Genomic DNA, 144,179 nt, shown 5'->3' with positions numbered 1-144,179 from the left:
ACTTTGCATTTGATCAGAGTCAAATGCAATGCAGCATGTTATTCATCAAAATTACATTTTATACAACTGTATTTGTGTTCGAAATCAAACGCAAATCATTTCAGCAAAGGACTTGATAAGGTTTAAGGGAGTTGTATTTGATCATTATATTTGTTTGTTTGTTTGTTTGTTTGTTTGTTTGTTTGTTTGTTTTGTTTGTTTTTTTAGTTGCGTCAATGCACAGTTTCCCGGGTGCGAGTTTCTGGCAACAGGGCCCATAAACATTTAGATGCCAGCTTTCCATCAGAGAGTGGACAATTGTTGGCAATTCAAATTTCAGCAGATAATGTGTATTTATTATGCTAGGCATCCGTGCATTCATATTGGGAAGTAGCAAGCGAGTAGCAAATGAGTAGCAAATTGGCAACTGTGCAATTTATGTTGGCATCCGCCAATATTTATGGCAATTATTTCTTTATTGATGGCAGAAGTTGGTTGGCAGTGGCATTGCTAGGAAGCTGAAACATGTCAGAATACATTTTTGTAACCTAAAATATCATTGAGTGGCATTGTAAGGTTGAGTGTGTGGCCCCTAAAGCCCTAGCCTTTAAACAAGGCGACTCGCTCTGCGTGCCCCCGTATAGCGCGTTTACCCCACAAACCTGTTGGCCGGCGAGTGGAGCGAGCCGCCTTTATCCACTCGTTCAGGGATGTGTACTTTTGTCGTTGTTGTTGCTTTATATTCTTTGACAAATTTGCGTACAAATTTGACGCAGAAAATACACACGGCACCAAGGCAAGCCTCGTTAATATTAAGTAGTAACTATTCTTATTCTACTTAATATTAACGAGGCTTGCCTTGGTGCCGTGTGTATTTTCTGCGTCAAATTTGTACGCAAATTTGTCAAAGAATATAAAGCAACAACAACGACAAAAGTACACATCCCTGAACGAGTGGATAAAGGCGGCTCGCTCCACTCGCCGGCCAACAGGTTTGTGGGGTAAACGCGCTATACGGGGGCACGCAGAGCGAGTCGCCTTGTTTAAAGGCTACTAAAGCCCTGGATTGCCTTCTTTTCAAAGATTCTATTTTCTTAAAGGACAAATTCACCTTCATAAACATGTGGGTTGAGTAAATGCAGCTATATTAGTAGAACACATCAGTGAGAGTTTGGGGAAAATCGGACAATCCGTTCAAAAGTTATGAATTTTTAAAGTATCTGCGTAGTCACTGCTGGATGAGAAGACTACTATAGTGTATGATGTCATATGCGTACAACCATATAAAGAAAATAAAAAGAGAATTTTACAAAATTTTACTTTTTGAATTAAGTGCACATTTCTTCGACTTGTTACTGACATATGTTAAAGTTCACATAAGAAGCCGATCGCCAAAAACTGGACTGTTTGTGTTTTTGAAAGGCTTATTAACCATACTTTCCTATCTCACATCTTTCAAACCCCTAAAAAGGTTGGTTTTTGAGGAATATGCGTTCAAATTTCGTCAAAATATCGAAGCCTTATTCCCCGTTGAGTCAAGACCCCTAGATTATGATGTCACGTAAGGGTATTCCCTCTTATGTCCACGCAAATGCAGTGCTGTCAAAGCTTTAAAATTGCGTCATATCGCTCTCTTATGATGGATTTTATGTTCTAATTTGTTTAAGAATTATTAGAAAAAAATGTTCTAGTGAACGATTTTTTGATACATCACATAATATTCAGAAAATTTAGAATTTTGAGAGGACTTTTTTAGTTTTATTTTGGTTGGAAAAATAACGTCCCGCGTAAAAGATTAATCCGCGAGTGATGCGACTCTGTACGTGCCAGCGCGCGGTACGGTGCGGACGCCAGATGCTGCCAGCAAAGAGCTACCTCTGTGTGTGTGTGTCACTACGTGTGTGTGTGTATGTGTTGTGTATGATGTGCATATCGAGGCAGGAAACTGGGCTGGTGTCGCTTGCGATAGCTCCTATAGGCCTACAACACGCATCACAGCATAGCACGCACCCTGTACTGTACATATCGGATACAGTCACGCTCACAAATCACGTACGTCTTGCAAAACAACCAGACTAAATTTCTGTCTACTATTATTAGTTTACTTGTGGATTGGTTATGATCTTATCGTTGTTCATTTATATGGCATTTATATTTCGAAAGTGCACTCGCGATGCTCGAGTCACTGGCACTATAAAGCCGAGAAGTCGGTTGTGAATACAATCATGTCCGCTTAGCCAAAGTGCGAACGTAACCATGCTCGCCATGCCGGCTGCCCTGGCTTGCAATCGCGATGCTCTCTCGTCCGCTCGGCTCCCCGAATTTTACCGGCGGGGCTGCCTAGCTGCTGCTAGCTAGCTGCGCCTGCATACATACGCGGGGTTCGTACGTGTTGTAGGGCGCTCAATACGGTACATGTGAATCGAATGTAAACTGAATACCGAGCACGTACGTACGCACGCAGCGCACACAGGGTATGACAACACATAGGGGGAGTGGCTTCTGCGCTTGTTACGCGTATTTTCTAACCGCTGTACGCTCATTATCTGATCGCTGGAGATCCACACGCGAATGCAGCTTTTCGGCGTTGTTTGCAAACATGATTTGGGTCACATTTTCATGCGTGCTCGTAAAAAAATGGGGTGATATTGCTGTGATTTCAAAGTTAAATTTCTCAAGATAGAAACATCATTTCGCCATGAAATTTGAAATATGTCTTAATGAATATGTCTAAAATCGAGACGAGGAGCATCCCCGTCGTTTGCCATTCCATCTCCATCGAAAGGCAGCGGCTCATAGGGTTGCGGCACCCGTGGCCCTGCCGCTGCTTCCCCGGCTGGATTGACGTCGACAGCACCTTGCTCTCCCACTTCTCCATCGTCCTCTCCCCAGCTTACATCTTCCCAACTTCCATCGTCCTCGTCTATATTCTCGTCCCCTTCTCTGCTTTTGTCGCTTCATTCCTCTTCACTAACGTACTCCTCAAAGTCCATAAAAAGATCACTCTGATAACTCACTGTTCTCGGCCATTTTCGGAAGGAGTGAAAGCTCAAAATTGATCGACGCGAAATTTCGAAACGAACCGCTATGAAAAAGTTACGATGATACAAATGTGAACCGCACGTACGTACGTACAATGCATACGATACGAGCTGCGAGGTGATACGTCATACCGACCGACGGCCGACCGGATCTACTTTCGCACCAAAACTATGAGGAGAAAATTGTGATAATTGTGTGAAATTTGGGCTTGTTGCAGATCATAGTAATACAAAATAATTGTTTGAGAAGAAGCAGTTCATGATAATACTATTAAGTGTAGACAAACAGTAAAGAGTTGGTGTCAAAAGTATAAATAGCAGAGATTTCAGACTTTGAAAAAAAATTGACAGAAATTCTTTCCCGATGCCAAATGCTTTTCTACAGAGCATCCGGGGCCCGTGGCTCTAACTACCCTGGCGTGACGTCACAACTTTTGGAGTCCCGTACTGTGGCTGGTTTTCGAGGGGGAGGGAGGGGGATGTTTGGGACTTGCAAATAGCGGATATCTAGATGCTTGCGGGGATTTGAGCCAAACTTTTTGCATAATTGGTCAATTACCAACATATATTTCATCTACAAACGAATTTTACGAACATTTATTCCCTTCATATAGGATCTTTAAGGGTAATATTATTCCCCCTGCCTTCTGAAAGAGAGAAGTCAAGTGTTCTTTTGTTATGCGAGAAAAGTGAGAATATGTTGAATTTTCTTTATTCTTTCTTTATATCGTTGTACTCATGTGACATCACAAGCTATAGTAATCTTCTCATCCAGCCTTGAGTGAGCAGAAACTTCAAAAATTCATAACTTTTGAACGGATTGTCCGATTTTCCTCAAACTCTCAATGATGTGCTCTACTAATATTGCTGCATTCAATCAACCCACATGTCTATGAAGGTGAACTTGTCCTTTAAGTTAAGACTGATCGCTAGCATAGCAAAGACTGGTCTTTGATTGTACTGGATAAGCCTAACTCTAGCGAGGGCAATTTAAGACTAAGCTTTGAGTTTGTGTATAATGATCAATGTTACTTTGTGCTTGAATGGAGTTCGGTTTGAATGCCTAATCATCAAAGCATTCATTAGGAATAGTTACTATGAACATCATTTGACTTGCTTTCATTCCTTCTAAACAGTGATTAATCATTTAACATCTTGGCATTTTTGATGGATTTACAAGTTGTATATTCAAGGCATCCCACTGTCATGCTTCCCCATTTGTTCTAACTGAAGACTAATCAGTTACAGAATATTTGTTTGATGTGAAATACTACTACCAGTAATAGGAAATTTGAAAAGTTTGTCATGCTTTTAAGTTTTGATGGATGAAGTTGTGTTGTGTGATTCAGACCTGACTTATTTTAGGGTCTCCAACCCTGCAGATATAACATGATAATTTAGGGGTTTGTTTTTGTTAATAAATTCCTTATTATGAACACATTATTGTAAATTTCTGTTATCTTCAGGAATTTTAGTGTCTGTCTTTAAATGTGTTGTCAGGATACTGGCTCAAGAAGGATGCATGACACATCCAGTTAAAAACTGAGCACAAACTTGTGTACACTCCTAGAGAAACAATATTGAACCTTGCTAATTTAAGGAGCTGGAATGACTGCAAAATTGATGGTTGTCTTAGAAACACTCTCTGGTGTATTTATAATCACCTATGTTAAGTAGAATGTCAGCTAACCATGACAAAGCAAAACATGGTGGTTACTAACCAAACACAAACTCACCGTCTGGATGTACCCAGAGTCTTTAATCTGTAGTCCCATGTACGCCTCATGCAGACATAATCATGCACACTGTCCTACAAATGTAGACAGGCAGGTCTCCTGCATTTGCTTAAAAAGTTGTCCATTCTAGAGAGTGCAGTTTACACAAAGAGAGAGAGAAAGAGTGAGATAGAGAGAGAAATAGAGAATTGTAGCATACAGGGACTCAGATTTTTCCATTTATGTGTGGACTCCTATCAATCTTGAGTTCAGAGCCAATTCAAATTTGGGAGTGAAATGTTCTCTATCTGTTTGTCATAAATTCATACTTTGTTTTTGTTTTTGTGTTTTGTTTTGTTTTTCACTGGTGATGTAGCAACTTCAGCTCCCCCCCCCTCCATCCTTACATCTGATGACTAAATTCAAACTTTTCTTTCTCTTTATTTTTTCCCCACAAAGAAAGTTAATTAGATATATGTGGATGGCAGTGGAAGACTTGTGAAGTGATGGTCGCTTTTCTGTGCATGTGTGAGACCAACAGTGCATTTTGTTTAATGTAGTCTAGCGCCCTCTTGTGACAGTGTTTCATCTTATCCTCACAAGCAAACGAGCTGTATGCTGTGTTCCAACTGCATTGGGGGGGGGGGGGGGGGGGGGGGGGCAATAGTGTTCCCAGGATTCATGATACTTTTTATATCTATTAGTGTTCCTTCCCGAAGAAGGGGATTCATATTATGTTCTGCTGAATTTCCTTGCTGTCATGTGTTATCCATGCTGTAGATTAATGAATACTTTGTAGTGGATACTGATGATCTTACACTTGTGTGTCAATTGTATATAGTCATCAAAATTGTATGTAAAACAAATAGATATCACATCTTATCAGGGGCCTTTGCGGGTATCATACAAATTTCAAATTTCTGAAAACTTAAACCTCCCCCCCCCCCTCAAAAAAAAAATGCAGTAACATAATGATATTTTCTGTGAACTATCAAAGCAAAACTTGATTTCAATTTGTTCATTTTATTTTATTTTGAATTTATGTTCCATATTTTTTCATCCCAATGTTCATTCATTACATTAAGGCTGCCTTGTTTGATTAAAAAAAAAATGTTTATTAAAGTCTCAAGCATTGGATTAAATTAAAGCTGTTGGAATACTTGTCTATTATCCCTAGCCATGGCAGTTGAAGTAGTGGTATATATGACAATATGAAACTGAGATGACTCATTGCATTAGTCATGTTGTAAGTAAGGGTAACCATAGCAACCTGAAAGGCCAGTTCTAAAGCATGAACAGATGACAATTCGTTGTTTGAAGCAGATAATGTTACCCTATCTCTCAAGGTTTAGCATGGAGGAGCATCTAACCTTTAGGCAAATAATCCTTGAGCTCCTTTTCTTCCTGAAATACATTCTCAATGTCTCATCGACCTCCTTTTATTTCCTACTCTTGTGCATTCCTGCCTTCTTGACCTACTGTGAGATTAAGAAGAACATTTGAATTAACAACGGTCAGTTGTTTTTACCTATTCCATCCCATTACTTAATGTTTAGATAGAGTAATCAACAATTATTTAACGAGTTAAACTCGACCCTCATGTACAAAAAAAAAAATGTTATATTGATAATGGACTGAAACTAAATATCTTCTGCACAAACTGTACAGAAGATTTGCTTGAATGCAGCATGTGATCTGACTCTGCACACCGTAAATCTTAACCAATCCATAGCTGATATGTACAGCGGATTTCCTAGATATTTTTTGTCCATTATTTAATAAAGTAATTGCATGTATTGGCATTCTTTTATTGTTGTGTTAAGGTCACTAATATGACAAAATATTCTTGCACAAAGCACAAAGGACTAAAAATTACTTTCACCCATGTTTTGCTAAACTAGGGTGTAATTCTGAGGAAAATGAATAATTCAACAAAATGGTGAATTTAAGTTGGTATTCCAGGGTTTCAAATACCAAGTCAGATGTGAAATTTGAGATAACAATGGTATATTGCTGTTGATGGTTCCATGACATTTACCCAGCAACTGTGACAATTGCTCCGGGACCTATGAAACATATCTGCATGCTGAGCCAAACATGAATTTTACCCACAAGCATAACCCTAACCCTAACCCTAATCCTAATCCTCGTATCAAACTAAACTTAAAACCCTATCACAACCCTAACCCTAAGTCCTCAGAAAAAATAAGACCAGAGCAATCGTTGAAGGAGCAAATGTTGTGTCACCGCTATTCATATACATGTATGTGTATGAACTGTTACTTCATGCCTTGCGCATTTAAAACATGTACATGGCCAAAGGAGGATGTGACTTGCCTCAGATTTACATCTAGAGATCTTTGCCAGGACTTTGTAAATGGGATGGCACTGGCTAATGAAACTTGGTAAGCGTTGCACAGAGTGCCCTCTAAAGCTAGATTATGATGCAATTTTCAATCACATTCATGAAATATCACTTGTGTATTACTGCCAAAGGGTTAATTTGGCCAGTCTTGTCACATTTAAGCAATCTGCTGTTGTTTTCTTAAAATTAAAATAGCATTTATGCAAGTTATCACTTCTTAGCTACCTAGGGTAAATCCTCACACAAAAATTAACAGCCACATTTTCCAGATTGATCATCATATGATGTCAGTGCTCAAAGAGACAGGAGTTGGTAGGATGCTGTTTAACGGAAATTGGTAAATGATGCACTTAAAATTTCTTGCAGTAGTGATGATTATTTGGCTGAAAGACAGTCAGTCTAGCAATTTGTATGGCATACACGTGTATATAGATGACACATCCTCTGAATTAGATGATTATATGATTACCAGCTCCACCTGCTGTTGACATAGTGATACAGGCTGAGTATGGTATAAAAGAGAGCTGGAGATAGATATAAAGACAGATACTAGGTAGATAAATACATAGATTTAAAGAGAGACAGACTGACAGATCGATGGACAAAAACAGAGGGAGAATTTAGAAGTTGTGTTCTCTCTCTCTCCTCATAGTACTCATGCTGATGGTCACTGACCCCATACTGATCTGCAGATTACATGCCTTGTTGTCACTCAGCTTTTAGATGGAATTGTCCTTATGCTCGAGGGCAGAACATCATTTGAAAAAATGATTAAAAAAGAGTAAGGAAAACAGAAAGAAGGCACACTGCATTAACCTACATATTAGATCGACAAGGCAGGGAGAAGCCCTATTTTTCTATTGTGCTCCCCGTAAAAATGTCTTCATGTGTGTTTTACACAATGGTCTTTTTTTGGATGATGGAGTCTTCCCAGCTCCCTAAATTGACTTCTTGGGTGAATGATGATGCATGGTTGCTGTCTGAGCTCAAGTGATGTTGAAAGTGGACAGATGATTACAAAGATGTTTTTGTCATTTTTCCCCCAAAGTCTGATTTGTATGCATGTGCATGTTGAGCCTGAAGCTCTGTGGAACCGACTTGAAATATAGAATGCATCATAATGAGAACATAGAGAGAGGCTGAAGACATTTTGTGATTGTATGATATATTGATGAGATGAGTTATTGAATTGTTGAGCACATGAAGTACAAATGTACATGTGTGTGTACATACACATTTTATAATATATCAACATTATCTTGTGTTAAACATATGATAAGTTCTCATTTGATTTCTTGTACTGGACCATCAATTTTCAACAAGTAGAGCATGCTATAAAATGAGGCATCAGTTTATCAAGGCAAATAAAAAAAAACAATTGCCTAAAAGATACTTTGGAAGAAGATAATGTGGAATGTGAAAGATGTGCAACTTGATTACAACTAAATCATTTAAAAGGAATGGCAAAATGGAAAAATGAAAGAGCACAAAAGAAAGTAAAGGAACAAATATAGCTATAGAGGGAATTACAACGATTAGATTCAGAGGAAGAAAGGAGTGATACAAAAACTAAGCAGAGAAGCATGTAATGTATTAAAAGGAGTGTAAACCAGCATTAAAAAGGCAACGGATCCTAGTCATGAAGGGGTACGGTCATGTTAACTCAAATTACTTCCATCTGTTCTCAGTATTTTGCAGTGCAGGTGTATTGCCATGAATGTCAACTGGACTCAAGAGGGCAGGATTTACAAGTATTTTGTCAGAGGCCGCTTTGATAGCATAAAAATCTGAACTTGCATAATTATTTTGGTACATCAATATTGACACAAATTATGATTAATAAATGTGTATAGAAATAAGTGAGGTTTTTTTTTTACCTTTTGGATTATGTTCGTAGATTGCCTGTCTGTCTGTTGTCAATATTAATTTGCTGCACTGAATGATCCGACATTCATGTATCCAAAAAACAAACAAACAAACAAACAAACAAACAAAAACCCACACCAAATGGTGCGTACAATGTACAGTGTACATTATATTGCTATGTTAAAGAAGTAAAGTGATGAGATTATGAGTGCCAAGGTGTTGGGGCAAAGATGGAGGTCAGACATTCCAAATCTCTGGAGGATCAATCAAAGATTGTTTAACAAAAAGCTAATATACATTGTACATTATGTAATATCAGTCACTGTCTGATATTTGGATAGACCTCAGAAACTCCTGCACAGATCATGTCAGTATTTTTACATTTTGTAATTATTTTGCTCACTTTGATAGCCTATTTTGAATATTCAATAATTATTCTACCCTGGTTTAGGCATGACATATCGATGTGTACTATAACATGATTTGTGATGTATATTTTAAGCATGTGGATCAAAGGTTATGGTCAAAATCTGAGATGTTTGCTATAGAAGTTGAAAGTATGATGAAGCTCTCTCATTTCTGGCAGAAATTTACTCACTACAAAGCAGCTCCTAAGAGTAATCTGAGAGGTAAAAATGAAGGATCAGGGAGTAATATTACAATGTTTATATCTTGAAGATAATGCAGGAAAACCCTTTCTAGAGAAATGTGTTCATGCCATATTATGATGTAGATGAGAGCAGCTGAGAATTTGAGATTTGATATTATGACCGGATATTAGGTTTGCTCTCCAACAGATTAAAAGAAAATGACACAAATCGGTTGCATGGGGTAAACCCAAGACAGAAACATAATGTAAACACATAATACAGATCAAATCCCCGTGTTTGTTGACAATGCATGCTATCAAATTCTATTGTTTTTAACTTATCAGATACTAAAATATTATCTTGAACTTATCTTGAACTTGCTGTAATGCACTGTAGTCAAGACCACGGAAATGAAAATTACTTGACATGAAAACATGAACCAGCTGTACATGTATATTCCTAATCTGAGACAGTAACAGTAACTTCTTCACAAATTCTCAAGAGTTTACTGTGTCATAACATCCATGTTTTATTGGTAATGGCCTTTGTTGAACACTTATTAAATGAAAAAAAAGAAGAAGAAGTCAGGAATCAGGAATTGGAATCAAGTTGCAATGTTAGCAGAGAAAACACATTGATGTTATTCCATACACCTGTGTGTTTACAAAAGAATCACTCAATACTTAGTGTCACAATGTGCTAGGAGTTTTTAATTACTACATACCTGGTCCCATAGAAAGGTACCTGTAGTTTATTCAGTAACTCTCTGATAGAGAAGTTTCCCCAAGTAATCCTGCAGTGCGATAGATTGGAGAGCAATTTCAGGGACACATCGGTGAATACCCAAGCACATTTTGAGAATCTAGTCAAGACTAGCACATGTGCCTGTGCTTTGTCAGATTTTCACTTTTAAAGTCTGATAAGAAAGAGTAAAATCTTACCAGTGCAGCAGTGAAAGTGTGATTAAAATTTGATAAAAACTAGGGAAGTTATGAAATTGTGGGTTGCTAATTTCTGCAGAACCGTTCTCATATAATAGTTGAGTGAGCAAATGAGTGAGCTGAGTATGTCATCACCTCACAATATTCCATTGGTCTTGTACCATAAAATGACGAGAATTCATTGTTTCTATTATTTAAGTGTAAAACATGATGCTATTCCTGGTTGAATAACTTCAGAGTAGTGATCAGTTTTGAGACTGGGGAGTAAAATTCTGCATTTGAATGAAAAACAGGAAATTTCAAAATTTTATGTACAAACTATAATACCAAGTTGTTAGGGGATGACATCATCACTTCACTACTTGCATAATCATATTGACTATTCAAGAACTGTTCCCTGAAAACTAGCAAAACTTCAAGATATCATAGCTTTCGGTGTAGATTATTTTATATCTGATTTAGATCAAATTTTCATTGTTGTGCTAGGCTAGGACAATGTTATTCCTTCTATTCAGACTAACTTTCAATGTACTGGAATTCCGCTTGAAGTCTGATGTGATTCCCTGTCAGTCTGGTGATATGGTTGTGGTTAGTGTTAGAACAAATTAGGGCTGTAAGTTGTGTTCTTGTTTTTATTGAATATGGGTAAAGCAGGCCGCCTATAATGTGACCATAACGCTGTCCAAAATTTGACCAGTGGCCACATGGAAAACCTATGCTTTGTCGTGCGGTTGAATTTTGGCACCGGAGGTCGAACCTTGATGCAGGTTTTTTATTCTAAGGCTGAGATGATCAGTGTATATGTCTAAATTCATTAACATGATCTCCCTGTTCTTTTGCTACCTCAGAAATTGAGATGATTCTTAAACTTGTGTAGAATTGTTCTTTTGTAGCATCACAGATAATATTGTATCCATAGCCTATAGAGAGGACAGCACAGCGGTAGACAAAAACTTTATAAAATCCTCACTTTTGCACTGATTATTCAACTTTTTAATGGATTAGGTCTTGCACCCATATACATATCCCCACAGATGCTATTTGAAACAAATCTCCTCAATCCAGCGATGTAATTTGCCCTGTGTTTGTTTTATAGCAAATATTACTTGTAATGAATGAAAATTTCTTTTTTTCATGAGATATTTATTTTTGGTTGCATTCTGTATTGGGTCTGTGAAGGCAGACCACCTTTTTTTTTCTGCAAGAAAATATCCTGTTTATTTTAGTGGAAATGAAATAGATGAAATTTGATGGAAAACATTCTCAACCTCCAGGTGGGGGTTGAAGTTGTGGAGGAATTTAATGGTATCAACAATTTGTAATCAAACTGCCATGCAATGCCATGTGATATTTCGCACATAAATCAGATGAGACAATTACATTTTCAAACTGTAATTGGTTTCTGTGTGAAAGATTACTGTGCCTACGTAGGTGTAAATCATGTTCAAAGTGGAATTCAGGACCAGTTAAAAAGGTAGTCTGGAAAGAAAGTGTAGAAGTTTTCAAGCAACATAGTGAAAATTTGATCTAAATTAAATCAAAATTTGGGAAGTTATAAGATTGTGAATTTGGCTAATTTTTACAAAACAGTTGAACAGTCAATATAAATGTGCAAATGGTGAGTTGATGGTGTCATTCTTTCACAACATGCCATATATTTTGTATATAAAATCTTGAATTTCCAGGTTGCATATGCTTAGTGTCATTTATTTGTTGGAATGAAATTCTACTCTCTGTTCAAGCAAATTTAAAAGCAACAAAGCACAATGGTGTCAGTTTCAGTAAAGTTAGACGTGAAATAAGAAAACTATGAAGTTCTTGAGTATATTTTTATGAAATAGTAATAACAATTGCAAATGCCCATTTAAACTAGAAAAGGCTGTGATATTGTCACTTCACATTAATGCCCTATGGGTTAGTACAAAATATTACCAAACAAAATGTTTTGCCAATAATATAGCAAGTAACCCTTTCCCACTAAAAGTATTTAATTATTGACTCAGACATTGCATAAAAAATGATGTAGAAGGTGTGATTCTTTTTTTTTTTATTGACATAAAGCCACTGTACGCACTCTCCGTATGCCTGATTATAAGGAAGCTTCCGTGTTTTTCTTTATTTGATTATATACTCTTTCAAAGTCAACTGAGCCTTTCTAAAGTGTCATATAACTTTGTTATCCCCAGTAGTTGTCTTCATACATACTATTGTACATTTGATAAGTATTTTCCTTTGTAGTCTCAAAATTTATTCAGTATTTTTGCAACATATCAACACAGACTTACATTTGGAAAAAATGTTAATTTCATGGGGCAGGAACTGGTTTTATTGTGTATCTCTCGGTGAGAGAAGATTTTCTTGTCCCCAACCAACTTTTGACACAACGTTCTACAACATGTCCAGCTTCTGTTTAGGTCCAAAAGTCATGCTGTTCTAACAATAGAATACAAACAAAAGAAGGAAGAGCCATATTTTATCATCTCATTCCTGTCTTATCAGCCTCTTATCTCTTGGCCTTGCTCCAAATAGTCCTCTACTGTTAAAGAATTGAAGCAGGTACAGTTGTACATAGATCTGTATGTGGATATTTTTGTAGCTTCTTTTCTGTATTTGCATGTTTTTTGTTTTTGTTTTTTGCTTGGGGGGGGGGGAGGGATTTTGTACAGGCTGTCAACTGACAATTTGTTGTGAATTTTCTAATGTTTCTATCCAATATTCCTATGCTTTTTATATCAGGATTTTGTGTTTGCAAAGGATCCATTATTTCATGGTATTATATGTACATTATAATGCTCATAAACAGTGCAGTAGTTCACCTTTTCATATATTCAAAGATTCATTTCCATGTACCATTTCTGTTATATTTCTAGTGCAAGTTTAGTTTTTATATCTGAGAGAAAAGAGTTGCAGTTAAAGATTTTTACACCTCCAATTATTGTAGTTAGTGCCAGTTAAGTACAGTAAGTAGTTTTTATTTGTGTGGCATGATGAAAAAAAAAACAATCTTTACAATGCAGTTCAAGTGAATATGACACAAGTAGTATATCATGATGGGTAATAATATTCAAAAGCTATCGTTTACAGGACAGTGCACTCGAGAGTGTAATGTGATCTATTGATACAGATTAAAAGGTATCATACTGTAACCTACAGACATGCTGCGTATTTGTTATGTTTATTTTGGGGCACAAAGCAGTACTTTTCTCTTGTTTTATTGTTATGAAGAAGGAAGAAGTAACTTCAATGTGAATATTACATTACATAGTCAAGAACTTTGTAGATAATGTATATCTGTAATTGTAGTAATAAACAGAGAGCTGTGGGCACAAACGAGAAAACAAAGCCTCAGATTTAGAAGATTGTATATGTTGCATTTCTTGTAAGACTACCTCATGAGAACTTTGAGAATACTATAATAGCTTACATACAGGTATGATGAATTCTTAAACTTTTTTTGTCCCTTACCCCCTGCATTTTACTGAAAAAAATACAACAAATAGTTGGATTGCATAATATACAAAATATGGGACTACAGTCTTAGTTCCTCCTTGTTGCTTCCCAACGAAGGGGTGAACTCCGAACCAACAGATTTGACAGAAATTGCATCCCATTACTCTGTGGCATTCCTAAACCATCATTGCATGTATTCATACTAAAGGGGCAAAGTTTGCTGTCACCTCAGCATACTAATTATACTTAGCTTGAGGGGGGGGGGGGTGGGGGGGGGGGAGGACAATTTTGAGAGGTCCTAAATCTTTTTTTTTTTTAATGATTTGACTGACTGTCCACACTGTATTCAAATCTCCAAACCTTCCACCCCCACCCCCCCCCCCCCACCCCAACAAATCATGGCTGAAGTGGCTTTGGCTGTATGTTAGGTCACATGTGTAGCCTTTTGTCAAGGCCCTCTTGCTGTATGATGGCTATAACGTCCGAGCGAAGCAAGCCCAGCCGAGCGTGACAACAGGGGGGCCTGTTGAGATCTGCTTCACACATTATTATTCATGACGCATATTAATTCATGACACATGAACCCTACTGAATAGTCACATTAACGGTTCCGGTGGACCAATGGAATGGCGCGCTCCCCACATTTTTCGTCTTGGCGTTGTCAAGCCTGTTTGCATGTATCACTGACAACCTGTGGAGGTCTGTGACGTGCATTTGCCAAATGCAAATTGAGCTCGGGCAGACAGACGGGCAGATTGGTCAACTTTTGCTCCTGAAATCGGGAAGCAAAAGTCAGTAATTCAAAGGGCTAACAAAAGGATGTAAAGCAGATCTCAAAAGGCCCTTGCGCAACCCCACTTGGCTGGGCTCTCTTCACCATACAGTGTGAGGGCCTTGACAAAAGGCTACCATATGTGGCGCTTTAGAGTACATCCAAGTAAATCGTGTAGTGTGCCAAGTTTGACTGACTATCCCCATTTATAAATGATGTTCTTGTACACTGCAGTTATCAAAGCTGTCTTCAGGAAGTGCATGTGGGTACAATATTTACATATTTCATTGTTCTTTTTCACAATGATGAATGAAATGGTGTTCTTGACCAATTGTCAGATTTTTGGCTTCATGCTTGCCTAAATGTATAACATATCGCAGCAAAGGTGGTATAAACTTTCACAGCTTCAAAGTCACTGATGGCCCACTTTTGCCATCATCAGGCCCATTATGTCAGGCATACTTTGTATATACCCTAACTGCCACTGCTGTAGTTGCCATACTCAGCGAGCAAAGACACTATGTCACCTTGTCGATTTTGGAGCAGTTTCTTTGTTGCTCCACTGGTGCCCCCTGCCATCGTCTTCTTCAGCCTGTCTCTCCATTTTTGGCCTAGCCTTTGCATGATCTCCGATCCTTCTCTTTGATGTACAGCGATACGTGTAATAATCAACCTTATAAAATGATTTTAACGTTTGATGCAGGGTGGCATAGTAGAATGTACACAACATAAAACAAGTAACGCACACAATGCTATACAAAACACAAAACCACCTACGCAATTCATGCAGCACTGCAAACTACGCACATGTCAATGTTTACGTTTTCAACGACTGCGAGCTGCGACACTGATGACACAGCGGAAGCAGTTCTTCTTCACCCGCATTTCGTGCATGCGCACTTCTAACGTAAACAGCGGTGTGATATCAATTACGAGCCCAAGGTCACTTTCCCCTCAGAATTTTGTCCCCAAAGCCCAACATGTTGGGTGGGAGCTATGGGAGAAGTCCCAACATTCGTCCATACTATGGGATTGCTTGGAAAAGTAAGAATAAATGGGTCCTAGTCTGAATGCGACGTCTGTTTATGATGAACAGGGACATATTTTTGTCTCTGTCTGCCGATATGTGTAGGTCAATGGGAGCACTTACTTAGCGCATGAATTCAGTTTCAAATTTGTACATCTTTGTTGTTGGTTTTATTGTTTGTATCATGAAACTCCAATCCAATCAACCTCTTTCTTTAATCTGAACTGGTGTAGAAAGCCGCGTAAAGCTCTGGATAACCACAAAAAACATATTATGTCATTTTTTTTTCTTGTCTTTCACTTTGTGGATAAAGGGAAAGCATGTTTTTTAGATGTATATCACTGATCAAAATTTTCATATTGCAACAGATGTTATCTATAATATTAAATGTAAATATAACAATGCACCCACCCAAATCATCAAGTATTGCTTTCAAAGATTACATTGCCTTTGTCAAGGGTATACATGTTGTTTGGTTTCTTCATGAGGGATAGGTTTTTGACCAACTGCTGTTTCATGTTCTTTTATTAGGAATACCTCTTTGTTGCAAAATTGTGATGGTGTCAATGTATTGTTTGGACTGCATCAAAGGTCAAGTTTTTGAGCACCCTCCCCTCCACATCTGCCCTGACACATACATTGTGGAGAGACTGTCTGTGCAATAGTTGTAAAAGGTTTTTTTTTTTGTATAGATTTTTGTAGGTGCATGAAAATTGTATTATAAAACATTGACAGCCTTACCAGCAAAATCATCAGTTGCAAAATTGATTTGACTGCTGATTTATACTAAAACAGACAGTATGCATCTGCCCATATGTTTGTCACTGTGTTCAGACAAGTACACATATGATAAATGTATTTTCATGAAAAAAAAAAATGCTCTCGAGCTTATGCGCCTATGTTGTTATCCCATAGACATACCACTTTCTTAATATTCATTTCCAAGTGGCCAGGAGTTAGTGAAATCGGGTAATGTTCTCGCTGAAGTTTCAGGTGATGAGCAGTTGTTAATAGCAGAGTTAGAGGGAAATTGAGGGAAAACTATGAATGCTCAGTTTGCTAGAAGCGATAATGTCCATGGTTCTCTCTTATACATTATATTTACATTACCCACTCACACTTGCAATAGTTGCCTTTTAAATACCGGTAATCACAACATTTTATCTTATCATTAAAGGATAAGTTCATCCATATATGTGTGTAGACTGAGTGAATGCTGCAATATTAGGAAACACATAAGCGATAGTATCAAAAGTTCGAAAGTTACATATTTTTCAAGTTTTAGTGCCGCCATTACTGGATGAGAAGACCACAGTTTGTGATGTCACATATGAAGAATGATATAACGGAAATATAAAGAGAATTCCACTAAAATTTCACTTTTTATGAAAAACACACATTCCTTCACCTTTTTATTGACATCATATTAATGGTTATGCTATCCCCCTGCTTTCAGAAAGAGGCAAGTCACATGCTCTATTATTATGCTAGAAAAGTGAAAATATATTTAGTTTTCTTAATATTTTCTTAGTAACATTCTTCATGATGTGACTTCACAAACTGAAGTAGTCTTCTCATCCAGCAGTGGCTGCTTAGAAACTTAGAAAATTCATTAATTTTGAATGGATGTTCGATTTTCCTCAAACTTTCAATGATGTGTTCTACTAAATATTGCTGCCTTTACTCAATCCACATTGGGTGAACTTGTCCTTGCGCTGAGCAAATGTATGATTTGAACAAAATAAAGCTGTAATATATTTCTTAGTCGTTAATATGCATACACTATCACAGCCTGCCATTGTGACAGAGACCATGTGTACATATAATAAGCATTTAGAAAATCTTTCCATATAAAAAGTTGTGTGAATTTAGGATTTGTTTGTTTGTTTTTCCTGTGATCAGGATTTAAACTCATTGACTTCTGAGTTTCCAGCAGAGTTTCAGGAATGTCCTACTCGGGTTTAGACTTTTTATGCCTCCGCCACGAAGTGGTGCTGGAGGCATTATGTTTTCGGGTTGTCCGTACGTCCGTCCGTACGTACGTACGTCCGCATTAGTTTACATGATAACTTGAGTAATATTGACTGGAATTTTACCAAACTTGGTCCAAGTATAAAGTATGATGGGGCAATTACTTGGTTAGATTTTGGGTGAAATCGGTTAAAGGTCAAAGGTCAAGGTCAAATCATGAAATTGTATCCGTTTACGCGATAACTCAAGACTGGATCAAGCAAATTTCACCGAACTTTGTCTGAGGATGATGTATGATGGGACAATTACTTGATTAGTTTTTGAGTGAAATCGGACAGAGGCCAAAGGTCAAAGATCAGGGTCAAATCCAAAAATTATCTGTTTATGTGATGACTCAAAACTGGATGAAGCAACTTTCACCAAACTTGGTCCAAGGATTATGTATGATGGAGCAATTAGTTGAGTAGTTTTTTAGTGAAATTGGCAAGAGGTCAAAGGTCAAAAGGTCAAGGTCAAATGCCAAAAATGTTGCTATTTCCCCCATATCTATGCAATGCCCGAAGGTATTTTCTTGAAACTTAGTGTAGACATGTACTGTATACGCTATATATTTCGCGGGGGTTTTATCTTCGCGAATTTCGCGAGTCAAGAGCTATTCGCGAAATTAACAACACGCGAAAATATTACCTTCCAAAATGAATCCCTTGCCTTGGTGATATGAACATTTCAGTACTAGTATACCATGTCATGGCTTACCGAACAGACCATACTGGCTAAGCTTGTTTACGTACATACCTCCACGTCTACTTACGAATACTGTAGAGAGCCAATCCATTATCGCAAGGGGACCACTCGTCAGAAATCTAGCGCGATGGACTTAACCACTTCAAAAATGTTGAATTCTAACTTACTAGTTCGCAGAGTTTGGTAAGTTTTTTTCATGCAGTATATAGCTAGTATCATTCTTATTTGCTAGTAAGTTGAAAATTCACACTTTCTTTGCCACTTCATATTTTCTCTGGTCCCCCAATCGCGAATTTAACCACTCGCGAAAATGTGTGAGAGCGGCAATTCGCGAAAATTTATGTACGCGAAAATTATAGCGTATACAGTACTTTGTGTAAAGATTCTCCAGAGAGAGTTTCATGTCATAAAGTCAAAGGTCAGGTCAAAATGTTACAATTTCACTTTTTCTCGCGAAATGGTTCAATGTATCTTCATGGAACTTGGTCCATATGCATGTACTGACTGGCAGGGATTATCTAGGGAAATTAGGGGTCATGGGTCAATAGTTAGGGGTCAAAGGTCAAGGTCAACTCCTCAAAATTTTACTATTTCCCTCATATATAAGTATATGTATGCAATGCTTGCAGGATTATTTTTAAGACTTACTATATATTGTAATTTACCTAATGGAGATTCTCTGGGAAATTCCTGCCCGAAGGTTAAAGGTTAAGGGTCAAAGACCAGGATTAAATGCAAAAAAAATTATATTTTATACTGTAATTACACTCTTTCTTCATACTTGGAAAATTACTCAATGCATAAACTTATAAAAGGGTCGGTCAAAAGTCAAGTGAAAATCCTTCATTCCCCAAATACATGTACCTGCACTCTTAGACTACTACAGCAAACCTAGTTCAAGGAAAGTGAACATTCAAGACATTTCTGACAAACCTGTCATTTCAATATTTTGCCAGTTATTGAAACTGTCATCACACATTGTGAAGACATTGTACTATACACCTATTGGGAGAATCATGCATTATGGCGGAGGCATCAGTCGCTATAGCGACATTTCTAGTTTCTAATGGGCTTTCCAGGGTATTTTGGAGTAACTATTTCAAAGCAGTCTCCACAGAGTGTATTTTGTTATAATCTCATAATCCAAATTATGTTTAGTACATTCGTATGTTAATTGCCTCAGTGTTTCAGTGTGTGTGTAGCATGGTTAGATTTATTGGTTAATTCTATGTGGTATTGATGATTGCCACTTAACCCGTTGAGGACGGACTGATTTTGCTACAACACGCATTTCCCGTAGACACCTGCCCGAGTATACTCGGGACTCGTCCTCAAGGGGTTAACAACCCTTGCCAGGTCAGGTCATATTTACAACTGTTCAGTAGTTCATGTAGTACATTGATTATGTGGTTTTGCTGAGTACATGTATTACCAGTAGCGTACACTCATCAACTGCGACATACAATATGTGCCATAATGAATACAAACTTCTCACTCTGGTTGTAAGTGGTTTTGGTAGGCACTCTAGCTGTAAATGTTATTGTTTGGTGCCCAAACACACTCATATACTGTATGCACTCACACACACACACACACATTTCTGAAATGCAGCATGATGATATGGTTGGATGATATTTGAGTAGCTAATAATACGCAGATTCATCGGGCAGAAAACCTAAGAATTAAAGAAGGAGGTGGAAAACAACAACAACAACCAAGACTGAAGCATGCATTGAGTTAGTACAGGACAAACGTTCGTTTCTCTTTCTTTCTGGCGATGGCCATTTCAAGTGCTTGGCCAATAAAAGTTGATGGATTGCCTCAACTCAAACTGAGCTCAGAGCATGACTTCACTCCAGTGTTTGAGCCGCGCATACAGTACGTTAATCACCGTGGGCTGGCTGCCTGGCTATGGCCGACCCAACCCAGATGCATAATATGCAATATGATTCCTTTCTCACGCGTACTGAAGGAAGGAGATGCATAGCATATTGCATGATCTGTCACTTAGCGACCGTCATATCATGTTTTGCAAAGTGGTCATATTTTCACTAGCCTCAATTACATGTAATGGCTTGTTCTGACAATTGAATGTAAAGATTAAAAAAGAACATGAAATGTGTTTTACTAAGAAACTAAGTGTGAAGGGTCAACCTATGTATTATCAATATTAATAAAATATTGATAATTAAACAGCAAGATCATCTTACCTTTTCTTCTTTTGCTTTCTAAATGTCTAGTAGGAGCTTAAATTGCAGTCGAAGTATTGTAAGTTATGGGATATGTTACTCATGAATGGGTTTGTGTGTGTGGTTTTTTTGTTGGGGGGGGGGATGGGGACTAAAGAAATTAAAATACAATTGGAAATATGAAAGATGGGATGAGATATGTTATGAAATGATATTCCAAACTGTTCTCGTATGTATGGGTGTACAGTTGGATGCAGCCCGTGTTCACAACTAGTCAAGATGATCTTTCATGATGAGCCTGGCAGCTGATGTTATTTGAATGTTTTAATTTTGTGTTGAATGCCATTCAGATCTCAAAGTTGATAATTCCATGATATACATACAAAATGGCTCAAGAGAAATTGTATATAGAGGAGAATTCCAGTCTCCATCGTAACCAAACAGGTATAGGGCACCTAATTTGATGCTTAAAGGCATTATCCATGCTGTAAGTGCAAATTTTATGCATTGATATGAGCCTGACCAATGATGGAAGAAAAACAAAGTATATGTAAAACTTCTTGTGTTCTGACTTTTGAGTGTAATTAAAGTAGTTAAAACATCAACGAAATTGATATTTGAACAAATTTCATTTAACATTCAGAAAAATTTCCCTATTCTGCAATTTTGATATCTGTGACTGTAGCAGGTTGACATAGTGACAGACCTGTCACATTATGACATAAACTGTCACTGTACACAGAACCTGCTTGCCCCAATTTCTTGCCAACAAAGGGTTGAATTCTTCCCACCTCCCTGATTCAACAGAGGCTTGAGTTTCAAGGTGCAGTATTCAAATACGGTACTGTATAAATGATGAAACTAGAGCAATTGTTTGAGATTGCAGTATATGGTGAATTATACAACACCTTAGAATGATATCGAATTGTGATTGGCCAAGAACATGTCACATGACATTCAATAGAAAATACCTATCAAACTCATTGAGAGTGACAGCCGTGCAATAGGCCTCTGGCATGGGCCTATTGCATGGCTCGCAGGTACTAATGCACGGCTTCGCGGGTGGTTACTAATGCATGGCCGCTCGACTTCACTAGCAAAGCGCCAGCAAACTACGTGCTGGCCGGCTGCGCTGCCAGTAGTTCATTCACAGACCAGGGGCGCGCGGCGGGGTACTGCAACGTTTTGACTTTACCTAGCTAGTTGCATGTATTGCGGCCTTACGTTAGTACGGCTATGTTTTTACTTTTGACTCTGATCTGCTAAGTGGACCTCAGTGATCTCAAAATCAAGACTTAATTCATTTCAAGTTGAGAAACCGTAATTTGATTATTTTTCTGTGTTTTTATACAAAATCATTGTCGGAAATAGACAAAGTCTAGACCTACTGCTACTACTAGATCTACCGACATCTCAGATTGGCCTAACAGTTAGGCCTAACTCGATCTAATGTTAGTGTATAATGGGTATAGACCCTGCAGAGTTTGCGATTCCTGTGACTGTGTGGTTGAATCATGACGAGTGTTTGAAAAACAGTACACTGGGTGGTTTAGAATTCTCGACCTAATTGTTACATTTATTTTTGGGCCTTCCCGAGTTGCCGGTCACTAATCAAGTACTGTGATTATGGACAAGGTGTTGTATAAAACGAATAATTTATGATTTTGTTCGTGCATTGAGGCACGTAATATCGCACTCGGCGCGAGATTCGCCACTGGTCTATTCAACGCAGCGCTACGCGCCTTGTTGAATAGACCAGTGGCTTATCTCACGCCTCGTGCGATATTCGTGCCCTAATGCACTCGCAACTCATAAATATTCGTACACTAATGCATGCCTTTGTTTTCTCAAGCAATTATCAAGTGCTACCATAAAAGTACAGAGCTTTATTTTACTTTTTGATGAAGTTCAGTGATCTTAGCCAAATATTTTGAGGACTGACCCCTAACTTTCTCGGTACATATGAAATATTTACTGAAATATTTCTATCCGTTACATCTTGGGAGATTTTTATTGGGCTTTCTTTAATAGTGGAAGTTTTAATGACGATAACAGTACATTTAACTGAATTCGTGTGCTCTTTGTCCTTGACCTCTGATCTCTTACCTCTATCATTTCAGGCATCTGGTGGTCAGTGCATTTTTATCTTCCTTAGATGGTGTTGCCATTTGCCAGTCTTGGCTTAATAAAAGCATCATTTACCAATTGCAGATGAAACAAAAACCCAGCTTTAGTGCTTCAAAAGAGTCCTAAAATGTGAGTTAGGGATAGAAACAACCAGTATAAAAAAATTGATCAGTATAATCAATGTTAAGTATTGTTAAATATACAAAATGTGAGCTTTAGTAACATTGATGAAACTGTTTCTAGACTAAACCATCTACAGTTATGATTTAGTGCGAAAAATAGTGATATCTCCTTGCATTTTAGGCTTATCGCAAAATTTTTATATGGTAGGATATGTCTTTTTATACAACTGATTACACATGCAAGCGTATGCATCAAATGTGATAACCTGAATTTTTTTAAAACACTGCCCCCAATGGTAAACAGTACCTTTAAATGATCAAAATTATATTACTTCGGGTCATTCTTAGCTGAAATAATAGCTGGAAATGATAAGAGTACAGTGACTATTATTGACCTCAATCTTTGACCTTAACCCATTAAAGACTTGTCCCAAGTATTCTTGGGCAGGTGTCTATGGGAAATGTGTGTTACAGCAAAATCAGCCCATCATCAACAGGTAAATGTGTGACATTGATTGCAAATAAGTGTCTATTTTACTGTGTCTACCAAATGACTTTAACACTGCACACATCTTGGCTGAAGTAATGAATGTTAATGACATTTTGTGGCAAAAGTACAGTGATCTTTGATCTACTGTAGATATCTAACCTAACACCACTATCATTTGATGAACAACATTTGTGTCTATTTATTTCTAATCTTCCTGCCAAATCATGTATGTTCTACCAAGAATTAATCACTGAAGTTCATCTGCAATGATAAGTTTACATCCAATATTCAGAATGTATGACCTCTGACATTGAGGGATTTTGTCCGAAAGGTCATCAGCGTGTCAGTACTTTGTGTAGCATATCATACCAGAGCAGAATGCTGACAAAATCAACCAATCTGTTATTATTATTACTTTATATCATGATAATGAGATCTGAGACATACAGGTGGATAGACAGATAGAGCATGCATGAAAAAAATATGAAGACAATTACTTTTGGACCTGAATTTTTACTCTGTTGTCACAAAATGGCATGATAATCCTGTTCATTCTAACAGGAGTACCCTGTACGAAGAATAGGACTTTGAGGAACTGTCATGGCAGGGTCAAACGAAGTTTTGGACAAGAAAAAGAACAGATCAGTACAAATAGCCCAATTAGCATATCATTAGCATATTATGGAAAGTATTTGCTGATATTGAATAATGAATGAAGCAAATTATACCAAATCAACCAACCAACCAACCATCAGATATACGCATGTTCAAATGTATGTAAGTATATTGGCCTAATATATCTAGGAGCCTATTTTTTAACAAACGAGAGAAAAAGAACAGAAGTACTGCGGAGATAATAGAGCCATTTTTGGCCTCTGAAAAGCAGAAAACAGTCCCGTATCTTTCCATACCCTCATCCATCAGCACCATGTAATCAGCACTCTCCCCAGCCAGCGATCCATTAACCCCCCCCCCCCCCCCCCCCCCCCACCATACCCCCACCTCATACACTTACCACCACCCCAATTCACAGAGGCATCCATCCATTCCCCTTGCCCATTTCTGGGCCTCCCTGCACCATCATGCATGCAAGAAAATGACAGGATGCCAAACAGCACACTGAAGAAGTGTTTTCCGCATAATCCATACATCACTTCCCACTCACATAATTCTCCTTTTGCTGTTAAATAAGGCAGTTCTCTCTTTCTGTAAGTAGTCACAGTGTCAGAACATATTTTGCATTTGTGGAATAGATACATGATACTATTCTATTAAGGGTAACCTCAATTTCCAACAAATTCAAAGTGCATCTTGGCTCGTTTCATCATTAGGGGTGATTACAATTGATCACATATTACTTTCCACATAAAAGAAATGCCATATGAAGAATGGATAGATTGTACTCCCAAGAACCATATCACACCAATAAAATCAAACCTAAGCAACAATTAAGTAAATGTTTCAGTAAATCGCACTAATATTAATGTAATCTAATGTGACACTCCATTGGACCCCCTAAAAGTTTTTACTATGCAGCTTTGACATTAAGTGCATATGACTGACTCAATTATTTTGTTCTGTTTTGTCTTTTTTATGCCTCCGCCACGAAGTGGTGCCGGAGGCATTATGTTTTCGGGTTGTCCGTCCGTCCGTCCGTCCGTCCGTCCGTCCGTCCTTCCGTCCGTCCGTCCGTCCTTCCGTCTGTCCGTCCGTCCGTCCGTCTTTCCGTCCGTCCGTAATGAATTTTGTGGACAAGGTAACTATCAAAAGCTGTTGAGGTATCCTAATGAAACTTGGCATGTATGTGTATTAGGGGGTGAAGTTGTGCCTATCAACTTTTGGGTGCACGTGCTCAAGGTCAAAGGTCAAAAGGTCAAGGTCAAATACATAAAATTTCACTATTTCCACCATATCTATGCGATGCCTGAAGATATTTTCTTGAAACTTAGTGCATACATGTATTACCCAATTTAGATTCTCTGGTGAAAGTTTGGGTCATGAGGTCAAAGGTCAAAGGTCAAAAGGTCGAGTAAAAGTATTAAAACTTCTTTTTTTTCTCTGTAAATTGGAAAATTGTTCAAGGTATCTTCATGGAACATAGTATATACATGTACTGACTGGCAGTGATTATCTAGAGAATGTAGGGTTCATGGGGTCAAAGGTCAGGGGTCAAAGGTCAAGTGCAACACTTCAAAATTTTACTATTTCCCTCATGTTCATGCAATGCCAGCAGGATTATTATTTTTTTTACACTTGGTGTATGCATGTGTAACCTAATAGAAATTCTCTGGAGAGTTTTTTTTTTTCTTTTTTTTTTTGCCTCAAAGGTCAAAAGGTCAAAGATCAAGTGAAAGTGCTGAACTATCACTTGTAACTTTTTCCTCCATATTTCGGAAGTGGCTCAATTTATCTTGAAACTTACCGCATATTTATGCATGTTCTACCTGAAAGTGATTATCTTATGAATTTTAGGGTCAAAGGCCAGATGAACATGGTAACAATTTACTATTCAGTACAGAAATTGCACTTTTTCTCCATACTGGTACCATGACAATTACTCAATGCATAAATGTATGAATGGGTCAAAGTCAAGTTAAAGTCCTTAAATCCCCAAATACATGCTCTCGTATTCATCCAATTAAACCAAGGTCAAGGAAGGTGAACATTCAACACATTTGTGACAAACTTGTCATTTCAATATTTTGCCAGTTTTGTGAAAATGTAATCACACATTGTCCACATGTACTATCTAGACCTATTAGGAGAATCATGCATTATGGCGGAGGCATACCAGTCGCCATAGCGACATTTCTAGTTTATTTTTTTATTTACATGAAATATTGATTTCATCATATACCCATTCACACACAAGGAGTACTGGACTTTTAAATCATGATTCAGTTATAAGTATTTTTTTTTTGCCTGTTCACATACGCATTTGCTAAACATCTTTACTGAATTACGAGAACAGCGTTTCTAATTTCCAAACTGGTCATGCCTAGATATTGACCATCACTTGACCCCAGGCTGGAGAGTTCAGTGATAAAGTCACAACAGCAACAACAACAAAAATGAAAGAATGATTTATTCCATTATAAGGTTTCATCATCTTCATCATCGTCGCTTTCATGATCGGCCAGGGAAGCTTGAAGAGCAGTCTCTTGGGGCTGTGATTGATGGTTTACAGATGAAGAAGTCTTTAATGAAGAAAAAGAAAAAGAAATCAAATGTTTTCTGATCATTTTGCTTGCTGTGATTCAGCATGAAGTTGGACTTCGGTGGCTAAATTGCACTCTTCACTTGATTCTCATCTCTGTAGATGCAGAGGTTGCCAAGCCATATTTCATGGCTATGAGGCTGGACTGTGGCCATCTTTTGTTCCCCCCCCCCCCCACCATTTTTGGTTCACTGTAGAATCTGTTCCTCATGCCATATCTGCCATATCGTCCATATCTTCAATCCATTGAAATGGTTTATTGATTAAAGAAAAAAAAATTATCATGATTCCCTTGAAAACTCAAGACCTAATGCAAATTTGTAATCCCATTTCAAATCATGAAGGTAAGTGAAGTCCATGCAGGCAATGAAATATAAGATAAAATCAGTATTTGCTTCCCAATTGAAAATGGACTTTTTGATGTCACATTTCAGGTGTGGATGTGAGTGGCTCTACTTTGTCAGAATGCATATTTTCCTTCATGCATGCACTCAAAATGTACAGAAAATAATTACATTGCAACAATGGGAAAAGGAATTTCCTTTCATTTGATAATTGTACCAAAGAATAGACTAGTTAATCCAAGTTGGCAAAAGTTAGACCAGAGAATCAGGTTAGGGTCAATTCATGAGCAGTTCCTTCCTGCAGCAATTTGTAATATTTATAGATGTGTAAAATGTATAGGAATAGCCAGTTCAGAACAAAGTTTTATATTTTCTCCAAAAATACTTATAAAGTTGTTGTTTTTTAAGTCAGAGGGATACAAACATATAAAAAAAATTATAATTAGGTTTATTGATATACCTGGGAAAGGAAACATCTATGAGGAAATGACTTGACTTCTTCAAAAGTTTATAACCATTTGTATATTTTGTGTGCAGTTGAACTTGACCTTTGACCTTTTAGCCATCTAATTTCAGGCAACTTATTGTTTGTTTAATTTTTTTTTGTGTAGAAGAGATGATATTACCACTAAACCTTCCTATGGCTTGCGATTGACATTTCATTAAAACTGCAGTGACTTCTGACCTCCACCTCCCTCTTTATCGTTGCTGTCATATTCATGCATGAATTTTCCTATACTGTCCGTCAACTTACACGACAAATGTGTAAATTCTCTCAAAAGTAATTACTGGAAACTGTATATTTTTCTTGTTTTGTAAAAGTATCTCGATAGTGACCTTTGCACCCATCCATTGACCCTCACCACGATCATTGGAATAATGGTCTGTTTGGTTTTCTTTTCTTTCTTTTTTTTACCACAATTGTATTTCCGCTTGACATTTCTTTGTAAGGTTACACTTGATAAATGCCATTTTTAGCCAAAGGTCAGTGACCTTTATCTTCGACTTGAAGGGATCAGCGGTGAACGGAAAGGCAACCCCAAAACACAGCAAGGGATTTTAGTGAATGTTTATGTGCACAGGTCATTAGGAGACTTAAGGGATTGACATCATCACATCATTTTATTTACATTGATGTAGACTTTAGACTTGACCTACAGCATTTTTTTATGCCTCTGCCATAAAGTGTCACCGGAGGCATCATGTTTTCGGGTTGTCCGTCCTTCCGTCCGTCCGTCCGTAATCAATTTTGTGGACAGCATAAACTAAAAAACCATTTAAGGTACCTAATGAAACTTGGCAGGTATATGTATGACGGGGTGAAGTTGTGCCCATCAACTTTTTGGGCCCCCCCCCCCCCCATGCTCAAGGTCAAAGGTCAATGGTCAAGGTCAAATACCCAAAATTTCACTATTTCCCCTATATCTATGCAATGCCTGAAGGTATTTTCTTGAAACTTAGTGCATACATGTATTACCCAATTAAGATTCTCTAGTGAGAGTTTTGGGTCATGAGGTCAAAGTTCAGAGGTCAAAGGTCAAGTGAAAATGTTAACATTTCATTTTTTTCTCCATATCTCCGAAATGGTTCCAGGTATCTTCATGGGACATAGTACATATGCATGACTGACTGTCAATGATTATCTAGGGAATTTTGGGGTCATGAGGTTAAAGATCAGGGGGTCAAAGGTCAACTCATTAAATTTCACTTTTTTTTTCATCATGTTTATGCAATGCCTGCAAGGTTTTTCTTGAAAGTTGGTGTATACATGAATTACCCAATAGAGATTCTCTGGGAAGTTTTTGGTTAAGAAGGTCAAAGGCCAAAAGGTCAAAGGTCAAGTGAAAGTGCTAAATTTAACTTCGTCCTCCATATCTTGGAAGTGGCTGAAGGTATCATCATGAAACTAATATTTATACATGTTCTGGCTGACAGTGATTCTCTTGGGAAGTTTAAGGTCATAGGGTCAAAGGTCAAGGGTCAAAGGCCAGGTCAATATTCTAACAATTGAAGTACTATTTGATACAGAAATTGCACTTTTTCTCCATACCTTGAAATTACCCAATGCATAGACTTATAAAAGGACTAAAAGTCAAGTAAAAGTCCTCAAATACATGCTCTCTTAGAAAATGTAGCCATTCATCCAATTAAATCCAGTTCAAGGAAAGTGAACACTCAACACATTATAACATGTCATTTTGATATTTTGCTAATTAGATGAAACTGTCATCACACATTGTAAAGACGTACTATAAACCTATTAGGAGAATCATGCATTATTGCGGAGGCATACCAGTCGCCATAGGGACATTTCTAGTTTTAATTTTAATTTTGATTTATTTTTTGGGGGGGAGGGAATAAAAACATACTAAACATCAATATCCCATTATCTATTTTTGTGTTTTATTAGGCTGTGACTTCTAATGTTTTTAGTGTCTCTGCCCTGAAAAATACCAGAAGCATTCATGTTCTCAGGCTACTGTCCATCAAAGGTCAAAGGTCACTGAACTTTCATAATACAAATATGGCAGAAATTGGCATCAGTTTATCTAGAAATGTCAGATGATGATATGATTTGGTTGGAAGGACAAATATACATAAGCAGTTATTTCCATGTGCATGGTGGTTCCTGGAAGTCAAAAGTCAAGGTCACTGTCCTTCTGCTAAAAGCTGTCATTTGCAGTTATTATTTCATTTAGGAATGTCTAATAGTTTCAGTTCAAGGCTTAGTGTCAGTCTGTTATATTTCTCCACTTGTACAAATTAAATCATTGTGATATGAAAAATCAGCATTATTAAAATATTAATAGGAGTACATGAAAATAATTATAAGGTAAAAATAGATATAATCAAGTTTAAGTATGGACATACACTTTATTTTATCTTAAAGACACTCAGTCGTGGCGAGTGGTTTGTGCGGCACGGAGACGAACGCAACACGCTGCCTCCCCCATTCTGTATCAAATGTAGTGACCCCGAATGAGAATAGCGCTGGCTCAATGGGTCAGCGAAAATACGGTAGGCTACAAGAGAGCTCCCTGTGCTTATCTCCTAACCCAAAATGGCTGTCCAAGCGAGCCACGAGAGCTTCCGAATGGACGCACACTCTCAGTGCGCATGCGCATGAAGAGAGGCCAAAAGAGCCACGCGTCTTCTAGCCTCTCTCCTCCAATCACCGCAGCTCGCGGTGACAATATTTGTGTATGATGCGTACACACACACGCACACACACACACACGCCGCAGCGTCTTCTGGCCTCTCTCCTCCAATCACCGCAGCTCGCGGTGACAATGTTTGTGTATGATGCGTACACACACACGCACACACATACACTAAAACTTGTCTCAGTGGTAGCATTACACAAACTTCGGTCGTTCGGAGTTTACGTACCATTAGGGATGGCGATCGGCTGCCTTTAAGGTACATATGGAGGAGACCCTTTATTAAAAGCAGTTTGCGTGACCTTAAATAATGACTTCTGAATGACAAGGCATCTTGTTTTTTCTTCTTCTGTGCATTTTTTTTTTAATGAAGGAACAGCACATTAGTCACAAGGTGCTCAATAGAAATAAGTTAACAAATAATTTCATGAACATAATTGTGTGTAATTTATTGTTATGCCAAGGCAGAGGTCACTGTTCTTTTGCAAAAATAAAAGAAAAAGAATTATGTCCAGCCATTTGGATAGACATAAAACTTGGTGGACAGGGTAGAAATAGATTAAAATAATGTGCATGTACATGATGGTGGTAGGAAGTCAAAGGTTAGGAGCAGAGGTCACTGTACTTAAATGTTATTTTCCAGCTTTATGGGTGATATGGGTCATTGGTGAAGAAGATTCCTGATCCTGGGTAATCAAATTTGGCAGTTGATCGTAGGCTGAAATTTGCCAACAAGCAGTTGCGATTCTCACGGGCACCATGATATGCTGTTACCATAGTGTTATGTTGGAGACTACTTTTGCATTTGTATCTTACCTGCTCGAGTGTGGTTATGTGTAGAAATATTGTGGTTTAGGTGCTTGACTGCAGAATATCAGAGTATTCCGTTCCTTGCTTTTGATGAGGTCCCTGAACAGTTGGTAGACATGTACACTTACATCATAGTGAAACAGAAATTATTTTTAGCAGCACTATAACAGACACGACAAAGCGTAGGAGCGAGATAGGCAAAGAACTTTGACCTGCATGTGCAGATCATGAATATACGTGTGTGCGTAGTTCTTATCATTTGTTGATATGTATTTCATTTTCTGATATGAACGCAACTACGAGTGCTTCCTTCTTTTGAAAGGGAAGTGTTTTGGCTTCCTTCCAAGTACAGATTTGGAGACTTGAGTTTTAGTAGGCATTGCACAAATGTAAACAAAGACTCCAATGGCTCTGGTAATTTGTTTTTATACAAACTAGGTTAGGTCAATTCATTCTGTGAGACAGGCATATCAGCATTTCACTTCAATTGGTCATGTGAGCAAGTGTTTATGTGTATAGAAGATACTCCCCCCCCCCCCCTAATTGTCTTGATGCAATATTTTGCAATTGCGCAATGTTGATACATGTCATCTGTAACTGTGTAGTTTGTTAGTGAGTGTTATACGTGAATTTATACGGTATTCAACGTTTTTATGCACACTGCCATTGCAAATTTTTGTGTTACTATGTCCACAGTAGCTCACACTTAACCCATGACCTGCAGTGTGGAGCAATTCTGTCACAAATATTCCAGCAGCAGAGCTTGTGAAAAGAGGGACAGCACCAAGTAATCATTTGTCGCAAGCTGTGCGTGCCAAAGTTATTCGAGAACGTAGTGTCCAAAGAAAGTCATCTTGAGCACTCCTACATGAAATTCTCCATGATATCATTCAGTACGGATGCTTCGCATCATATTCGCTGTCACCATTCCTGTATGACTAGCGTGGGTGTGTGCCCTCATGTGGCTGTGGCTGGGTACACGCTTGCACACAGCCCTGGAGTCAGTATCTCTAGACAAATACAGAGCTGTCACAAGTTTCTTCGGGCTGCCATACTTGGAGGAATTCACAAGGCATTGTTCCAAGACTCATTGTCGTGTGAGGCTCTTTTATTTCTTGGTTTCTTTATATTGTAGTTTTATTTTTTTTTTTTAATTTGCCGTTTGGATTCTTTAATGGAATAAAGTAACACAGCATCTATGGTCTTAAAATAAAGTTTGAGAATGAAAAGAAAGCTAAAAAGTAAGCTCATATTTTCTGTTCTCATTTTGCGAAGCTTTCAGATTTTTTTTTTTTTCATATGGTGGTAAATATTATCTAATGTTTGATGTAGGGATGTGTACTCCAAAGTCAGGCACATGCAAGTACCGTACATTCTGTGCAGTTTGCTCAAGATCTTTCCAGGACACATCTGCTTTTAAAAAAATTGTTTTCATTTTTTATCTTCATGTAGTAACTTTTCAGGATAAGAACCATTAATGCTAGAATGTTTTGATTAGGTTTCTATGGTATCTAGGAAATAAAAGGAATGAAATGCAGTTCTTCAAAGATCTCATGGTATCATGACCAAGATGCTTCTGGTGAATATTTATATGACATTGGCTTTCCTTGAGGGCCAAATGCATTTTTAGTCTCCTGAAAATGACCAACCAGTTGTCAATGTCATTATTTGGTAACTCTGTATTCAGAAATTAAAGGGATGATACACTTTTGGTTTAAATGGGGCTTGAGGTTGCTAACATCTTTTGATGATGATTTTTTAAGATGACAAACCTCTTATGAAATATAAAAGAGCATATAATTCTAAGAGGACTTCAAAGTTTATTTGAAGAAAATCAGTTTAAAATAACTGAAATATTCAAGACAGAGTGATCCTAATAAAAGGTGGGACCCACATTTTTATTAGGATCGCTTTGTATTACTTTGTTTTAGGATATCTCAGCCATTTCAAAACCGATTTCCATCAAATAAGCACTGAATTCCTCTTAGAATTTTATGCTCTGTAACATTTCATAAAGTGGTTTTTAAGTATCATGCAAGAAGTTGAAAGCTGAATTTTCACATCAACCAATACTATATTATCCCTTTAATTCATTTATTGAAATCAAATCTAACTCTTCATTCCTGAGAGATGCAAACCTACCACTTTCATTCTTTTATTTCATTTTTTGTGTCTAACAAAATAACCAAAGTATCCACTGTACTATTCAGTGTGCTCGTGATGATGTTGCTTAAAGGACAAGTCCACCTTCATAGACATGTGGATTGAGTGAATGCCGTTATGTTAGAAAAACACATCAGTGAGAGTTTATGGAAAATTGGACAACCCATTCAAAAGTTATGAATTTTTAAAGTTTCTGCTCAGTCACTGCTGGATGAGAAGACGATTACAGCTTGTGATGTCACATGTGTACAACGATATAAAGAAAACATAAAGAAAATTCAACATATTTTCACTTTTCTCGTATAATAAAAGAACGCTTGACTTGCCTCTTTCAGAAGGCAGGGGGAAAAATATTACCCTTAACATACATCAGTGACAAGTTGAGGAAATGTGCATTGTTTTCAAAAAATTAAATTTTGTGAAATTCTCTTTATATTTTCCTTATATCATTGTACGCATGTGACATCATACACTGTGGTAGTCCTCTCATCCAGCAGTGACTGCAAAGATGATTTAAAAATTCATAACTTTTGAACGGACTGTTTGATTTTCCCCAAACTTTCGCTAATGTGTTCTACTAATATTCCTGCATTCACTTAATTCATATGTATATGAAGATGACCTTGTCCTTTGATATTTTGGAAGTGATTCTGCGCATTTCATAGGTAAGTAATAAAAAGGGTTTCTTACACAATCACACAATTTTTGTGCAATATGCTCGGTTGTATGTCTATGATAGATGACATCTGATTGTCATAAACTGTGCTGCTGTGTTGTTTTTATTGTTGTCGTATTTTTAGATGCAGTGCCATAATTGGAGAAAATGTTAAAAAAGGTAATTGGAAAAGGGGTGATGTAGACTTGCTTATGGTCTATACGATTTTAAGATAAGGCTCTGCAAATCTATCTTACAACCAAATTGCCTCTTTATAATAAGAAATAATAATCTGTCATATTCATGGTTTACATTATTCTGTTTAAAGTCATCCATTGTTAAATATGTATGAAGGTATATCATCCTTATTATAATATATACATACATAGATGTTTTATTTATACAAACATGTTGCTGCATGAGAGTATAGCTTTCAGTGCTTTCTTTGAGAGTGAATTATATGGTTGGTGAACAAACAAATTAATGAACTTAAAAAGTTAGTTCTTTTCAGTCCCTCAAAATTCTGTCTGTGGGAAAGACTACGGTATTGACTTTGGCACCATACATGGAAATCCGTGCCTGCTGGTTGCAGGTGATGGTCTTAAAATTTTATGGCTTTGCCCCACATTTAACTTCATGTTCATAGTCAGATGCAATAGCTGATATCTACACATCCTGTGTTCTCAGGCATCAGTGTAAAAGCTAAGGAAAATACTTCCCTCCCCCAGGTCAGTTGGCAAACACTTGAGATTTCAAATTCGTACCATACACTGACTTTGACACCCCCCCCCCAAAAAAAAAAAAAAAAAAAAGAAAAATGCATACATGCACAAATGTACACATCAAATATACAAAGAAAAAGTGCTTTTGTACAGTATTTGTTCAACGGTTCTGATGGTACATTCATCTTCATGTAGACTTGATATTGTGGATCCTATGCCCCACCATGAACCATTTAGAGGGACAAGAGAATAGTATACCGGTAGGTAAGATGACAGCAATAAGGTATACAAGTGTACATTTAAGTATAAGAATGACAAGCAAACAATTACAGAAACATATGTTCCATATTCTTTTTGAAATCAGGTGTTTCTTGGAATATTCTTATAATTTGCTAAAGAATTGATATGATAATGACTACATGTACAAGACTAAAATCAAGAGGTGAACAAATTACAATTAGCTATCTCCATTTATTTCTTTTTCTCATGTAAAATAAACTATCCAGAGATAAAAAGTGGTTCATTCTACATAATATAGATGAATAAGAATATACCAAAATCCATGCCAACTAAGGTACATTGTAAATAGGAGCTTATTGTGCTTACTGCTGCATAAAGTTAGCATTTTGTTTTGTCTTGCTTTGGAACCGTGTTCAAATTCAAAAGTTGTACAGTCACTGATGAAAAACTGACAGACAAAATCTGAGTGTGTTTGGGGATTTTGTCAGTCTTTTAAAGGGATGGTGTAGTATTGGTTGAGATTATTCAGCTTTTATTTTTTATTTTTTGCAAGATTCTTGGAAACCACTAAATGAAATGTGAAAGAGCATACAATTCTATGAGGAATTCAAATTTTATTTCATGATGAAAATAAGTTTTGAAAGGACTGAGTTATACCAAAACAAAGTAAAACAAAGCAATCCTAATAAAAGCTGGTTCCCACCTTTTATTAGGATCACTTTGTTTTGGATATCTCAGCCATTTGTTTCTATATTTTATGAATGCCGTATGTTGATTGTACAGCACTTTGATCAGGTCCTGTAAAAGTGCTCAATATAAGAAATAGTTATTTTTATTATTTTATAACCAATTTTCATCAAATAAACCTTGACTTACTCTCAGAATTATATGCTCTTTCACATTTCATAAGAAATTCATCGTTATCTCAAGAAATGATCATCCAAAATGGTTTAATAGAAATGCGAAGTCCCATTCCATCCAAAACTATATCATCCCTTTAAATCAACTCAATATAATGGCTTTGCAAAAACCCGGAGGATTCATATGTCACTATTAAAAACTAGAGACTGGGACTTGTATTTTGGTATAACTTATAAAGTTACAAGCTACCTGACTCCAGCTGACATTACAGGGAATGAATCTCTGTTTCTGCTTAATACAAATCTCTGCAAATGTAGTGAGTCCTAGCAAAATTTTGTTGAAGAAAATGGTGAGGAAGTTTACAAGTTTATTATCAATGGAGGAATTACACAAATTTCTTAATCAAGTGGACTTCCAAAGCTACCATGACAGTCTTTAAAATTTTTCAGAGCATGTAAACTACATATTATTATCGGAAATATGGATATGAATTTGTATGTGAGACTAGTATAAAGTTTATGTTTGATATTGTTTGGGTAGAATCCACTAGTAACTAATCAATCGGCATTTTGCCTCTGCAGATATGTTCTGTAAATACACATTGGTTGTAACCGTGCTTCTGTTACTCTGGAAACTAATTGTGTGTGTGTGTGTGTGTGTGTGTTTGTGTGACTAAATAACCATATTTTTGTCCCCTGACGTATTATTTGAACGTACTGTAATCTTGATTTTTTTTGTTAAATTTTGAGACTGTTTTTTTGTCCCCGCCGAACGAGTTCGAGCAGGGGACTATGAAACGGGCTCCGTACGTGTGTGTGTCTGTGCGTCCGTGTGTCCGTGTGTCCGTCCGTCCGTCCGTGCGTCCGTCCGTGTGTGCGTCCGTGTGTGATCAAAATGTTCAATTTGCTACTTCTCTGTCATTTATGAGCCAATTTTGATTCTCTTTGCTTTATATGATAGCACTACATGGGAGCTTTAAAACTTCTACACAGAATTTCAGTTGTGACCTTTGACCTTGACCTTTGACCTATATTGTACATTTTGCTACAAAATGCTACTCCTTCGCCATTTCTAACCCGATTTCGATTCCGTTTGCTTTATGTGATGGCACTAGGTGAGGGCTTCAAAACTTCTACACAGAATTTTGACCTTTGACTTCTTTGACCTTTGACCTTGATTTTTGACCTATATTGTACATTTTGCTACAAAATGCTACTCCTTCGCCATTTCTAACCCGATTTTGATTCCGTTTGCTTTGTATGATGGCACTAGTTGAGGGCTTCAAAACTTCTACACAGAATTTTGACCTTTGACTTCTTTGACCTTTGACCTTGATTTTTGACCTATATTGTGCATTTTGCTACAAAATGCTACTCCTTCGCCATTTCTAACCCGATTTCGATTCCGTTTGCTTTATGTGATAGCACTAGGTGAGGGCTTCAAAACTTGTACACAGAATTTTGACCTTTGTCTTCTTTGACCTTTGACCTTGATTTTTTACTTATATTGTACATTGGCTACAAAATGCTACTCCTTCGCCATTTCTAACCCAATTTCGATTCCATTTGCTTTATGTGATGGCACTAGGTGAGGGCTTCTAAACTTCTACACAGAATTTTGACCTTTGACTTCTTTGACCTTTGACCTTGATTTTTTACCTATATTGCACATTTTGTTACAAAATGCTACTTCCGGCGGGGACATATATTACGCACCGCGTAATTTCTACTTTTCCTTGTTTTGTATGTGCGTGACTTGACAACCAGAATTTTTCCTCTTTATTTATTTTCTGTTTATAATCTTGATATTATAATCTTGATTCTTTTTTTTTGTGTGTGTCCTGATGGTGATCTAAAGCCTGAACAGACATTGTGTATTAAAAGGAAAAAATGTATTCTTCACACATTCTTTTTTTTAATGTGTGTATGTGTGTGCACATTTGTGTGCATGTGTGTTTATTGTACAAACTACATGTATGATCATTTTGGATGAAGTAAAGAAGTTTGGTGAATATGGGAATGTGATTATTTGTGTGATGTGAATATGAATGAGTGCAGGGTGGGTGTGAGGAAACATTGAAGTACCGCTATATATTCAGAAAGTAAGGGAAAAAAAAACCTAACAAAGAATCATCTCATGGGTAACAGAGCAAAGCCTACATTAGGTGTAGCATAATTGTACTTTGCTGCTTTTTGCCCCCTCCATTGTTTGAACTCCCTTTCTGACTTGCTGCTCATCCGAAGTCAGAGAACAGTTTAGAAGAGTTCACTTGATGTCATCAATGTGCTATCCATATTGTGAAATGCTGGGATAGTATGCTTAGTCATTGATCCGGATGTTGCAGGAGGCTTATCTGTGGGTATCAAGATGCTGCAAAGGTTTGCTCATCAAAAGTGTGTCTGTGTTGGCTACAGTTTCAGCTGAACTGTGTCTACTACTGTAAAACACAATCTAACCCCTGGAGAAAGACCCCTTCCCCCCCCCCCCCCCCCCCCCCCCATGAAATAAAGGAAGTGATAGATAATGATGATGATGATGATGATGAACAGCATTTAGTGTATATAGCACCATTTATTTGTGAAAAACATTCAAAGGCCCAACAAAAATTGTTTTGATGAAATGATTAGCAAAATGATAGGGTTACCATCACCATACCATGAGGGATTATGAGTATATGCTACATATTATGTTGTAAGTATAATATTTCAAAAATTGGGATAAGTATGACAATTACACAAGTGGTTGAATTCATAATGGGGAACTGCAGTGATGCAATTAGAATGCATGTTATTCCTTTGCTAGGAGAAAAGTGAGTGATTTCCCATCTTGGAGATATACAGCATTTATGGTATGAGAGGCAATACTGTGTATGCCATATATCTCAAGGGTTTTTTATTTTTGCTAATTTAGCAAGTCGGGTACTTTTCACGAATTCATTGCAAAAAAATACTTACTCTGATCCTGGGATGTGATGTGTACATGCACATTTATCAATTCATTATTGCTCTCCACAATCGGGAATTTAACCACCCGCGAAATTGTCAGGAAGTATCGATGCAGGAGAAATTAGACTTGCTTGATATATGGTATATACAGTACAGCATTTGTGTTGCGAGAGGCAATAGTTATGGAGTTCTTGATTTCACAAAATATCAGTCAACCTGCAAAATTTGGAAAGAGCATTGCAAAATATACCATACACCCATTAACCCGTTGAGGATGGGCCGATTTTGCTACAACAGGCATTTCCCATAGACTCTTGCCCGAGTATACTTGAGACTCGTCCTCAACAGATTAACAGTTTGCCCATGACAGCAGTAATGGTGGAATGATCAGGCCTTCAAATATATGATGGGGAGAAATTAAATGATTAAATTCAGCATTTCATCTCAATTTAGCAAAAGAAAATGATGACAAGATTTCTAGAGATAGCTGCCATGATTGTATTTGCATGCAGTAGGTTGTTTGACTTCTATCAGTAAAGAATAGTAATTGTCCAGAAGGGCTGATTGGGGGTGTAGTTACAATTTAGTATTTAGTTCACCATCAAGGGGCACCACAGAAAAATTGTATCAAGTTAAAATTTGTGTTCAAAACTTTTAAAGGGTAAAATCAAACCATCCAGAAAGCTTAGTATAGAATCAACTTGGAGACAAAGGGGACTTTTCCTATCAGTTCATCTTTTTTTCTCATTGTGACATCATTTTCCAATGCATTGATGATGCAAGCAAGCCTTAATACCTTGTTTGATTTTTGTTTGATTGAACTTAAATGCAATTTTTGATCTTTGAAGTAGAATGATAAATGTCCATGAGCGTGAGTTGATGAAAGTTCAACATGCTTTGTAAATATGGCGTACTGAAAGATAAAGAGAAAACTTGAGTCAATGATTTTAAAAAAAAAATCATCGGTCGTATTCTAATATTTGTCCCTTTAGTTCTCTGTTCTCTGTAATGATAGACTAGATGGTTACCCCATGCTCATCTGGTCATGTTATTGTTGAAGCTTTTAGACAGATGCAAGCATCTGGGCTGGGGTTTTTATTTATTTATTTATCTATTCATTTATTTTTATCGGGAACCATGTCCTGGGCACAAGGTGGACCTTTTAAAATTGATAATCATGATTAATACTTGTGCATTGTGCAGCTGCCTCGAATGTACAACTAACAATTATCCAACAGATTTCTAAATACATTCTATAAAAGGTTTTGTCATGCTGTCATCAGTGTGTCATGTGGGTGAGACATGGCTGTAGTCATATACCCCACTGCTCTTTTAGCAATCTGGAGAAATTTTGTAAGGAAAAAAAGGAGGATTTTGGCATTGAACCAGTTTGCTTTAATGTGTGTGGCAAAGAGGTGAAGAAAGCTATGGGGACCCCCATTAGTCACATTGTATTTTATGTCTCTGTGAAGAGGGGGAATTATATAGTGATATTTGTTCGATTATTACGATGCTGAGAGTGCTCTACGAATAAGCCCTCCGGCAATTGTCATCATGGACAATAGTTGCTGAAACAGCTGCTGCCACATATGAAATGTAACCAAAGTACTTTTGTCCACACACCCAAGAATATTTTGCAAGAGAAAATAAACACAAACAAATGATAAAAAAAGTGGTAGGGTGCTCTCACAGAGCAGCATCACCACTGAAGAGGCTACCCTGGATACAGAAATCCATATTCATTTTATTGTTGTTTTAAAACAGAAGGATCATCTGGTGTGCATATTAAATGTGCCTCATGTTTTGTTATGTTTTGAAGTCATACAAACATATCACGCCCATATTATACTCCTTCTCACAATCAAATAGAAGGAAATCTCTACTGGTTCCTCCAGATTTCATTAGCAATGACAGCTTAAAACCCAATTCTCTAGAGGTATCAAGGTGGACCCTCCATGGAGTTACTACAAGGTATGCCAGGTTGCATTCAGCAAAGGGGCAATAATGGGATTGGCACTGACACAAATTAGCAGGATGCAAATCTGGAGATTAGCATTATGATCCAAATATTCAGATTTTTGCCAGGCATTAAAAAATCTCACTAAATAGTGCGATCAACATCGCGATCCAAATATCAAGAAATCTTGGGACTATTTCAGGTTGTCATGATAACTTGAGAAATAGTAAAATGATTTACACTGTGATGAGTGTGTTTTAAAATACCTGAGAAAGCAGTTTTGAGATTCTTTTATAACATCATTTAAAACACACATCACAACAGTGCACAAACACATTTCTGTAGATTTCGGGCATGTGCAATTTGGTCAGCAAAAATGATTAAGATTGGCAATGAGTGCTCAGGATATTTCTGTCCATTGAAATGGGCACAGAAAATCTTGGTATTTGGATAGCAATCAACATCCTGCAATTTTGTCTGCATGATTATGTACAGTGGAACCTCCTTATAACATGGTCAGATGACTTGAGGCACTTTATATATTATAAGAAGATTTTGCAGGTCCCAGTCATTTTTGTATTCTTTTGTTTATTTCCCTCAAATAAAGAGATACATGTACCTGATATAATGAGAAAAGTTCACTGATCCCAGGTGCCCATTATAATGAGGTTCCCCTGCACCAGATTTAGACTTCTAGACTGTTCCATAAGTAAAGTGAAAATGCCGGCTAATTAGCCACTGGTCATTACTTAGAGGCCAGATAAGATGTGGGTGAAAGGGGTAATAATATTCAATATAATTATATCAAAACCTGTGTGTCTTGTATAGCTTATTCAGAACTTGGTGTCAGCATCCTGGTTATGGCTGTGTGTTTGTTCTTTGTTTTGTTTTTAATGGAGTGATATTTTAGGAAAGCGACAAAGGGAGACTCATACAGCAGCATTTTTAGGGGTGGATGCATATGAGCGCATCTAAAGGGCCATACGTACTTGAAAAGAAAAAGTGGCACGAGATTTCAAAGTTTAAGAAGTTATGCTCGGATTTTTCTGATGTGGACACAAGAATATGCCATAAAATTCCCCAATTGAATATATGAGTTTTCTTGTAATCTGTTAACCTTTCAATTAACAGCCCTTTCACCTTTTGACTTGAGTCATTTTGTAAGCATTTATCAAAACACATTTCATTCAATCTATATTTGTTAATACATGTAGCAAGAAACAGCTACAAACCAGAGTCATTTTTCTCAAATCACATTTAGCCAATTGTGAAAATCTGGAAAGATGATTTTTTTAATATATTGAGACTGCTCATTTTAATGATGTGTTTGTTGTCTGAAGACATGTTGTAAGAAGCTTAGTTTGATTTTGAATTCACTCTTGTGTCAAACATACATGAAGGTATAATAATGCTCTTGCATGCATATTGTTCAGGATGTTTTACTGACAAGCCAATAATTTGTGACATAGCTGTCGCATGGAACGACACTTGCACTTTGCAGATGGCAAGTTTTGTCTGATAATCAGTTCAAACTCTTAGCATGATAAAAATGCATGTTTTGCAAAAGTGATAACAAACAAAATATATCTTCCAGTCTGGTAATGGACTAAGCCATTCGTAAATGAGTTACAGCTTATCAAAATTAGGAAATTCGTACATGTGACATGCATTACTTCTTTGACATGCATAATTCGTGTATCGTGTACATATGTCATCCATTTGTTGAGCATGAGGCTCGGCAAATGTCCATGAGCAGTATAAATTCATGCATCGAGCGAGGGACTGGCAGAATGATTTATTTGAGCAAGAGTGGTACATACCCAAACTATTGTGAGGTTATGAAGCAAATGTGCATATTGTGCTTCTGGAAGGTGAGCTAATATGAACAGAAAAGTAGATGCTCACAAATTTAATTCTCACAATACTCATTACTAGGAGTGGCTCCTGGAAGTGGTAGAACATTACAATGTACCTATAACTGTTCTTTTTCAAACTTTCCCACCTAAACAGCTCACCCCCCTAAAACATATCCTCATGATTTTATTTTCTGCATCAATCAACATTGTTATGGTATCTAATCTAAATTTAACCCCCACCCCCCCTCCACCCCCCAAAAAAAAAGAAAAGAAAAGAAAAGAAAACTGAATATGCAATTTATGTCAGTAGCAAAGTTATTGATGATGAAAATATTGTTCTTAGTCAGATTTGTTTGTTGTTTGTTTCTTTGTTTGTTCTTATGGCCTTAGAGCTGCAACCATGTAAGATGGAGCTCCTCTGTTTTCCTTTTGTTTTGTAGCCTGTGTTATTATGCAAGCTTGTGTTCTTAGTAAAATCTGAGGAATTATAAGAATATATATATGAATGGAAATTTTTATATTTTTTTTTTTTTGCATTTCAATGGAAAACAGGAATCAGACTATCAAAATGTCAGATATTGAACATTGATTAGAGTGTGTGATTGATAAAAAGATTACAGTGTACTTCTCACTTTGCCTATTCAAAACCAGTTGTGAATATTCTTTGGTTGATGGTGGATAGGGTATTCAAGATTCATGGCCTAATGTCATTCTCCATACAGTAAGTAATACAGACAGGAGTAACATTTTACAAATGTCTCCTTAGTATATCTTTTCTTTTTGTAACAATGTATGTAGTTAACCAATTTGATGGCAGAAGGTAAACTAGGTATTTATATATTTGGTTGTTTGCTATTCACTCTGATGTGAAACATATACTAAGGTGGTAAAAAAGTTTTTAGAAAGCTTTCAGGCATATATTACTTGAAAGGTATTTTGGAATTAATATTCTGAATTACTATGAGATTAGCATGATAGGGATGTGTTTGTGAAAATGGCATGTATTGTATTGTTAATGTGCTTGTGTATGTTTGTTTGTGTATGTATTTGAGTGTGCATGCGTGTGGCCAAGTCTGTGTCAGTTATACTTTATGCTGTAGAAAGAAGAGACAAAACATGGTATTTACTTTCATGGGGTTAGTTTTAAATAAGGCCCATTGCCTTCTCATTAATCCCTTCCCTTGATAACTTTGGTTGTTTGTTTGCTTATTGTTTGTTTTGTCACATTGTCATATTATACTTGTCATTTTATTGTCACATTTTTATGTATAGATGTTTTATCAAGTGAAAATAGGTGAAATGAAATAAGAAAAAAAAAATTGCTTAGACCCTGCCACTATCAAATCTATAGACAAAACTGAATGAGTTTTGGGAACAAACATTTCGGGATTTATTTCTTGGTTAGGTCCCCTTTCCCCATGAGTGACGAGTATTCGTTGTATGATAAGAAGCAGGTGTTGATGGGGCATGCATCTCCCAAGTTTTCATGAAGCAGGTATGTGAGCTCCGTTCATTGTTGACATCGCGCGCTGCGTATACTATAGTACATTCTAACTGTGAGTGCGCCCCTTTTCTCCGGACTACAAAGTGTTTGTTGGGGGTGGGGTGCTGTCAGCACATCTATCTTTGCGTTGCTTGCTGGAAACGCAGCTTGTAGTTGAGTCGGCACCCTCCCACCATTCTGTCGGTACCGACTAGGTTTACACTGTTCTTGAACTAGCCTTTGCAGCGTAGCCATCAGGGCCTTTCCTCTGTTGTTGCGCACGACACTCTTGACACTCGCCCGCCCAAACCTTGGCAGTGGGCCAGCTTTGTGTGGTTGTGGCGGGTATTTGGTGGGCCCTGATTGGTCGAGGGCTCATTGCTTATTTGGCAATACTAGGTCAATCTCTTGTGGGGTGGATCACGTTCAGCATGAAAGCGTTTGCCTCTCTCTACATGCAGATGTCAGTTTGTTTTGTTGTGTGTTTTTTAATTTTCCTCTACATTTGGCATGTGTTCTGTATGCATGAGTGTGTGTGCGAGTGTGTGTGTGTGTGTGTGTGTGTGTGATAGATAGAAAGATGAGAGAAAGAATAAAAAAAGAGAGATACTAGAAATACAAGGGAAGGTTTGATGCAGTGTGTCAGCCATAATGTGTGTGTGTGTGTGTGTGTGTGTGTGTGATAGAAAAAGAGAGAGAAAAGGAGAGACAGAGAGGTTTTGTATGTTACACTTGGTTATATGTATGAATGCCATAGTATGAGAGGTCAGCGTGCTTGACCTTTCTCATACTAGCTCAAAATGGAAGTTGAGGGTCTCCCAACGGCAACTCCATTGTTGTTTCCTTGTACGTATATACACCATAAAAGAAGATATCTGAATGTGCTTGCTTATGTTATGAAATTAGAATCCTCCACATCACCACAAAGAGCCATTCCAAAATCCTATAATTACCTGTATTTCCTCTCTCTGTACTCCAAATAACATGTTTCCATTCATTTATTTCACTCAGCTTTTGTACCTAATCTTGTGTGTAATCCAAGGTTGTGCACTGTGATTAAATAATAGGGGCAAAGTAGACCTTGGCATGGCACAATAAAGTGTGAAACTCCCCCCCCCCCCCCCATTTGCAGTCGCTATTTTACCGTTTGAGATATTTCTGTGGAAGCGTGAATAACTAAAGACTTCCTCTGTGTTTTCTCGGGCATTCCACTCTGCATGAAGGAAGGGGAAAAAGTGGAGCCTATTCTGTCACAGGCTTACCGCACACTAAACACTCGTAGCCGTGCCTTTCTGTTCTCAACAAACCCTCAAGATTAGAGAACACTGGTCAGGCAATCAAACCTTCCCTCCAATATTTCTCCCATAATGAGTTGTGGAATGATGGAAATGTCTACCAACTTCCTTGCGGTTTTTGTGGGTTGCTATTTTAGTCTTTATAACAGGCTCATTTCCACAAGGTCACTTGCAGTAAAATTCTGAATTATGAAAGCCCCCCCCCCCCACCCCCTTGGGCTAGCAACAGTACTCCATGATTGATGATCTATTATACAGGGCAGGGCTTCTGTGGCTAGTGGTTATCCTAGGGGTATGAAATATCAACTATACAATGTACATAAATTAAAGGTTCGTAGGAATATCAACCTGTACACAGTATTGAGTGAATTTTGTTCCCAATTTGAAGCCAGTTCTGTGGCCTAATTTTCTATGATATTGATTTGATTTTGATATCCTTTGATTCACTAATGCATGAATGTGCATGATGTAAATGTTTTACAATGTGCATGTACTTGTGTAATTAATCCATTTGTTGCAATTCTAAAAGTAAATATGAATACATTATTATGTATAGATGGAAAGTGAGCATCATTTTGATAAGTACCCAGTTTGCTGTTTTATTTGTTATCATGGCTGATGTATGCTAGTTGTAGGCTATATTGTTAATATCAACAATGAGAAATTATGTAATGATTAGTTTTTGAAGCACCCAAATTTTCAAAATCCAGATCTTCACCCAAATTGAAACTGAATATTACCAATTCTACATCACAGCAAACCAATATATCAAGAAGGTAAGAAAGGAAAATCTGCTTCATAAAAATGTGCCTGCTAGCGAGTGCTATAGATTGTTCACTTGTTTCAATCATTCTTTGAATTGTTCAATAACATAAAAAGGAGACTTTTTAAACCAACTTCTTCAGATTATTTTTTCAAACTTGACATTGTAGTGCTCATGATGCTATGACATTGCTCACTGTGACCACTCAGAGAGTTAATGAAGTCATCCAATCAGAATTGTAATAGAATTTTGTTGCTTTGGTAGCAAGACAGTCAGTGTCAGTTTGTGGGCACAAATTATAAGGATTTCCATCAGTCAGATAGCTGCTAATTGAAGGAGTCAGGAAAATGTTTGTTTGTTTGTTTGTTTGTTTGTTTACAAACTTATATAATTGCACAATGTCAATTAATGTAAAGAAGATGTATGTAACAACAGGGAGGTGTGCTGCATGGATTGATATGAAGGAAGGCAAATTCAGGCTGACAAGTTAAACATTAACTTGTGCTTTTAAAATACATTTACTGTAAATAATTGTAAGATTTTTTTAAATATTTTTTTTTAAAAAGAGGTTGGGGTCAAGAGGGATATAACTTTGTTTGATTTTGTTGAATGTTATGTAACCAGCACATCATGTTTACATCACTCTATTTTGCAGAACTTATACTTCATCAATGAGTATGGAGTAATTTTCGATAGGATGATATCATGACATAGTCCTGCATAAATCTGCATTACCTGTCCATACTCATGTATGATATATAAAAATATATAAATATGTATATATTTTTGACATGCTGCTATGCAGAAAGGGGTAGTGTAATGTTTCTTTGGTTGTGTTTGTCATAGTACAGGGTAAATTTTGCCAGTAAATTTGTAAGACTCCAATCTCAAATGGCATGAATAGACTGATACTATGTCTACACTAGTTTCTTTCGTCCAGTTTCATTCAAAGGGCTCTGTAATAAGAAAAATCAAGAAAAAGTTCAGATAGATATATGAAAAGTTGATATGTTACTTGACATAAGTTCATGTAAGTGATGATATATATAAAGGTGATAGTAATGCCAGAAAATTGGAATTGAAGACACAAAATATGTATGAATATAGAAATTACAGGATAATGATGATAAATTAAGCAGAAAAACATTATATTATTATTATTATTATTATTATTATTATCATCATCATCGTTATTATTATTGTTATTATTATTATTATTATTATTATTATTATTATTATTATTATTATTATTATTATTATAGTGTCAATTATTATGAATATATGATAGTGATGGTGATGATGATGATGATGACAATAAAATTGTTTTTTTTTTTTCAGATTCTATGAACTAACTTTCATTGCCTTTTGCCAATAGCTATGATTTGAGTAAATGAATCCATTTTCCTGGGGTTTTTTTCCTTTCTTTTATTTTTCTGCCACCCTTCTGGCTGATAATTGGGTTTGACAGATGTTAAGAGCCTAATACCTGTCATGTTTGTTATTTCTGCGAAGGAGATGAAACCATTCTGGTTTTGCTTGAGGGACAAAAACAACATAAGATTGTCTGAAATTAACCCCACATATCCCCCTCTTCTGAAATATCTCCTTGGCAACTGGCCATGAATGGGGTCATCCAGGAATGGGTATATAGCTATCTGAGAGGAGACAGCCTTTATCTCCAAGGTGGATCAGGTGCTCTTAAACTCAAAGAAGGGAGATTAAAATGTAGATAGGTTGGCTAAGACTGCTACAAAAGCGCTTCAAGAAAGAAGTCAAATGATGAAGGCAGATGGAAGAGATTGGGTTGGAGCAAAGGATATATTGTTGATGAGGGAATTTTTATAGGGATACTTCTTAGTTTGTCCTCTGTCTGACATTGATGCTAACCATGAACACTAAATGACATCGACAATTAACATGTTTGATTTATCATATATACATAGCATGAATTATTCTCTTTCTACCTAGCTATATGCTATTACTCACTGATATTAAAACAGCTGCTTTCCTTAGTGTTTATGTTAAACTGTGCTTTTCAAAGTTATCAAAGTTTCTAGTAGCCAGGACAGTACATCATGTTGAAGCATTTTGTGATGTTACTTGTATGTTGTATTAACCTCAAGTGAACTTCAGGAACTAATTCTTTGTGTGATATGCAATAAAGAAGACCAATACTGCACAAGTAATCACAGTCTTGGCAGGTATCTTACTGCTTTAGCCACATATTTAGGAATTTCTCTATTTGTCTGATATGTTCCTATAAGCAGATACCTGGTTGATTTTTTCCTATAAGAATCCATCAAACAAAAACAATAAGGAGGTGCTTTTAATGACAACCACAGAATACCTCACAGGCTTCTTCATTTGTAGTGCCCTAGAAATGCATAAGTAGAGGAGTGCGTTGACATAATTTCTTCCAGCTCTGCCATTTACATGGCCCGCTAGCAGTGGAGTGCCCATGGGCTACACAGCGGTTTTTTTTCTGAAACCAATTCATTACCTCTCTCCCTAATTCAAGATCCTTGCAGGCAAATATCTACTTAATTTTGCTGAAATTGATGGTCATATCTTGACAAACAAGTCGCTGACTTTTTTCTATTTCTTTTTTTTCTTTTTTTTTTAGCCTTATGCAGGTCCTAAAGAGTAGAAAAGAGGAAAGAAATTGTTTGAGGCATAAAATGTGGCAGAAACTGAAGAAATGTACAAAACTGAATACATTTCTGCTAGATGGCAGTATTTCAAAGAACAGCAAACTACAATGTAAACTCATGTGTTCTGCATTTGATTTTGACACATTTACAGTATGTGTTTTTTGATTTCCATGATCTATCATTTGGTTTAAAAAAACAACAACAAGAAACAAACAAATGGCCAAACCTGTTAGAATACCAGCGGTAAACTATCTGTAGTAGGATATATTATATAATTTTTTTTTTCTTTTTGTAATTTATACAAAATGATTTTTCTTTCTAGGGATTCTATGGAGTGAGGGGTGAAAAAACCTGAGGGTGCTGGAAAATATGAAGTTATCACGTTAGCTCAATGTCACATTGCTTCTTTGATAACTGATGTGCCATCTAGACTAATCCAATACCATATTCAGCTTGAGTTAGATGTAGTGCCCCAATCACATAATGATTTGCATCCAGAGTTGCATCCAAAAAGGTATCTTTTTTTTTTCTTCCTACGGACTCCCACGGATCCCTTTCCAAAGGTAAAAATTTTCCTGGATGGTCTGTGTCCAAGCTAAGCATATAGTTCAACGTTAAGTTATGGTTACTTGTGTGAGTCTGCATCCGTGATGTCTCCCTTGGAAATTTCATAATTTTCAAAATTTTGCAGGTTTGGTGCCATAATTTATCATTTCACTACTAATCAGTTGTGGACAGTTACATCTATTTGCGACCCTGCGGACGCCTGCGTCAATGCTGCATTCACTTTATAATATCCATTTCTATCCATGGTGGACGTAACTCAATTTAAAAGATTTTGTTACTGGGGCTTGAGGGGGCAAACAGGAAGAAATATGCATCCAAGAGAACACAAAGTTTATGACTTTGTTAAAGTTCAGTTCAATGCCATGTTTGAAAATGATACATGTACCATTCTGTTGAACTGCTCTTGTTCCATTTATTCAAGACTAATCTACTAATATGATGTGGAATTATACTTAAAAGTATCACAAATCTACTTCACCACACCCATCCACTACAAAGATAATTTGCTGCTTGAAAGGAAAGTAACTATGATATGTTCTATTGCAATTTTGGGAATGAACGTGAAATGATCTAGTTTTGGTGCAGATACACTTTGCATGGGGGATTGGGGTGGGGGTTATAAGAACCCAAGCGTGTTAGGTTTCTCTCTCTCTCTCCCTCTTCAAAGGAAGGTCAACCACAGACTAAGGCCAGAGTATTTGTGGGTCACTTTAAATAGGTCAAATTTGCCACCAGTTTTAAGGGTCAAGCAACAATTCCTCAGGGAAGAAATCTATTTTTCACTCACATTGTAGAAGTGAGAGAGAGGTCTCCAAAAACAATTCAATGATCTGAAACTTTTTAATGAATTTACTTTGAATGCACTGTTCAGAAGTTTTAGAATATAGGCCTACTTAGTAGTGTTGTGCTGTGCTCTAGATATCAAAGTTACAATGTAGCTCAAAAACTGATAATGCGATGAAATCTATTGTTCTAAATGACACACTTGCGAGAACAAGAATGATAACATTTGTAGTATCTTATGTCCATAACCACACTATATTTCTCTACCATGGAGAAGAAATTTAAACATAGCTTTCAACTTTTTTTTTATTCCACGCATATTCAGAACAGCTCTTTGGAAGGGCTGTTTATTATGTGTGTGTGTGTGTGTGTGTGTGTGTGTGTGTGTGTGTTTGTGTGTACATTATATGTGCCCATAAAATGTGCCTCTCTATCAACCTATAGAGTATGTATATATAAGTCTTCTTTTTTTTTTTGAAAGCTGCATAATTGAAGCAAATTATGCATTCAGCTCAAGGGTTTGGAATGGAGGATAAATATCTTTACTCATTTCTCCACCTGCTAGATTTACAGAAACATCTGTGATACACTGCTTGTCTGAATAAGTGACAGGGAAAATATACTGCTACTATTGAGCAGATTTTAACAATTGTTAAAATGTATTTGAGAACGGTTCATTCTATTTTCTCCTGCCTCAGTGGGTTCTAAGAAATTGCTGAACCTGAAAGTGGAGCCTACAGAAACACAAATGTTTTTATTTCAGCAACATACGGATGCATCATATATTATGCCACTTTCAATTCTAATTATGCTTTTTACACAAAACATGATATACAGTTCAGTACCACAAGTTTTCCTTGTGCCAAAATTTAACATTTTTATCAATGTATACGTTACAGAATAATGTCTTCTGTTATGACACCCTTTAATTTTTCTTGTGTTATTCTTCTATTCATTGTCACTTTGTGCTACTTATAGCAATGAGTATCTATCCTTTCGGAGAAACAGATTGATGAGTCATATAGCACCAGCTGAGATCAGATAAGTAATATGCCTTATGTCTCTTGATTTTGTCAAACTGCTATACATGGAAATTAAGCCAATTCCATCATGGGATGAAATATGACAATGAAATTGTTGTTCTCAAGGAAATGTCAAGCTATTTTTTAATTCTATTTTTTTTTTGTATTTTTTTTTTTTTTGCATAGGGAAGCATTTCAGAAAGTATCAAAGGTTTCTCTGCATTGCTTCACTTGACATTTAGTTTTTGCTCTCTTATATCAGGAATGATTGCGAGGGTGTTGCTACGGCGATGCCTCTCATCATCCTCCCACCTCCATCAGCGTCATCGTCAATCTTTGCTCCACAATCGGATGCCTCCTACGTGCGGCTCTCCCATTCAGCCAGCATGCAGCCTTTTACTGAGCCAGGGTTTGCATGCAGGCGGCCCGAGGTTGCAGCAAGATGACACCACATCAGTGGAAACATCCACCACTGAAACTCTAGGTGTCTCCACGGCAACAGGTGATGCTGGAGAGGATACCAGAGCAGAGGAGGAAGCCTTTGAAAACTCCTTCGATCCGTAAGACTTCTTTCCCATCAGCAATGTTCACTAAAAATTCATCAAACAATTTAGTTCAGTATAATGCTGTGTCGTTGTTGTTTTTGGTAAACATTTGATATATCCAACATGCTTGGATTTTCTTTGTCATCTTTAGTACACATATAAGCTTTATTTCTCAAAGAAAATTGAAAATAAGATGATGGAGAAGACATTTTTGTTAGCATGGTGGATTTGAACCTGGCAATATCTTCTCTTACGACTTCATATCTTCACTAGATAGTTTTGGAACTCTCCCATGGCTGTTTGCAGTAATACAGTGTTCACAGTCTAATACCTTGCAGCATCACATTGTTATTCCACACTAGCTTTGAGTGAAATTTGAAATGAAATGATACAATGTGGATGACAGATTGATACTCTTAATCAAAGAAAGCAATGATAGACTTACACTCTATGATTATTATTCATTTCATTTTATCTTATTTCATTTATCTATGTCATTCAACAAAGATAAAAGAAGCATATTACAATATGCAAATGAAAACAACAATGACGCAAAGTATTGATACATGTACTATACAAATCAGCACAAATAACACAAAACACCTGACAATACATTATATTTATTGATTAATTATAAGATGAATATGGGAGTGACCTCTGTAGTTTGAATGAAATTTCCAAAACAGGCCATTCAGTATTAAGTAGCATGCCATACTTTCCCGATACCAGGGCCCTGTTGCATGAAACCCTTACCGCTGGACTTACCGCTCCTTTCTAGCGGTAAGTCTTCAAATCAGCGGTAAATTTTATAATCCTTAATGCTGATTGGCTGTGACGCCTAATTTTGACGGTAGTTACCATTGAAATTCAATGGTAAGTTTTATGCAACGGGCCCCAGAAGTGTTTTTCATCGTCTAGATTTTATGGAAATTACAATGTCTGCAAGAGATGCCTGATAGACTATTCCTCTGATTATAAGTGTCAGAAGAGTGTAGTCTAGAAATAAGTGCACCCCTCTGTGATATTGATAATGAAATATATTATCTCATGCCACTATAAAAAGAGACAATAATGTAAAATGTGTGGGCTAACGTCAGTTTACTTCAAAAAGAAAACAAATATACTGTATCAAGAAACTAAAGCAACACATCATTTTACTCCTATTGACAATGCTGTAGAGTTGCAGAGTGATTTCACTCACTTTATACAATGAGGATAATTTTATGTATTGTCACATCAATATGACATATTTTTTGTGTGACTACCCAGTTCAAAACCCACAAAAAGTTGTAGACTAGGGTTCTATGCAAAGAATGCAAGCATATAATCTTGGTTGACAGACTCAAATTTTTTAAATAAAATTAATTTCTCTTACCTGGCAGATTAATCTTTTCTGTACACACTGACAAAATATGGTGGCTTAAAACAAAATTGAAATTGTGATAAAAGCAGTTTTTCTGGACCATATTCTTTCCGAGAGGCACTACTTTCACTGGGAAATATACTGTGATACTTTGGCATATAACGTGCCTGAGTGACCCTATTCTTTAAATTCACTTTTCTTCCTTTTCTATAAAAATGTACTCCTAACTTTCTCTAATTTTAATCTCTTTTTGAATGGGTTAGGATGGTTTAATTTTGACAAGATCATATATAATCTTAAAGCTTAGAGCTCAGTCTTTTAAACTGTGTATAAAAGAAGAAATTCATTTTGTCCCATTTTCTTGTGATTTGAGCTGGGTGGGTATAAACAAGTATTATTGGCTGGATATGCTTTCTCTTCGTGTTCTGCCCAAAAAAGTTGAAGAGCCTCCCTGATTTAGGGTTATTTTGCCCTTTTTTGCAACCCATTTTACACACCAGTATATAAATCCCAGGTGGTTCTTGGAACCTTCCTGATTTCCATAGAATGGTGGCAGCCCTGGCAGATCAATAAATTTAGGATGGTATGAATTCTTTGAAGCAATAAAACACTAGATGCATCCTTAACCTAGATTGATTGTTAAAACTCAATAGGACAACTTACAATGAACTGTAATGTATTTCCCAATTCAAAAGAAAAAGAAAAAAAAAGAACCCTTAGTGCTGGTACTCAGTGATAAAAAGCTAGCAAAATTTTATGCACCATACACACAATCTTTCTTGTTACATATTCTGTGATGTAATCCTCTTAACCTGTTTACGGGCTGATTTACACGAACATATATTTCCCATTTGATATCTGCTCGAATATACTTGGGATTAGCCTTCAACAGGTTAATATGTTGTTTAACGTGGATATATATATATTATTAACAGAAATGATGTAATTTAGGCAATTTTAGGTGCTGGTATTATGAATGCTAGGAGTAAACTGCTTTGCTATACATGTATAAGATTTACACCCAATATGAAATGATTTGCTCAGAGGCATGATAGCAGTTTTGCATTGCACACTAGTTTCCTTTGCAAATTGCAGGGAAAACTTTTGATTAGATCAATCCCAACCAAATATTGACATATTACAAATGGCTCATCTTGGAAATTGAATAAGAGGTCCAAAACAAGTAATATTGGGAGTAAGAGATGATTCAAAAGGTACAGTGATTGTGTGGGCAGTATGGTTTGAATAGTGCAATTAATAGTTTTTCAGTCCCCTAAGGCACCGCATGATGCCTCATGCAGTAATAATGATGTTTACTTTGTTGAATAATGTTGTTTGTGAGTTCACGGGCCCTGTTTTATGAAGAGTTAAAATTGATTATATAGGTGATTTCAACTGTAAGTCTATGGCAGCCTCTGTGGTGAGGAAATTTAAAATCGATTTTATCTTTTCATAAAACGGGGCCCAGATATATGTAAATATGGTAAAAAGATATCAAAATATAATCAAAGGAAGAAAAATGATTTTCATCTGTAAACTATCAATGGAATCAGGCATGTCACTGCATGGTTTGATTCCTCATTTTTTCCAGTTTATGAGGGATGTAGGCGATGGAAGATAGAAAAAATCAGAGAAAGAAAGAGGGAGAGCCAGTCAAGAAAGAAAGAATTGTGACTGAAAATAAGTAGAATGTCAAGATTTACTGCTGTCTTATCACTGTGAGATAAGAAACAAGTAGGCTATCTCTTCAAGGTAGCATAACCCAAATAATTCAAGCTTATCGGAACTGGGTTGCTTAGATCAAAAGTCAGTCACTAGTGTGTTTTTTCCTCATTTTAATGCATTGAGGATGTCCTACTCTACTTGGTCTCTTGCAAAGGATCAGTTTAACAGATATTCACATGGTATTTGGCTGAGTATAATCTATTCAAAGACCTAGACTTGTTCTTTCCACAATATTCTAATGGATTTTCTTTTCACTCCAAATTGAAATGTATGAACAGAATGTTAAGATGCACTACTAATTTCAATTTGGAAAAAAAGGTTGAGGTGTTTTTTATGTGTCGCCAGATGCATTATTAATAAACTACTTGATTGAATAGGATAATATGTGGCTGATGTCATGCTATTGAACAACTACATCTATAGCACTTGAAAGCACACATATTTTGCCCCATTTTGTTATCAGAAATGGGGGGGGGGGGGAGTCAACAAATGTTGTGAATTCTGTGTACTCTGTCTTGGATTATATTGGTTTATTTCCTCTTTTTTTCTTCATTATCTTTTAAAAAAGATTATGGCAAAGAAATTTTAGATGAGGAAATGTGAATGTTGAAAAATGTGTTAAACAGTGATCTTACTTATATCCTACAAAGATGAATCCACAATTATATGCCACTCCCCCCCCCCCCCTAAAAAAAAAAGTGGATTAATCATTCTGGGTTTTGTTAAATTTATTTTTTGTTGGTCACGGGGAGATACACCAAATGGCATACCAATCAGCCATGCAGTTTGAAAGGAGATTATATCATAATTTATTCAATGGATTCACAAAAATGTTGACTTTTTGTGCTTAATTCTCTGGTTTTCATTCGAATGACATGCTTTTGTGGGAGAAACATCCTCATGAATGTAACATATGAGTGATTTGGGTTAGTGGGGAAAATTGGATTCACTCATTTTTTATGCAGTGACTCTAATGTACCTACCCTAGTTTTTTTTTTCTGGCAAAGCTGTGAAATAATAAGCTGCCTATTAAAGCTGTACACTAATGAGCTGCCTCATATTGCTTCAAAATGGCTAAACTTGCCTCAATAATTAGACATATGTATGTATATGTCCATGATTGATATCATTAGTAAAGTTAACAGATATTGTATTGCATCTTTCCTTTCTTCTCAGTAAAATTCCCTTTAGGAAATCATATGAATATATGTATTTATATCGTATGTGTCAGAGTATAAATGTATAGCTGTCGCTGTCTTGTTCCATGTCGTTGCTGTGAACAACTCCAACAACACCATCTTGAAGTCAAACCAGACATTACAACATGATTTTAGGCTTGTTATCTTGACTTATATCAGACAAAGTGAGAGGTATGGCTAATGCAGCAAAATTTTGATTTGAGAAGTTATTGGAAGTTTAGCAACAACAGAATTACTGTAAGGCCCAACGTAGGGAATGACAGACAAATACTTCCATTATTATGTGTAGTCGCATTTGGCATTAATCCGCCCTGTACATGTGTCTAATTATGGTAACCGTACTATTTATTTGGAAGGTGCCACTGCGGCTTGCTCTTCCCGTTCCTACAGCAGCTCCCATTCGCTTCCAGTCTCCCCTGCCATGGTGAGCAAACAGGCAGAGCATTGTTGGCCAATCTCAAGCCTCTTGGCAGGAAGCCCTCCTTCTGGCCCCCTGACCCTTCTCTGGTTCCTCTATTGCGGAGGTCACGCAAGGTCAAAGTCTTTCAATTCCATAGGAGTACAGTAATATAATGGCATATATAGAAAGAAAGAAAGGAAAGGGAAAAAAAAAACCAGAAAGAGAAAATAAAGCAGAGAAGAAGAGTGGGAAACAAGGTGGTTCGTGTAAGCACTGGTGAACTTGAGATTTTCTCTCTGGTGTTTCTCTGCAGGAACTTGTGAATATGATACAGTAACTACACACCAATACAGGCAGTCTCAAAAATGGTTCTTTTGAGGTTGCTTTCATGACGAATGTGGGCATGATCCTTCCCATCACGGCATCAGCCAGACAAGCCATTGCCCAGTACTGCAGTCTTGTGACATTATAAGTCATTACTATGTTCATTTTTGTAATCTTCTCTCTTTTTGCCATCTTCTTGTCCATTTATTATTTTGATATTTGTGTTTCCTTTCTTGTTTCCACCATTCTTCCGTTTTTCTTTAACTTTCAAAACTATAATGACTCTCACAAAAAAGCTTAAGTGGTTACTCTGTCAATATAGGTGTCCATCTGTAGTTTGTTGTTTAAAATTCTTGTATACAAATGACACCTTTTGATTGAATACCAGGTACCTGAAGCTGCATTTTCCTGGCAGTAAATTTTCCTCTTCTGTTCAGGCAGTTAAGCCTTTCGAACCATGAGTCGTCTATGGCTTTCCCTTTGAAAACTACTGCACTGCATACAGCCACCCCTATGCACGGGTTTGTCGCATTTGTCTATTATGCATGATAATGTATGTATAATCCACAATTTTATACAGATATTCTGCAAACATTAGAAGACAGTGGAGAATGTAGGAATGTGGATGGGAAATTTATAAACCCAGTCATAGATAATAACTTATATATCTGCTTAAATTATAACATGATTTTTTAGTCCAGTCTATTTGAAAAAGAAACTATTCAGTAGAGCATTTAGTGGACAACAATCATGTAGAGTCTGAAGAACATTCTTTGAATCATGATACGAACAGTAGACTTATTGAAGATTGTTGACATTTCTGATTTGTAATGCAATACCAGAGGATCTTAAAAATGAGATGGCATCTACTACATTTCAAAAACCTTGGGAATTAAGGATGGGGAGAGGAAAACATATGGAATAAAAGGGTTTATAAGAGATAGTGCTGGAGGAGTTAAGATGTAAGAATATATAAAGAGAATTCAACGCATAGATGTATTTTCATTCTTGTAGCATTCTGAAAAAGAGACTGACTTACTATTTTCAGAAAGCAGGGTGGAAGGATGTTACCCTTAATGTATATCAGTAACAAGTCAAAGGAATGTGTCCTCTTCAGAAAACATGAAATTTTGTGGAATTCTCTTTTCATTTTCTGTATATTTATATTGTTTTACTGTAGTGACATCATGAAATCTTGTAGACTTCTCGTCCAGCAATGGTGGCATAGAGACTTTAAAGATGTACAACTTTTGAATGGATTGTCCGATTTTCCTCAAACTTCACTGATATTTTCTACTAATTTTGCTACAGTCACCCAGTCCACATAATATTTTTGGAAACCTCCCCTGTGTTGTTACTGTGGTTGGGGGGGGGGGGGGGGGGAGAGGGAGGGGACGTGAACAGAAAAACAGTTCTGTTACAATGGTTTTCAATCAGTAATAAGCAATAAGATATTCTGCATCCAATAAGCCAGTTCACAGTTAGCATTAGTCTGCAATGACCTCTCCAACCACAGACTTTGCAAAACATGGAATAGTCCTCAAGAAGAGCAGTTGAAAACAGCAATGCAGGAAGTGTTAACTTACATGTTAATGTTGCTGAAAAGAATGCACATTCACCTGTACTTATACCAATCTGCACCTGGTTCATTTACAACACAGTTGCCAAGAAGCCCTATCTAGGCTTTGAATACCTCAGTTGCAAATCCATTTCAAGAGAAGGTCTGCAATGACCTTTATCTGCACATGCTCAGATTGTAAATGTGAACTGGCTTATGCTGTAATCATATGTCATCGTCAGGAATCCAGGTCCTTTTATCTTCTTTAGAAATGCCTTTAAATGACGATGCTTTAGCATGGGTGATCTACTATCTCCATCATGTATGTATTAAACATAGAAATGGATGTGTTGGAACAAAAAAAAAAATTATTACACATCGATGCAGAAAAGTTTATCAATATCCTCTCCTTGCTTGAGAGCTAAAGATCAGTAAAAAGACAATTACTTAAGCTGCACATGTTTGAATGAAATACACAAATTGAAAAATGCACTTCAATGCAGACATGCAAAGATCATCAAATGTCCGCTTTTAATTTTCACTCATTGAAACTGTTAGAGGGAGAGTTAATGAAATATTGAATCAGAGACTTGACGTAATAATGAATAGAGTTACAAGAAGAATGGAAAAAATAATGATAAATGGAGTACTACCATGTGTCACAGAACCATCTCTTTTTTTAAAAAAAATCAGTTTACGGAAATTAAATGTGAAAGTCGATTAATATTTCAGTCAGTGGCCAAACTCGGCTAGTTTCATATCTTTTTTCCTTCATGTTGACTTTCATGAGAACACTTTTGATATTGAATTCATAGCATAAGTCTTTTTCCAATTGAAGTTATAATTAATCATGTTATCTGCAAGTCAATGAACCTATTGCAATCTCCATGTCACTTTTGATTTAGGGTATTTTGATCTTACTAAGATTGCCTATTGGGGTCATATCGTTCGATGGCACAGTTTCAGTCTAATTGTTCTTTGAATTACTTCTGCTTGTGTTGTTCCTGAGGGCCAAAGCAGAGTGTACACTCTGAATATAAGAGTTTATAGTATTACTTATATATCTATCATATTTTATGATTTACCAAATGAAATATTCTATATATAGTCTTGCCATCTGAATAAAAAGAATGTTCTGTGAAATGGCGTGTCTGTTGGAGCAACTTAGCAATATTAAATTTCCTAGAATTACTATTACCAGCAGATCTTACCTCCCAACCCAGGGGAGTATTCCTGGGAGTACATGTTGTATATCATCATGCATATGACAAAGGGGACGTAGGTGAAAAACTCATGCATTTCAAAACAATTCGATCGAGTTGTAAGAGTATTTTGTTAAATTATGATGTAGATGCCAGGAAACTAAGCAGAGATGAAGATGTTATGACAGTGGTAACATACACTATTCCTTTTATATCGTGGTAAATCCCCATATTTATGATGAAGCATTTTTTTTTCTTTTTCAACACAGTCATTAAGGAACTACTCTGCAAATCATTCTGCAAACTGTGTACCCAAACAATGTCAATATTAGCATGTTGGACATGGTTACAGTTTGTTATTCCAAAGATTCAATATCTGATAGTAAAATAAGGTTGGTCATTCCCAAGGTTCATTAATCCAAGAATAAAATGAGGATTGTTATTCTGAAGGTTTGTTAATCCAAAAATGAAAAAAAAAAGGTTTGTCATTCTTAAGATTCATTAATCCAAAAATGAAATAGGGTTTATAATTCCAAAATTTGTTACCAGGGCTCGACACTAACGGTGGCCCACCAAAAATGAAAGTCGGGCCACCAAATTTCAGAAAAGGGCAAATTTGGTGGCCCACCTCGGGCCACCAAAATTTTTTGAAAAGTGTGTCAATAAATTTGTAACTTTTTGCGCCGGAAATGCATAAATGCATGCAGTGAGTGTGCGACTTATTAAAAAAAATGGACTTTATCAATTTTTTTTTTTTCGGGCCACCAAATTTTTCTCACGGGCCACCAAAAAATTATAATTTATGATTTTGGTGGCCCCATCGGGCCACCAAAAAATAAAGTTAGTGTCGAGCCCTGGTTACTATATACCCTTTCATCATTTTGGATTCATGTACCCTATATAATTTTTTGGATTAACAAACCTTCACAATAACAAACCTCATATCATTTGTGGATTAATGAATGTTTGGAAGAACCTCCAGAATAACCTTTGGAATGATGACCCTTATTTCATTTTCAGATTAAGGTCTAGGTATGCAAAATTTGCTTGTTTTGGAATAATGAATCTCTGGAGAAATGAATGTTTTGAATAATGAACCTTATTTCATTTTAGGAATAACAAACATCACCCATGGGACCTAGTGCATCAAGCTTTGCTTTCTCTCTTTTAATCATTTACCTCTAAGCAATTCTAATTTTCAGTCAGGTGAATGCATGACACATTGAGCTTCCATGAACAATGTTTTATTTGTTTTTTTTTTAATACTTTCTGATAACATTTTTCTTTTTTTTTTCAAGGTAAACCTTTTTTGTATGATAAGTTGTATGCTCTTCGGTACGATGTATAGATGAGTTTTGAAATAGACCATGCTTCATAGGATGGTATGTGAGTAGTCATGTCATTTCCTAGGCACCTCAGATATGTTGTGTATGTTACAACATTTTCAGGCGGTGTATTTGTGTTTTGTTATGGCTTTGTTTCACCTTTTTTTTTTCATATAAAAAAATAACAGATGACAAACTGCTCAAGCTCAGATCCCAGCCAAGATATCAGAGAGGAAAAACATGGGTGGGAGGAAAGGAGAATAGACAATGAGTGAGTGTGTGTGTCAAGAGGAGGGTGAGAAACCAGGGTGGGAACTGAGAATATGGTGGAAGGAACATGAAGAGTAAGGATTATCGGTGGTATGAACATGGATTTTGCATCTACTCAGGGTCGGAGGGATGAGTCACGGCGTCGCATTTTAGGCATACTTTGTGCATTTTAGCATGTTGGTGCAGGCGCAGTTGGTGCTGTAGCGCGAGGGCCAACTATAGCTATTATTGTGATCGCTGGACGGGCTCCTCCCAGGCAGGAGAACAAGTTTGGCATGATGGGAGAGCCAGCTTTGCATGCAGCATTTGCAGGCATGAAATACGGCCTTTGAGAATGGCAAACCTTATTTTGTAATGATGCTAGTCCAACACTAAAGTAAAACTGTGCACTTATATCCCGGTAATATCTATTTTTATTTTCTAATGAAGCACAGTCAAAATGTTTGATATTGACTGCAGGCTTTGGGTTGGGGCTGGGGGAAGGGATTGAAAAGACAATTGAAAACAATATGTAGTTCAATTGTTTACAGAAAACATTTACACAAGTTTGCTGTAAGGAATTTATGAATTTGAGCTATGTAACATAAGAAGGCTTTGATTATGCAGAAATACCTCTGTGTCTATAATAATTGTAATAATAATAATAATAAAAATGGCTATTTACACAGTGTACAGGTCCACCCTTCAAGAAAAATGTATAAAACCCAAGAGATTGAGCAAGGAAATAAGAAACTCGTGAGCAAACAGAAAAAAAAACAACAGCAACACAATTCTCCTCGACATAGTGGGTTACAGTTATGTAATCGTTCATGCAAAAATAATAAGAAAACTCCCATCACATTTGGTAGCCAAAGAGCTGTGAATTCAAGTTAAAAATCAGTTTCCTGATTCATTTTCTTATAGAAGTTCCAATAAATCATTCCATATACTAATTCCTTGAATATTTTAGCTGTAAGTGATAGCTCAGTAGATCAACTTTGTTCCAAACTTTATAAAGAATGACAACTCTCAGTGAAAAGCTACTTATAGAAAGAAGTCAGTATTGGCAATACCACATGAGGCATGAGGTAAGATCTCTCATAATGCATGGAGGAAGTTTTGCCCTTGATATTCCATCCAAAGAATAAAGAGTGAGTAAGATCTGAAGTTCAAGTTTGACACCCTCTCAGGAAGGAAGAAAGTTGAAAAAACTGTGGAATGTGTTTCGCCAGTGATGGAATTTAAAGGTCATAGGGTCAGGTAGAATACTCGGTGCTCTACCGGTCCTGATCCATGCAGGCTCCATGCAACTTGAAAGAGTTTGTAGCTCCAGCAAGTTGAGGAATGGTACCATGTATACACCATATATGTGCATTTTGTTCTGGCCAAATGTTATGGTGGTAAATAACTGCATTTGTATGTTCTAGATAGAATTGTGAGAGTATTAAATCCCTGATTGATGATGAACTTTGCTCCAAAGAAGCCTGTGTTTCTCCGACATCGTTTAAACCTGTTTCTCACAAACTAACTAGACAAAGAGCGAAGTCTAACAAATTTCTTGCAAATCACTATTTGTTCTAGAAGTTATCTCATGAAATGCGAGAGATTATGCTAGTTTAATGTAAATATTTTCTCTGCTTTATTATTTTTCTGACACATTAAATGTTTAGGGAATTCATTTTGGTCTTGATCAGAAAAAAACAAAAACAAATAAACATCTATTCACTTTCTTTCATGTATTATAGTGCTTCCTTCGTCTTCTCATCCCTCCCCATTCTTTATTGCTTTTTCTTCCTCTTCATCTTTGTTTCTTTCAGACATTGTCTCTCCCATTCTTTCTCTCCTTCTATCTTTGTGTATTATATCTCTCTCATCTATCCATAATTATATTAGCAGCCAGGCACTGTGATACATCCCTTTAACATCCCACTCTGTAGGCAAGGCTGACTACCTTAAAGGTCATGATGGCCAGTAAACAAACAAGTGTGAAGTTCAGCCAATTTCATAGGTTTAATCTGTCACTCATAAAGTTGGTGAGCAGCACAAGGGTGCACAGAAGAATGACAATCACTTGATACTTCTGGATGTCCAGTGCTTGTAAACCAAACGTGACATATGGCAGTGTCATGTATGGCACAATGCCTGTTTGTTAGTTTATGAGACATGATTTGGGCTGATGGAGAATGTGTATCCATTGATGATACTTAGGCCTACATACAAACTGATAGATCATTGCTTCATAGATCAGAATTACATTCTGCTCTCTTGTTCCATCAGACCCGTGGGACGGCCATGGGTGGTTATTGAAGAAAGAAAAAGGTGAAATGAACGGAAACAAAATTGAGGCAGAAGAGAAATGAGTTAGGATAGAAGGAGAGAGAGAAAAGGATTGAATAAGGAGGAAAAGGAAGAGGAGGAGGAATGATGATGACAAGGATGAAGAATGGTTGCCAAGGGGGGGGGGGGGGGGACTATAGAGGTAAAGAAAATACATGCAGCTGGACTTGAAGGAAGAGATGAAAGAGGAAGAAGATGGAACAGGATAGGAAGAGAGGTGAGGAGGAGCGCATCAAAAGATGTGAAAGATTATAATTTAAGGATTGTCAGTATTGGATTGTATGAAGACCAAATGTTGTGATGGCTACTATCATTCATTCATTTAGTTGTTTTCCATCTCCAACAAAAACATGTACACATAATTTTTATTTTTGATACAGCAAATAAGTGCATGCATTTTTAAAATGCAGTATACAATAAACATATTTTAGGTGTGCAATTAACAAGGAAGGTGAAAAGGAAAAAAAAAAAACACTTTGAGAATATAAAGATACTGGAGATGGTGAGGGATGCTTAACAAAAAAAAAATGCTTGTAGGGTACATTCGCCCAAACATGATAAAACAAATTATGTAATTGACTTGTAACTATTCATATACATTAAAAGCATAATTTGAATTACAAAACCAAATTAAACTAACTTACTAAGAATAGAAACCTAACTAGCTCTAAAAAACACCTGGCCAAATCCCATGACTAAGTCACTGTCATACAGAAACAAAAGTAAAAAAGAAAGAAAGAGAAGAAGAAGAAGAAAGGGAAAGAAAAGAAGAAAAACCCTGATAGCATGATATGACAAGAAAGGTCGATGGAAAAAACAAAAAATGATGGATGATTGGAGCAGCTGAGCAAATCCTTAATGTTAAAAGAAAATTAAACGTTGATGTTCCTATTCTTTACAACCATTAACAAGTCAGCAAAGTTTTTCATAACTTACTGAACTTACTAACGTAAATATGTAAAACATAATTTTTTATGATAAGGCTCAAATATTTTTTTTTTGTAAATATCTTAACAAACTGTTTCTTTAAATTGATTTTGAAAGAATGTACATTTGAATTTAAACATTACAGAGGACATAAGACTCCATCAAGAAATGGCCAAGAAATGGACTACACCACTGTATTTACCCAGGGAGGTGAGCTCTCACCCCCCTGATTTACCCACTCTTTACACTATACAGGTATGGTGTCTGTTGCAGAAGTGCACTCAGTCAACCTTTAGATGATAAATATGAGCATTTATATCTCTTCCATCAGATTACTAGCTTAGCTTTATTTTTTTCTTCTTTATATCAGTGCATTATCGCTAACTCATTTTAATCTCTGGAATGTTCAATGTGCACTTGGCATTGAGTCAAACTTGTTGGAAAATTCCTCGTCATTCAGCGGGAGTCCGTTTGGTTTTGGAAATAGGTGTGACTTTTTTGCATCATCAAGTTTATATACATACTGCAAACAATTAACCCGTGGAAGAGGGAGATAATATATGGATTTATCAATGTCAAGAGGTGCAGCGGCAGGAAGTGTATGTTTATATTGACTGGATTATTCTTCCCACACCCTCCGCCATGACTGGCTGGTACGCTGTACATAAAAATCATAACCATATATACTGAGCATTCGAGCCACAGTTATGCAGTGTACATAGGGTAGCGTGGCACAGCAAAGGTATATCGGCCCACTTTTCTGGTTGGCAGCCGTGTTTGACCCAGTAGCAAAGACACTGTTGTCCTGCACACAGCGCATCGGTTCATGTTGTGTACAAACAGGGTGGTGGGAACCTCTGTGCTACAAACTAGGACCCTACACAGATGGGGCAAAAGCACTTACCCTGCTTTCTGAAGGAGAGCAGTGATCAGGTTGATCTCCTGTTACTGCTGTATTATTTCATTTCAATTCAGTTCAATTCAATTCAATTCAGTTCAATTCAATTCAATTCAATTTAATTAATCCAATTCAAATCTATTCAATTCAAATCAAATCAATTCAATTCAGTTAGCTTTTATCTCCATCCATCAAAAAAGTAATGCAATTACGAAGTATGCATTGATAAATCATATTATTGTTAAATTATAAGAAATGCAGATCATAAAATTTTCATACAGTATAGATAATCTTTCTTTTGAGATATGTTATTGTCATTTTAAAGCCAGACTGAGCTTTGCATTATTTGCTCAAACACATTGTGTACAGGTAGTAAACAGTATAAATGCAAAACATTGTGTGTGTGTGGGGATGTTGCATTGTGATGTGAATTATAAATGTGGTATAATTGCTAAAAGCTTGCAATGTATGTCTGAGAGTACAACTTTCATTATTCAAGGGAAAGTTTTGATGCAATCACTGTCTATTTTCAGATGATGGTCATGCTGTAAATGGCAACTAGTCACATTATACTAAGTAGGTGAGGAAGTTGACTATACTAGTCACATGATTGACTTGGTATCAATTCAAACAAATCATGCCACATCCATATATATGTATACATTATATTGTTATTTTTATCTCTTTTTTTTGGGGGGGGGGGTGGGGGAGAAAATGGCACTGGATGTAACATAGATCTGTTTGTGTTCATGAACAAGTCAGACTATGTGCAGGGTATTTTAGTTTTTGCTGCCTACAAGAGTGATACCACACCTACTGTTTTTGCAGGTGCTGGTAGATTGTCAAGTTGTTCCTAGTGAGTCTTAAAGGCAAGCTTTTATAAGTGGTGGAAAAGATAGAGGACCCGAGAAATCAAGAGAGAGAGTGAGTGTAAGATAGATGGCAGTCAAGTAATTCTCTGTCTATGAGATATATCATGTAATTGAAAGTTTACATTTGTACCAATGTATCCCAAAACATGATCACATGACTGTATGATATACAGAAAACAGTTAGTCTTCTCTGCAGCTAGAAAAGGCAAGTTTCTAAAGGCCACAGTCATAACTCGTACCTCACCTAAACGGAAAATCTGGACCAGTTAAAAGATGATCTGATTACACAAAGATTACGACAGTTTTGAAAGTGTGAAGTTTCACTAATTTTCACAAAACATTTCTAGAACAGTCAATACAAATATGCAAATGAGTGAGTTGATGATGTCATCCCCTCACAACTTGCTATGTAGTTTTTACACAAAAATCTTGAATTTCCAGGTATTTTGTTTGAATGTACATGTGTATATATGCCCTAGTCACAAATGAACTGATTATATCAGAGCAATTATTTTTTTTCTTAGATATTTAAACAGGATTGATATGGAAATTTATACTTTTATAGCAGAAACATTGAACATATATGTCAGTTTTTGTACACAGTCAATGGAAAATTGTGAGGTGGTGACATCATGAGCACATTTATTGCAATTGTTTGAGAACTGACTTGCAAAAATTATTGAAACTTCACAATTCCATAGCTTCCCTAATCTTTATCCAATTTTGATCAAATTTTCACTGTTGCTCTTTGCTTCAAACTAACTTTATTTAAACTTATCCAGAATTTCCCTATTAAGTACTGCTTGTCATCATCTTTGGCATTAACTTGATTTTGATGTGGCCTCAATGGAAGATTTTAAATCATACTTCTGTTTTGGGGTCTTAGTCAATTGTACATTGATAAAATAGCCCAATATTGTCTGATTTTTTGGCCCTTTGGTGTCTCGGGGTGCATTTATCAACTCACTTCTGATGCAGAATTAAGGTTTCCCAACAACTTTCAAGGAGTTTTGGGCAGTTGATAAACACAAAGCTGTTTTGATTATGGGGTTAGAAATATGTTTCTGAAATGCTGAAAAAAATGTGATTGCAAATGTGTTTGAGCCAGAAACACATTTCTGTAGAGTGGATGAATGCAAAGTTGCAACTGATTGACAAATTGCCCTACATCGACGGAAGAATTTCATGAATTTGAATAAATGCAAAGTTGTTTTGAAATGCGTTCATAGCTCGGGCCTGCCCACACCAACCACTGCCAACTATGTAACTGTGTCTCCACTCCTCCAATCAAACAAGGCCTCCCAATTGACTCATGACAGAGTTGATAGATGCAACAATTCAAGAAACATCCATTTACAGGCATTTTGCGTTTTGATAGTGGGTATTGAAATGAGTTTCAAACGTGGCAAGGTTGATACACGCAGCCTGGACAACAATCTTTACTCTTTCTATAATGTGTAAAGGCATCCTTCGTCATGTGAGACACGAACCACCAATGATTGTCTAATGTTATACAATATGAAATGTCTGATTATTTTTATTCCAGTGTAGACTTGACAGGGCATGACATGGTATTATAGTTGTAAATTAAAGTGTAAATGTTCACCAGCAAATTAAAGTGTAAATGTTCACCAGCAAATTGCACAATTTACAACATCTTCATCTTCAACACATGCACTGATGGCACTCTTCAGTTTGCAAGGATAGTGTCTTTGTTTCTTTTATTTTAATCAAAAACAAGAATAAAAAATGAAATAATAAAGCATATAGTAGTAATCCAGGTTAGGCTCTTGGGGACTCAGCCAGTTATAGTCGGTGGTCAGTCCAGTGACCTTGGTGTCCAGTATCCTAATGAAGGTTAAGTATCATCCTCTGGTGACCAGCCCTGCTCCGTTGGTATTAATAAGGGGGTAAATAAGACAAGACATTGTGATGCGACTGTGAAGTAAGCTGTTCCTCTGCCCAATTTAGCGCTGAAAATAGCAACCCTAATGGCTCTTGCGTGTATGGCTGGGAAATTTAATGGCTTCCCACTGAGATGCTCATTATCTCTATTTGTGACTTCAGACACCTAAAGTCCTGCATTTGAATTGATTCTTGTTTCTAAAGTCTGCCAAAAAAAATTCTGAGTAGTAGGCAAGACAGCTAAGTTGTATCAGACTACAATTTGATGTCAGTTATTTTTGTTCATGATTTCTTTACTGAGAAGTAGAGACAAACATCTTGTTAAATTTTAAAGAAGATCACCTGAAATCCTGTCAAATAGTTTGATACCAGCTTCTTCTCAAGAGAAATGCTTTGATGTTCTCCTCAGAAAGAATATATACAGGGTTTATCTTTTTAAAGAATAAATTGATTAATTTCAATCAAATATTTGTCAGTGATATCAAGGATATTTATCTAAATAGGTTTTCTTTTTCAACTTGCATAGGCATACTTAAATCAACAATAAGAAATTCATTGTAGAACATGCAATGATGGCTAGATGAACTACAAGGTTATTTTTGAGAAATAATGGTCATATTTATCTTTGTAATTTATACATGCCTTATCAATGTTTTCACTATACAAAACTCAATGAAAGTAACTGCATCTGTGTATGATTATGCAACATTTGCCATTTTCACTGAGGAAGCAAAAGGTAAAACCAACTGACTACATCAGAATGAAAGTTGAAGTCAGTTTTGAGAAAGAAATGTGTGGACTTCTCATTTCAGATGAAAAGATAGCAGCTGTAAGACATCTTATCATCTCCTATATTATATCCTTATTCTCCCTCAATCATTATATATGTTATATGTTTTTTGTAGTTTTTCTTGTAATATGAAATTTTGTGTTTATTTTCTTAGAAGTAAGAGAAAAATATGCCATTAAAAGTCTCACAAAATTTCTCTCCTATTGTTTGATAGGAATCTATATTTTTGACAAACAGTATCAGCCATAGTTTACACATTATTCATTCATTGCTCAATTGCATAATTTTTATGAAAAAGAAAATAATGAGCACATAATGTTGAGGCACAGGGCATCTCTCAAAGGTATACCGTCATGAGATATTATGGTTCATCAATTGAAGGATCTCCATTCACCGTACGTAGCAGTGCATTAAAAAAAAACAACCACAACACTACTTGTGCAGGCTATCTAGAATAGAATTGCCCACTGGTGAATATGTACACATAATTTTACGTTCACTGGTAACGGTGGTCAGTTTTAGTCAAGCATGATTCTACGACTGCATACCGAGAATGTCCTGCATTACAGGGAGAATGAGCCAAGTGCAGTTAAATACAATTGAGAAGTACATACAATGCTCTGGATCCAGCCAAGCAGGTTTCACACCAGGTTCAGGCAGTCGGAAACTGAACAGTAGATTATTTGCTATTTCCCCGCAAGCTTTGCATAGACATGAACTCCCATGTCCTATTAAGTGTGGACAAGTGAGCAAGTAGTACACTCAAATAACATTGATGACGTCCAGCCTCTAACTCTAGCTCATTATAACATGTTTTCTGAAAATGAAGACAAGTAATCATGACTCTTGTAAATATTAGTTACATGATAAGCTTTTGTGCATCTTCTTCAACAGAGAAAGATACCATTTTCCCAAGAATGTTTTTTTCAACATATCATTCAAAGATTATTATTTCAGAGATGTCATGGTTGTACTTCTATGATAAAGGCTTCAGGTTATAAGCATGATACCATTTACACAATCATCTTCAGACTTTGAAGTAAGTATAAATTTGATATCATTTGTGATTGTGCTCAAATATTCCACAGATATGCCATTTTCTTTTTACTCTCATTTATTCGTCAAAATTTCAGTGTGGGACGACATGCTATTTTTGACGAGAAGTGTGAAGTATATGCTAATCCCCGACTGTTCTGGTGGGTCAATATTCTTTGCGGCATCCTATACTTCAGCATGGTGTCTGTGCTTTTAGCTTGATATCCACTTGCCCATGTGCTGGCACAGTGCTGCTTTGCAGACTTTGCCAAATTCAAAAAGAAAACTAAAAAAAAACAAAAAACATTACTTCCACTATGAGAGCATCTTGCACTGAAATGCACCAACTAGGAGGTATTTGTAAAGAAAAACGTACACCAGCGGAAAGGAATGTGGAGTCCATTTATCTGTTTCGGAAATTTTTGACTACCAAAGTCTACACAAATGAATGTTTGCTCACTCCAATAAGTCACACACCCATCTCAATAGTCAAAAAGAAATTGACCTCAGCTCTTTTTCCTCTTCCCAAGCATTTTTCCCCCCAGTCATTTTAATAGTGATGGTGTTGTGTGTTGTGTGTGGTGTGTGTGTGTGTGTGTGTGTGAGTGTGAGTACGAGCATGTGAATGTGTGTGTTTGGATGTGTGCGCACTCACTTGTGTGCGTGTGTGTGTGTGTTTGTGTGTTTGTGTGCCATGGACAGAAATTTGTGTCTCTTGATTAGAAAAATAGTCCCTCAAGTGCAGCTTATGCTGACCACCCCTCAAGTTCAAAGTGGATGAGTTCTAGCTCGTATTCATACTCTTTAATAAACGCTTCTGTCAGAAAGGGTTTTAGTTGCCTGTTTGTACCGTATGGTAGTGCCTTCCACAGTGTGAGACAGCACAGAACAGCCCGCCGCTCCTGTGGTTGTGTGTGCATCGTCTGCTTGTAGCAGGGGAAAAAATAGTGCTAAGTCTTGTGCTGGCAGTAAAGTCTTCAGGGGAGAGATGAGAAGAGGAATCATTACAAACATGAACAGGACGTCAGATTCATGTTGTTTTGGACAATGCTGCTATGAACCTCTGATTGACTTGAAGAAGACAGTGTTGATAAGTCGAAGAAACTCCTTGAGCTGGCGTTAAACCCAGACCGAAGGTGGAAAAGGATGCAAATTTCCCGGAATAAAAAGAAGCGGGAGGTAAGGAAGGCATACAGTGGCTGATCTTTGTGTCGTCACGTCCACTCTGATTTTGTCCTTTTATGGAAGAGAAATATGCTGGATGTACGCTGTCCAGATGTGGCCTACACCTATGGGGCTGCTGCTTCTAAGTCAGCAAAGAGCTTTGAAATTGAAAGATGTTTTGTTGTCTTGCCGTTACTGTGGAGCTGCAAAGATAATGTGAATTTTACGGAACGAACTAGTAGTTAGTTTGAGAGACTTTTTTGCTACATGCCAGTGATATATCAATTGGAGATATCAACTTTGCAAGGCAGGATTTCACCTCTTGATTTCTGATATCAAAGTGTAGTTTCAAGAAGCATGTATGGTGTAGATTTTTACTTCTTGGGAGATCATACTGAATTATATAGTCCCATTGACATTTTTTGCATAAAAGCAAAAATTCAAATCACCCTTTGTAAACAAGTTTGATTACACCCAAATGATGGTTATCATTAATTAATGAATTTCAGTTTTTCAGTGGTCCTTTAATTATCAAAAACTTTAAAAGAAGTACTGATACCAAAACTTAAAAAGTTTGTGATATATTTTGTGAGATTGCGATGAATATGAGCTATTAGCCAACGCTGATTGAAAGTGGGGCTCATAGGCCTATATGTGTGTCTGTTTGTGTATGTGTCTATTTGAATGTTTACATGTTTCTGTTGCCATATGTGAAAATTCACCATATTGGTCTCCAGTTGCAGTGCTGATGCAATATTAACCAAAGTTACAAGAGCAACATTTTCTTTGAACAGCTTGATACGTTGATGGGCATCAATCATTATCAAGCAAAATAGTCTGATATGTCAAGATCTTATGCAAGTCATCATATCTTAGTTATTGGATTAATGTTATGCATATAGCTTTGACAGTGATATTCTATAAAAACCTGAAAGGAATAAAACTTTGTGTGGAAGCACATGGCATGTTACAAAATTTAGCTTTTGGCAACACTCAGATCAAATTAATGCTCAACAACAAAAACTTGGTATATGTCACATCAAGAAAAAACAAAAGACAGGGGAGAAGAAGAGCAATGTGAGAAAGAAGAAGAGAATGGATGAGATGAGTGAGAAGCAGTGCCTGCCAAGGAGATGTTATAGCTCCTATATTTCCAATCCTGGAAACCACAAAGGGGCCCCTGGACCTCCGCTTTCCATCTTCATGCTGGAGTAGAAGGGGGCAGTGGTAGTATATAGTGCACAGGAAAGATCCCAGCACACCAGTCTCCCCACTACTGCACGCACCGCACCATGCCTGTGCCTGTGGTTTGCTCTGGCATTGTTCTCCCCCAGCCGCTGTGGCAAGGGTGCACACTCGGAGAACAAAGGAGCAGCGGCGGCCTGCGTGCTGTGGTGGAGATACCACGAGGTGCCATGTCAACCTCCCTTGTTCCCTGCATCCTACCTTTTCCAACTGTCCCCTCTCCCCTTCTCTTGCCCTCCCTCTCTCTCTCTCTCTCTCTCTCTCTCCTGCCCTTGTGGGCTCTTTATTCCCCCACCCTCTCCAAACTTTATTATCATCTCTGCATGTTGTGTGGAAGGAAATATCAGACAAGCATGAATTCACCTTTCAAGCACAGTAGAAATTCAGAAATTCTTGTAAATGTAAATAGTCCTTTTTTTCTTCTTCTGGTGAAATGCAGGCGTGCTGCAGTAGGCCATCTGTAGGCCCATCTTTGCATTGGATATAGGCCTACATTTAAATTGATAGGGAAACTGATTGTGTTGTGAAATTGATTTTTTTTTTTTTTAGATTGGTACTTTATCTTTACAAGATTATAGCACATATTAATAAGTGATGAAGGTATGATTTCTTATTCTTTAGTGTATCCAAACCACTGTTTCCCAGTAGGCTTATATCCATTAAATGATAATGCAGCTCTTTTTTTTTCAGCTTTCATTTCAGATGGTAGTAGTTACATTTTGTATGTGTGTTTGTTTGGTTTGCCACAATGCACAAATTTCTAATCATCACCCTAACTAGTTAACAAATTATATATAAAATAAAATATATATTATATATCTATATATATATATATATATATATATATATATATATATATATATATGCATATTTTTGTGTATGAGACTACAAAGAGATCAGCTGACAATATGCCAGGTCGTGAGGCCAAAGTTCAAAGATCGTGTACAGTGAGCAGTAGCATAGTCATATTCAAGTTAATGTCAAGTTTTTATGAAAAATCAAGACCTAGCAGTTTTTTTGGTGACTTCCTTTGCAAATGTTATAGATCCTTTTTTTTTTCAATGCAGTCTTACTCAGTGCTAAATTAGTGTCAAAATGTAATTGTTGTTGTTTTTTGTTGGGGTCCTTCAATTTTCATTGTTTTAACTCTTTTACAAGGTTTGTTAATCATTTTTTTTCTCTTGAAAATTATATCTAATTGTAAGATTCAAGTTCTTGGGATTTGTTATTGCAGTGAATACACCATATTTGCCATACAAGATACAATGTTAATCTGTTCAACTGAATAGATAAAAGAAGAAAATTAAACATTTGTAGTTTAGATGGGATTTTGTTATACAAAGATTTCATTAGAAAGTATAGTGGTGATTTACAAAGTTAGTTGATAAATGATTTGAATATTTTTCATTGATGCTTCTAAAATTTTGATCTTGATACATCTGTTCTAGGTTGCAAATGGGAAATTTGTGAACATGTAACTCTCTAAACTTTCTTGTTGATACACTGAATATAGAATATGGGAAATCTTAATGTGCCTCTGAGGTTATTTTCAGAATGTGAGAGATGAATTTTCATCCAAAATAGATAAAGCTGCTTCTAAAAAAGATGTTATCTCTGTAGAAACGTGCTTTTGAAATGTAGAGGTGAGGATAGAGGGAAAGATATCTTTATTCAGGTATTCACCTAGAAACTATTCAGCACTTAGAAACTATTCAGCACTTAGAAACTTTTGTATGAAGTGCTATATTAATGTAATGTATGATGATGATGATGATGATGGTTACTATTACTAGTGTTATTATCATCATTATTTACTGTAATATCATAAAGCATTTGCTGAAGATTGTTTTTTAAAGCATTTTTATGTAAAACTGTGTACTTTTCAGTAACCACATTAGGAAGCATTTGTCTTAATACTTGGTTGGGGCTCTTGCATTTTTTTTTAATTGATGATGCAGTGTACATTTCTTGACTTGCTTGGATTGCTTTTTCTTCACTTCACATGTGAGTTAGGAATAGGAATTCTTGGAAGGTTCTTTTTTTTCAATCTTGCATGTAAGATATTTCATTTTTTGTGTGTGTGTTTATGAATTATTGGCTTTGTTTTTGTTTGCTTGTTTGTTTGAAGACTGGTCCTTCTCTATAGCTGTTGTAAGTCCTACGGAGAGAGCATCACATTAAGGACAACAACAACAACAGCAGCAGCAGCAGCAGCAGCAGCAGCAGCAACAACAGCAACAACAAACAACAAATGAACAAATTTAAAAAAATGTGAAGGTTTTGTAGCAATATCGTGTCATGCTTCATTCAGACTTGCTTGATACAGTGATTTAGAACTAATTAGGGGTAATGTGTGAATAGCAATATATAGTGTATACATGGAATATTTTGCAGGGTTTTTATTTCCACGAATTTCACGAGTCAGTCGCTATTCGCGAAATTAAAGACACGCAAAAATATTGACTCTGATCCCGATATGAATGTGACGTATGCATTCTCAGTTCAGTACAGGACTCCATGATCGCGAATTTAACCACCTTCGAAATCATCGGGAAGTCTCGATTTGCGAAAATTTAGACTCGCTAGATATATGGCGTATACAGTACATCCACTGACTACAAGTTATTCAGGAGCACAGACAAATCATGGATTTTTCAATATCTATACTTTCGGAAATGGTTGTCAGAGGTACGCTTGATTTAATTAGTGTGTTCCTTGATGGCCAAACATGAACAAATCACAAGTAAATTGCAAGAAGCTATTAGGCACCACTTTGAAGAACCTTGGGGTACATTTTTTGCCGCTTCAGTGTAGATAATGAAATATCAACTCACATTTGTATTATTCATACACAGAGTAAGACAAGAGTTCAGGGTATATGCTGACGAGAAGAAAAAAAAAGAAAACTTTGCATTTGTTAGCATAATTGATTGAATTTTAACACTAAGAATTCAGAAAATTTACCCATCAATGCTGCTAGGCAAAAATGACATTTTGGTTAACACAAGAAATTCAATTTAGGCAGTCAATTTGCTAGAAATCTTTAGGGGGGACTGTGATATTTGTTTAAAGTGTTTGTTTTTCAAGGCATATTAAAATATACGTGCGCGAACATCCACTCTTTTTAGTTATCCACATTTTTTAGTTGTGTAGGCTGGGTGAGTTAATATAGCAGAACCTCCCCTTAATTTACTCTTATGTATATTTGCCCTCCAGAAATGTTGTTTAATGAAGTTGAGTCTGCAGGTCTGCTGGGTGTTAATTAGATTTGATATGTGAAGTGTGACTACTTTGTTGACCATTACAAGATGTTGAATATGTTGAATAAATTTTGTTTTCTCTTATTTTCTACCTCTCTTAAGTCTTATACAATTTTTTTTGTGGGTGTTTTTGTCTGTCTGTATTCTTGTGGGTTTTTTTTTTTCTCTCTGTCTGTTTGTCTCTGTCTGTTTGTGTGTGTCTGCCCTTCGTTCCTGGTGCCTACCTCGTGCTGATTTGGTTCCTGTGTCATTGTAGCTTAGACCTTTTTTTTTTAGTTGTTGGAGATTAAAGTTGGGGTTGAAATGGGGTCAAAGCCCTGTCATCATTGGAGCCAATATATTCCCCCAAGGCTGGATTTCTATATAGTCTAATAAAAGTATTTATTTTCATTTCAAGAATAGATTTTATACAGTCTAATAAAAGTATTTATTTTCATGAAAGAGAAGATCTCAAATGACCTCCAGGTCTAGTTTCAGATGTGATTTTATGTGTGCATGCTTGTTTGGAAGTTACTGGACAGTGTTCTGACATGCTACAAGAATAGGTATTAGTATTTTTACCAGGCATCCAACCAGTAAAAATACTTCAGAAATTTGCCCCAAATCCTCTTTTTTTTTTTTTTTTTTTTTTGAATGGATAGATCACCCGTGGAGTGACAACTTTTATCTTGCCTTCAGGAATACTTTGTTGTTTAACCAGTTCCACACAGCACTATAGCAGGCCATCACGATCAATGTATGTGAAAATAAACTGAAATAAACTGTAAACTGACTCTGTTTATCATCTTTCTCATATTTGAAACATGCTCCAATACCCACTATCAAGTGGCATTTGCAAAGGCCTTTTGGATGGCGTTTTTTGAGTTGTTGCATTTATCATCTCAATTGTGAGTCATGAGAAAGGTCTTGTCACTGCTCAACTCCACTGCGCAGTTTGACCTGAGGAGCAGAGATCGTGTAGTTGGCATGGGTAGGTCCAAATGTAAAAATTTTTCATGACTTTGCATTCATCATCTGATACAGAATTCATCATCTAATACAGAAATGCGTTTCTGGCTCAAGCACATTTGAGATTGCACCTTTTTTTTGTGTATTTCAGAAAGGTGTTTCCAACCCCATAATCATAACAGCTTTACATTTTGCTTTGCATTATTCAGTGCTCTGTTTACGTTGATGTTAGGCAATTTGTCAATCAGTTACAGCTTTGAGTGTATCAACTCCCTGAAAGTTGTGTGGAAACCTTCATAATTCTGCACCAGAAGTGAGTTGATAAACACACCCCCTAGACGCATTTGCTACAAAACTGTGCATTTATGCAAGAAACGTTCAGAACTTAAGTGATGCTACTGTGTTGTCGTGCTTTTTGGTTGATTTACAAACACCAGCAGCTCAAAGTTTGTGTCACCGAACTTAGCGAATTAGATCAAATTCTTGGGGAAGAAATCAATCAGTGTATGACTATGATGATTATCATAATATTGACTGGCTATTCTTGTGGCTTCCAGAATTGCATGCCCAGACCATTGCTTCAGTGTTGCAAGAGTAGGAAGATGTGTGGAGTGTGATCCAAGCCACGGTAATACATTCCAGTGTCCCCCCTCTCGGCTATCCAATGTCTCATAGATGTCTCTGTTCATTAGTGCCCTTTGGTGAACAGAAGAATTGACAGTTAGATGATTAATTGATTGGTAGGCCCTACTTGTTGACTGGTTGTCAATATCAACTGCATTAACCATTCATTGCCACGGTAACCTGTCAGACATTTTTTTTTTTGGTCATTTTTTTTCTCCTTAATTGACAGGATGGAAGATACATTGACCATGCTCTTTATGGATGAAACATAATTCTGCAATGACCAATATCAGAGGTACTGTAAGCTTCTAACAATACTGTGCTTTCTGACAATTTATGTTTTCTGAGTGAGTTTATTCTAAATAAATAATCTTTATTATCCCTCTGCACTTTCCTTTAGATTTAGTAATTCACAACATGACTTTCTAAACATACCATCCAAAGGGAAATATCGACAAGTTTGCCTCTGCTCAGCGATCAATACCCGAGTGGAATGATCTACCAAGCTCTGTGGTTAATTCTAACTCAGTAAAAAAAAAAAATCCTGAGATCTCCTTGTAGGACATTTCACAACAGCCTCTGAGTAAGAACTACTCAAAACAATCATGCAGGTCAAGTCCATCTATGTGATGGGTTGTATAGCCTTTAAAGATTAAGAAAGAAGGAGAAGAAGTTGAAGAAGAAGAATTCAGTAGCATTAGTATCAACACATGCATGGATAGTTGATGAAAAGAGAAATCCAGATTAGAAAAGACTGCAGAATATAGGAATGAACTTGATTCTTGCTCCCTTGATGTTTATCCTGCCACTGATTCTGAGTTTAGTCAAAGATGTTATATGTGACATTCAAAATCTCACAAGCCATGGTGAAATAGCTTACTGTTCACCTTTCATAAAGTTATTTCCTAAAGTCGTCGAACCAATGTGCTCTTGTAGGTTTGCTGAATTTGAGCGACATTTTGAAAAGCCATCCCTGCAAACTCCCCAATGGTGGTGAATGGCAAAAAAACGCAGCGGGTCAGAGTGTACTCATAGTGAGCTGGAGCCCCTTCCCGCGAGCTCGGCCAAGTATCGATTCCTGCAGATCCCCTAATGTCAATACTATCTTCGGCAAGGGCTGTTTCTGACGTCAACGGAAGCGAGTTCATTGTACTGCCCTACCCCACCCCCCTCCCTCCCTCCTCCGTGAATTTCAACTCGGCACTCTTAACATTTAACACCCCATTTGTTGAAGCAAAGTATTTCCTGTGAGCTTGTAGTTAAATCATTTGCGATGATTTTTGAGCATGCTCCATTCCCTCGTCTCTCGCTTCCCAATTTTTGAGAACAGTTGTAATGGGAGACTTGTTGAGTCATCCCGTCTCCCACGTTTTGGTCACAGAAACAAGGTGGTACAAGCTGGCAGGGCAATAAACAAGGAACTGCTGATTATATTTCTTTTCAACTTATTCTACACCCAAGCACATTGCAGTAATTAATTTATGACTGAATGACAGTCATTAATCAATGGCATATCTGGGCATACCAAACTTTTTATCCTATTTCTCTTTCTTTGAAGAAGGATATCCTTGTTCATAGAAAGTGAGCCAAGTCAAATTTTGATTTCAATGGATTATGGCATAATTGCGTCTGAGTGTAAATCTCCTACCACCCTTTGTAAACTCTTTGACAGTGTGTCATTTGTAAATGTATCCTTGTGATATCTGATTATGGCATTTTTCATCTTTGCTATAAATATCTGGCCTTTTTCCTTGTTCATGCAACCTGTATTCTCACTCTGTGTTTGTTTGCTTGTTTTGGGTTGTTTTTATTTTTTTTGTACAAACAGAGTTTCAGTTCTGTTTTCTCTTTCTCCTGTCAGGTTGTCATACTACACACCTGAATATTTTGAGTCGCAGAAATGCCAAAAGCCACCATTTTTATCTATTTTTTTCTTGCGTGTGTGGCTGATAGTTAGCCGCAGGCAAGCCTGTTCTAATAGAATTGGCCATACCTGTTTCCCATCACCCCCCCCCCCCCCCCCCACTTCACCAGCAAGAATGGAATGGATCATGAAACTCATGAAGCTCCTTTTTGATGCAAATTTTAGAATGAGCCAATTATCTGGAAAACTCATAATTCATGAGGGGAGAGAGTGGCATTGCCCATGTAGTGCAGGCTGGGGTGCATTGCTGTGACAAGCCTCAGAGTAGTGTGGTGGGTTAAAAAAAAAGGAGAGAGAGAGAGAGGAAAATGATATACAGGAGTGCAATCTCTTCATGCTCTATCAGCAGTTCTGTGGTGATGCCTGCGTTCTGACTCGCTTGCCAACAAATTTGATTGTTCCATTGCATTAGAGAATGATATGCCTACATGGCAAGTTTTTGATTTGAGACAGCCCATGTTTCAGTCAATGGTAGAAGACATATTTTTCTGAATCTCACCACATTTTTCTTCTGCTGGCAGGCATAGTGATGTAATGTTGATGATTTAAAGAAACTTTGGTTGTGATAGTAGAGTTTAGGATTCCATGAAGTTGTACAATTTTGCATTATTTTGTACAAAGAATGTGTAGTTTGAAGGGTTTCTTTTAGGCCTATATGTTGATATGGCTTTATCTTTCTTCAGACTTAATTTGAACAAATTATTCTAGCAAGTGCATGGCTGGTCAAATTTTGTATAATAAGTATTGTTTAAGAGACAATTAAACTTGTCATGGTTTTGTGAGCGCCAGTTAAATCAGCACACACCCTATTGCCTGGCATGTTTTAGGTTAGATGGAGTATAGAGATTAGATGGAGTATAGAGGTTAGATGGAGTATAATAGAGATTGAAGGATATTGTAGAGGTCAACGTAAATGGGCTGTCAGTGAGGGTCTGTGGTCAGTCCAGGGATGAGGTTGACCTCAGCTGACCTGTTTAAACAGTCCAGACACAGTGACCATCAGACCACATCCTGTCCAGATTTAGGTCAACGGATCATGCTAGTTTTTTTACTAAGCCTTTTTTTTTTGCGCTAGGAAACAGACACCCATTGGACCCATTGCGAAAATGCGAATGTTAGTAATTCCAGGGACTAAAACCAACTTCTCTACAAGTTGCTACACAGGTAGTCCTCTCGTTTCAGAAACAGTTTAGGTATGTGATTGCAGTAGTACACTTCAGCAAGCATCCTCTCCCCATTTTGTAGTTGTAAATGGGGTCTGGTCATCTACACTAGGGACACCCACAGAAATGGGAAAACGTGACCCTCACAAGACACTGGAGAACTTGGTACTGAGTTACTAATATTATTATGGCCTACTTTAGTGATAGCTAGATCCAGCTGTACCAGAGTTGACTTGAGCAAGGGGTTATATCTCTGCGGTAAAAGGTTAATCTGTGAGTGCCTTGATTGGTCATCGGATGAGGAAAAAAATTGAGTATAATCTTAGATGTTTCTCATCACACATTTGATATCATATTATCAGGACAAAGTAAGGAATACTTGATTGAATCCTTGACATTTGTTCCAAATGTTTAGCCATGATAGCTTTGAAAGATAAATCCATTTTGATCTATGAAAATCAGCATGTCCATGTACTGATAAAGACTATCTGGTTTTTTGATGAATTGAACATTGTCCTTCATGTTATACATAGGCCTACAAAAACTGCATGTAGATTGCACAGTAATTCAACATTTACAAACTTACTTGAGTTGTGTGTTGTTGTTTTTTTAAGCTTTGCTGAGAAACTCAAAATGGCTGTTGATAATAGAACTCCTGCTGTGTAAGTGAGGGGAATATTCCTCGCTATTCATAGCTCAATATTCACTACAAAAGGTGCTCTTCTAAAAACAGAGCCAGCCAAAGGTCACAACCCTTCAACCTCTGTTGTCATGCATCAGCATGATTGTGCACCCAATGGAATGCACTCTATCCAACTTTCTCTGTGTACCAGAGCCACTAAAGTAGAGCAGGAATGAGAATGACTATTCAGTTTATACAGCAAGATGGTTGAGCGTGGATAGCTTACCATCAATGATAATGCATACAGTGACATTATTGAAAGATAGGTTTACAAAAGACCGTGTGCCGCACACAAGTGCCAGTGATACCCTGTGATTCAGTGGGCCAAACTTGAGCCCGCTGTATACCTCCATGGAAGTAGAACGTATCTGTACTGGGTACCACTACCAGGCACAGGGAAAGGAGGCGGGTGTGAGGTACATTCTAGAACCAGGATTACCCCCCTCTGTGCCGGCGTGTCAGCTGAGGTCACTGATGGAGGGCTTTGACTGCAGGAGATTGGGAAGGAAGGGAGACAATCACTGACAACTGTTCTACCTCGTGACTCTCAGCGGTGTGCCAGAGAGCACTGCAAAGATAAAATAGCAAGTATGAACGACCTCGTCCAAGTTCAGTCTTCAAACACAATCCAGGGCAAAAGTTGCTCTCCATGAAAGTGTGAGCGTGATATCATGACAGCGGTATGCAGTAAACCACCATGAAGACACAGTCATGTGTGAATCTTCATTCAAGTTAATGATGCGACTTGCTATCGACGATGTTTTGATTGGACTGTTACAGCAGAAAAGAGCTAAGAACGATTGTGGTTTGAAATCACTTTTTAAGAACAACACAAACCCGTACAGAAGTGTTGTGGTAATGAATATTGAAGGAGATGAACACGGTGACTTTGTACTGATTGATAGAGACTTGAGACTGTAGGCTCTCCCCCTCATTTTCACCCTCTTTGCTTGTTACTAGGCGCACTGTTCTTTCTCTCTCGACTCCTTGTCACAGTGGTTGAATAGTCGCGGTAGAAGAAGAGAAGGCATTGCACCATTGATCCCTGAAGTTAGTCAATGAACTTTGCTATTTGTAAACTGGCAAAGGAAATATTTCTTTGTGTGAGATATTCTGAAAATGTGTGGGTGTGTATATATGCACAAAGTGCTCACTATACCACCGGACAGAGAAGACAATTCTGTGGTTTTACCATCTCTGTACATGGAGCAAACACAAAAATGATGAGCAATAATAGAAGCCATTAGCATACACCCACCTGTGCTGTGCATAGTTTATGGGTGTTTGTGGGAGCTGAAATACTGGCTGAGGATAGGTATTGTTGTATCCTGCCACTGATTGTAGCACTCTCCAATGTCTTGCCATGAACCTGTGGATATTTATCCCTCTTGGATTCTGCAACCAAAGAAGATTCATTCTCTTTGTCATCTTCCCTCATGGTTTCTGGCACTCAGAAATTTGATAGTGCATGGGAGAAGTGATTGATATAGGGAAGGATGGCTTCAGTAGTCTGCCATTGCTTTAACCACGCAGGGAAGTGTATTTTCATCTGTCTTGACAATGATAAAGAACCTCTTTCCCGTGCCCCGGGGTAGGACATGTAGGTTAAGATTGTAAGCATGATGTGGTATCTTCTCTCTCTCTCTCTCACTTTCTTACTCTCTTTCTCTGTACCTATCAATATCTATTTCTATATCTATCTATCTATCTATCTATCTATCTATCTATCTATCTATCTATCTATCTATCTATTTACATCCATCTATATGTTTATCTATCTATATCTATAGATCTATATCTATCTATCTATCTATCTATCTATCTATCTATCTATCTATCTACATCTATCTACCTACCTACCTACCTACCTATCTATCTATCTATCTATCTATCTATCTATCTATCTATCTACCTATCTATCTATCTATCTATCTATCTATCTATCTATCTATCTATCTATATATCTATCTATCTATCTATCTATCTATCTATCTGCAATTGTATCTACATATTTGTATCTACATATTTATCTTGGCCTGTCCATCTGTCTGTTTTTCTGTCCATCTCTGTGTGTTATTGTTCATTATTTTTAAGTTTCATACTCTTCCTTGTTCCTTCCTATCTTTGATGGGATACCTTTGTTGTCATGGTGATGACATCCATGTCATAATGTATTGTGTAGAGATCCCAATGCATAATATCATAGAGAGAGCAAATATGATTGCATCATATGTTCTCTAGTAATAAAGCTGCAGGGCGTTGTCCCACATCCTGATTTTGCCCCCCCCCCCCCCCCCCCGGAAAAAAAAAGAAAAAAAAGAAAAACCCCTCTGTAGTAATCTGTTATTTGTGTTTTCATTTACACACATTGTATACAGTGTTGTAGCTTGCTATACAAGAACTAATATATTGCATGAGATAGTGCTATTGTGTGATGCATGCAGGACAGGTTATTGTCTTGTAGCCACCGCTATGGCTATGCAAACTTTATTTGTTTGCGTGAGCTCATGTTTGAAGACTTTGTTTAATTTCCTCATTATTGGCATGGAAACAATAGTGATTGTTAGCTGATGACATTAAAAAAATGTGTCACTTGTTACTTGATTGCAGAGCATTGTATTGTCTTTAAGATTGATTAATTCATTGGATGTTGCAGAGTTGCTCATTGGCACATATTTCATAGTCCCATACATGACTGTGTTTGCTGGTTAAGCAGGTGGTCTACAGGGTTGGAAAAACCATGATTTGGTTGCGATGACATATACAATCATTGGCAGCACCTCTAATACACTGTTTTATTTCTGTTAAAAATAGTATGTCTCCCTTGCTGGCAGTATGGCAGTACTGAATGAAAAAGAAAATAGCTTTTAAGAACATCCAAGAAGATTTAATGCAAAGAAGTAAACAACACAAATAAAGTTATTAAAGGACCTGTAACTTTTGCACAGTCTCCTATAAATTCAGTGCCATTTTAATACTTGTATTTTCTTTACAAAATACGAGTGTATCTTGTCATTTCCTGCACACAGAGAAAGCTCTCTGCTCCTGTCGTCATTGTTTGTGTCATTTTAATGCGAGTATCTGCTGGCATTTCTGTTTGTATTTTTTTATGCGCCGAGTGGGATCGGCAAGGCGTGGTGTTTCCTGGCGCTGTCATTCAAATCATACAGAGGGGCAGAAACCTGAGAAATCTGAGTGTTTCAGGAAGAGGCTGATCTTCCGATAGTGAAGGGCAAGTTAAACCCCTTTCCTTCCTCCATGCCCTCCCTTGAGGGAGATATTACAAAGCCAACTTGACTTCAGAATATGTACCGCACCATTAAATCTAGTCGCACGCAGCGATGGTAAATTAGTTGCAAGTATCGCAAAATTTTAGAGAGTTAACCATCCAGGTTTCTATAGTGGCATTTTACTTGATGTCATCTCTGGCAAATTTACTGCCGTATTTGACACAGACAGTTGTGATCAAACGATGCCAGGGTTCAGCTTTAAAAATCTGTGCATGCTGTGAGAATAGAAGGTCGTATTCTTCTCCGAAGCTGCAATTGAAAAGGAAATCAGATTGTTAGTTCTATTAAGAAAAGGTGTGGAATCTAAATTCTTTGAAGAGAGTATCCCATATAGGCTTTCATTCATCGCTGCCAATTCTCACTAAATAACCACCTACAGCTTTTCATACTCAAAATGCTTCGTAGGTGAGGAGGCTGTCATATCCAAATGACTGTTTCAAGTCGATCTTATTCTCATATGGTGCTGTATTCACCTGACTTGAAGCGGCAGAGAGGTTGTCACAAAAATTTCATATATTGGATAGAGCCTAGTAGATCTGTAAAAGATTGTGATAGTATGAGCCATATCTGCAACTATCGATTTAGTGCCCGTCAGTGATTCATTGAGAAATATCTTCTCATACTATCTGGCTTTTCTCGTATGCTTCATACAGTTTTTGTAAAAAAGGATCATTTCCTTGAAAGAAGGCCAAATCAGATGCTGACATCACAAAGTAAGATTGTTATGAGTTCTGTGACCACATCGTGTTCAACCCATCGTGTTCAACCCCCTGTTCAGACGCAAGCCAGTGTATGCCAAAACTCCATAAAGAAACAACGTATAAAGAATCATCCTTTAGCCGACAGACCATTCAGACGCTAATTTTGACCATTCCAGAAAAACGTTGTATAGATGTGCAGTTTCTCACTGCGTATGTTGTTATGGTCATGCTCCCATTAAGCCCCGCCCAGTTACACCGTTCTATGGTCGCCATACGTTCAGACGCACAAAGGACATGATGGAATGCTGATTCGTTATTGAGTTCCAGTTCGAAACGATGCCCTGACCGTTGTTTCCCTATATGTGGTTTCGTTATACGTCATTTCGTTAGTCAGCGTTCAGACGTATAAATTCATAGTATAGCTGTACCGTATAGCTGTACCATTCTAATATATATATATATTTTTTTTTTGCGTCTGAACACCCTGTTAGATAATTAGGCAGATGGCAATGACATAGCTGCCATTGAAACTGTCATTCTAATTTCCTGTCTTTGATTACAAAGGTGTGGTACTCTGCACTCTGTGAGATGTGTGTGCAAACCTTGTTTTTGACTATTTTTATCTGAAGCATCCTAATTTTTTTTTTCATTCTGTTTCTTTGAGCTTTTCATGAAGTTTATAGACATAATGTTATAATAGTAACAGTAATTATCGATAGTAGTTGATATGAATTATAATTAGTTGAATTGCTGTTTGGTTTATTATATTATGATTGAGCTTAATGCCTTTCTATAGATACTTCTATGAAAGGGTTGATGAAATATGATATAAATGCATGATGGAGCTTTATATGTAAGCATTAAGAAAAGATGGAATATTGAATTAGCCACCCATACCATTATTTCCTGGCAACCTTAGATATTTTGTCGAATGTATTTGTGTTTTGATATAACCCATGAAATAGTGGTCAATATTCATTTTTAGAAAGTACTGTATTCAAACGATATATGATTTGCGCTGGAAATGCACATCAATCATTCAAGTGATGAATTGAAATTATTGTTCGAATTTTATTTGCTCTGTGCTGCGAAACCAAGGTTTTTTGTGGAGTCATTATTTCCCTGTTGCAATAATACCGAAGTTGTTAATATCCTGGAACATAAAAATTGCCATTTTGTGGTTCAGTGATTCTGATTGTTCAGGTTTTCAAATCATTTTATATGTAAGTTTTTATTTATTCTTCTCTCTCTTTCTCTCTCTCTCTTGCTAATCCCTTCTCTCTTTCTCTCCCAACTTGTGGAATCATTTTGCAAAGAAGGCACATAAATTTCAAATGCACCTCATACAATTATTTCTTTGAATGTAAACATCTGCATTGAATGATCAAACATAAAGTTTACTGGTGCACTAGTACCATCAAACCCCCCCCCCCATCAAATGTTTGGATTGTTAGAGAGAGAAACCAAAATCCAGAAAAGACTGTTAGAGAGAGCACAATGATACAAGGGAGTATATATGTAATGTGGTACTTATTTTGTAGTCTTGTATCATGGGTATTGCACCCATGCTGTAACATTCTGTGATGAAGGGAAAATTACTTCCTCGCTGGCATAGGCAACTCTGCTTGTACAGTGTCAGTAGTTGCGTGTTCTCATTTTGCAAATAATGGAGTATAGATGCAGACTTGTATGTACTCTACTACAGTACAGATCCCCCTGCTTCCTTGTGCAGCTGGTGGTTGCAGCTATCCCGAAGTGCCTTCAGGCGTCACGATCTTGCGGGTGGTATCTTGGATTCAGGACCAAGGACAGAATGTGCCTTAAAGTGACAAAAAAAAAATGCTTTCATTTTATTTCATGGCATTCTTTGGTGATTAAATAAACAATCATTACTCCGTGGCTGTTAAATAAATAGTTACATGATGACAAAGTCCTGATGGTGAAGACACACCAGTAGTTTTTTTTTTTTTTTTTTTTTTGGCTTTCCATGCCTGAAGTCATGCAACGAAACATTTCACTGCACAAGTTTGATGTGGTCCTTCAATGTGCTGCTCATGTGCTTTTTTTATCCACACACAGGATACCACTGTCGATGCCAAGAATGTGTTGCATGGAATAATTTCTGGAAAGGAATTGTAACGTCTGTAGGGGATAAGCGTGGCCAGTTTGAATAGGCCCTATAATATTAGTTCTGTTAGGTAGGTAGGTAAGTAGTGTACAACCAGTGGCTTATAAATGATTCTTTGAGTTTCTTCAAACAGAGAGTCATCGCCCATCCAAGACCACGCACAAAGTGGCTGAGAGAGGCATACTTGTCATGGTGATCTTGCACATATCATGCACATCACATAATGTGTTTGTTAATTGCAGCATACCACTTCCAGAGCGCTCTAAACATAAGTTATGCTCACATGGAAGCTAATCATGGATGGTAGGTGATCATCAGTGATAAGATCTCACACCCTAAGCTACTGTATACGCTGTTATTTTTGCGTACAGATATTTTTGCGAATGAGGAGGTCACGGACATTTTCGCGAGATGTTGTTTTCGCGAATTGACACAGAAGTCTCTATAAGCGCACTACTACCGTAGCATATGGTGACATTTTCGCGTGTTGTTAAATTTGCAGTGCAACTGTGATTCGCAAAATTCACGAAAATTAAACTCTCACAAAAATAACAGCGTGAACAGTACAATGTGCATCCACATGACACCTAATATTAAAGGCTGAACTTTTGAGTGAGCGTCTCACTCAATGATAAAACCACAGAACCAGAAGAAATACATACATGTGTTGATAGCAATGAACCTGATGGTAGTGTAATGATAGACTAGCATACAACATGCTTACTTTCTAGTTCATCAGTTTTTTGTGTCCACACATTGCTAGATTTTGAGTGGGCACCCCCCCCCCCCTGCTCACTGATAGAGTGTAAACCCTGAGAAATCTTGTGTTCTTATCATTGAGTAATCTTTTAAAAAGATGGCTCACTTTCCAGTGTGTCTGCATGGTACTAAACTACGAGCTTATCAAAGTTTACAACTTTTAGCTAAACTTTCAGTTTAGGAACCTTTTGTGAACTATCTGTGGATAACCATTTTGCCTATAGATACAGGAGTTACACCGCTTCAGGAACACTCCTGAACCTACCCTTGAGAGCAGTGTAACTGTAGAGCTCAGAGCCACTTTGACTTTTCATGCAGAGTTTGGAGCGCTTCAGAAACACTTGTGGGATGAGCCTTTTACAGTAGATCTCATCAGTCTTTTTTATCTGAATAACTATTTTTTAAACGTGATGATTTAGCAGACAAATTATCTAAAAAGAAAACTAGATACCATAAAGATAGCTATGTTGCAAACAAAATGGCTTCATCCTATCATTGGGTGGACAGCATGACATATTATCGTTGATATGACCAGCCCACGTTCTTCTCTGTGACAGTATGCTTCAGTAGGATATTGGACCCTCTTCCGCAAACCTCACAGAATAAACTTCCTGCCGCTCCCATCGCCTACAGTGGGGATTCCTTGGGGGTATATCCCTGATATGAAGGTTTTTATGCGACAGCCAAGTTGGTGACTGTGATGCTTGAAGACTTGGACCGTGTTTGTACTTCCCCTTTTCGGGTCAAAATCAGCGTTTTGATACGTGTTTAGTTCAAAACACGGTTGCATCCTTTCTCACTTTTAATAGATGTAAACGCCATTTCAAAACGTCATTTGAAAATGCACAAATATGTGCATTTACAATCGGCGTATCTGACTAATAACATTTCATGGGGAAGCATAAACTCAAACCACATATAAACGCGTTTAAATGATGTCATCTCCATCGCCTTTCCGGTTCATGTGAAAATGCGCGCCCCAGGCCATGGCAGCCGACCTTTCAATTTACTGTACTGTGTAATGTACAATCTGCAGGTGTTAATCCCTCGAGCTCCCTGTTGGCACATGTTGTACACTATACGTATACAGACACGTAAAATACTATGTAACTTCCGAAAAAGCGCGCACCCCAATTTGACCTGCCTCTGCTAAGGTTAACGAAGCAATCGTAAATGCTCTTTCCAAGCTCGAAGAAAGTGAGCATAAACAGTGCTCGCGTGAACGGTGTTTTGAATCAGCATTTTGAATCGGCGTTTCAAAACGCTGATTCTGCCTTCACAAATTGAGCATAAACACACCCTTGAATACTTATCCAAGGTGTGAATGTTGTCCATGTATAACCACATGGGAATCAAAAGAGCAAAGTCGATCACAGATATGTACTTGTCTCTCTTATTTGGTTATGATGAGTTTATAGTTTGACTTCTGAAATGTAATTTTTGGAGGCAGATTTTTTTGTTGTTATTCTTCATACCTCAGGCAAAACCATACACAAAGCTTCATGATTCACTGAGTGCACATAGGGATGTTTTCCTTCTTCTCCGTGACTTTCAATTCACCAAGTTTGGGTGAGCGAGGTCACCATCTGCCAACAACGTCCCAGGCTGACTAAAGGTTAGGAGTGTTCAACGCTGTCAGTAGCGGCCAAGAGACGGGGCATTCAGGCAGCCCAGAGTGTGCAGGAGGAAGAAAGGAGGTGGCGAGCGGACGGTGTGTGGGAAGGAAGGCAGAAACTGGCTTTCACTATGCAGCTAGTTGCGGGCTACATGCGGACAAATCCAGTGCTCAGATATTGCTGCATGTTGGTTTGCTTTTTGATGCCAACAGAATGTAAAGAGATGAAATGTGCAGATCAGGATGTGGGGAATATTAAAAGCAATGTGTCCTGGACACATGGCTAAATGGCTGTAAATACAGAGAAATTGTGCCACACCTCTCGACCAGGATTTGGTTTGCTAAAAGACTTGTTCCAAGTGTGACAAGGTCAGTTATTCTAATATGTTATTGATTTGCTGTGGTCACTGCAATCACGATTTAGCTGCAGTGCAAAGCCATCATGAGTGTGTAATCCAGACTACATCAGTTTCCACTTCTCTTCTTTCCTTTAACAAGATAGGTAGAATAAATGGATTCTGATAATGTAATGCTGCAAAGGCATTAAGAACTTTGCAGCTTGCATTGCCAAATTGACATACAATATATTAAGAAATCGAGATGAATTGGATTTCACGTCTGCATGTATCTTTACCTGGTAAGATATTGATACTTCTCCATATCTCCTGTATTATATCCTTTAGATGCAGATTAAGTGCAAACTTATTTCCATGTAGCTGGTGTCTGCTTCCGTGCTACTGTAGTCCTTCGTAGGATTACAGTGAAGCTGGACAGGGGCATTTTTAAAAATCATTTTCATTAGCAAAACCTTAAGAGAGTGGCTGGCGGCTTCAAAGTGAAATGAGTTTGGTATGACTTTGATTGCTGTATTTCTGCATGTATGTTTATGGTGAAAATAAAAATTCACACTATGAAGAGAAAGGTCATTTTTGGTTCATCGTATATAGATAAAGGCTTCCTTACAAAGCACAAAGGATTTACATTTTCATTTGTACTACATAGATAGTTTGAAGCAGAATTTAGTTAGCGATTTATACCCAGTGCTAAATACTTTCATTTGATAAAACTTGACTGAAAACTGGTAAGGCATAAATACAGCACATGCACACACACACACAAGAAAATTCCAGTAGACTGTGTAAATAATGATAATGATTTGAATCTATATATCAATAATAATCTTGAAGAATCTCTATGCGCTTTCCAAAACTTCCTTAACATCAGAAAAAAATCAAATTTTTACAGATTTTGCAAAGTGGTTTGAGTCTGTCTCAGCTCTTGATTTATCTGGCAACTTTTTCAACAAAATCAGTGCTGCAAAAGTTAGAAGATTGATTTTGAGCTTGCAAACTTTCACTGAATAAATTATTGGGTTAAGGAGATGGTAATGTGACATTTACTCCTGCAACAATTGCTTCTGTCTGATTGTCTTATTTTCTCCAAGGACCTAGGGTTAGGGTTGTGATAAAGTGTTTAGGTTTAGTTTGCTGTGAGGGTTAGGATTTTGGTTAGGGTTTTGTTTGTGGCTAGAATTTATGTTTGGCTTAGCATGCAGATATTTCATGGGAGCAATTTTCACAAGGAGCAAATATCATGGAACCAAGGAGTTTCATAGACTTTATTAAATGGGCCTACAACTGGTCTGACTTCTCTCGTTTGCAAGTATACCTCCTGGCTCCCCCTCAAGCTGACGTTGTGAACAACATTCCCAACATTCATTGGCCGTCAGATAATCCGGGAAACATGTCTGGAATCCAGGGTCCGGAGTTTGGCCCGCTGCTGCTTGTCCGTGTCGGACGGCACGGCACAATGTCCTGTTTCCCATTGCTCATTAGGCTTTGTGGTAGGCTTGGACTTCATGGCCAACAGAGTGAGTCTTTTGATGTGGTCTGTATTTTATGATGCATTCAACTGATTTGGCACTGTCACTTGTTAAAATGATTTATGCCAGCTTGATTCTTCTGCTTGTCTCTGTAACACAATCACTCTTGATAGTTCTGGCATCACCAGCCCTTTTTGAAGTTATTAAACAGTTACTGCTTCCCTAAAAGCAGCAGCCACATCTAACCAAAATCCTGTAAAGAGCACACTGATAAAAGCATTTCTCATTTAATTGTTATTTTGATGTATTAATTTAAGTTGCTGAAGCATTTGCTCAGCAATATTGTAATGTACAACTTTTTTGGTCAGTGTAGCTCACAAATTTACCTTTCCATATCTACTGAAGATAGTAGGAAAAATGATTAATTGCTTTTGTCATCACCACAGACAAAAAAGGGAATAATAAAGAATAAGTGTGAGGGGGAAATCAAGAATTTGTTATGGTAGTGGAAGAAATTTGATGTGATTAAAAAATTGCTTGTCTATCAATGAAGTGATGATTGTGAGATGATCAAAATTTAGCATATCAAGCGGATTTTGATGGATGGTTATACACTACATTCATCAATATATGGACAAAATGACAAATGATACTCTGCCTTACAAACAGAATCGTGCATCCAAATCTGTAAAGTGTAACAAGCAATGCAACAAATATTGTATGCCAATTGCCTCACAATGTAGTGATATGATCATTTACAGAGACTTTTATACTTTCTTTATCATGTGTGTTTTGGCCAGATGATCAGAAAAATCTCACTCAGAGATGCAGTCTTATTTCATCTGTATGATGAAATCAGCTGTAAGATGAAATCAGCTGTAAGTAAAAGGGGTATAGTATGGTCTGTATAACTGGGTGGCACCACACCGGTATAATAAGGCTTGAGTCTCGTCATGAAGTATATTGTTTAAAGCCCAAAGGCATTTTTAAGTTTGTTTGTTTTTTCAGTTTATAAGTTTATAAAAGAATGGTGCCATCACATAGTTGCCTTTTTAAATTGCATTCTGAATTTCACAGAAAAGTTCCTTGACTCCCATGATTTATTTATTTTCCTTGTTTCTGACTGAAACATATTTATGCGCTAAAGAGAACATTTTTTGCAAGTCCCTATCCTTACTCTGATATCATCCTTAATCACAGTTAAATAGTGAAACATATGAACTCTTTTGCATCATCGAAATATGTAAAATTGTATATGCAGAGAGAAATAGACAAGGGCGTACATGCTTCTGGAAATCAACTAATTGAAATGATGAGGTCTGAGGTGTTTTCCACTTCAGTTTTGCTTGTTTCTGGCTGTGCTGTTGTAAATATCAACAGTTTGAACTCGTAGAGGCAATGGAGGGGGTGGAGCTATGGTTGACCTCATATTCACTTCCATCGTAGTATACGTACTCCGCAGCAAGAGTTGCATGTTTAGTCAACATGCCACAGAGTTTGTGAGACAGCTACCAAGGTATTGTAGGGAATTTTACTTTGAGGTAGCAGTCGCCGAAGTGATTCATTTTGTTGCCTGAGTACCCGTTAACTATAAAACACATTTAGAAACACATCCCAGAAATACATTCACAAAGGGATGGGGGATTTTTTTTTTTTCGGTGTGTGTGTGTGTGTGTGTGTGTGTTAAGTGTGAAACCTCCTCTTATCTACAGAGATAGAAGGACTTTTCTGCAGGGTTACATGGGATGCTGACTTGCTTCCCTGCCCCTGCTGTCTTTTCAGGGCCAACAAATCTCTGTGGAGCAAATCTAGGTCCCTCATCTATGGCTTGGAATGCAGGTCACTGCCTGAACCACAGGCTACTAGGCTACTTCAATCAGACCCATTTCTGTCTTCTTTTTTAATTGCATTTGCATTGCTTTGCTTGCACGCTGATGTCACCAGGAAAGCTGTTTAATTTGGTGTGATGGGTCAGGAACTAGGTGTTTTTTGAGCAAAAAGGCAGTTTGACTCTGTGCCAGCATATCCCTTTTCAAGACATCCCCTCCCCATAACGTGTGTGTAGTTCTTGAGGTTGAATGACGTTTGCCTATCAGCCCCAGGGTTTATTGTGCTTGGAAGGATAGCATTATAGCAGGAAGTGAAAGGAAAATTACCTCACAGAGAAAATTTTGGCCAAATAGAGGATATGTCAAGAAAGTTTGACTGTTTAAAGTGTTAATATTCATCTAACATGGCATCCCCGTTGGCATACTAATAGGGCTGCAGTGATCATGTCGCTATGTGTAGGACAGTGCCTGGGATATTACGCATTTGAAAAATGATGCTCATTTAATGTATTCTGGTTAGACATAATTTCAAGCTGACACCTCTCATGGTACATGAAACGTCATATTCTCCTATATGTCATCTATTGCTATTAAGACAGCAGAACCTACGATGTATAGTTACTTCACACAGATTTTGTGTTCGTGTGTGTGTGTGTGTGTGATTCCTAATCTTTGTGCTTGCATATCTTTTATATAATATATGAATGACTTCATCTAGATTTGAATTATATATATATATGTATCTTTTATGTACTATGCTCTTGTAAGTGAGTATTAGTTATATGTGACCGTGCACCTCAAAACGAACATAAAGTCGCACACACTGATTTTGCGTGAGGACTGAAAATAAGTGAAATGGGTCAACTTAGCCGAACTTGACTTTTTCATATTTTCTGAAAGAGCGGGTCTTCTTTTACATTATGCTAAAATTTGGTATCATAAAACGGGCAGGAAAGTGTGTTTTCTTAGCAGTTTATCTCGAATATTTTTGGTAGAATAGTGTGATTAGGTGTGTCTTTAGAATCCCTTTTTCATTTCTGAAAAACCTTGTCCAGACTCTTCACTTTCAACTCTAATAAATTTTGAAAGGATAGTGCCACTGCTTTGAAAGTTGGCATTAATTATGGACAGAATGTGTTAATGAGGCATACTTGATTTCAGCTTGATCTGATAATCCCTTCATTGTTGTTACTCTGGTGGTTTACTTCCTGTTTTTTGTCCCATTCATCGCACAGTCAGCACGGTTTGGTAAAGATTAGGCACTTGAATAGACACTGTACTTCAGAGCCTCTTTTCTCAGTTCACACTTTTCCTGAGTTTGTGCTTTCTTTCCAATATTTAGATAGGTTAAGAGAGTCCATTTGATTTGAGTTACACATCATTTTAAAGCTTAATGTCTGCTCTTTCAGAATATGGTCTTAACTAAAAATTCATGTCTGGCGACTTTTTGTTTGTTTTGAGGTGCAGGGTCACATATGGTTCAATATATTCAAGGGATATATGTTTGGAAAATATAAATATGTTCTCATGGAGAAGTTATCAGTGGGATTGATTCATAATCAAATTATTCACGTTGAAGAGAGATTATTTGCAGTATAAATTGAAAAATGGATTTGTTTGTGTTTTGAATTGTATTTGTATTGTTTTTTTTTTTCATGTTACACCAAGAATGGGTTGGTTCATGAATGATTTGAATGAAATCAATAAATATCAAGGAAAAACAAAAAATGTAGGCCTATATCTCATAAATGAGAAATTCTATATTAGTTTATATGTCATGTTACTAAGCAGGCTATGGCAGTGAAATGCTGACCATTAATCTGCCATAGCTCTCTGAACATTAGATATTTTAAAGATATATGCAGCAATATTGCTTTAACTCATCAATGAATATTGTATGTATGAGGGGAATTGCCCTTTCTGGCAAATTATTATTATTATCATTTTTAATCAATTGTATGCAGTGATTTATGGCCATATTATTGGTATTGGTGTATTGAAGAGTGTTTATCACCCTCTCTCTTCTTCTTCTTCTTCTTCTTCTTCTCCTCCTCCTTCTTCTTCTTCTGTCATTTTGGACATTTCAGCGATTACTTATATGTATTTTAGCACTTTGCCATTCAGTGAAGACAAATTGATATAGGAACGCAATAGATTTTAGTCTCACACATTCAAGATGGCTGTGCCAACAAGCTTCCCTCTTTATCCCATTGAGGACGAGTCCTGAGTATACTCGGGCAAGTGTCTATGGGAAATGTGTGTTGTAGCAAAATCAGCCCGCCCTCAATGGGTTTAGAGTTGCAGTGTGTGTATTGCTGGCATTGGCCTTTTCAGCTGACATTATGGGTTCATTGACATTATGCGAGATGATATTTCTGATCAATCTCTTAAGGGTATCCATTACATGATGACAGCACTGCACTCTAGGGAACCTTTATGCCTTGTTTTATTGTGACATCATAAAGGATGCAACTATTTTTTACTTTCTGAAATGAAGCTACTCCTTTCTTTTAAGACTCCGTGTGGAATATCACAAAATTGATGCATTGCTTTCTAATAAGTCAAAGTGCAGTTTCATAACTGAATTACTACCACTAATGGAGTAATAGCAGATGCACATTTTAGCCATTAAATATTCCTGCATAAATATTTGAAATGTGCTGTTAAACCAGAGACATTCGCAGCATGAATTGTTTGTGAATTGGAGTCTACAGCCTTCTTTGTGGCATGAAACTTTTGCTAATCACCACTTGTATTCAACGCACTGTGTGAACAACACTTTTGCATACATTTTACTTTCGCAAATTCTTGCTCCCCGAGAAATTGGCACAAGTTTCATGCACGTTAAAATTTCTGGTTTTACGGAATCATATTAGTTTTTAAAGGATGCTCTTTTGACACAAATTTGAAACTCACTTTTTTTTTTCTTTGGACCATATTCACCTCATTTTGTACCCCCCCCCCCAAAAAAAAAAATAGAAGAGACTTTGAAAATTTTCTGTTGCAAGTGGACCCTAAGATTTGAGGCTTTGCTTTTGAGGGGAGCAAACCACTGCCGATTCAGAGACAGCAGCGAAGACCGCCCTCACGAGGAGAGAATAGATCACAAGCTTGACTGCCTTTTTTTAATTTGATGCCTGACTGGGCATGCTGGCAAGGGAAGGCAATCGAATGCTGGGCATAGATAGGAGAAGGATGACACACGCTCAACCACCTGAATTCTTCTCCCGGGCTCACTAATTGGTCCTCGGCCAATCATATCGGTTCATTATTAACGACACAGAGTAATCTGGTCAGGATGGGGGCTGTAGAGAAGAGGTACATCTTCTGGAAGGTAGATTGTCATCAAGGCGGAAGGATCCAGAATCTAGTTTTTTTGATACTGCATTTATTTTTTTCTGAAACGGCATTCTCCTAATCTGCTCTTGAGTTGATATCATTCCAGGCACATTTTTACACACATCTATAGATAAAGTGTTGAAAAGAGACACTTCAGGTTGACAACAGGGCATGTGGGATTTAAGTAGGGTTGCATATCAGTGGAACAATAGATTTTCTGATAAACTTTCAGTTTTCTCAACTCAACAAAAAGTGATTTTCATTTTCAAAGATGTTCCTGCCTTCCGAAAACAAAGTGTTGAAAGTACTTACAGGTAAAACCAGAAATATTCGCGGCATGAAATTTTCGTGAATTGGAGCAGATTGCCTTTTTCACGGCATGAATTTTTTTTTGCAAATTGCCACTGGCATTCATTGCACGATAGTGTGGACAAGAACTTTCATGAGCATTTTAATTTTGCAAATCTTGGCTCGCGAAATTCGCAAAACTTCATAAATGCAGAAATTTCTGGTTTTACAGTGCCAAGGTTGTAATTACTATGTCAGTTTAAGTAAAGAGCTCACCACCTCATTATCAGTTGCTCAGTCACATGACATAAATTACTTGATAAGGTGACATTCAACTCAAGGGCATAACTACCCAATGCTACACCAGCCATGAGGATGACTTTGGTCACTTTTACAGGCACCTAGTTTGCTTAATTTGAATGCTGAATTGCAAACACGATTGCAGTTACGATTCAAATCATCGTCCGTTCACACGACAGAGGAAAGCTTCACGGATGCTGCATTTTTCAATTTCAGAGCAAGGAGGGGACGTTTGGCTTCTTGCCAAGTTTCTATCAATCACTCTTGAGCTGTCTTTCTGCATCAGTGATTGGAAGGTCACGGTAATCTCCGCCTCCAAAACACGATTGGAGTTAAGTTATGTTCACACGGTCGTTTCGTTGCTTAATTCTGGCAAAACATGAAAGAAAAGCACGTCCGGACTGTCATTTGAATCACGACTAGAATTAAATCACCCACCACAATTCAAGTTTGCATTCACACAGCAAGAATGCCTAATTTTGGATCACGATTCTAGTGCTGCTTCACTAAAATCTGTTTCAAATTAAGCAATCTTGGTAGGTGTGAAAGCTAGCCTGTAGGAAGGTCCCTGTGCATTATGAAACAAAAACATAAACAAAAACATAACTTTTCTCCCTCCCCCCATTTACAATCTTTGCTCAGATGTATATAAAGAACAAAAAATGCATTGAGTAGAAGATTGCGCAGTCTGTTTTTTCGCTTTCTATTTGGTTTCATTGCCTTTTTTTTTCTTTCGCTTAGCACAGTAAGGGTCATCCTTGCCAGCAGAGATTGGATCATTGCCAGAATGTATGCTGCATATTAGTCCTGCTTTCTGTTTTGGTTTTGTATGCTGGTAACCAGGCATCAATGGCCTATCAGTCTCATATTTCAGGAGGAACAAAACAAGACAATTGTGCTCGTACAGTCTGTGGTTGAGTAAATTCAATGACCATTAGAGAGAATGAATGCTATGTGTGGATAGTAGCTGTAACAACAGTCATCTCCAGCTCTTCTTGTACAGATGGAGCTGTTGTCAGTGTTAATACTAGTTGTTCAGAGAATGAATATTGCTCCCCCCCCCCCCCCAAAAGAAAAAAAAAATAATAATAAAGGAATGGTTTCCTTCCGTAGGCAGCTGCCCCCATGATTGATAGATGTTGGTAAAATTGCGGCAGTATTGTCTTACCAACTCATGCTCCCTAGGCTGAAATGTACGTTGAATCCTTATTGCTTCAGCTTGTTGTCTGCGTTGGGAATTATGTCGTCATAGGACACACTACCATTTTGAAGTATGAAATATCCTTATGAAGCTGCCCAGATCTACAGCAGGCAACTAAACCTTTCTGGCTCAAGGCAGTGTCTCCTGAAATTAGGTTTCATCTCCAGTGATTCTTGGAAGAGGCCCAAAAGATTGTGGAACGTTTCGCAATGTTGTTCACATACGTCTGTGTCACAAGTTCGTTACACTGTTATTGCCAATCTTTCCATTCATACTCTCATTAAGGGTGCAGTCTATTGTATGTGATTTATGTGATGAGAAATTAGTGTGCTTGCACTGTCTTTGTTTGTTGTTGTAAGGAATTCTTAAGCACACATGCACGCACACACACGCACGCACACACACACACACACGCACGCACACCCCACACACACAAATGTACTCTGACTCTTAACGATCACAAGGTTGATATGCAAACAGTGAAACCACAAGTACTAGAATATATGAAACCCTGGAACATAAATTAATCCAGATAAACAAACCAGGTTTCCTTGGACACTTGCACAGTTAGGATTGACAAACAGTTCACTCTGAGGTTGACAGCCATCATAAGCCAAAGAGAAGAATGTCAGTAATAGATGTTATTTGTCACTTTAGAGTTATATGAGCAGGTATAAAAGATATGTAATTGGCCTGCTAATGGCAAATTCTACGTGGCTATATTTTCCAAATGGCAGTATCAGATGGTGTACTGATGCATCCAGAACTGGGCACTCTATTATGATCTTACATTTGATGAATTAGATATAAAAGATTAGTGTTGTTTGATGTTTTACAATATTAGAGTATATCAATTAAACAGGCTGCAGAAATAGGGAGGTGCGAATTAATGTGAGAACAAGTATAGGACACTCTATTTATGGTTTTTAAGTCCTTTCTGCCTGGAAATCATTTCATGTTCGATCATGAGATATTGATAGCCACATAATGGTCTCCTTGTTATTGCTTTTTCTATAAGGGGTATGCTTATGTTTGTATGTTTGTAAGGTGATTTAACTGTAGATGGTTTATTCTGGAAACAGTTTTAGTAAAACTATTGTACACATCTTGTATTTTTTAACAATATCTAACATTGTTTACAATAACTAACATGTTTACATTGGTTGTTTTTAACCCTTTGAACTCGCATTTTAGAACTATTTGGAAGCACTATTCTGGATTTTTGTTTCATCTGCAAATGGTAAATAGCTCCCTTAAGGTATAGCTGTACCATGATAATAAGGTAGCTATGTAGCCATCCACCATTTATTATCCACAATGTGTGTAAATTCAGACAGTGAAGTGATGGGGGTAAAAGTATGCATGCTTCAAAATGTGATCAGATGTACATTTATGATTCTTTTATCCTCACAATCTAACGATTAACTAGTTTCTCAGTTCACTGCACTCAAAGTTTCCTTTGTCAAAATCTTGTAGAATGCAGGGCATTCTGCATACATTGGTTGTTGCTAGGTCGGGCAAGTCTCCAACAAGCTTAAGGGTTGTCGTGGGTAACCTTTGTAATTGAAATATACCAGTATCAATACCCTGGAAATTCAATGTCTTTGTGACATGGAAGAGCACCTAAGAGATTTCACAAATATTCCTGCCATTGTCAATTTCCTCCATAATTTACATGGAAGAATTTTATACTCGGGGGTTTACAGGGGTCAATGAACTCTGTAAATGCCCTTTTTTGTGTATGTGTATGTTTTCTCTCTGTGTGTCTGCTTATTGCAGCTGCTACAAAATTGTTGGTAGACATGCAATCATGAAGTTGTAACAAGGATTGCATAATATGTAGGGCCTAAATAATGTGTGTAATAAATTCAATTAGGTATCAACGTCTCTTCAGATGTATCACTATGCCCATGTGATAATCAGTATGATAAAGCTGTTAGGCAATATATGAAGTGTATATATTTGATCAAGCATCAAATATCGATTGTGCCTGTGCCATTTTACAAAGTTTTGAAGTTAAGGAGCAATAAATGCATAGGAAAATGCTGGACAGCCTGTAATGCTTCATGCGCCTGAACCCACCCTCAGCCAATCAGGCGAATATATGGTATAAATAACTACAGCTGGCCAAGCCATCGCACACATACGTATATTACACACAAGGATGCACACAAAAATGTCTAATCCGTGTGATTGATGCCTATCAATAATACCTCAGCTTGACTCTGAATTCAAGATGCATACACTAGTTGTTGCAATTTGGAATATTTTCCTTATTACTTCTACTGTGATACTCACAAAGAGATTCATGCTCACATATTTTCAGAAAACATTATGACAGCAATACTCTTCCATGTCACAAAGTTATTTGTTATTATTATTATTATTATTATTATTATTATTATTATTATTATTATTATTATTATTATTATTATTATTATCATTATTTTAGTAGTTTAGTATTGATGTATGCTTTAACCCGTTGAAGACAAGTCTCGAGTATATTCAGGCAGGTATCTATGGGAAATGTGTGTTGTAGCAATATCAGCCTGTCCTCTATGAGTTAAGTTCCAGTGATGATGAACTTTAAGAATTGACACTAAGAAGGGATTTTTTTTTTTCTCCCTTTTGTGGAATTTGGACATGTGCATGCACTAGTCTCTTGGTAGTACCCATGAGCCACTGGCTTCTGGTTTCAAGGCAAGATACTTGTAAACAAGTATAGTGTTTCATTCCATTCGGATTGGTGCTTGTAATACTCTTTTAGCCATGTTCACAATGACATTAATTTTTCTACGTATCGTACAAGGTTACTGGTGTTCTTTTAACATCACTTATAAAATTTGATGATAGGATATCAACAACCAGTAGAGCTAAACATAGATTAAGAAGTTTTTTCATTTCTTGCTGTACCAAAATGATTTGGCATCATACAATATCATCATATTCATCATCTGAAATGAGAGAGAGGGAAGGTTCTTGAAACCTTTGCTAAATATGATGTAAGTTTATGTATCATCAAAAGGTGGACATGCAGTTCACAAGGAATTATTAAGCAATATTACATAATCATAATGACTTCTAAGAGCTAAAGAGTGCAATAGTCAAGTATCCATGCTACTTGTGATGTAAGATTGTACTTCCATCAGATTTTTTGTGGCAAAGTGTGGACAGTACTGATGCACAATGAGGCATGAAAACAAATGGTATGTGTCATATGTATGTCACTAAATAGCAACTCTTGTAACTGCCTGTGACTGAGGAAAGATTGATCTGTTGATATATTTTCATCACGTCACCCTCAACCATACATATGTTAATTTTGAGCAAGCATTGCAAGAAGTGATGATTTTAGATTTAAAACATGTCAATGGCCAGCTACTTGGAAACATTTTGTATCGTGAAGACAAAGCAAGAACTGTATTGTGTAAGTCAGGGACAGTATAGCTTTTTCCAGTGGTTGATCAAATATTGCCTTCTTTGTCTTCTCTACAGGAAATTCCACATATCCCCATCCTCCACGGACTCACTGGTCTTCAATGGGGTACCATATGATAGACTACCCATCGTTTACATCAAGGCGACGTACAACAACACCCACATCTCTGTAGCCGATTATAAAGGTGAGTCCACTCGTCATCATGGTGAAAAATTTTCCTGCTTACCAGTGGAGATCAAGAGGACTGGGTGTATGCCTGCTGTGGACATAACAATAATTTACTGCATAGATTTGTGATTTTTGATGTGGGCTCTGATGAGCACCTGATATGAAATAAAACCATGCATCGTAGAGAGAGAGGATGACTTACGTGAGGTATTCTGTTCCTAAAACTTTGAGAAGGGAGTTACCAGAGCAACACTGAGTATGTCAGCTTTATTTGCCTGGCATATCAAACTCTTGTATTCCCTCATTCTTCTCAAGAGTTGCATTTATTTCTTTGTAGCATTTCCTTTCTTTATGGGTCACCCTATAATCATTCACCCTCTGTATATTTTATTTGTCCCTGTTCCACTTTTTTGAAAATATTCCAAAGTAATGGGGAAAAGTACACTTGTAGATTATGCTTCCTTTGGTTTTGACATTTCAGAGCTGATGGAATGTTTGAGGACTGTTGTCAGAATGATGTTGAAATTTCAAAATTTGTATGCATGTTATTGTCGTGCAATGTATGTTTGGTCTTTTGTGTTTCCAACAGATATAAACTTGAATGGGTTCATTTCTTGAGAGCAGCTTCGTGCCAAATCAGCTTGGTTGCTGCTAGGAGTTTTGATGTTAACTCATGTCTTTTTCTTTTTCTATTTCACTGAGAAATAAGCCACTTCATAATTTCGCTTTGCACATGAGCAGGAAAAAAAAAGGTCATTTGTTCTAACAGGCATGTTGGTCTTTGAATTCACCAAAGTGTTTCTGTTTTTGAAGTGTAAAACATGATGTTATTCCTGGTTGAATAACTTCAGAATTATGATCAGGTTAATAGATATATCAGCTAGGATTTGAGACTGGGGCATGATTGTGTTTGAATGCGAAATTGGAAATTTCAGTATTTTATATGCAAACTTTATGGCAAGTGGTGAGGGGATGACATCAATACTTCACCATTTACACGTTCATATTGACTCTTCAAAAACTGCTTCCTGAAAAATTAGCAAAACTTCAAAATTCATAACTTTCTCATTTTTCATTCGAGTTTGATCAAATATTCATTTTAATGCTAAGAAAATTATACTCCTCCTTTTCAGACTAACTTTCAACTGCACTGAAATTCTCCTTTAAAACACAAAAATAACATGATTCAAACATTATGAAATCAAGACAAATTTCTCCTGAGCATTACATGATTAGAAGATATGTATACTGATATATATCCACAAGGCACAAGTGGTATAATACCTGTTGTGAATAGCAAACAGGCTTTCTTTCTCTCTGGTGTATTTTCATGAATTTTCAGTGCAACATGAATATATACAGTGGTACACAATCCAAGCAGTGCTGACTCGATGGCCTGAGGCTACTATGGTTACATAATCAATAACCATTCACCACCGCATTACAAATTATGGGTAATTTCTGCCAGTATCGATTGTAAATCATACAGTGCTTCAAAAAAAAAAAATCCAAAGGTCTGTGAGAAAAGACTGGTAATTTGTAGTGTGTTAAAAAAAAACAACAACAACCAATGATGAGTTTGTTTGTATATATTTTTCGGGGGGGGGGGGGGGCTGATAAGTATAGAAGGTACTGAAGGAAAAACATGAGAAGAGTGAGTGATTGCATGTGATGTTTATCTTGATTCAGCTAACATAGAGATGGACTCCCTTAGTTGGGAAGGAATTGTCAATCATTTGTTATCTGTGAGGCTAAACTATGTTAAACATACATCCACTTTAAAGCTGCTAGATGTGTGGCGTAATTCACATGGAAAATTTCGGTTCTTCTTGTTTGTTTAATATTTCTCGGATGGTGCACAGTGTACTTTTGCCTGATCACTTTCTGCTACCATTACGCTGGATGAGAAATGCAGCAAATTACGGGGAAAGGCAGTGTCTAATGCAATGTGAATGTTTGAATTTGTTCTATTAAAATTGATGGTATAAGATTGAGCTGACCTCATGTCAACAAGTAATATAAAACACGTATATCAATCACTGAAACTCTTCATGTGTTCCTCTCAACTTACGGTCATGGGTATACTGTATGGGTATATTGTTTCCTGTTATGTTTGCAAGGGTTTAATTTTCACAAATTTAGGGAGTCTTTGTTGGACTGTGAATTTAACAACATACAAAAATATCAATATGCATGTGCTGGGTTAATTATGCATAATTTACAATAGCCTAGATGTGTCAATTCGCAAAAAGTACATCTCACAAAAATGTCTGTGACCTCCTCATTTTGGAAAATATCTGTATGCAAAAATAACAGCTTATACAGTAGTCTACTCAAGTAGAAAGCTACAAACTTATACCTTGTTTCTTTCTTTTTGATTTCATATCTGCAGGAATGACAGTTGGCAACACATCATGTGTGAGTATTGGTTCAGTATTTCTGTCCATTTTTGATTTATGGGTGGAAGAATGTGTTTAATATCATGTTTTCACAAACTTGCGATTTGAAATAAAGTCGATGTGTTATCATCCAAGAAGTGAAACTTTCTCTTTATCATCTGCTCTAGTTGAATAATCTGTATGTAACAAAGAGTTGGATCTTGAAGTATGCAGATATACCACAGGTAGACTCTTTAAAAAGGACAAGTCATTTAAACACGAAAAGAGACCTTCTCAATAGACAATATATACATGTTTATATATTTTTGTATATCAAATATATGCATAACATAATTTTTTTATTGTTCTTGACAACCAGAGAGCTTACTGAGCCTTGCCCAACATAGCAGCAACTAATACATTCAATCTTGACTCCCAAGTATGAAAATGCATGGTAGTATTCACAAGTGAATAAGATAATCTTTTGTTACAAGGTTTTTTAGTGGAACAAAAGAAAACAAAAAACAAACTCATCCATTTGTAATGTTAGTAAACCCTGCATATTGAATATCACTTCCATTATTGTTGAAATAGGACACATATTTTATTCAGAGAAGTAAACATAACTTTGCTGACTTTGTTTCCTTGTGGTTCATAATATCAGGAAATATTCTCATATTAAAAAAAAAAAAATGCTGCACATATAATTGGATTGTGATATTTAGCTCAGTTCCCAAGCTGTCAGGTGATTTGTCACCATATCAAGTTAAAAGTGTGAGTTTCACATCTTTGATTCACATGAAATCAAAACAAGTCTCACCTGTGTCATGTGGTTAGTCTCAGGCACCACCATGTCCGATTAGAAATCACATGAATTGGGAGTTTAGTGAGAAGACGTAATGGCGCTATGGAATTTATTTTGTCTTAATTGTGAAAGGTGTGATCAATTACAAAGTGAAAAATGAGTCATTTTGTATCACTTCAAAACTGAAAGTCAAAGTTGAAAAGGAACTCACTGAAGCTTCAATTTCTGTTACCTGCTGACTCATCGGTGATCATGACAGCAAAAAAGTCTTGTTATTGTTTCATTTTTCTTCCATAGTTCTTCCCGTTCTTTATTTGTTTTGTTGTTGTTGTGTTTTTTAAACCTGTGATATTCAGTCTGTGCATGACTTTTCTTTGAGTTGAAAAGTAAATTGGATGGAGAGAGCACATTGAAGCTAAGTTGGCATAAGAATTCCATCTCGAAACTTATCACACATAGAGAAATGTGCTCGCAGCTTCAAATTGAAAGAATAGTGTTTCTGCATGGAAGATCTATACTGAAGGAGTGAGAACAGTTTGCGCATGCCAAGCTCTCAGATTTTGTCAAGAACAATATACTTTAAACAAAACAACGACACCTATTACTATGAAGTATGACCACTGAAATGGTAGAGCTAAATTTCCTTCCTATGAAGAGAGTGTGTTTGGGGAACTGTCCTCTGATAAAATGAGTGAAGGTGTATTTGTGATGGCAAGGCTTCTATATACCTGTCCAAACTCACGACATGGATTTGAACATCCAAAGCCCGTTTCAACACGGCATCATCTCAGCTTCACTATATACCAAATGCTGTCAAGAGAAATACACAACTTGCCGCTAATATTAGATATTGCTGGAAGATATGGTAGTTTCTGATAGCACAGCCGTGGAAGAAACTGGGTCAATTAATTCTCCACTTGAGGAAAAGAGGACATATGTGGAGTGGTATTGGGAACATGACAGTACAAACAGGAGCGTTTCCCCACTTTCTTGTGGGTGTGTGTGTATATAATATGTATCTGTGTGTGCGTGTGTGTATGTGTGTTTGTGTGTACGTATATGAGACACCAGGCAGCAAGATTTATGGTCATACTGGGACCTAACCCACAGTACATGCAAACACTGGCCTAGTTTCATAACGGGTTTTTCTACTGTGTGCTCTGTGGCGTCATAATTGGATCGGTGCTTTTCTCTCCCCAACATTTGGCTTCTTTTCCCCCTCGCAGTCCACCATGTTTTCCACTCCTGGACGTGTACGGGTAGTTTGTAGCCATATGGTAGCAAATTTTTCATCGAAAATGCGACGTGTGCCGCACGCTAACAGCTGCTGAGCAAGTACTCAATTGGTTACACCCAACACCTACGCAGTGTGCTCGTTCCCCATGCCTTCCAAACAGCCACTGAGTAATTTCTGATCCTGCTTTGAGTATATCGCCTTACTTCTTGCCTTCCCACAATCCCTCAGACAAATACTATCTGGGATATCTGAAAGGTTAGCTGCGTTCATTGTAAATCATTGCAATACCTAGCTTTCGTTTGGCATTGCCATCTACACACTTTGCTACTGTATTTATGTTTTGGCCTTGTACATATTTATATTGAAGAGTTGTTTGTATGCTTGTTTTGTTTTTTAATTGCATTGGCAGCTGTACACAGTTGATGCGGTGTCATTAATCCCAAATTTTCTGTGATTGTGCTTCTTCTATTTCCAGGGAACAGAAGGTTTCAAGAATGCCAAGAAGGGCACAGCCATCGCTGCTCAAACAGCTGCCATTGCAGCTGCCACAGTAAGTGTTTCAGTGGCTTGTTTTGCTCCTTTTCAATTTTTAATGTTTGAAGTTGTTCCTCAGACAAACACCTTTCAGATAAAGCAATTTTGTGAAAGCCTGGCTGCCATGGATGTCAAAGGTGCCTGTATTTCACCACTCCCCCCCCCCCCCCCAGGGAAAAAAAAAGTTTAAAAGTAATCATAGAATAATTATCCTCTATAGTCTCTTTGAACAATTTGCCTTTTAGAGACAGGGAGATAGAAAATCAGACACCAAAGATTTACCTGACACAAGAGATCATTAAGCATAAGAAGTATTGATGTCAAAAATAAAAATTTCTCTTTGCATTTAGTGAGTTCTGCTACTATTACTGTCATTATTGCTGTTGTGAGTACCTCGAATTATTAAAGTGGTGGTGTTGATGATTATGATGAGGATGATGATAATGATTGTAATAGTAGTAATGATAATGATGATAATAATACTTATAATAATGATATCCAATCGTGATTGAATTAGTTATGATAATGATAATGAAAGTAATGTAAGATAGTGATAACGAAAGTAATAGTACTGATATGGATAATTCATCATTGTCGTATCATAGGACAAGTTTTATTTCCCTCAGCATGTTTTATTCACTTCAGCCAGCTCTTTCTCACTTCCCTACTTTGTGTTTCTACCTCACCAGTCTTTCATTGAGAAACCTTTCACTGAGAATTGTATTCTTAATTTTTTAATATTTTGATAATACTTTACTTAAGTTTGATATGTATATATATATATTTTTTACAACTGTTATGACCAAATCAGAAATACTGCATCGCTATGAATGTGCCAGAGGAAGTGAATTTTGGCTCCTATTTCTGCCAATTCACATTATTCTACCAAATTCTTCTGTCCCAGTCGATAATGTAATAAATAAGTCATTTTCATCTCCCAGCCATCTTTTAAAGGGGATGGCTAGTAACTGATCAGTGGGAATCAGTGGGAATGCTGAGGGATGATTGTTCCAATCCTTGTGGGATTCATTTAAGAGTACATTATATATCTATTCTTGTGTGAAAATTATTTGCTTCAGAATGGTCTCATATTCAAGTAATGTGCAGTTTAATGTTTCCAGGTAAGCGTCCCTGGTCAGTGACGGGGCATAAATTCACACTTGCTTGTGACTTGCTATTTTGAAACTTTTTTGTTGGCAAGGTTGGGGGGTCGTTTTTTGGAGTAGGGGCTACTTTTATGTTGTATTTGAACTATCGTAAACAACATAAGATAACACAGAACATCACCAGAAGAATTAAGTAGGATGAGTCATAATGCAGAAATTTATTCATGAGTTTGTAGAATGGTTAATGATAGCAGAGACCAAGTTCATGCATTGATGAGAATGTCACAAAAAAGGACGATTTCACACTGCAGTCAACTTCAAGTCAGAACTACAGCTGTAGATTAAATCAAGCACTAGATTACCAAATTATTTAATACATTAAAAGATTCTTAAATTGATAGATATAAACAAGAGGCAAATTGCTTCTTTGATGCAACATTATCATTAAAAAACTCTTCAACCTTATTTGATAAAAATGTTTATGATAAATGCTGATGTTCATACTTATCTTAACTAGATTATGTCATCAGTTTTACCATTTGTCTGTTAGTAATAACAAGTCTATATATTCATTGTAAATGCAATATACTAGACCAGTATTGTGACATAATTTGAATTTGAACAATTAATGTAAGAATATGTATTTTTTAAAATGGTAAAAAAAGATACTTCTGAATTCACACTGAGGTTCTGTGTGAAAGTACTAGCTTTTATACAAAGCCTTGTGTGTGATATTTTCCTTTTCTATGACTGCTTTGTCAGTTCTGCTGGTTCTAATGATCTCTTTTTACACCAAGTATATTGTACATGTAGGTTCTACAAGCCATACACAAAGGCTTTCTTAGGTACATTTCTTTTTCATTATTTTATTGTTGGCTATCTTTGTACAATTTATGCTGGTTTGCATAGTATCAATATGTGGTGTCATCTTTTGTTTTGTTTGTTATATATTTGTATACTTTTCATTTTTTTTTCAGTGATGGAAATAAATGAAATGATATCAAGTGAAAACTCAGATGAACAAAAAGATAGAGGTTTCATCAAAATTGAACAAAAAGATGGAGGTTTTATCAAAATTGAATATAAGAAAGGGGAGGTTGATATTTTGAAGTTTGATATGTTTTTGATAAAAATTGCATAAATTGTGTAATTGGTGATGATGTCACCACTTACTCAAATACAAGTACATTGTTCCATGGTTATGTTCAATAATTTAGCATCTTTATCCCTCTATATGACAGCAGTGCTAGGCTGTCACCAGACTGCATTAGCTTGATGCCAAGTAATAGGACCTAGTTTTATTTTCTTCATGTCATGGAAACATATGAAACTTTCCAGTTTTGTTTTGTTTTTTCTCCACAAAAAGATCTTTTTTTGGTTGTTGTTGTGTGTGTTAATATTGTGTCATATCAGATATGCAGAGCTGTAGATTTTTTCTTTTGTGGGGAATTACTGAACAACAGTCAGAGACAATATGATTTAGATTGTGGAGATTTTTTTGAACTCTTTGTCCTCCGTTTGTCCAATATTTCCCCATTTTCCAAACCAGCTGCTATTTCTAGTTGGCAATGTGTGTTTGATCAGTTGTGTTTCTCTGTTGTACTGCAGGTTCTAGTTTCCTAAGCTCAGCAAATACAGCAAGTGCCAGGGTTAATTTAATCCGTCTTTCTTATTTCTTTCTTTCTTCCTTTCTCTGGATTTATCAGCTGCATTTTCTCTGTCAGTGCATGCACATTCTTAATCCAATACTGATGCTACAGTTTCCTTAAATGTACATAAAGACAGATAAAAAGCAAGGGTGGTGCAGTTTGTGAATTTGTAGCACTACCAGCACAGTGGTGACATTTTGGATGAATATGGGTTTTTAAACTTGAGCCATAAGAGTAGTTAAAATGGAAACAATATACCCATAAGTCTTGTGGGAAGGGGGGGGGGTGGATTCTATAAAGAACCATATTGTCTGCTGGTATCATAAATATGGCTCGCTTTCTACAGGGAGTCATAACATTTATTATAAAATGATGATACGGATCCAAATCACATGATTGGCTTAGAGCTATCACGTGACCAATCTTCTATTTTTGCCTGAAGACCCGACTTTACTTTTCACCTAGTGTTCGGGTACTAGTGACCGGTATCAACAACTGCTTGTATGCACTCAGCTGCATTGCCTGTGTAAAACAAATGTATCACAATCGTGAGTGCATTTCATTTAGCTTGGAGCTGATGCTGTCCTGGGAATCTTGCAAAACTGGCAGAATTTAAATCATGTCATCAGTTTATAAAACAACTAATGCACATCACTTGACCTACTTATAGTGATCCTCTGAAACATTTGGGAGTCTAGGGGCGCATTTCATGAAGCGTTTTGGTCGGATATTTTTCTGACAAACTGTTACAAGCTACTGAAATCCTTGCATCTGATTGGCTGAGAGCAAATTTGTCCGACAACTTTGTCGGACAAGATGCTTCACGAAATGCCCCCCGTGACACACTCCGCACTGCCTCATTTATTTCCCACTATTCTAAAGTTACCATTGGGTGGCTAATACGGTGACACGACATTTGCTCCTGCAACAATTGCTCTGGTCTTATTTTCTCTAAGGACTTAGGGTTAGGGTTAGGGTTGTGATAGGGTTTTAGGTTTAGTTTGATGTGAGAATTAGGATTAGGGTTATGTTTATGGGTTGAATTTACATTTGGCTTAGCATGCAGATATATCATGGGAGTAATTGTCGCAGGAGCAAATGTCATGGAACCAGATAATACAAGTGCTACTTATGTTCTGTGTAATGTGTATTACTATATACTATGGACTTCTCTGAACAGTTTTGTTGTACTGCATTATAATCAGACTTTCAAGGAGCAAATCTCCATAGATCTTGAGGCAGAATTTGCATTGATAGCGAGCAAACTTGTTTGCTATCGAGCTAAGATGTAATAGGTCAAGAAATTCTAAGCACTTCTGTTATGAAATCAACAGCATATCTGGCATGAGATTTGATAATAAGGTACCAATATTTAACCCACTCTAATGCATTACGATTTCAAGTTGTCATTCAAGGTTGCTTGTAAAACACTGATTAATGTCTTTTATGCCTTGCAGGGGAAAAAAAAGAAGAAAAGGCAGTACCTGGCAAGAGTTACATCAACAGTGTAGCAGAAGATTATGTTGTCAATGCAGAACATGTTTAATCAGAAAGTACTTTTCTCCAAGAATCCAATGCAATGCAGATATTTGATGATATTTAAATTGTCAGGATCTGCATAACTGTGATCTTCTGTAGACAAAAATTGTCAGTTTTGTGACTGAGCAGCCAACAGTATGTCATCACGTGATCAGGGTGTGTATCATTAAGTGCATTTTAAGCAAATATGTTTTTGTGTGATATTGTGAAAATTCATAGACAGATATTGCAATAAAACATTTAACTAGACAGTGATATACAGATCTTAGATAGGAATTGTTTTCTCTTCTAAGATAACTTCTCAATTACTTCAAGGTGACATGACTTTGTTTACTTATATCTCATATTCCCACAGTTCAGATATGAGACAAGGGATATTTCTTTTTATGAAATAATATTTGTGTTTGTTATATTTTACCAGATGTTACAATCATGTAACATTTTAAACAAATTTGAATTTTTTTTTTCTTATTTTGACTTCACTGAATGAGAAATTATTGGTTACCATAATAGTCACTCTATTTAAAATCCAGGATGTGTAGCAAACTTTGTTAAGTCAAATCTAAATTTTATCATTCCCAAGCAGTTTATCAACTTTACCATTTTTAAAGGGAGGGGGCCAGGGAGGGGAATACAAGAGAAGCTTTTTTAATTAACCAAGTTTGTTAAACATCTATCAAGCATGGGAAGACCATTTAGATATCATTGTCTAATAAGGAGATAGGACTGTCCATTTAATCATGCAATGTGAGAATAATTGTATCGATTACAAAACTGTTGCCTCATTTGTACGCTATGAATCAGCAAGTCCATAATTGAGTCTTAGTTTCATAGTGTCCGAGAAAAATTCCAAAATGTTACTGTGTCACCTCAAAAAGGATAGAATAAGTACAAGATACAAAACAAAAGAACTAATGGGATTACCTGGTACATGTAAATACTCGGCAGAACAGCTGCATAGGGTGAAGGCTCTCATTTACATAATACTTGTAGACAATTAATGATTGTCCCTTTTCCCTATTCATATCCAATCTGTTTCATGAATTTAGCTTCATTGTCCACCCCTCTCATTTGTTATCATTAGAAAAAACAAATGAATTAGGATGACTCATGTGTGGACAGCAGGCATGCAGAGCCCTGCTTATTAGCTGTCCATGGTATTAATCTTAAATGCAGAATATCCAGGAAGGAGCAGGAACACAGGGAGTATCTCTATTTTCCAAGAATATGAAAAATTATGATATGAAGATTTGATACACACACACACACACATGCACATGCACATACACACACCCACATAAATGAATGTGTCAACTGTGTATGTTTATTACAATTGTAGTTTGTACTAGATTAAGGATGCTGGTGGGTGGAGGGGGTGGGGGAGTTGGGTGAAGCGCTGTCTAAATTTGGTACGTTATCTCACAGAGCTATGGCTGGCTGCAATCATTAATGTGATGAATCAGCTGCACAGCTTATTTGGCCATTTAACTCTTTTATTCTTGCTTAGCTAGGATTTCTATGATTTCTCTACCCCAGCTGGTCATTCATGCAAAGGCAAAAAAAAAAAAAAAAATCATCCCAGTCCTGCAAACTAGTCCGCTGCAATGCCAAGTGGCACAATCTCTCTTTCAATTGCCATCCATCATGTCATTTCTCCTGATCTCTGTTAATCATGGCCAGATTGCACTTTTTGATGATTTTCTACTCAATTCATCCCGCTGCCATCAACTGATCAGAGCGAGGAGAAGAACCGAAACCTATACGAGTAATTGTTGTACATTTACTCAAAGTACAGTGTTTTGCATTGTTCTCCTTCTTTGGAGTAGAGGGGTTAATATGACTTTGAAGAGAGAGGGAGAGAGAGAAAGGAAGTTCTTGAATACAAGTATTGTCTTTGATAGCATATCATATGTCAGCTTCATCTGCTCTCATAAGATATTTGAAGACTATGATGAGTGGTATAGCTGAAATATATAGTCAGTTGTTATCTGTTCCCCAAACTATCAGGGGGGAAAATAGCCAGAAAAGAGAGGATTCAGAAAAAAAAATTCCCATCTGGTTATTGTGAGTTATGAGTTGGAAGGACAAATTTTAACAGCTGACGATGATGATGCCACCAATATGAAGACTGCAAATGTAAAGAAAAGTTGAGACTCCATCGCATAGACACTGAAATAAAGCAAAGTGAGGTACTCAAAAATCATCTCTTTTTGTGCCCTTTGGAGGACATACATGCATAATGTTTATATGAATGTGCAAACACTTTACATTATAAGATATTTGAAACAATACGTGATTATAGCAAAGTGAGTTAAAGCAAGAATGGTTGATAGTCCAGAAGAACAAATTGTATCATATCTCCATTCAGTTGTTTTAATTTCACTTTTATAAAAAGTTTCAATATCACACACATCACATCTCATTTCAACATTAAATCCTCACACGTGTGCTGCGAGAACAGCTTATGCAAACTAGGCTAAAAAGCAAGGGACATAATCATTAACGTTTGCCAATTTTTATGTGTGTAATGGGGAGAATAAGCATGGTCCAAATGTGCTAATAAATTCAATAACTACTCCTTTACTCTTGATTCTCTGTTTTCCAAGAGCAGATTACCAAATTGACTAATTCAGAAGTACCTGGTAGTGCTGCTGTTTCATGCACATGCCTTATCACCATATTGTGCAAATTTAGTCATAGACGTTGAAGCCGAGACAATCACAAAATATATTCACTTGCCAAAGAAATTGAAAGTTCATACTTGTCCAGGATTGAATTGTTGGATGTATCAACTACTTTTTGTAGAACTTCATAAGAATGAGAATGTTTTGATATTCAAAACTGTTCAATTTATGAAGCGTGTTACTATGGTATTTGAGTAATCTCAAGCACGCTAGACTGCCAATACCTCCCAGACTAATTCTCAGATCTGTGTGTATGTGTGTGTGTGTGTGTGTGTGTGTGTGTGTGTGTGTGCTTTTTGTTTTTGTTTTCTGTTATTTAGGGGGAGGGGGCTTGCTTTGATATTTTATTCCATGATGTATTTGTTTGTTTTGTGTGCAATCTTAAAGTAAAAGGGAACAAATTCTATACAATGAGAAAACCACTATAGTCTGGAGGACAAAAAAACAAACAAACAAACAAACAACAAAATGAAACAAAATGGAGAATCAGGAAATCAGTATTCAGTGACTATATCAGGCTGTTGAGGTGATGGCTCACATATGCACAACATGCGACTGATGTCTTCCAGCACAGAATGTATATTTTCCATCGCCTGTTAATGACATTCTGTACATGCCACACCAGATACCATTAGCTTTGAGGACAGCTGGATACCCCTAGTTATGTGGGCTGTGATCTCTGGCTTGTCTTTGGGCCCTTTGAATAAAAATAAAAAATCTGGAAAAGCACAACCACACATCTGATTGCACTGTGCAATGCAATGTCATTGTTGAACTCTAGTCCTTTCTATTTCCTAAACCCTTTTTTGCAAGGTTTTGTAATTACAATAGACTGTACATAAGAATCCATTCAGCTCTTGTAGGCAATGGGCTCATAAAGTGAAATGATTTGAATGAGATATTGAGAAGTCGGTTTATGAATTCATGCAAATGCATGTATTTTTTTTTCTCTCTCTCTATTAAAGGATGTAGCAGTGAGCTGTCCAATTCACCTGTTCCAGCAAAGCACATTGCAATACTTAGAATTCAGTTTTGCACACAATATTTCTTTTTCCCTTTGTCAGACATACCTCATGCACATTTTCTGGTTGTCAGAATCATTTCTTTAAAAACCAAGATATGACTAAAGTTTGAATACATCAGTAAACCACTGATGGTCTATCTTTGCATAATTCAAGTGTCTCTTACACTCATGTCCCATAAAATCAAGGTAAGTGACATAATTATTTCTCTGAGTCATGTGCTGGTCTTGTTGAAAATTTCCTTTTTCTTAACCCATGAGCTATGGGTAACCTTTTGCTATTGCTATAACCTCTTTTGGTCCTTTTCTTCCCATTCCATTGATATTTTTCAGAAAGCCTTGGACAAGAATATGACCACAGTTCGTGTCATTGTCAAAGGGATTGGACCAGGCAGGCAGGTGAGTGTGATTTCTCCAATAAAGTTACATTTTCTGCAAAAGACCAGCAGACTTTTGCTAATAAGCTACTGTTTGATACAGAATTAAAACCACTCATTCATTCATTTTGCATGGTTACATGGAGAAAGTGAAATACCTTGATCAGCAATGAATCACTATTGTTCCTGCATTCTCTAATAAAGGTTCATGGTCTTTATAGTTATTTGATATTTTCAAATGAAATTTTTTATCTCTACTTTTTTCTTCAATGATGAAATAGGTGTGAGAATGTTCTAAGCTAGTTTTTCTATGCTGTTACCCTATGTGGTCAAATTAATGTTGGGCATAAATAAAGTCACATTATCAACATCCTACAATCTCACATAGCACTGGTCCTTTTCCACTCCTCTCTCAACCCCCCTCCCCCTCCCCCCCCCCCCCCCCCCCCCCCCGCCCAATCATTTTGTAACTGTCTTCATTAGATGGTCAACCCTTTCAATGGCCAAGTGACCTGTTCATGTGTCCTTGATGTTAGCCACAACTTGTCAGGCTGCTTTGATTTCAGCATTCAGGTCATTAAAGGAAGAGAAAAATAGACATGATGCAAGTTGCTAGTAATGATGCAATAGGTGTGTACCATTATAAAACACTGGGGATTGATAGCATGAAGTAATTTCTATTTATTAACTTACATATTGTTGCAGGACATTTTACCATGTAAGGTGTGAATGGATCTTGGGTATTTCCACCTCCTCCTCTTCTTCCCCCATTTTTTTTTTTAAATCTTACCTGTGAGATTGTTCCTGGTCTTTCCAGCCAAATGCTCCTTGAAGGAGGAACACTTGACAATTTCTAGTCCTTCAGCTCAGTGTGTTGTGGTTTATGCTCATCGTCTTACCTGACGCCACCTGCCATAGTATATCTCGAACTTCCCCACCATTCCAGCTCCTGTTTCTACTTTCAGCATATTATGTCGTGTTTTCCATACCTTCACGATAATCACTTCCCAATAGAAATGGGTTGGTAAAATCCCAAACACAATTCTTACTCCTTAACCCCTCAACTTTGCAATCAATCGATATCTATAGATCCTGTTCTGGCAGCTTGTCTGCAAATAATCTACCAATACTTCCCCTAATCCTGTTATTTCATAATCACTAGCTATTCAACACACGGTAGGAATACCCTATTTAGTAATAAAGATGATATTTTGAGGACTTGCTCCATCTTTGAAGAGGCCGCAAGGAATAGCAATTAGCCAAAATCAGTATCCATACCTCTTATTTTGATGAAATATTGGACTAAGTTAGGTTCATGCTTGGCATTGTGGATGTAGGCTTCCTCAGGGTCATATTTTTCAACTGTTTTTAAACATTGTATATCCCTTTTGCAAATGTCAAGAAATTTTGCATGGTTGAAGAATAATGGCACCCACCATCATGTATGATATCTTACAGTAATACATCTAAGAGTTTAAAAAGGAACAAGAAAAACTAGCCCCATTTCACTAGAGAATGTGCTCCCCTTTTGTACTGAGGATGCAGTTGACATTTTTTTTTTCTCCAAATGAATTCATTGGAAATCTGTAGTACTGTTTTCTCCTTCATCACATTTAAAAGAAGTTTCAAGTTTTATTATTCTGAGGAAAGGTCTGAATTACCTACCTCCACAGTATACCAGCTTCTGAAAGGAATCAAATTTTCAGGTTTGCAAAAGGGACACACAAACTTTAAACTCTTCATGTTCCTTTCCATGAAGTATAGAAGAGTTTTTTTCTTCTTCTTCTTTGTTTGTTTGTTTGTTTGTTTGTTTGTTTTTAACAAGGCAGTAGAAGAATGTGACTGTGCTGCACAAACGTGTGACAGTACAGATGCACAACATAAACACAATTTTGGGCAGGATCCAGACTTGTAACTACTTTGCCAGTGGCCGATCAACCACACCTATCCCTCCCCTTTTTAGTCCAAGGGTTGATGCTGGGAGCACTACAACTGAAACTGAAATTTCCCAGCAGTGGAAATCCCTTAAACATGCCAAATACAGTCATGATTTGTGCCGTGGGTTGGACGACATCCTGTTTATCCCATGCCAATATACTGGATGCATCGACATATAAAAAAAAGTCACTAGAGTTTGAATGCTCAGAAGAGACAGTAATGTCGGAGATATTTCTCAGACGGCCCATCGTCCATCAGCTCCAAGTTATCGTAAGTCCATGATTAGTCAAGTTATTATGTCAGTGTACATCACCAGTTCTCTTGTCTCTCTCCTCTGCTCTTTTTTTTTTACTATCCACTGCCATGCATCCCATTGGAAAAACACATATTGAAAAAAAAAAAATAGTCGTCCATCAAGGGCCTACAAATGGGTGGACTTGACGTGGTTTCCATCACCGACAACACACCAGTCCCTCACAATGGATGTCGCCCTCGCAAGGCCCGCAGACTCTGAGCTGTCATGTCAAGTTTCCAGATGGACGTGGAAAGGTGCATTGTAAGTGACAATCTCTTTTGTTCTTCATGTTGCATCTCGCACCTCTGTTTTGATTTTTCTGCTGTTATCACTGTTTTTCGTCAGTATTGATACAGATATTCTTTTGCTGGGTGCCAAAGAAAATAACCTTTTTTTTTCTTGAATAAATCAACTGCTTTGTTTTGTTTTCTTCATCACTATGACAGCAAAAACCAAACTGAAACTACCTGCTTTCTGTCATAATTTGTTTGTTTGGGAAGATTAATTTACTGTGGTAGATGTATTCATCCATGAAGTTATAATTCAGTGTTTTATGCTAACCACTTAGTGCTTCAAATGAACTCATCCAGCTGAGTGCAGTGCAGTGCTGTTGGCATGCTGCCATTTTTGTTTAATTGATTTATGGAGTTAAGACCATGTTGCAGCATTCTAATGATGGGCTGAATAATTCTTATTGTGCTTTATGTGGAAACCAATAAATGTTGCAATGTTTTCTTCATTCCCCCCCCCCCCCCCATCTTTTTCCCACTCAATCTTCATTCTTAGCATTAAAGTTATCCTTCTCTTCTGGGTTAGATTGTCATGAAATGTATCTTTGGTGTATCTTTGGTTTTGTGTCCTGTGAAACTAGATGTGATAAAAATGCATTTTATTTGGCAGTAAGATGGTATATAGTAGTTCAGATTGTATTCTTGTCTCTCTTGAAGGCTAGGACTTGTTTTATTTATATTTTGTGTGGGGGTGTGACTGATGTATGATAATACTAATGCAGTATTCATAAGTTGTAATTTACTAATCAAATATTTTTAGTAATATGTGAAGATTGCATATAATCAGTTACCTTCTTGTTGGCCCATAGGCCTTTCTGGCAAGTGGCATATGTCACATTTAAACCAACATGTTTGATACCAAAGATGATGTGTTCAGAATACATCTAGCAAAGGCAGAATTTGAAAACAAAACAAAACAAATACAGTGCAATTTGTTGATGATCATGTTAATCACCATCTAGCGTTCAGTACCTCTTTCGACTGTTAGGGAGTTTGAAGTCCCAAGCATTTTTCAAAGTATTCATTTATGCATGCTGGAACAGTAAGAGCAAATACCACAATCTCATCACTATTCACAGCCCTTGATATCGCTGTTGCTCTCCCATCTCCTGTGACCTGTAAAACCGTACAGAATGCGCTGATGTGCCCCTTTAAACGTGTGATAAGTGCCGGGCGGCTGCACAACAATCGCACTGTGATGAGTGATCCACAAATGTCCTGATGCGCAAAGCAGATGCCGGGCAGATGGACTAATCAGCGAGACTGGTACCTCCACCCCTTCTCTGGCTGCTCCTCAAGGCAGAGCTCTCCCCAGCAGCCGGATGAAGACGTGGCACACAGTGGTGGCTCTCATTTGGCTGTAATTTAAGGACAAGGTCTTCCACAGCAATTACCGGCCCGATATATGTTCAGCACTCCTGAAAGTAAGGGAGAGAAAAAAACACAACAACAAGGACAACAACAAAGAAATATCAGATGAGAGGGCTGTAGGGATGAAGATAAAATGGAGAATAAAAGATATATATCAATGGGGAGTTATGTTTTGAAAACGTACACTTAAACTTATGGTCACGATCTTCTTAATCGTAGCCAGTAATATCACATTTGATACTTTTTAATGACTGTGTGACCTGCTAGTAGTTTGACCTCCTTTCAGTTCTGTTATTTGCAGAAGTTGTAGATTTTCAAACAAGTAACAATTGTATTTCTGCTACCCGGGCCATTAAGATTTTCCTTGCTTGTGTGAGACAGTATATGACCAAAAGCCATGCAATGTTTGTTCCAATAATATGTAACTTATCTTTAGGAATAAATAAGAACAGTGGTATTTAAGAGAAGTGGTTGTATTTCTTTTCCATTCTTGATTGATTTGTTTCCATTGGCTTTTCCTGTGAAATGATTGCTGGGAGTGAGTTTGATACGCAGTCAGTTTATGATTCAATTAGGGTGTATTCCAGTGGTGTGGAGTTGAGGGAAACACTGCTTGGAATTTATCCAGTTGAACCAAGAGAAATGTTTCTGGCTGAGTAACACATTTCATGATGGTGCCATGATGCATTGATGAGCATGCTTTGCTGACTATTGCTAGACATCTGGGGCTTTAAAGAATGTTACAACTTCCTCATAATTTGATGGCATAGGGACAAAACATCTATCTCGGAAACCGTTATGTTATAAAGTGATTCATGTGCCATGATAGAGATACACCCTCATGGAATGAGCTGCCAAAAGTTTTATTTTCATCAAAGATTTAACCCAAGAAAAAAACATGACATGTATATTCCCAATGAGCACACCAACAAAACAGCAATGTGGGATCTTGAAATTGATTTCTTGGAAGAAAAAGTCCATTTGTGATCTGGTCTTTAGATATGAGCAGGCTGAAGAGATATTTTATCTCTTGGAGTAGGACTTAAATACAGCCAGGGGAGATGAAAGGAGAATGGAGGAGTGTGATAAGAGCGAAGAAATTTGAAAAAATGAACCAACTGCACCCGTGCAGTTTGCGAAGATTGTAAACTTGCGCTCCAGTGTACATATCTCTATCCCCCAAGGATGACTGAAGACAAATCTGTTTGGGGCAGAGCCACCCGGACTGTGGATGTTTACAGCCCTCTGGATGGCCGTTTCATCACAGTGGAATCGCCTGAATGTGCCCACCCCATAAGAGTTTACAGTATTCAGTAAACAGGTGGTATCAAGATAGCAGATTTCTACAAGTGCTCCTGTCAAGATACATTCCCCATCTCCCCCCTCTCAGTCTCCTTTGTCTTCATCTCAGTTGTTTGGGTAATTCATCATCAGCCTGTTTGCAGATCTTTTATCCCTAATTTTAGAATAATTGTGCATCTGCTTTCCAGCAGGCAAACCATGTTCATTGTTCACATTAAAGGGTGGCTTTTTTTTGCAAAGGGTGTTTTTTTTTGGGGGGGGGGGGGGGAGGGGAGGGAAGGAGGGGGGAGGCGGAGAGTGATACCCTTCTTTGTTATCTAATTATCAATACTGCATTAACTTCATCATGAATGGCTCAAGTTATCAGATCATTATACAGTGCAATGGATTCTTCAGCATTTGTTTTTGTTGTTGTTTTTTCATACTCTGTCCCTTAGTAATGTTCAGGCCAGTTTTAAAGCATTTCATTATGGACATATGCCTCTATTCAAGATTACTTTTGTCAAAGTTTTTGATTATCAACTACAATTGTACAGGTGTTTTGTGCTGACCACACATGGATAAAGCAGCTATCAGGGGGGATAAGATCACAAATCTTGGATTAAGTCACACAACTGAAAGATATTTTGAAGAAAGTGATTGAGTTTTAAAAAGAAATGTATAATTTGAAGTATATATATGTGTATAGTATATTCAGTGCGATTAGGTAACAGTATATTAGGTAACCAAACTGTCATTTTGGGGAAGTTTATGTAATTTTAGGTCAGTCGTGTGAGTTGAGCTGGTGATTATTAATGAGAAAATAGAAGCAGAGACAGTAATGAAAGAGAAAATGGATTGGGTGGAAAGGTTTTTAGGCATGCAAGGTAGATTTGTACGTGGGCAGCCTGCATAGCCAGAAGTAACGTGGTAATCTCCCCTCAAAAATCTGGTGACATTTTGAGAGTGAGAAAAAAAAGCGAGGGGTATTATCAGTCCTCCCACTCCTTGTGTGTGGGCCGTGCCTGCCTCGCTGAATAATTACTCCCTGCAAAATATTTTTGTCTCCCAGCATAATACGGAGCTGCCGAGTATCCCTGAACCAGCAGAAGGCTCCCTGAAAAATTAAATATCTCTTCACTTCACCCATTGAAAGTATCTCCATGTGATATGCGGACGTTGGTATCCATGATGAGAGAACAGAATGACTTGAGTTAAACTATGATTTTGTGCCTTTTAATCATCTTAATCTTTGATATTAACTCCTCTGTCTTTGTAGTGTAGAACAAGTTTGGTATGGGAGATTTGAGAGTAGAAGGAAATACTAAATAGAAAATGCTTTCAGATATTATGGGGGCACTTCATGATCAGCTTTAATACATTAAAGTGTACCAATACCCTGAGTGTTATGTTTGCTATATTTGTAGAATATACTGTAGACATGCCCTCTGCAAAATAATAGAATGTTGTGTGACACTGATTTATATTTATTGGGATTTAAATGTAAATTTCAAAGAGTATACAAAAACAAAAATGACTTGAGATGACTAGTTGATCAGGCGATTCTTTCAATCAAATGATTATCCTATCAATATTTTTTTTTCCAAGTACATCGTGAACAATAGTGATATGTACATGCGCATGAACTTTCATTGACCTGTCAACATGTAATCTTGACACTATTAGCAAAAACGTACGCGTAAAGCTAGAAAGTGCACACATCAGTGCCAGTGCTCACGGAGTAGAACTTTAATGTGCGGAGCATAAGTGCCAAATTGTTATAGAGATATGATCGGATTTATCAAATTATGTGTACTTTCAGGGGCTATCACAGGTGAAGTATGGCTGTTTTTGTGTATTCTAGCTGTACACAAATTTGATTTTCAAGGGTATTTGTATACTTTAAAGCTGACATTAAAGCTGATTTACAAGATTTACATTTACTTGCCTAGGCCCTGTATCTTCAAACAAAGAGGGAAAATATATTTCTCAGGACCTTAATGAAAAACAGCTCATGCTGATCAAGCAATCCTGAATAGATATGTTTTAATGAATAAATAATAAATATTTGCATATCTTCTGTTGGTAAACTTAGATGTCTAATTTGAAAGACAGTGCACTGTCATTTCTCAATAACCAAGTCATTTTCATGTTACCATGATCATTTTTTGTCTTGCATTCATCGTGTTTCATAGATCCAACATGTTGTGTGATTCACAGCCATAGTCATTCCAAAGACCAGAGGTGTGCTGTATCTCTCTTTTTACTCTTCCTTTCCTGTCTTTGTTACATTTCATAAAAGTATGTCACAAATCAGGATGTCATCATGCACTAAAGTGGATATTAAGAAGGTGTACATATACCATAATTCTATCTTGTTTTCATCACCACATTTCCTGCTATTTCTGACAGTCACTTCACTATTTACTGTAAATTATTACTTGAATGTCTTTAGCATCAGCACCATCAGTGATACCAACACCAGCTCCATAGTATACCATGTCATCGACAGTGCTAGTATTGTCTTTATTTTTTCATGTTATTGCCTACACAAAACTGAAGGGACGAAAAAGGGTATCTATGACCAACATAGGCTTAAACCATGTTAACTTGAAGGGGAGCTATAGTAGAAGGTGAAAACAAAACAAACACAACAAGTCTCTTTCATGCCTGGTAATTATGCTACTAATGTGACAACAGCAGCAGAGAGGTGTGTGGCATACAGAGCGTAGGGATTGCTGGAGCAATTAGGAGGAGGAGCTGGAGCAAGGAGGAGCACAGGAAGCAACTGATACCTCGTCAAGGAGCCGGGAGACGGTGACACCGGGCCAAGCATGTAATGATGCCATCTGGAAGGTGAAGGACGAGAGACTGTGTGCTACATGTGGACCTTTCTGTGATTGTCGTGTTAAGTGTGGTTCTTTGAAGGCACTTCACACACAACCACAGGAAGTTTTACATGGTTGCCATGACAACCCTTCTCTGGAGTTGCTTCATCTGTAGGAGGATCTATCAGAGCCACACCCACCATTACTGGAAGAGTTCTTGAAAGAATGTTAAAGCTCAGCTCTCTGCCATCTTGATCATTGACATGTATTCTCCAGATGAGAACACACAGCAAAACAAGTGAAGAGTTTGATCGCAAAACGGCTGAAGTGCCATTTTGAAACAATCGAAAGTGAGTCCATCATCAGATAAAGCAAAATATAACCTTTGCAGTGATAGCTCACTTGCTGCATAGCAAGGAATATTCGTGAAGTTATGATTAAAAATATCCCATAATGTATTATCATTATTTTTGAGCAGCTTTAATAGCAATTATCTCAAATCAACAAAAATGAAGTTAACTCATTTTGTCATCAAACTCTTCACAGGTGTTACTGTATATGCAGAATATTTCGTGAGGTTTTTATTTTCACAAATTTCCCGAGTCAAGTGCTATTTGCGAATTAAAGACATGCGAAAATAATGAATGTGAGCACATGATTTCTTCGTTCAGTTCAGTACTCCACAATCACGAATTTAACCACTCACGAAATCATCGGGAAGTCCCGATTCATGAAAATTTAGACTCGCTAATTATATGGCATATACAGTAACTCGCCTGCTTATATAGTTACAACTGAAAGAAGCTTTTTGCATAAAAAGCTTGGTGGTCTTATTTTCAATTCACTGAGTAGAAGTCAGCTGTGGTCCTGTAAAATGAGAATGCATGTTGGCGACACTTATAACATATTTCAGCATTCCCTTGTTTAGGAGACATATGTGGACCAGCTGCCTCAAACCACTGATGGAGTTGCTGAACTTTGATTTTGTGATTTACATGACACTGACTTCTCTTGACCCTTAGCTTTCCCGCTCCACAAACTACGTCTCACACTTAAAAAAAAAGGGGGGGGGAGGGGGAACTGTTACAGAAACAACAAAGGAGTCAGCCATCAGATAAAAACATGAGATCTGAAGATCATAGGCAGTCAGACGTCAACACATAGTGGGTCAGTTCAAAACAACATGGAAACATTTTTTTTTCATAGAACAGAAAAAATTAATTTTCAAAATATTATCAGACTTCCAAAATTAGACAGAAGGTAGGTCAGATATCAAACTCCAGATTTTTGACCAAATGCCAAGTTGTTTATCTCAAGATCACCTCATTCAGCAATTTAATCAGCCCACGTGTTCGAGACTTTGATGATAATTATGGTGATTGTGGTAATGGGTCGCAAGAGTGCCATTATTCAACTACCACATAATATGTGTGGCCCTCTGTCAAAATATATTTGAGGGCAGTCAATGTGAAAATAGAAATTAGGTGATCATTATTTTACCCAGCCTTTTTCCTTCAAATGTTCAAATGTTTTTCTGCAGCATTCTGCATCAAAACTTGAATGATTCCTGTTTTGTATACCACACAGTCATAATTGACTTTGTGTTAGCAACATTATTGTGACCTATCGCCATGATGCCATAATAAAAGGTGCAGGCTTGAAAAAAATTGAAATGGGGTGAGTTCTGTAGAAACTATGAATTCTTATTTTTGGATTAAAAAAACAGTTATATTCTTACTAGACTGTGCTAAAATTTAAAAGTCTGAGATTGTGTTTAATCATTTCTTTTAAGTCAATGCAGCATATCAGTATATAATATTAGTATTGAATTAGGTGTACTGAATTTTGTTTTGAATGATTTGTTTTAAATAATTTCTTTATAAACACTCGCACATATTTTTGCCTGCATTTCATATTCACATCTGAATGGATTTAGTAAAAGCAAATGCACTCCAAAGCACACTTTGTGGTGTACCTCCCAAGGGCCACCCTCCAAAGAGATGGACTTCTACCTGAGAGACAGCTCTGCATTAATAATACATTGTACCCACTTTATGACGTCTCTGACCCAAAGCAGGTGAATCGAACAGACTGTAATAGGCATGTGGGAATACCATTTAATCATAGTTACCAACTAGATGGCCCGCCAAAGGTTTGTATTTAGAAAACATAATGAAGACAATTTAGAACACAAAATGAGCAGAGGAGCAGATTCTGAAGAAACTGCTCTAAACATGGACTGTAATGCTGTGTTGAAATTTTCACATATTTCCCATCCATGATGCCAACATTAAAACATAAAGGAAAAATGTTTAGTAAAAAACTATTTTGACCACGGGAATTCACATCATTGCTATATACTCTCACTGTCTTAAAATAGTGTAGGGATTTCCTTCATGGTTTTGATATGCATCATACAAGCAGCATTCATTATTCTTATCTTAGCTATTATGCTAAAAGGAACATGAAAATTAATAGTGTTAACAAAACAAGAAACTCCACCTATGGAAAAAAAAAAAACACCACTTATCGTCCCTGCAGCATCTCAAAATTGTATTGGTCAAAACACTACAACATATCTGTTCTGTGGACTGCTCATAATAATCGGTTGTGTACACACATGGACACACACACACATACGTGGTACACACATACGCACAAGTTCTTAGCAGTGAGCTTGCCCTTTGGCTTCTTTTGACCTGTTTTCTTTTGTATGTGACCTCTTATTTGCATGATACACGGAAAGATGATTTGTAATGACATACCTGGACAAAAAAAAAAAAAAAATGATTTATAGTATTTCTCCTCAATGTTTCTTTAGATGCATTTCATGTGAACATCATATGAAAGTCAATGCAAATCTTATGATTTAAAGTCACATGACCACGAGGATCCTATAACAGTCCGATGTTGGGCACCATTTTGGACAAATAACCGATGTTAAACTTTCTTGATATTAAATAACATGTTTGCCTAAGAGCTCTCGTTGTATGCAAAATATGTTTTTCCATGAATTCATTTTTATTAATACCACAGTTAGTCATAATGTAAGAATGGTTAGTATACATGTAAAGAAACAGAAAATGAATAGGTATGGTTAGACATAATTGTGTTTAAAAAAAAAGGTAGTTTGTGTAAGAGGTGATAAATCATGTGTTAAACTGTTGTATGACATGTCATAACAGATATGTTTTGTACTGATATAATTTGAAATAAGTGACATCACGCATACATATTTTTTTATTTCACATTTCTTCCGTTGCAAGTAATTTAAAAAAAAGGATTAAAACAGTGATCATACGTTTGTGCATCCTCGATTGCATTATATATCAGTCACGTGATTTATACACAAATTCACACACGCGCGCGCATGCACACACACACACACACACACACACACACACACACACAACACACACACATACTTAAAATATTTGTGACCCTAGAATGACATGACCGATGTGCTCAATTTGAAGGCCACGTAGGCTGTCTCAAAATTTGGTTTATTAATGGATGTCAAATAGTCTTCGATCAGTTCATGCCAAATAATTAATCTGAAAATAAACACCTGCATATTTCATTCAGAATTCTTCAATTGCTGGGTAAACTGTGACACTTAAAACGCTATTTTTTGTTGTTGATATCATTAGCAGTGTGAAGAATATTGTCCTTGTTTTGAACATGAAAACTGACATCTATACCTTTGTTAAATTATGAAATTTGGGACATTTCAGTCTCAGACGCAATGAAGATTATCATTTCAGCGCTATAGACGACAGTCACAAAAGCATGCACGAAAGCTCAGTGAATACCACTTTTTTTAGACTTACTGCCTTTTAATTGATCACAAAGTCGTATTGTACATTTTGCATGACTTGTCACAGAGCAGCTGCCACATGGGTAGAAAGAGTCACGTCTTGTTACAGTTTATTCCCCGTCGGTCATACGGCCAAAGGCAAAATTTAAAAAAAGAAAGCAAAATGATATGCGTTTTCTCTCATAATCCACACCAACGCAGGGACGTGTAGTGGGTGGTGTAGCAACGCAACCCTCAAGCCTGTCATAATTTCATAAACATATCGTACCGGTATCTTATAAATGAGAGTGTGTTTGAGTGTGGAATTGCAATGCGTGAGTGCGTAGTAAGAGCGCTCATGTTTTCTGTCACGTACTATTCCGTGAAGAGAGTGTGTTGTGCCTACTCAAGAATTAGTGTGTATGCCATCCCCAAAGACGGATGTGGTGTGTGTGTGTGTGTGTTTGTGTGTGTGTGGGTGTGTGTGTGTGTGTGTGTCCACAGGTCTGCCTGTTTGTGTAAACTCGGACAAGTAGAATGATGAATGTTTCCTTAATATTGGACAAAAATGGTGTTGTTGTTTGTCAAGTTTTTTATGTGAAAGGGTGCATGATGTCGGTGGCGATCACAATCTGTCATGTGCAAGATATATCAAGGCGATGATCTCATTATTTATACCTCACAACGCTTGTTTGTTTGTACACGAATATAGCAACAGAATCACTCTTTTCGTCAGTACTTGTAGTTCATTGATCGTTACACCCTATTCCCTTTACAGAGATATGATGAGTGACTTAAAATGTTACAACTTTAGAACAGTTTGATGATAGATTTCAGACGTGGAGGAAATTAATCAAACTTTTTTTAAAGCTAATGTGGGAGACTAGCTGTATCTAATGAATTATGGCAATGCTAAACTTCAAATTCTACACTTGTCGCTATCATTGTCCGAAGTTTAAGATACATTCACTGTTCTATGTGTGTGATTGAACTGTTATTAGTCAAAGGCAACTTATCATGAGGCAATTCCTTTTTCACAGAATGCACACTTCCACATACAAACAATTTCGCGTTGATGTTGAAAGACTGATAGTGTCATATTGAAAGCGTGTGAAAATGAAAAAAGAATAATGCAATATAGATGACATTGTATATAGCTGATTTTCAACTTATGGATGTCATCATTAATTAAATGTTGTCATGTGATCTCCTTTTACAGCTCAACATGCGTGACAAATACTTTGATTGAAACACAATACTACGCAGAAAGAAATTTACACCACATTGGAAGGCAGCCATGTTCAAAGCGCATACTTGCTATGTATAGGTCTCACACGCTACACTTGTATTTTTTAAATTCTTTATTCGAATTTCATTCAATGATATAATATTGATACTCACGAAGAGACAAATACACACAAAAAGAAAAAAGATAATACAATCGCAGCTTGTACACGCACACGCGCACACGCGCACACACTCGTATCATGCTAGGCAAATCATGGGGGTCAAAAGAAACTGAAACATGGTTGCTGTGCGTTCAAAGAAGACCGATATTTCATAAGTCTGAGAACACCTCACTTTTTCTTTTCTACGTACGAAAGTACTACGTAGTTGGAATTTGTAAAGGTAGTTGAGGTGCTTAAATCAAGGAGAAACGTATAGCTTGGTATTACTTCGTCTATATTATATCAAACGAATAATGGTGTAGAGTGAATCCGACTGGATTTCCCATGAACGCGGAGACATTGGTTTACTCATAATTCCCCATTAGCCTGCATAATAAGTGTTTCAGAGGTGGACATGCATGAAAAGGGATAGCAAATTATGTTCCAGGAACACCACCTTCATTAATGTTAATAAATGTAGAAGTTATTAGTAATTGAAGTCCATTTTTGTCTTTGAATTAAACAGGAACAATATTTAGAGCCGTAACAATCATATACTCCAGGTATAGACAGATAACCCCCTCCAAAGCAAACAAATAAACAAAGATGGTCCTGTCGTGCGACAGAACAAGTTTTAGATATACGGTTATACAGAAGAAAAAAAAAGGAAAGAAAGAAAAGAATGATCAGAACTTAGTGAGCTGTTTGAAAATGGATTTATCTCTAAATTTTAAACGAAACCCTCCGGCACCGAGAGCCTCCATCAAACTACATCGTCTCAACGTAATTCTCTATCAAACACTGGCAGAGTATAGCCTCAAGGGTTATGACGGCTGCTCTCTGGGTACATCTCCATTTGTTGATTATTCATTCATAAATCTATATCTATCTATCCATCCATCAATCAATTCATCAATCAAATCATTCAAGCAATCAATAGTTCATGGATGCCTATCCATTATTCAGTATGATTATCCGTCCCTTTAAAAGACATTATTTATTCAACCCGTCATTCAGTCATAGATTATAGATTATTCGTGTATTCGTTCATTCATTCATTCATTCATTCATTCATTCACTCATTCATTCATTCATTCACTTATTCATTCGTTCATTCATTCATTCATTCATTCACTCATTTATTCATTCATTCATTCATACATTCATTCATTCACTCACTCATTCATTCATTCATTCATTCATTCACTCATTCATTCATTCATTCACTTATTCATTCGTTCATTCATTCATTCATTCACTCATTCATTCATTCACTCACTCATTCATTCATTCATTCATCCACTTATTCATTCGTTCATTTATTCATTCATTCATTCATTCACTCATTCATTCATTCATTCATTCATTCATGTCTCATCCTCTCGTGAAGTTTCTGCCAAAAGATTTCTCGTTCCTGTCGAGTGCAGAGTGAAGGCTGTTTTTTAGAAGACACAAAGTACCGTACGACAAACTGTCCTAATTCTGAACTATGATCAGTTCAGTCAGTTTACTATTCATATAGATTAAATACATTTTTCATGTTCATCTTAATTGAATTGCAAAGGAGACGATGCATGGGCACTGCTATAAGTTTTGATGGCATAAAACATGAAATATAACTCTGAAACAATTTCACATTTATTTTCATTTCCAGGGAGTTAGAGAGTTTACTTTGGAGCTCTGGAGCAATTAAAGGGATGGTATAGTTTTGGTTGAGATGGGGATTCAGCTTTTAACTTTTTGCTATACGTAATTACAAAACCACCCATTAAAGAGGATACAATTCTAAGAGGAGCTCAAAGTTTATTTGATTCAAATAAGTTTTGAAATGGCTAACTGAGATATCCAAAAACAAAGTAAAACAAAGCGATCCGAATAAAAGGTGGGTCCCACCTATTGTTATTAGGATCGCTCTATTTGGGATATCTCAGCTATTTCAAAGCCAATTTTCATCAAATAAACTTTGACTTTGAATTGATATGCACTTTTATATTTCAAGTTTCTCATTATCTCACAAAAAAGTTGAAAGCCTGAAGCCGGCCACCTCAACCAAAACTTTACCATCCCTTTAACATGTTGGTTATGTCAGTTTGTCTGATCATTGCGTCGTATAGTTAGCAAGCAAATCATACAAACAAAATCTCTATGTCGGAGAGATGTTCAGTATTGTATTCTTCGTTGTTTGAAGGGAGACTATTAGAGAGCATAATCATAGGAACGGGGACGTTCTTTGTGCCAACTTGTAGTTTGAATCCTTGCCGTAAACACGCTGGAGCCTCTCAAAGAGGCCATGGATCAAATAAAATAGTAAAGTAAAAACAATAACAATAACAACAACAACAGCAACAGTAACAACAACAACAACAACAACAACAACAAAAACCACAGCACTTTACACTTGAAATGCAAGAAGTCTGTCATCTCATCGTCTTTTCCTTCTCGAAACCATTATGATGTCACATTGATAGAGGGATTTTGTACACACAGACCACAGGATCAGTAATAATATGAATAAACGTAACCACAAAAGAAGAAAGAAAGAAAGAAAGAATATAATCATGAATGAATGAAAAAAAAAACGATACTAGTAGATAAATTGACACATCTCGCAAGATTTGGACAGTTCTGTTCTTGATTATCAAAAACTTCAGCTGGGGCAGACATTTCACCCACACGTTTAGTAAGGTTGAAAGGCGTTGAGATGAACGCTGAGGTCACAAGCCCACATCAAGATGTTTAAAGGACAAGACCTTTGTTCACCTTCACAGACGAGTGAATGTAACAATATTAGTAAAACACATCAGTCAGAGTTTGAGGAAAATCGGACAATCTGTTTAAAAGTTGTGATTTTTTGAAGTTTCTGCTCAGTAACTGCTGGATGAGAAGACTACTACAGATTGTGATGTCACGTCTTCATGTAGAACGATATGAAGTAATCTAAAGAAAATTCCACATATTTTCGTTTTTCTCGCATAACAAAAGAACGCTTGACTTGCCTCTTTCAGAAGGCAGGGGGAATGATACATGTACACTGTATTACCCTTAACATAACGTCAGTGACAAGTCGAGGAAATGTACTCTTTTTTTAAAAAAAAATGAAATTTTGTGAAATTCTCTTATTTTCCTTGTAATCGTTCTACGCATGCACTGTAGTAGTCTTCTCATCCAGCAGTGAATGTGCAGATACTTTAAAAATTCATAACTTTTGAACGGAGTATCCGATTTTCCCCAAACTGTTACTGATGTGTTCTAGCTGCATTCACTCAATCCACAAGTATACGAAGGTGGACTGTACAGCTCTCTAACAATCTTGGGTGTGGATTGTACGGTGAACGAGCAAAAGAGGGCGCTGGTAGAGCTTCACACTTCACGCTTCACACGTAGACGTAACGTGTTCATGACCTTACCGTGATCATTACCCGCGGGGATCATTATGGCAAGGACCGTTGAGCATCACTCCTCGCTCTTGACTGTACTAGCAAGCCTTATTCACAATACTCATTTCCCTTCCCCTCACTGAGATATCTCATAAATCACAATGGACTTCAGCTAGATCCAAACTCATCTACATTCACATTCATGGAAAGGCTTGCCTTAACAACTACAAGATAAATAACAATAGGTGATGTGCAGATAGCATATCATCGAAAAAGAAGATTTACATTATTGGTTTTACCATGAATTTATGGCGTGCAAGCTGCCATTTCAAATCCTCAACTTTTTGGTTTAAGTCTAAAAGAAGTTTGACAAAATGAAACGTTAGGAATAATAATAAAATGTAAATATCAGTCTATCGTTCATAATATTCACAGGGTCTCTTTTTGCAATCCAATTTAAACGGCCTTGGTCATTTTTACAAAAATGTCTTTCTAGTTATTCATTTCCTTTGCTTTGCTGTTTGTCGATTGTCGGTCTTTAGATTACGATTATTCTGTCAAGCTGATAAGTATCCTCTTAAAACCATCACAAGAGGTTACCAATCTCGAAATCTACAAAATAATATCTGATAATCTTTTTAGTTCCTCTGTTTCAATTTCATGCCAGATGTGACTCCATTAGCCTAGAGGAAAGTTTTCATCAAGCATGTGCGTGTTTGCAAGTGAACTCAGTGAAAGTTTGAGGAAAACAGGCCTATTAGTTCTAAACAGTGAATTTTCAGTCTTTATTGGCTACATCTACCGCTCTCTCTCTCTCTCTCTCTCTCTCTTCTCTCTCTCTCTCAGTAACACCATAATTAGGGTCCTTTTAACACTATGAAATAGCAAAATTGCACAGCGATGTTGCTGAGAAAAAAATGAAAACAAAACCATTCAGATTTCGAATAAACGAGATAGTTCTTCTTCAACCTTCTGCAGAACACATGGAAAATGATAAAATTTATCCTAGAATTTCAAAAACATGTCAAACTGATGTGTAATTTTAATTGATAATGGAATTATTATTTTTTCACGTGTTTTTATATCGTTTTATATTGCAGTATGTGTGCTTCGACACCAATATTGTTGTAGAATTCATGTCTACAGAGGGCAGCACATGGATTACTAATCAAGTAACCAATTCAGTTCAGTACTGTAGCTGATTAGTCTAACCATCCCCTAGTAATGTGTGTGTAAATAAGTATATATATATATATATATATATATATATATATATATATATACATTCATATCAATTGTCCAACTTTTGAATGGCTTGTTCGGTTCTCTGCATTCTAATTGAATAGCTCAATGATCTTTCTCCATTTACTGAATCCACACAAGCGAGTAAATAAACAAACAAACACACACAAACAAAACAAAATCGGAAAAGAATATACATCTGTGGAGGCAGTTTGTTTATAAATGATTATGATTTAGGTCTACTCCTGTCAAACGCGTGCATTCCTAGTGGTACTATGCAGAGCAATTAGCTTTGACAAAATAACCAGAAATTTAATATCTTATCTGGATCGAGTATTTGAAGTGTTTGTCTCTTCTTTGAAGTTCAATAAATAGGTTGAGCAGGTCTGAGAGAGCATACTCTTTGACCCAGGCAGACCAAATATACTGAGACGAAAGTAAAACAAAACAAAACAAAACAATACAAAACAAAACAAAACACACACACACACACACACACAAACACGCACAAATAAATAATCACGTAAGAAAAAGAGCTGAGTATGTGGATGTGGATTACTTTTTTCCTGTATATTCTTAATGGGCCCTTTAATATTCTTTTCTTTCTTTTTTAGTCTGAAACACTATAATTATGTAGGCCATATTCAGAGTCTGATGTAAAATAACCTAACTTATTTGGAAAATGACCATAACACACCTGAATGAATGGTACTGAGCAAATTATGTTCTTGACACACACCTCTTCGGGAAATCATCTCATAAACTCCTCACTTGTACCTCTCTCACCTTTCAACTTGGTTGGCTTCCCCGAACCCCAATATACACCGTGTAAAAGATAATGAACTAAACGGAAATAATTATCATTAAACTACACTACAATTATTGCTATTATCATTTTAGAACCAAGGATAACAATAATGAATTGCAAACAATAACAATGACTGCTGTCCTGTGTCACTCCCTGCGGACTTTCGTTTCTCAGATTTTGCCACATAGGAAGGTTCTCCACAATGAAAATGTTCCTTCAACAGAATGAGTAAAGAGACACTATGTGAACGTTTGAGGAAGATCGTATTCTGTTTAGCAGTTTATGATTTTAAATATTCAGCAGATAACACGTTCACCACTCAAAATGAGATAATTTTTATAGAACAGACAGCCGCTATGCTATACAGTAGCAGAGTATTATGAACTGTAAAAGGAATTGCATTCTATACATCCTAGAAATCTGTTACTGATATAGTAGTCTTTATAGGCAGGTGTCACTCTCCGTGCCTTCTTGAGGATGTAGATAGGTCAAGCATCTTCTGATGTCACGGAGAAATCATCATTATCACCGTCGTTATTTTTGTAATGTAAATGACATTCTGATATGTCGTTCTCATAACTGGACCAGTCACTGAGTGCTGTCTGTTTTCTATCGACAGAGGGCAGCACATGGACTCCACCCAAACTTTTCGTGCCATATATTTTGAACAGATTGACTGATTTTCCTGAAATGTTTGTCTATAGAGCTTCACCAATCCTTCTCATTCGCAAAGTCAACAAATGTGTGGGAAAGATTCCCCTTGAACTGTTCAGATAAAATAAACAGATATAAATCTTGTTTGTTGTTATTTACCTCAGCAGAAGACTGTAATTGTAAAGCTACTACACCCAATGATGATTATGCATGATGTGATCATAACGGATGTGCAACCCTCGGCTGTTCTTATTTTCGTTCTTTGAGATATATCAAGGTATTAGGAGTGGTAATTTTCGGAAAATTCACTCTCTCCCACTGCACAATATTGTGTGAAAACTAAAACGAAACAAAACAAAAAATATGACGTTTAGTTTATGAATACCGTGATGTGTAGATGATAGTTTCGCTTTCGCTCAATGAAAACAATTATGATTTGTCCAAATTTCGTGCATACCTCTTATGTCTACATTATTTTTTGCATACTGCTTAGTTTCAGCATATGTTTTACAAATTGAAAAGTCTCGTGGACAGTCAGAGCAACTCAACAGAATCAATTTGTCGTTAAGATTTTTCATTTATTGGTCTCTACTAGTCTACAGTGAAATATTGCAGTTCTGCTTGAGATTGCTGTTGCTCTTTTTCTTTGAATAAACTGGAATTGTTTCATTCTTGAAAATTAGGCAGCATGAACGTACTTCATACAGGCACAATCGAATCTATTGTTTAGGTTCTAGTGGTGAAATCAAATCAACAGTTTGGTAAATTCTTCATCCAAGTCTCACCTGAGATAAGAACGGATTCCCCCCCCCCCCAAGCTTCCATTTTTTAAGCAGTAATTTTGGCCTTTGGCAAGTTTAGATCGGCAGAGGCGTTGCTGTCATCACATCTTTCTCTCGTTAATTGTAGGCCGTACACAAAATCATAACAATTCACTAGATTTCTCGATCTGTCATGAAATCAACAAAATGATTAGAGTTACAGTAACCATGACCTTCTGGTGCTGTGTAGTTGTTGAATCATCAATTGACAAAAGATTTATTGTGGAATTGTACTTTAATCGTACCTTTCTCGTTGCTATCTCTGATTTTGTTGCTGTTTTTCTTCAAGAAATTCTTTGCAGAAACCCGAACCCGCCGATTGGTTCCTACGAAGCGTTTCGGCGGGAGGACCAAATCGGCTATAGAACACTCCATTACTGCATAGAATAATAAAAAACAAAAAACAAAAAACAAAAACAAGAGAGACAACTGACCAGTAGCCGCGGAACCGGTGGTGGGGGGGGGGGGGATGCTGGGGAGGTCCCATGACATTTGCTCCTGCTCCTTGCTCCCATGAAATATTTGCACGCTATAAGCTAACCATTGATTCTAACCTATTCCTAATCCTCACATCGAATCAAACTTAAAACCCTATCATAACCATAACTCTAACCCTAATCCTACATGTAAAAGTCCTTGGTGAAAATAAGACCGGAGCAATTGCAAGAAAGTGCTAAGCCACACCTCTTCTTTTTTTCTTTTTTTTTTTTTGAAAAATGAGATACCTGCATTTACACCATCCTGCCTATTGTGCGGTATATTCGTTCCGCGGAACTAATCGACTGGATTCGGCCAGTATATCGGTTCCCCCACTGAACCCGGAACGGATCGACTGTGACACCGGCGCCAAGTTTTCAAATGTAGGTCAGTGGTGGGGACCCACTTCCGGGTTTTATGAGCTAACAAGTAAAAAAAAAAAAAAAAAAAAAAAAAAAAAAAAAAAAAAAAAAAAAAAAAAAATCTCTTCAGCGCAAAGGCATAGGCCTTACCGAAAATTAACCTTAAAGTTTCATTAGTGGGTTAGCACTTAATTCATGCTAACATTTTTGCTTCAAAAGGAAAGCTTCCTTAAAATTAATTAGTAGTTATATTATGAAACATTGAAAATATAGATCTTCATTTGTTATGTGTGATTTTTGTCATCGAAATAGCTTACTGTAATAAGTTTATTGTCTCTAAATGATTTTCTGATCCAAGTGTGATCTGAAAACGTTCATATGGGTAAAAATGTACAGATAGCTGGATATTTGGACATGAGCCTCTTCTCTTAATGAATCTTACAGGGTAAGATCAGTAGTGGAACAAAATTTGAAATTGCCATTAAACTATTCGTAACTGTATATATTTCGAATAAAATACAATTTTGCTATGCTTTTACAACCATATTTTGGGGGATTAGGTATTGACAGTAGAAAATGAATTTTTAAAAAAAAATGTCTGTAAATCGATTCATTTACCTTTAATTTCCAAAACAATCCGCGCCTCTGTCAACGCAGCAGTGCTTCAGTGTAGTTTCTGGGTATACATGACAGAGACACAATACTTAAATGTTAGATATCCTGGAAAGGATGTTACCTTTATAATAATACATTCAAAGGTTATTTTTCAAAATAAAATATAACGCTGTCGTACGAAATTCATGTAGTTCTACATTGTGGATACTACTGCGGTTTCTCCATTTAAATCAATAAACGTTGAAAGCTATCAAAGCCAAGCGCGCCGGAACACTTCTGGTTTTTTGTTTGTTTGTTTGTTGTTGTTGTTGTTGGTTTGTTTTGTTTTTTGTTTTTTGTTTGTTGTTGTTGTTGTTGTTGTTGTTTTTTTTTTTTGGGGGGGGGCAAAATCTCGACGGGGGCACATTATATTATGTGACGATGTGAGATCCTCGGCGCGGGAGCGAAGCAAGCGAGCGGGGGGGGGGGGTGGGGGGGAGGGGTGGAAAGGGGGATACCCCCCACTGTAAGGAGCTTTTGTAAAACAGAGTACAAAAGTCGCGTTTGTAGACCATTTTAAAGCAAATTTCAAAGGAATTAAACATAGTGAAAAATAATCAGTGCGAAGGACTATGATTATTACGTACGGGAGTACATAATAATGTGATGGTGTGAGATCCTCGGCAAGGGTGTGGGAGGGGGATACCCCCCTCCCATGGTCCCATGGTAGGGACTTTTTGTAAAAACAGAGTATAAAAGTCGCGTTTATAGAGCATTTAAAAGCAAATTTCTAGGGAATTAACATATTGAAAAAATCAGTTGGAAGGACTATGATTATAACATATACGGGAGTACATAATAATGTGATGGTGTGAGATCCTCGGCGAGGGAGTGGGAGGGGGCCCTCCCAAGGTAGGGACTTTTTGTAAAAACAGAGTATAAAAGTCGCTTTTATAGAGCATTTTAAATTAAATTTCTGAGGAATTGAACATAGTAAAAGAAATAACTGCGAAGGACCATGATAATAACTTATGAAAACTTTTCAGAAAACTTTTCTATAAGTACGGGCAGAACGAGCGAGCCACTTTCACTTTGCCATTTATCTGAAATGTACTCATTAAAAGCTTAAACGTGATCGCATCGTTCGAACAATAAAAAATATTCTTATACTGCTAGAAAGCAAAAAAGAAAATGAAAAATGTAAGGTTTACTAAAGGTATGTTTCAGCGGGCACACTTGAGGACACGAGGCTACCATCTATACACTAAATTTACTCATAAATTACTATTAGTGTATATACAATTTCAGTGTATTATAATTTTCGAAAATTTTGCATTTTCAGTTATGAAATTACAACATTTAGACAAGAAATATGCCTTTATTGTTCATTTTGGTCTTTAAATAAGTGATTAATTATTTGTTACAGGGGGCACTTGAGGGGCAAAAACTCGTTTTGCCCCCCAACATTTTGTTCAATTGGGGGTGGGGGGGGGGGGTGGGGCAAGTGCCACCCCTCCCCCCCCCCCCCCCCGCTTGATCAAAGCATAATTTAAAGCATCAATTCTGATGGTAGTTGCTTGTTTAAAATCATAATTTGATTTTTAGTCAATGGCTCCATTTATTCCACTACTGAATTTACCCTTTAAACTTTATCATGCATTTTTATAAAGAAGTCTCCATGCATTTTTATAAAGAAGTCTCCATGTTGGACAGAAAAAGAAAATTACTTTGCTGTATTCTGTAACAAATGTCAGAGTTATTTTTTACATGCTTGGTTTCAAAAGATTGCTTCGAAAGGAAAGCTTCCTTGAAATCAAGTGGGAGTCAAATGAATGACGAAACACATTGAAAGTAGTCAAGGTCTCTTTTTTTTTCATGTGTTATTTTGTCGTGCATCGAAATGGCTTATTGTATCTAATGCTCCTTTTGGTTTTTTCCTCATCCAAGTGTGATCTAAAAACGTTCACATGGGTAAACATGTACAGATAGCAGTATGTTTGGACATGTATTTTTTTTTTTGGGGGGGGGGCGTTTATATCACGTCACTAAGGGTTCTTTCAATTGACAATAATTATTTCTGAGCACAAGGTGTGTCTCGGGGTTGATTGAACTACAATTCGCAAATTATCACTAATAGTTACCATTATACCAAATTAGTTTAAATATCACTGAATTCATCATTCTCCTGTAAAGAAAGAAAGAAAGAAAGAAAGACTTTAGCATTGAAATACACGGAACTGGAAAGACTACATGAAATATATCACTGCATGCTATGTTACCAGCCAAACAAGAGACCCCGCCTGAGGCTCCGGAAAATGTCTGGTCGATCTTTTGCAATTATTTAGGAACAAAAAATAAAGATTTACAATTCAGTGCAAAAGTGAGTGCGCCATATACTTTAGACGTTTCTCCTTTAATATCTCCTGTCTATTACTACCAGTGTGAATTGCTTCACATTATTTTGCTCATATTGACCCTACAACCAGTCCTGAAAATGGATGTTGCCAAATTATGACGCGGAAGGTGCACGTGTACTTAGAGGATTGTGTCGATCTCTGTTGTTAGTCTCATCTGGGCGGAAAAAGAGGGTTCACAAGCTTTCAGCCAATCAAAACGCGCCAGCGCTAAGCACACGTGGAAGCCATTTTCCCCATTATCATGAATAAAGCACGAAAAACGCACTGCTCGAGTAGCATGCCCACACTGTACCGTAAACGTAAATGCTGTGTGAACGTGTGTCCAGCATCGTAATCGTAGACTTGGCCTGGCAGCGCATTGGTTGACTAAAGAAACATCATGAAGACTGCGTACATTTCCTGCATTGTCCTGCTCTGTGGAGTGGCATGGGCTTCTGATGTCCTGGAACCCTCAGATGATGATTTTGCAGCAATTGTCAATAATAAAGAACTAATCCTCGTGGAATTCTTCGCACCATGGTGAGAATTTTTCCTCGCAAAGGAGGGTAAAAGCAGCTATGCTGTGTCCTCAGTCCCTTGCATGTGATAATATGTTGCTCGAACTGCTGTGCTCAATTCGTCCATAATTGGACGGCTGACCTGGCATTATTATTTCTGTCTTCAGCCATTCTCTTGTTTGTGTGTTTTTGTTTGTTTGTTTCATTTCCATTTAAGAAGATGGCTGGATAGCCCATATTCAGCTGCAATAGCTGGCCTTCCATGGGGTCCAGTACTCAGTAGGATGTGAGGCGGGACCACTACACCGCCACGCACCGCCGGGTTGAACACCCTGGTCCCTGTTGCTGTTCTATGCGATGAACAGGAAGCGGGATCTTTTACGTGCATGAGTTGTGACTCTTTCACACACGGGACCTCCATTTTAGACTCTAGGGGTGTTATTCTGAACATATTTTTAAGTTTCTTCCTAAGTATCTTCCTAAGTCAGGTACTTAGGAAGTGCCTAGGATTAGGAAAGACAGAATTGGTATTCTGAAATTTCTTCCTAACGTTAGGCACTTCTTAATGCAAATTAGGCCATCCTTTATTTACGCCCACGTCCTTCCTTAAGCCAATACGAAATGCTGTATCATAAGGAATCAACCAATGATAATCGCATATTATGCACTTGTCAATGTAATGACGCACCCCACTACCCCCGGACATGGGTGCGTCATGGTCATTTTTTGACTGACCACACGGGGTTTTTGACGCACCCCCACAGTCACTTTTTGACGGACCACACGGGGTTTTTGACGAACACCACAGTCACTTTTTTGACGGACAACGCGGGGTTTTTGACGAACACCTAGGTCACTTTTTTGACGGACATCCTCGGTACATTTGACGCACCCCCGTAAATACTGAAAGGATCTTTGCATACGCTTTATTCAAGCAATTTCATTTTCTTTCGGTTCGTAAACACAATTTGTCAAAGTTTCGGCAAGTTTCCCTTACCCTGGCCCTGTAAGCACCGTACCGTCATTCACCGTACATCACTCTGCTGCTACGATATTCCGAATGTTAATGTGCATGCATGCAATCCATAGTCACCTGGCCATACATATGACTTGTCTGCAGATGCGCTGTATGTGCGCGGCCATTTCTAGTCTGGTTGAATGCAACACATGGACGATGTACGTTCGATGAGGAATAACGAGCACGCTGCTCACTTGCGAATTGCACAGCGTTAGCGAGCGAGTCGCGCACCACTAACACTCGACTTGCCTGCTACTGAGCTGCAGGTACGCGCAGTACGCACCACGCAACGGTATACCAATACGGAATTCCGTATACGATCTTTGATTTTACTAGCGTTAGTACTGTGAGGTTGAAATCGTTATATCGGTAAACAGTCCGTCTGGCTTGAGATTGAGTATGCGTGATTTCATGAGTTTGTTGGAAAGAAAATGTGAGGAGAAAGGGTGGCTTTTAAATCATTTGCTTGCCAGATTCGGGCAAGCATTTTTCCCTCTTAGGCCTACTCCAAAACGCTTCCCGCTCTTTGATTTTCACTTGCCGCGGGACAGCGCTCACTGTAAATTCACTCGCGGTACGTACGTGTATCCGGTACTGGTAGCGTGCAAAAATGCGTGCAGTTTTCCACAGCCAAGTGCATACCATGACGCACCCCTCGGTTCAGAATAATGCGTGTTATTTTCCATAGCCAAGTGACGTACCATGACGCACCCCTCGGTCAAAAATTTGACGACAATGATGGGATTTTGACGCACCTCTCGGTCAAAAATTTGACGGACATAGCTGGTAAAATGACACACACCTGGGTCACAAATTTGACGGACCAAACGAGGAAATGACGCACCCATGTCCGGGGGTAGTGGGGTGAGTCATTACATTGACAAGTGCATTACTATTACGTAGGGTCAAGTACACGTGTGTGCGGCATGTCCCCTTTCTCACGCTCATTTCGTGCATGAAAAGTACATGTGCGCGCAGTGAATGACAAGCACGCCTATCACGATGTTTGCAGCTTCCTATTCTTAATGTCTGTACTTGGACAGGGGTGGAGCTTTCCTAAATATCTTCCTAAATTTCTTTCCGAAGTGCATTCTAGAATACCAACTTCTTCCTAAGTCGGAAATTTGCATACTCCCGCCCCCTTCCTAAGTTTCTTCCTAAGTTTAGGAAAAAAACTTAGGAACAGACTTGGGTAGAAACTTAGGAAGATTTTCAGAATACCACTTAGGAAAAAATCCTGACTTGGGAAGAGATTTCTTCCTAATCCTAGGAAGGATTTCAGAATACCACCCTAGAGTTCTATGTCCTAATCGAGGGGCACCCCAAGTGTTTAATATGCCTCTCAATAGAAGGGATGATATGATTTAAAGGACAAGTCCATCTTCATATACATAAGGATTGAGAAAATGCAGCAATATTAGTAGAACACATCAGTGAAAGTTTGACGAAAATCGGACAATCCATTCAAAAGTTATGAATTTTTTTAAGTGTGTAGTCGCTGCTGGATGTAAAGACTACTACAGTGTATGATGGTACATGCGTACAACGATATAAGGAAAATAAAAAGAGAATTTCACAAAACTTTCCTTTTTGAATAAAGTGCACATTTCTTCGACTGGTTACTGATGTATGTTAAGGGCAATATTATTCCCCCTGCCTTCTGAAAGTCAAGTGCTCTTTCATTATGCGAGAAAAATGGAAGTATGTTTGAATTTCTTTATTCTTTCTTTGTATCGTTGTACACATATAACATCACCAGCTATGGTAGTCTTCTCATCCAGTCGTGACTGAGCAGAAACTTCAAAAATTCATAACTTCTGAACGGATCGTCTGATCAAACTCTCACTGATGTGTTCTACAAACATTGCTGCATTCACTCAACCCAAATGTCTATGAAGGTGAACTTGTCTTTTAAATTATACACACAACTCTTATTGTCCGAAATAATTTACTGTGTAGGACCCTAGAGTAGAAGCCTGTACTGTGGTAAAATTATTACGAGGTAGATATTGTCTACCTGCACCTCAACAGGGCCTGCAGGGGCCCTAATACCGTCACCCTGCATAAAATTGCTACAAGCGCACTGAACAAAAATGTACGCCCAGGACTGTTCAGCACGCTTGAAACTTTGCAGGGTTACCACAACCAAGCAAACTGAGTTGAAAACCAAACAGTTTTTCTTGAAAATCTTAAATTTGTAGACCTTGCGGAATACATGATATAAGTATCAATATCATCACGGTCACCAGCACACGTCTTTTATATGCTTTTTCAATGGGAGCGCGGGGTGACGAGGTGCAGGCCCCTTCCTTAGCACACAACTATTCTGCATCGTTCACGTTTGACGACGATAGCTGCAAATTTCCAGTATCAATCACTGAACTTGTGGTTCCATTGGAATCTTCAGCATTTTTATGCCTCCGCCAACGAAGTGGCCGGAGGCATTATGTTTTCGGGTCGTCCGTCCGTCCGGACCTTAGTACAAGGTATCTTCATGGAGGGTATGCTTGTTCTAATAGGCAGTGATTATCTAGGGAAGTTGGGGGTCATGGTTCAAAGGTCAGGGGGGTCAAAGGTCAAGGTCAACTCCTCAAAATATCACTACTTTCCTTATATTTATGCAATGCCTGAAGGCTTTTTTTTTTTTTTACTTGATGTATACATGTATTACTCAATATATATTCTGTGGGAAGTTTCTTGCCAAAAGGTCAAAGGTCAAAAGGTCAAGTGAAAGTGCTGAATTGCACTCTTTCCTCCATATCTCAAAAGTACCGGTAACTCAAGGTATCATCATGAAACTTACATATTTATGCATGTTCAACCTAACAGTGATTCTCTTTGGAAATGTGAGGTCAAAGGTCAAAGGCCAGGTTTAGATAATGCTATTTTCCCATTTGATACTGAAATTATACTTTTTCTCAATACCTTGATAATTACTCAATGCATAAACTTAGAAAAGGGTCAAAAGTCAAGTAAAAATCATCAGTTCCCCAAATACCTGCACTCTGACATTTTAATCATTCATCCAATTGAACCTAGTTCTAGGAAAATGAACATTCAGCACATTTGTGTCAAACCTGTCATTTTAATATTTTGCCAATTGTGTGAAACTGTCATCACACATTGTCAAGACATTGTACTATAGACCTATGAGGAGAACCATGCATTATGGCGGAGGCATATCAGTCGCCGTAGCGATATATCTAGTTCCTGTATGTGAGTGGGATTTCATAGAATTTCAGTGACGTAATGTCATTTAAACATGCATAAACATTAACTATGATGAGGTGCGGGTCACTCAGCTATTAAGTAGGCCCCTAGATACATTTATTTACAATGTAGGTCAAGGAGTCATATTTATAGGGGATAGAGTCACGACACGTGTCATGATCAGTTGCTTTTGAAATTTTCTCCCACAAACTTTGTTCACATTAATATGTCATTTGATATATCAAGCCAAGGCTAGATTTAGACCTTTTCTTCTATTTCTAGTTTTTCTATGAATTTATAGACCTCAATACGCCTACATGTAGGTCTTCTCCCACCTGTTCTAGTTCTAGTGGGTGCTAGCCTCTATTCTACTACTAGATCCAGGCTCGGCACTAGATGAGATAGTGTCTATCTGCAACTGCACCAAGGTTTGACCTCCTGTGCCAAGGTTCAGCCATGAGCAAAAGCATAGACCCTCTAATAGATTTCTATATGCAGCAGGTGGTCAAATTTGGGACGGTGCCAATGTACCTGGTTTGTGGAAAGTTTTAGCGCAATGGATAACAAAAAAAAAAAATCTGTTCTCCAGACATCGAAGTTTAGTATCATAAACTCAATAGATAATCCCAACATTGTGGCAAGGCGTTGTCACTTTGTGCATTCTTTTCACTCTCTCCCTGTTTGCGGAAGAGCAAAGTCCACTGTGAAATCATGTTGACATCAATATCAGATAATTCTCGTCACCAGTGATATCTATT

At 37.2% G+C, this 144,179-nt stretch overlaps 2 protein-coding genes across 2 annotated transcripts in view; both read left to right on the top strand.

Annotated features, from left to right (window-relative positions):
- Positions 1-31,956: 31,956 nt before the first annotated feature.
- LOC139736038 (small ribosomal subunit protein uS11m-like) lies at positions 31,957-120,188 on the top strand. Its single transcript, XM_071646782.1, has 8 exons — positions 31,957-32,018; positions 51,147-51,444; positions 101,316-101,443; positions 103,820-103,845; positions 106,323-106,397; positions 114,714-114,779; positions 117,102-117,251; positions 118,413-120,188. The coding sequence occupies exons 2-7, from the start codon at positions 51,149-51,151 to the stop codon at positions 117,207-117,209; spliced, it is 699 nt and encodes a 232-aa protein (XP_071502883.1). The 5' UTR covers positions 31,957-32,018; positions 51,147-51,148; the 3' UTR covers positions 117,210-117,251; positions 118,413-120,188.
- An 18,822-nt stretch (positions 120,189-139,010) lies between these two features.
- Positions 139,011-144,179, top strand: part of LOC139736037 (protein disulfide-isomerase A3-like) — a 21,189-nt gene continuing 16,020 nt past the window's right edge. The window contains exon 1 of the mRNA XM_071646781.1: positions 139,011-139,215. Coding sequence (XP_071502882.1) covers positions 139,076-139,215 — 140 coding nt within the window. The 5' untranslated portion in view covers positions 139,011-139,075. The remainder of the gene's footprint in view (positions 139,216-144,179) is intronic.

Source organism: Diadema antillarum, unplaced genomic scaffold (assembly GCF_040938485.1).
Source record: "Diadema antillarum isolate AM-2024a unplaced genomic scaffold, OU_Dant_1.0 seq00000620_RagTag, whole genome shotgun sequence".
NCBI lineage: Eukaryota > Metazoa > Echinodermata > Echinoidea > Diadematoida > Diadematidae > Diadema > Diadema antillarum.
Note: the sequence above shows the minus strand (reverse complement) of the source record. Positions and strands in the feature narration are given on the sequence as shown.

Bases quoted from the DNA above. Each gene is read 5' to 3' on its own strand.
- LOC139736038 (XM_071646782.1), top strand. From the start codon at position 51,149: ATGATTGCGAGGGTGTTGCTACGGCGATGCCTCTCATCATCCTCCCAC. The intron at 106,398-114,713 runs GTAAGTGTTTCA...GATATTTTTCAG, and splicing joins CTGCCATTGCAGCTGCCACA to AAAGCCTTGGACAAGAATAT. The intron at 114,780-117,101 runs GTGAGTGTGATT...AAAAAAAAATAG, and splicing joins GGATTGGACCAGGCAGGCAG to TCGTCCATCAAGGGCCTACA.